The 121,896-nt window shown below is 45.2% G+C and overlaps 1 protein-coding gene across 1 annotated transcript; it reads left to right on the forward strand.

The window, feature by feature from the left end:
• Positions 1–29,677: 29,677 nt before the first annotated feature.
• Positions 29,678–121,640, forward strand: SUZ12 (SUZ12 polycomb repressive complex 2 subunit). Its single transcript, XM_075014597.1, has 16 exons — positions 29,678–30,711; positions 34,146–34,192; positions 34,284–34,348; positions 43,164–43,232; positions 48,501–48,550; positions 57,811–57,896; positions 69,562–69,793; positions 71,850–71,952; positions 77,734–77,839; positions 85,058–85,235; positions 108,233–108,324; positions 108,604–108,747; positions 112,108–112,265; positions 113,535–113,733; positions 117,434–117,513; positions 119,200–121,640. The coding sequence occupies exons 1-16, from the start codon at positions 30,408–30,410 to the stop codon at positions 119,543–119,545; spliced, it is 2,259 nt and encodes a 752-aa protein (XP_074870698.1). The 5' UTR covers positions 29,678–30,407; the 3' UTR covers positions 119,546–121,640.
• Positions 121,641–121,896: the final 256 nt, after the last annotated feature.

Here is a 121,896-nt window from a genome sequence, read left to right on the forward strand (position 1 = left end):
GTCCAGGGTCATGCTGAGACAGCACATCTGCGTTTTGAAGCATCAAAAGACTGGGCTTGAGATAAGCGCATCTGTGCTTTCAAACATTCTAAGACTGTGCTGTTTCCTTGTGCTTTGTGCTCAGAGGTACCTAAGAGGGGCAAGATGGAGTCAAGCAGGGGGATTCTGTCTGGCTACACACACTGATAACATAATAAAACTGATCAGCTTCTGCAGATATCCTTTCATTATGTTTTCTTGCAGACACACGCTGGGGTTTGCCCAGAGGTATCTCAGGCATGATCATGGTGTAACGTAGCCAAGGGAAGGCATGTCTTCTCAAACTTGCCTATGCCAGGGGTCTGCAACCAATATAGCAAGAAGAGACATTTTTTTCAAATTCAGTTACAAAATCAATGCTTCAGGAGCTGCAAGGCCCGTGAATACGAGATGGTCCTTAATAAATAACGTCAATCTCTACTTTTTGTAACACCTATTTTAAGAACAGTGCAAGCACAATGATTTGTACCAGTTACAAAGTTTGTTACTTTCACCTCTGGATTGGAAAGCAAATGAGGACAAGGAAAAAGCTGCACCTGGGAGAGGCTCTGAAGCAAAAAGAAGCTATGTTCGCCTCAACCCTCTGCATGCCCCACCTCCATTCCCAGTCTTTACCCCCCTTGGCCCACAAACCGATCCCCCATCTCCAGGCTTTACCTGCCTCAGCCCCCAGATCTGCTCCTTATCCCCAAGCTTCACCCCCCATCCCACAAACCCAGCCTCCATCTGCAGGCTTATCCCCTCTCAGCCCCAAACCTGAGCCCCCCCCATCCCCAGGCTTAACCCTTCTCAGCCTGAAACCCACCCCCCCATCCCCAGGCTTAACCCACCTCAGATGACAAGCTCTTCCAATTGCACATGGGGTGGCTCCTCACCCTTCTTGCAGAAGATCTCGTAAAACATGAACTGCAGGTGCCTGTTGTACTGGTGCATGTGCTCATGTTCGGCCAGCAGAAGGTGGTACTGCTTGGTCAGCTCCATGTGCTGCCACAGCTCCTCCACAGCCACTGCCTCCCCCTCCTCCTCTTTCTCCGTCTCCGCAGGGCTGCACAGCTCCAGCAGGGGCAGACTCGCTCGCCCCTCCCTCCAGCTATCCTGCAAGCTTAGCACTTCCCTCACCTGCCGCGCAGACAGCTTCCTGCCCTGCTGCCGCTGAAATAATGGAACTAAATTTAGTTGGTTTAATGGCCAAATCCCTCTTGCCAGCCATTAAACCAATTACATTTAGTTCTACTGTTTCAGTGGCAGCAGGGCAGGGAGCTGCAAGAAGAGTCAGCAGCAGCAGCATCTGGAGCTGCAAATGACGCCTTAAAGAGCTGCATGCAGCTCTGAAGCCACAGGTTGCCAACCCCTGCCCATGGGCATGATCTTGGAAAACCTCATTCACATGCCTATCTAATTTGTATAGGTTCCCAGAGCGGGTAGAACTGTAGCCTCACTTGCATGGCTTTGCAAAAAAGTTAAGAGGCACGAGGCACCCTTTAGGCCTCTGCATGGGCTGTCCGTATTGGGGTCACAAAGCAGGGAGATGCCTGATGGAGTTATTACATCCCCTCTTCATTGTTCATATGGGTGGGACCTTCTGAGGAAAGGGCAGAACCTTGGCTCCATCCTCCAGTGTTCCTCCTCATGTAGTTTAACCACTGCCTAGAAACACAAGCTGCAGCACAGATAGGATACGTCCATCCTCCGGACAAGGAGGAATCCAAGAGGTAGCTTGTAACTCTCAAACATAATCTGCTTTGCAGTATATAACTCTCCTCCCTATGGCAAACCCATTGTTGAGCCAAGAACGCAATGTGACCATAATCGTGATGTTTACACCACCTTACAAATCAATGCGATTATGTTTGTGTGTAAGGGTTATCCTTGCAAGGGTTTGCAGAATGATGCCCCTCAATCAGCACTTAGAGCCTGAGGTAAAACCCTGTACATGCGTTTTGTGGTAATAGCATTGTATAAAATATCACCCACAAGAGCTGGGTCTACATGTGAGCGCCCTTTCGAAAGGGCGAAAATTGAAGTTTGGCGGTCGAAATAGTGGCCGTCAAAAGGGAGCACCCACCGCCGTTATCAGATCGGCATTTCGATCTGCTCTTTGGAAGTGCTGCTGCAGGTCTTTCGAAAGAGAGCGTCCACACGGCTCCAAGCCCTCTTCCAAAAGAAGGTAGGCAGGAAATGCTGCGGATGGGATCCCATGGCCAACAAGCCCTTCCAGGGCCGCAGCCAGCTTCCCCTTTTAAAGGGCCCCTCCCTCCACCCTCCACTCTGCACGAGCTGAGCACTGCCCAGCCTCTCCCAGCCCGGCAGAGCACACTCATGCCCACCATGGAGGCACAGCGACAGCTCCTGCAGGAGGACACCCTCATTATGGATACCCTGCTGGCAGTGCTGTGCATTATCGCTGCAGCTGTACCCAATCTCATCAGGTGGGTGGGCGGTCCCCCTGGGGCTCCCCCACCCGGGGCACTGCCGGGCACCCCCCTGGGTGCCCCGATGCCTCTGGGCCCACCTCAGCAGCACCGATTGGTGGGGGCACCTGGTGCTGGGGGAGTGGGGTGAGGAAAGGTAGCTGTGGAACTTCCGCGCGTCAAGACAGACCTTCGAGGAGATCTGCCACTGGCTCACCCCTGCACTCCAGCACCACGACACCTGCATGCGGCCAGCCCTCACCCTGGAGAAATGGGTCACCATCACCATCTGGAAGCTGGCCAGCCCAGACTCCTGTCACTCTGTGGGACAACAGTTTGGGATGGGCAAGGTCACTGTCAGGGCTGTACTTCTGGAGGTAAGGTGGGGCTGGGTCACGCGTCCCCCATGGGTGGGGGGGCTGGGATGAGGGGAACCCACCGCTGTAAGGGGCCAGATGGGAGGGGGCAGGGGCTGGACGGGGTGGGGGCTGCATGGGGGGGGGAAAGAATGGGCCCGAGGCCGGGGGGAGACGGCATGCCACCTTCACTAGAGCATGAGTCCCCCTCTCCCCACCCCCTGCAGGTCGCCAGAGCCATGAATGCGATGCTGCTCCATGGGGTCGTCTGCCTGTGGGATCTGGACAACACCGTCACTGGCTTCCAGGACCTGGGCTTTCTGAACTGCATCAGCGCTTTGGATGGCGCGCACATTCCCATCCGTGCCCCGCCACACAGCGCTGGCCAGTACGTCAACAGGAAGGGCTGCCATTCGGTGGTGCTCCAGGCCCTGGTGGACGTGAGGGGCCTGTTCACCAACATCTATGTGGGCTGGGCTGGTCGCACCCACGATGCCTGGGTCTTCCAGAACTCTGGCCTCTGCCAGCACATGGGGGCCAGCACCTTCGTCCGCCAGCAGGAGATCCTGGTGGTGGAGGACATCACCATGCCACTCTGCATGATGGCAGATGCGGCGTACCCCTGCAGCCGTGGCTCATGGGGCTGTACACGGGACACCTTGACCCCACCCGGGAGGCATTCAATCAGTGCCTCAACCACACCCGCAATGTCATGGAGTGGGCCTTCGGGACGGTGGAGGTGCCTCCACACGTGGCTGGAGGTTGGGGTCCTCAACGTGCCCCAGGTGGTGGGTGCCGGTTGTGTCCTCCGCAATCTTGTGGAGGGAAAGGTGGATGCCTATGTCCTTGCGGGGGACCCTCTGGCTGGCGCCAGCTATGAGCAGCCAGGCACCGCCCCCATCAGCCAGGCCCTCAGGGAGCCCTTTGCCGACAGCCACCTCTGACCCGCATGTACACCCACATCCCATGCACATCTGCCACCCACCGTCTCCACCCCCTCACCCCCACCAGCACCACACCCACACATCCACCACCCACCATCCCCCTGAGGAGCACAGCACAGAGTGGTGAATATTAAAGTAAAAATTTATCTACACTATTTGTGTTAACTATGTACAGGGGGTGGGAACCTAACTTGGAGGGAAGCGGGGGGGAACCTAACTTGGAGGGGGGCAGGCAGCTCATTCCAGGGGAGGGGTGGTGTGCCATAAGCCCCATCAGCCCCTGGAGCCCCTGCCTCCCCGGGTATGGGGTCCTCAGTGGGGCGGAGAGGGTGTGGGGAGCACTGGCAGGTAATGCCGGCGAGTGGGCCTGGAGGGTGCAGGCTCAGTGGGGATGGCGGGGGAAGGCTCAGTGGGGGCAGGGGGACGGGCTCAGTGGGGACGGAGGGGGCAGGCTCAGCAGGGGGAGCTGCTAGGGGGCCAGGAGGCGGGCAACGTTGGCTGCATGGTCCTGGAGGGTGTGACCAATGCCCTCCACAGTGGTCAGCAGCCTCTCCCAGGCTGCCCTCTGCCACTCCATCTCAGCCTGGGCAAGCCACAGGTGCTGTCTGGCCAGTTCAGCCTGGCACTGGCTGGCTGGGTCCTCCGTGGCCAGGTGGGGGCCCTCCGCCCATGGCCCCGATGGCACTCTGCGTGGGGTGGCATCTGGGCTCCTCCAAGGGCTGCATGGGGGCTCTCGGGGACGAGAGATGGCACAGGGCTCTCCCCACCCATGGATCATGTGGCTGTGTGGAGAGGAGGACAGCATGTCAGTAATGTGCCCCGGATGGAGGGGACCTGGCTGTGGCCTACCCGCCCGAGCCCACCCCATGAGGCCTCTGCCTCCCCAAAGGACACTGACCCCCCACAGGGCACCAACCTGCCCCCCACGGGCTGGGCCTCCCAGCCTGGGGGTGCATCCAGGGGTCACTCATGAAGGTGGCCCTTCCCGGCCTGCACTGTGCAGGCCCCAGGTGCTGTCCAGCAGTGGCCAGCCGCCACCCCATGCGGCTTGCGGTGCTGTCCACTGAAGGCGAATGCTGGGCATCACTGGTGGGGCACCGCGGGGTGCCGCATCGCATGTTGGGGGGTGGTCTCTGTGTGGCCTGGGACCACCGGTCCTGTGTGCGGGCGACTAGCCATTTGCGTTGCCTCCACCCTGTGGAGCAGGTGTGTGCCCCTCCCTGTACATACCGGAGGGTCCCTTGGCGACATCCAGGAATGTCCAGCCCCCGGTCGCCCAACTGGAGGACTGCGAGGGGAGGATGATGGTGAGGTCCCTCTCCTCACTTGATGCCCTCCTTGGTCCCTGGTCCAGGCTGCTCCTCCTCCTCCAGCTGCAGCTCCTCGGCTGAGATGTCCAGGAGTGATGGAGATGGGAAGCTGTCCTGGGGCCCCAGGATGCCCTGGAGCTCCTGAAAGAAGGGACGTGTGACTGGAGCAGGCCCAGAGCGGCCGGCCTGGTCCCTGCCCTGGGCGTAGCCTTGCCACAGCTCCTTGACCTTAGAGTGTATTTGCTCTGCGTTATGCTCCAGGTGGCCCCTGGTCAGGAGGCCCTGAGCCAGGCGGCCGAAGGCAGCAGCGTTACACCACTTGACCCCCATCTCATGCAGGACTTCCTCGTCCTTCCAGAGGCCGAGGAGGTCCCGCAGCTCCCGCTCCATCCAGGAGGGGGCCCTTTTTTTTTTCTCCCCCTGGGAGGTCTGTGGAGACTCAGAGGGGAGGCTGTGGGGCTCGCAGGGGGGCTGGCTGCTAGCCATGCTGCAGTGCTGGAACGTGGGGCTGGAGCACATGTAGAGGCTGCTCCTAGCAGGCTCTCAGCTTCATATCATGGGTTTCCTGCATGTGTGTGGCTTTAAGGCAGCCAGACACAGGGACCATAGAGCCCGGCTGCTGCCGGCTGGAGCGGCCCCATGCTCCAGCTGACTGGCGCCATGGCAGACCCATATTTCAAAAAAGTGGACTGTGGAGCGTCTATATGTGTACTCTTTCGATTTAGTATTTTGAAAGGGGCTGATCTTCCTGATCTGTTATCGGGGTTCGGATTTCGACGTTTGTGCCCCATTCTTTCGATTTCCTTTTGAAAGATGGCATTACACATGTGGCCACTCCTCCCGCTCTTTCGAAAAAGAGCCGCTTATTTTGATGTTTTGTGCACGTGTAGACACGGCTAAGGGATTTTTGCCAAGAAACTCACTAGGTTTTTATACTTGTGAATTTGATGCAGCTGAGCAAACAGTAGAGTAAACGAGAACTCATGTTTCTGCACAGAACTTATCAGTGAGGTCAATGCTGGCAATAAACAGAGACTCTTTCCACATCTTAATCCTAGAGTTTCCTTACTCATAACAGCAGGATTTTTGCCAGAGTGTTAAAACTCCTCCCTTATTCTGAAGAAAAAACCTAACATACATAAATTGGACTGCTAGATAATTGTTTTAGGAAGGTTTCCTCTTTACTTATTTTTTGACTTTCCTTTGATCCTTTTTGAATTTTTTCTGACTGGTAGAGCCTCCTGTTGTTTCACTGTGAACAGAGCTAATGGAGAGAAATGCCAGTCCACATCTGTAACGGACTTCATTTTTACATCTTCCCATGCTGTTCCCCTTTCATCTCTGCATCTCTGGGTTTAATTACTAAATCTGCTTCAACAGCCCTGGCATTTCACTTGCCTTACTGCTTCCATGGCCTGATAAATAGAATCTGACTTCTGAAAACTCACCTATTCTATTTTTTAATGAATTAATAAGTATGACCTGTTCGTACAAGCCCTGGGTTTTTTATTTTTATTTTTAAACTAATGTAATTCCAATCTCTACGGCCCAGAATAAACAATATTTTAGGAGTAACAGAGAGGTAGCCATGTTAGTTTGTATTCTAACAAAACAAAACAGCAGTAATGTAGCACTTTAAAGACTAACAAAATGATATTTTTGGTGATGAGCTTTCGTGGGACAGACCCTCTTCATCAGATCAATAGGTTTTGTGGGTTTTTTTGGAACTTACAGATGTCAGTCTGTACTGGAAATGCTATTGATCTGATGAAGTGCGTCTGTCCCACGAAAGCTCATCACTGAATAAATCATTTTGTAAATCTTTAAAATGCTACATTTCTGCTGCAATATTTTAAGAGTCAAAGATTATTTTTACTTTTTATTATTTTTACTTCTTATTACTTTTTTATTCTTTGTGGATTTTTCATATGGATAAGCTCTACATATTGCTTTTCAAAACAACAGTAGATTAAGACCCATGAAAACCCATTGTTTGGGGGTTGATAAGGTAAAATTAAAGGAGACTCCTCAGTTAAATAGAAATCTGAAAACTGGAGAGGAGAGACCATCGATCAAGACAACCCATATTACCCTGTCAAACAATTACAAATTGGATTTAAAAATTTAGAACAAAGTGGCAAACCCAACTCCCAGTGAAGCCAATGTAGAGATTTTTATTGATTTAATTGGGAGCTGGATTAGGCACTAACAGTGAAATTCATCCCAATGCATAAGGATGTGTGCGAGGACAGGAACCACTTAAAGTTCACGCAAGTTTTTATGTTGCGGCTACATGAGCCATGGGGCATTATGCAGCTCCTCACTACACAGTGGTTTCACCTTTAACCATGTCGTCCCAAGTCATTTTTTACAGAACTCCTTTTGACTTCAGTGACAATTTTTCCTGAGTAAAGACTTGGGGATTTGGTCCTCCATTTTTAAAACAAAGCTTAAACTTACTTTTTGTTTAACGTTACAAAGTTTTCTTATCACAAGGAGTTCAGTGGGTGGCATGCAGGTTTTTTTTTTTACCCACTGAATTCTGCTACAATTTGGGGCAAGGGAATTCCTGGGGTTACATTAGAATGATCTGTGATAGATCTGTGAGCCTGCTAAGGCCCAGATGTGTAACCCTGCTGGGGCCCAGGAGTTGGTCCTCCTTGTTACTAAGAGCTGTGTGAGCCTTTTGTCATCTTTCTTTGCTATTCTGAAAAAACAAGCAGTCCTGTAGCATCTTAAAAACTAATACATTTATTTTTTAGGTAATGGAATTTCGTGGGTAAGACCCACTACTTCAGATTGTTTTTTGTGAAGCTACAGACTAACACAGCCATCCCTCTGACTACTTACTGTTCTTGTATATCCATTCTACTGTCTAGATACTACCACAAACACTACTGCTTAATAAACATACCAATAAATAAATTGTGAACTAGACAACAGAGAAGAAACTTCACCACAGGTAAGTCAGGAAAAGTGGCTCAGAATAACACTAAGATGTGTCTAATAAACCCCAGAAGAATGGCATGCTTCGCTACACTGAGAACTGTCTCCACCTGAACGTAATAAGGATATGCAAGTCAATACAGGAGAGGCAACATGCACTTTGCATGTCCCTTTCATCCTCTGCTATGTCAGTGAGTCAGCCAACTGAGTAATCTGCTCACCAAATCTTGTACATTGTGAGTGTATTAGCATTAGCTGAGAAGCAAGTCCCTTCGATGGCTGTCAGTGATTCTGCATTTTGGAGAGGCTCAGGAAAAGAAAATGCTGCTGCTGCAATATATTTGAATAGTTTGCTATGAAAGCCCAATCGCCATCAAACACAAACCGAGAATCCCAAGTGGTTTCTCTGTCAATCTTCCCACACAGAATATGCATCCAAAACCATGCAAAGATAGTATCTAAGCTCTTCCCATCACCATACTCTAGGGCTACATCTAAACTAGAGAATTTAGTTGACAAAACTCACAAAGCCTCCACACACAAAATGGGTTCTGTTGACAGTCTCTTGACAAAACTTGGCACTTCTGCCGACAGTGTTCTGACTCCGTGCAATGAAGAATAATGCCTAAAAGCCATGTCGACACTCCAGGGGCCCACTGTCGACAGACAGGGCTTCCAGTTCACTGGGCAGACTGGTTGGCCCTTCTGTCAAGAGAGTGGCCAGGCAGTCTGGCTGCTCTCTGTTGACAGTGGATTGCTCTTTCCATCTGCTTTTTTGTGTGGACATCTGTTGACATGAAGTTTGCTAGAAGATCTCTTCCAACAGCAACTTCTGTTGGCAGATCGCTATAATGTAGATATAGCCTAGTACACTTAAACCAGCAGTTCCCACACATTCTGGGGGGAGCCAGGAGTGGGGACACAGTTGAGTGGGTGTGGGGCATGGACAGGGTAAGAGAGCTGAGACTGTGGCCACAGCTGGGGGTAGTTCTGGAGCCAGGACACAGCCAGGGCCTGATACAGAGCCACAACTGGGCTACAGTGGGAACTACCAGCTGGGCCCACAGAAAGGTGCAGCTTCACTCCAGGCTCCCCAGGCTCCAGCCACAGGCTGGGAATGGAATAATGACCTACAATTGAGGAGGGAGGTCAGTAGAACAGAGGGCTAGGAGCCAGGGGACAGACCAAAGCAAAGCTGGGGTTGGGGAGGGGCTGGGTGGCACTCCCCTGCAACCATAGGGCTGGCCTGGACCCTACCACACACCCACCTGACAGTGCCCCAAGCTTCACGTTTTGGGGGTCGCTGACCTATGTTCTCAGTTCTTTACCACTATTAAAATAAAGCAGCCTTAGACCATAATGGGTAGAGCTGAGATTATGAGCTGCCAACCCACTGTTACCTGATCTCTGCCTACAAAACATACCCATAACCTTTCACCCAGCCCCACACTGCTCATCTAAGGCTGTGGTAACTCCCTTCTTCAGTTTGCAAGATTTCATAGTTTCTGTGAACCAACCTCCACATGAACTAGGAAGGCTGAAGTGGGAGCTGAATTGCTCCTTCCTAAATGTATTGGGGAGCAGGTATTCTAATAATTTCTATAGCCTGTTAGTGCTGGAGGCACAGAGGCCTGAAAATGGGTTACTTGGAATGTGACTAGTGAGTCAGTTGAAAGCATATGTTGTAAGTCTCCATGTAGCCTATGGGAATACAGCCAGAATTGTGTTCTGAACAAATAGCAGAGTTCTCCCTCAAAAGCGCTTATAATCTAAAAGGCATAAGCAAATCCAACATAGAATAAACAGATGGCATGTGGTCATTATAGCTGGGACACTTAACATTTGCTATAGTTATTGGTTTTATTACGATGGAAGTGGACCAGACAACGTAATGGAGACATAATTTGACATGTCCGGACACCTCTGGGGACAACTGGAGATGAAAGGCACAGTTGCATGTGGTTTTTGGATGTATTTGTTAAAGTACATGTAAGGAAAATACTTTGAAGACTATGTTAATAGTTGTGAGAAAGGCCTATATTGAGTCCAAGTGTAAGCAGACACAACTTGCCATGACTACCAATGAGCTAAAGTCTGCAGGGATGGAAGAAGAGATTTTTTTTTACTAAAAATGGAATCTAGCAATACACTTAAAGTGAAAGAAGAATAAATGCTTAATCCACAGAAATGTCTAGCTGCTTAAGCAGCACTGAAAACAAACAATCCTCTATTTAAGTCAATGGGAGTTTTGTGTCTGGAACAGCTGTAGTGTAGCATCAGTGTGATCTGAACTTCCCTACAACACGTTCAACTATGTGAAGCAATATGTGCATGGCAAAGCTATATATTCAGCATCAATCCACAGGAAAAAGGTGCGAATTACTAGATCAGGCCTTAGTGACAGAGAGATAGCCATGGTAGTCTGTGTTCTATAACAACAAGCCTTCCTGCTCTCATGCTAAATTGCCCGTTAGGCTAAAAATCTAATCCAAAAATCATCTGATGGTTCAATTAGTTAATATCAAAATGAAGGGTTCTGTTGCAAGCTGGCAGACTAAATTCCTTCAAATAAAGGAGATACAAAGGTCCAGATTAAAGAAAGTATCACACCCTGTATGTCAGAGGGGTAGCTGAGTTACTCTGTATCTTCAAACACAACAAGAAGTCCTGTGGCACCTGGTAGACTAATAGGTATTTTGGAGCATGAGCTTTCATGGGCAAAGACACGCTTTCTCACGTATGCACCATCACGTCTGTCTCTAAAAGGCAGTTGTGTTTCAATGTCCTTTCTGCGAGCACAGGGGTCAGCAACCCGTGGCTTCAGAGCCACATGCGCCTCTTTAACAAGTCATTTGCAGCTCCAGATGCTGCTGCCGCTGACTCCTCTGCAGCTCTCTATGAACCCCCATGACAAGATCCCCCTGGGCAAGTTCCAGCCACAGAGCTGCCTCAGCTGGGCTCCTCACTCTGTTGGCAGGTTGCCAACCCCAGAATGCAAAAGAAGTCCAGGAGTATGTGCGCCCGAGCCACACGTGGCTCTTTGAGCAATCAAATGCTCTGAGCCATGGGAGCACTGTGTACTGCTCTGCACACATGTCCCTCTCCATTGCTTTGAGGGAGAAATGCGTGGCAGCAGTAACAGCAGTGGTGGCTCAGGTGAGTCACTGGCATTGGACTGCAGTGAGGAGTGGAAGGGGCTGGAGGTCCCTGGCTCTGAAGGAGGGGAGTAGGGACTGGGTTAAGGTGTGGGGAGCTGGGGGTACACATAATTTTTTTTAAAAAGCAGCACTTTGTAAAAACAAAAGATTGAGAAACACGGGTGTGGAGAGTTGATGTGAACATTGCTCCTTCCTGCTTAAGAGCCTTACCCCAGATGCATTCTCCTTGTCCTCATTTGCTCTCCAACCCAGGGGTAAAAGGACCCTTAACTTTCTCACTGGCATAAATCATTGTGTGTGTGTGCTTTTCTTAAAATAGGGGTTACAAAAATTGTGGTTTGACATTACTTGTTAAGGACTGTGTCATATTCACATGAGTTGCAGCTCTTGAAGTGTTGATTTTGTAACTGAAATTGAAAAAATGGCTCTTCTCCCTATTTTGGTTGCAGACTCCTGTGGTAGCAGCATCAGCATGAAAATATTCTTCACCCTTTGTTTTGAATGCTGCTGAATAGAAGTTACTGTAAATGCTTATCACTTCTTGCTCTACAGATTGCACATACAGATTGTTCATGTTTGAAACTATTGACAATTGCTATTATTAAATAAACATAATGGCTTCATCTACAGTAGCAAGTTCTTTTGAAAGATTTTACAAAATAAGAGGGCTCTTCTGAAACATCCCATGGAGCGTCTACACACAAAATGTTCTTTCAAAAGTAAATTGAAAGAATGTGGCACTCCTTTCAAAATCACTCTTCCTTTCCTATTTCAGGAAAAACACACTCTTTCAAAAGCTTCTTTAGAAAGAAAACGTGTGTAGACGTTCCACAGGCCCTTTTTTTCAAAAGAGCACTCTTCATGGCTCCTGATATTTTGATCCCTGGCCCATTCTTTCAAAAGAGCAGGGGCTGTGTGGATGCATTATTATGAAAGAGCAGATCACTCTTTTGATCCACTTTTTTGTGTGTGGATGCACCATTTCAAAAGTTCTTTCAGAAGGGCTTCTTTCGAAAGAGCTCTGTAGTGTAGACACAGACAAGGTGTCTGAGTTTTAAGGCTTCTTTAACCTTTCATAGATGCAATCAATGTGGAAAGAGGAGCAACATCTCATTATTAGAGCATTAGACAAGGGTTTGGGGTTCAATTACTGCCTATTGTCTTCTTGTTAGTGTAGCAATAATATCAATATTCATTGCCAGTAGACTTGTTGAAGAAGACATCTGAAACTCACCAATGTAATATGAGAAGGAAGATTTTGACGAATTAAGCAAAATTGAAATAGGGCATGTGAATTCTGAAGGAGAAAGTCCAACACAGATCTGTATCAAAATAATAAAAGGCGTGAACTAAAACCAAGAACATGAAGTGCAGTTTTGCTTACTCTGATATTCCAAAATAACTAGCAACAGACAATAGACCACAATTCACTGCACAAGAATTCAAGTCGTTCTAAACTAAATATGATTTTGATCATATTAGTAGCAGCCTTCTCAGGAAATGGAAAAGCTGAGACTGCTGTACAGACAACCAAAAAACTGCTACAGCAAGAAGACCCCATTCTTTACTCTTCTGAGTTACAGATCAAGTCCAGCACAGTTTCTGATGGAAAGACAACTCTAATCTACTTTTGCAACTTTGGAAAAAGAATCTGTCTCCATAGTGGCCAGACATGAAGACAGCAGCCAAATTGGATAAAGAGGCAAAAGGAACCTATGAACACTTTTACAGCAGGCCACACTTGGGCTGTGTCTAGACTTCAGGGAACTGTCGGCAAAAGATACACAAATTGGGCACTGTAATTTGCTTACCTTTTGCCAACAGCTCTGTCAGGAGTGGCTTTTCTGACATTTGGCCCATTCACATGGGGCCGCGTGTCGGAAAAACCTCCTCTGTCAAGACATCCCTCCTTCCTCATGGATCTTTTCTGAGAGACCTGCAGTCTGGATGCATGCTCTGTTGACAAAAGCTGGTTACTCTGTTCATGTCAAACTGGTTAGAGAAAAAGAATGGACAGCTTCATCTTTTTCACAAAGAAGAAGAATTGAGCAGCCAGATCATATGTAATTGAGACTGACTGTGGAGAATTCAACAGAAACCATCAACATCAACAGTTTGTTCCTTGGAAAAACCAACCAACAGATCAAATGCTAAACATGACAGATGCAGAACAAGAGGAAGACAACTCCAGGTTTCCCAAGTGACCACAGCCAGTTGTTGCAACTACAGTATGTCCTTGCTATAACATCCTTCGTACAGAAAACTCTTTCATATCTGGTATTCTATTATCTAGAACTCTCAAATAACTGGCATTTTAATTGTAAGTACATTTTAGTCATGTTTTCGATAAGTACAGTATAGTGAAAGTAAATACAGCAAATATAGTATAACTTTACAGTGTACAATACTACTGTTGTTGGTAAATAAAGTGCTCTGCATAACTTTTTGTTTGTTTCTTAATACCTAATCTTGTTTTTCTTTAGTGTTATGCATTGCTAGATGTACCTCTCTATTATTCAGACTATTTGAATATCTGGCAACCTCCTGGTCCTGGATAAGAAAGAGTTTGCTGTAATAACAAATCTTTGGCTATAATGAACCTTGTCCCTGGATCTGACCTCCAGCCTCGTGGCTGGAAGCAGAGACTGACAGCTCTTCTAGCCCTGTAGGTATGCAAGGCCCTAACAGCTACAGTTGAGCTGGAGGAACTTGGAGCTGCCTTCCTCCTCTTCCACCTCCTCCACCTCCCTTTCAGGACAAGAGCAGGATTCTTTCACTACAACGAAGCACTGACTATAATGAACAGATGGCTTAGATCCCAGCATAGACAGCCAGATGACCAAGTGATTAACCATTCAGGTTGTGTAATTAGAAAAACAGTATGATTCAGAGATGCATAACAGACTGAACCTCAAAGATGGTGTGATAGTATAAATATTCTACAGGGTAGGAATGTAGAACTTGAACAGGGAAAAGTAAGGGAATGTCAAATTGTGTGATTGTGTTCAGTCACTAGGTGGCGATGTGTATAACATCCTTTATTTAAATGAACCTCAGCCATACTTGGCAGAGCACTAAAGGATCTTGCAATGAACACACCTGGGGTCAAGTATCAAAGGGGTAGCTGTGTAGTCTGTATCCACAAAAACGACGGGAAGTCCTGTGGCACCTTATAGACTAAAAGATTTGCCCACAAAATGTATGCTCCAATAAATCTGTTAGTCTATAAGGTGCCATGGGACATCTCGTTTTTGCATCTGGTGTGCATAAGTAAGCTCTGTTGCCACTCCCTATTTGGTAGAGGAACATGATGCTCTCCGCCTGGAAAGAAGAAGTTAAGTAGAAGGTGGGTTGACAACGGATACGTGGAAACTTGAAAGATGTCGGCAGAAAGAAGTAGAACTTGAAAAAGTTACAGAGTATCAGATACACAGACCGTGATCGAACAAGGTGCTTGGTCAGAGGTGAAGGTGGGCTGGCATGGGCTGATACAGTGTACCAGTAAGAATGGGCTGCCAGGACCAGCACACACAGGGTTGATATTAATATATATATCAATGCTTTAACTTCATTGTCCCTTTTACTTCCCCCCACCCCACATCAGCACCCTGCTGATAAGAGTCTGGCAGCGCTGTCACTGCAGCCTGTCATTGCTCTTTTGCCCAGGCAAAATGGGTAGCAACATTAAAGTGCTATCACAACAGCGCTGCCAGACTGCACCATCCAGGCTGCTGATGGGGGAGAGCAAAAGGGACATCTTCCCCAGGGCCTGGCAATCTAAAAGGGCCCAGGGCTCCCAGCTGCCTTTACCACCACAGTAGTTTCCAGGAATCTTGGACCTTCAAATTGGAGCTACAGCCTCCGAGCTGCCAGTTTTTGCTGGCACGGCCCTGGGGCTCCTTGCCACCTTGGCAGCAGTGGCCACGAAGGGCTGATTGGGAGAGTCTGGTATCCAGCCCTACCCCCTTTGCCCAAGGTCCAGCCCCTTCTGGGGCCCTATGCCAACACCCCCCACCCTTGCCCAGGAAGACCCCAGTGTAGCAGTAAGTCCGTTCACTTACTTTCATCCCATTCTTGGTCCTTACCTCCCACAGAATGCTTTCAGAATTAGATTGTGATCACCATATTTGAGCAGTCTAATAAGTACATTTCAGTTTTGCTATTCTCTACCATTTTCTGCACAGCAGATCCCAGATTTCTACTGCCCATTCCCCAGATGGCCCAAAGTAGCACTCCTTATTAATTACTAATAGTTGCTTTAATGAAGGGCTGAATTGTCCCAGGAATTTAACAGTGGTTTTGCAACGGGATTACATTGTATTCAGCTACTATTTTTGCCAAGACTGCTTTTTTAAAATAAAAACATCAGAAGATGGACAAAGAAGAAAAAAATAAATAATCCAGAACATGCACAGTTGTGTTAATGAAGCCCTATGCAGTACTACAGAACCAACTGAAAAGCCTTTACTTCCAGTAGTTATTAACATCGTCTAAATATATATACAAGCCGGCATGCACGTGCTTAGAGCCATAGTAGCTACGTCTACACGTGAAGCCTACATCAAAGTAGCTTATTTCAATGTAGCGACATCGAAATTGGCTATTTCGATGAATAACGTCTACACATCCTCCAGGGCTGGCAACATCGACGTTCAACATCGACGTTGCACAGCACCACATCGAAATAGGCGCTGCGAGGGAACGTCTACATGCCAAAGTAGCACACATCGAAATAAGGGTGCCAGGCACAGCTGCAGACAGAATCACAGGGCAGACTCAACAGCAAGCCGCTCCCTTAAAGGGCCCCTCTCAGACACAGTTGCACTAAACAACACAAGGTCCACAGAGCCGACAACTGGTTGCAGACCCTGTGCATGCAGCATGGATCCCCAGCTGCCACAGCAGCAGCCAGAAGCCCTGGGCTAAGGGCTGCTGCACACAGTGACCATAGAGCCCCGCAGGGGCTGGAGAGAGCGTCTCTCAACCCCTCAGCTGATGGCCACCATGGCGGACCCCGCTATTTCGATGTCGCGGGACGCGGATCGTCTACACGGTCCCTACTTCGACGTTCAACTTCGAAGTAGGGCGCTATTCCCATCCCCTCATGGTGTTAGTGGCTTCGACGTCTCGCCGCCTAACGTCGATGTTAACATCGAAATAGCGCCCAACACGTGTAGCTGTGACAGGCGCTATTTCGAAGTTAGTGCCGCTACTTCGAAGTAGCGTGCACGTGTAGACACGGCTAGTGTCAGCAATGTCAGAATTAGGCTACCAGAACTTCAATTTATTCTAATTTCCTACTGCAAGGGGTAATTGGGTTCCTTCTTAAATTAGTAGAAAGGTCATTTCAACATTGGGCAGCTGTAATATGGAGGACTGGGAACACTGCAGTTCAGCTGTAAGAAACAAGAGTGCAATTTTATGAGTTCTGTAAAGGAGCAAGAAAATCATCTAACTGAAAAGGGAGGAGAAAAGCTCAAGATAATATGGTATGTAATAATGTGTATGCTAGCCCCACTGTCAGTACATGAAAACAAGACTGGATCATCAGCCATCTTGAATGATCAGCTCTTACAATCATCCCAGTCAAAGCCAAGTATTTCTTGATCATTTGTTCTGTGACTGATACACATAACATTTCCTGAAAGGTTGTTTTTATTGCACTGAAACAGAACCTCTTGAGCTGGATGCATTGGCATCATCCCATGATTTCCTATACAATTATTGCCAGCCAACCTGCTCTCTGTCATTTGCTTATTTTTGATTTTAATTTTATGTTTTGATATATGTTTGTAGAAAGATGCACTGCAATACTTTGCTACTTGCTAATACTTTAATTTAGCAAGTACCATTTTCAGTAACGTTGAAAATAGCTGCTGGGTTGTGCAAAATCAAGTCAACTTCTTTTAATAACCTTGCTATGACCTAGATTATGTTTATTCCACAGATAATCTAGTCTTTAATAAGGGCCTCTGTTACTGATGAAAAATCACATTATTTCAGATTGCTAGTCAGGCCCATGACATACTGATCTCCTATGAGATAGTCAGTGATCTCATTCAGTGACTAGTTTCTTGCGAAGAAAATGTGCTGTTCCCAGATTGACACGTTGGCTGAGGTAATATCTTTTTTTTTTTTTTGACCAACTTCGGTTGTTGAGAGAAACAACCTTTAGCGCTTACACAGAACTCTTCTTCAAGTGACGTCTTGAATAGCTATGCCTAGTATCTTGTAATCTTCTTTGTAGTCCTCTGGAATGTACTATAGATCTCCAGTGCTTTGAGGCCCACCACATGCAGCAGCCTGGAGAATTTCACACATTATAATTTCTCTCTTACATTACTTGCCTTCAAAATAATTTGAAAGAGATGTGACCAACTTGAAGTTCTCTGCCAAGTTCCCTTCCATACTAAGGGAGTCAGGTGACTTAATTAGCTCCACTTTTGCCAACAATTTTTCTTGGACACCATGTAATGAAAGTGTTTGATAGATAGCAACATTGAAATGAGAATGGTCTTTGCTGCCAGGCTCAAACACGTGATAGTTCAGAGTTACAAAATGTTATACTGCAAGCATCAGAAGCAATTGATTCCAGTTCCTATTATTCAGTGCTGCCTATATGCTATAAGAACAGCCACACTGGGTCAGGCCAAATGTCCATCTAGCCCAGTATCTTATCTTTTGACAGTGGCCAGTGCCAGTTGCCCCAGAAGGAATGAACAGAACAGGTACGTGCTAATACATTAAGGCTATGTCTACACTAGGACACAACCTCGAAGTAGCCTATTTCAAAGTAAGAACTTCGAAATAGGCTACTTCGACAATTATCGTCTACATGTCCTCCAGGGCTGGCAAACGTCAATGTTCAACGTCAACGTAGCACCGGGGAACATCGAAAAGAGCTGCCCCGGAGGGAAACGCGGAGCGTCCACACACACAAGCCCCCTATTTCGAAATAAGGGGCCAGGTAAGCCCACAAACCGGGTCACAGAGCACACTAGCTCTTCTGGGGCAGCTGCAAGCCGCTCTCTTAAAGGGCCCCTCCCAGACACACTCAGCCTACACTGCACGAGCAGCCCTGCATTGGTGAGACAAGCCTCGCAGACCTCGAGCCCGCAGCCATGGACCTCCAGCAGCAGCTGGAAGCCCTACAAGCTGCCTCCCGCGGAGCAGGCGCCCTTCGAGATGCTGCCTGGGCAGCCGCCCAGCAGCTTCTGGAATGGGAGCCCTCCCCAGGAGCACCAGCAGACGCCCCTGACCATCAGGCCCTCCTCGCCCTCCACCGCCGGGTGCCCCGCCGACTCTGGAGCTACCCCTCCAGCACCGAGTGGTGGGAACACCTGGTTATGGGGGAATGGAATGATGACCAGTGGCTGTGGAACTTCCGCATGAGCTGGCAGACCTTCATGGAGCTCTGCCAGTGGCTCACCTCCGCACTCAGGCACCAGGACACCTGCATGCGGCGCACCCTTCCCGTCGAGAAGAGGGTCGCAATAGCTGTCTGGAAGCTGGCCACTCCAGACAGCTACCGCTCCGTGGGCCAGCAGTTTGGAGTCGGAAAGGCCACAGTTGGGGCTGTCCTCATGGAGGTAAGGAGGCCTGGGGCTAAACTCCCTGCTGGGGCGGGGGGCATGGGTGAGGGGGGCCTCAGGAGGGGGGCTTGGGTGAGGGGGGCCTGGGTGAGGGGGTCACATTCTGCAAACCCTCACAGGCACCAGTGTTCCCTCCCCACAGGTGGTGCATGCACTCAATGCCCTGCTACTGAAGAGGGTTGTCCAAGTTGGGGACCTGGATGCAGCCGTTGAGGGATTCGCCACCATGGGATTCCCCAACTGCTTCGGAGCCCTTGATGGGACCCACATCCCCATCTGTGCCCCAGATCATAGTGTTGGCCGCTATGTCAACAGGAAGGGCTATCGCTCCGTGGTCCTGCAGGCCATGGTCAACAGCCATGGCCGCTTCCAGGACATCTATGTCGGCTGGCCCGGCTCTACCCATGACTCCCGCATTTTCCAGAATTCAGGACTATGCCGCCGACTGCAAGCGGGGAGATCCCTCTGGGGGATACCACAACCGTACCCCTCTGCCTTGTGGCGAATGCGGCATACCCCCTCCAGCCCTGGCTTATGCGGCCCTATACAGGCCACCTCTCTGACAGCCAGGAGCGCTACAACGCCCTCCTCAACCATGCCCGACAAGAAGTCAAGCGAGCCTTCGGGTGCCTGAAAGGCCGCTGGCGTTGCCTCCTGGCATGCCTAGATCTGGGCCTCCCAAACATCCCCCAGGTTGTAGGGGCCTGCTGCACACTCCACAACCTGGCGGAAAGCAAGGGGGAGGCCTTCGTGCAGGGCTGGGCATAGGAGGCCGCAACAGCCTACCCCCAGCCAGCCGCTGCCCCGAGCCGCCAGGCCCACCAGGATGTGGTCCAGGGCCGGGAGGCCCTAAGGGAGTACTTTGACCAGGGGGCCCAGTAAGTGACCCCCCCCCCGGCCATCCCTGCACCCCGCCCCAGCACCCACACCTCACCCTCACCAAAAGCACACGGGACACAGGTTTTGGGAAAAATAAAACTGTCATTATTTACAACAAAAACAAAAATGTCACCTCTTTTTGGCAAATAAATAATAACATTAGCAAAAAAAAACAGATTAATGAAAATAATAACTATGTACAAGTGGGGACATCTCTACAAACTATAACGGGGGGGTCAACTATAAATAACTATATACAAGTGTGGGGACAACTATTTACAGGGGGGAGATATGGGCAGGCCACCCATTGGCTCATCATTCTGGGCGGGGGTGGAAGGGCGCGACCCCCACCGCGTCCGGCTGGCTGGTCCCCCTCTCAGCCGGGGTCCCCGGTGAGGCTGGCTGGGGGCCGGGAGCACGGGGAAGTATGGCCAAGGGGAGTCCATGGCCCCGGGTGGCTCCTGCTCTGAGGAGCTGGTGGGTGGGGCAGCGGGCGGGACATCAGCGAGCGGGACATCAGCAGGCAGGGTGGCAGGGAGGGCAGGACAGAGGACATCGGGGGGAGGCAGACAGGCCACCAGCTCCTCAAGGGTATCGGACACCCAGTTAAAGGTGGCCATGAACTCGCGCCAGGACTCCCGGCGCCAGGCAGCCTCCCGCTCCTCAAATTGGAGCCTCCACTCCATGAGGTCCGCCTGGCGCTGGAGGGTGGCAGCCACCTCCGGGTCATAGGTGGTGGTGGTACGGCGGTGTTGTCCCCGGAAGTGGACCCGGACTGGGACAGGCGGTGTCCCCGACAGCTGGTGCTCCGGTGGTCTGGGAGGGCTGTCAGGGACAACGGATGGTGTGGCTGCAGAAATAGGGGGAAAGGGGGAAGGGAGGCTGTGAGTACCCAGCCTTGATCCATGGCTCACCCCCCATCCCCTCAAGGGCCTGTGTCCCCGCCCCATCCATCCCCCATTGGTGCATGCAGTGATCCTGTGGGTGGCCCCCTCCAGTGGTCCTCCCCCTCCCCTCCCACCGGGGGTGGGGCATGGCACTGTCCATGGGTGGAGGTGCTGCTGGGCACTGGTGGCTGTGGCACCATCCCTGTGCTGTGGATTGCCCGGGCCATGTCAGGCTGGGGTGCTGTGGGGATGTGGGGGTCCCCCAGTCAAGTGGTGCCCCCGCCCCATGCTCAGGGGGTCTGTGCCCTGTAGGGTATGTACCTGATGGTGCACTGCCAGGCTCCGGAGATGCCCATGAGGCAGACACCCGGCTGGAGCTGTGGGACGGCACATCCAGCACCAGCTCCCCCTCCTCACTGGGCCACTCCATGGCTGGGGTGGAGGGTCCCGGCTGTAGGCGTGGGGGGGAAGGGCTGGCCTCCGATCCTGACCCTGTCTCTGAGGCTGGCTGGGGCTCATCAGCCGTGGTGTCAAGGGTGGCTGCGGGGGAGGAGGTGCCCTGGGGGCCCAAGATAGCCCTGAGCTCCTGGTAATAAGGGTAAGCAGCGGGGGCAGCCCCAGACTGGCTGGCCGAGTCCCGGGCCCGGGCATAACCCTGCCACAACTCCTTGACCTTGCTCCTGACATGGTCAGGAGTGCGGGCAGGGTGACCCCGGGCAGCCAGACCCTCGGCCAACCGGGTGAACGCCTCCGCATTCCGCCGCTTGCTCCCCATGACATGCAGCACCTCCTCCTCCCCCCAGAGCCCCAGCAAGTCTTGGAGCTCAGGGTCTGTCCAGGAGGGGCCCCGCTTCCTACCCCGCCAGCTGGAGGCCTGGGAGCCCTGGGATGGCCCAGAGGGGGAGCTCTGGGGGCGCTCGTGAGGCTGGCTGGCTGCCATGATGTCGCTCTGGCAGTGCAGGGACATCACGTGGCAGGGCTGCTGCGTGCACGCTGCCAGCTTCCTGCTATGGGGTTTCTGGGTCCCTGTGGCTTTAAGAGCTGCTGAGTGCAGAGACCATAGAGCCCCACAGGGGCTGGACAGAGCGTCTCAACCCCTCAGCTGATTGCCACCATGGAGGACTCCGCTATTTCGAAGTAGCGGGACGCGGATCGCCTACACACACCCTACTTCGACGTTCAGCGTCGAAGTAGGACGCTATTCCCATCTTCTGATGGGAATAGCGATTTCGACGTCTGGCTGCTTAACGTCGATTTCAACATCGAAATAGCACCTGGCGTGTGTAGATGCGACGGGTGCTATTTCGACGTTGTGCTGGCTACTTCGAAGTAGCCGGCTAGTGTAGATGTAGCCTAATTTAGGAAGCACCATTTTCACCAATATCCCAGTCCCCAGTTCGCAGCGTCTGGCAAACAGAGGCTAGGGACACCAGCCCTGCCCTTCCTGGCTAACAGCCTTTGATGGAATATCCTCCATGAACTTACCAAGTTTTTTTGTGACCCCTGTTATAGTCTTGGCTCTCACAACATCCTCTGGCAAAGAGTTCCACAGGCTGACTATGCAATGTGTGAAAAAATGCTTCTTTTTTAAACCTGCGGCCTCTTAATTTTATTTGATGACACATAGGTCTTGTGTTGTGAGAAGGGGTACTTAACACTTCCTTATTTACTTTTTTCAAATCAGTCATGATTTTATAGACCTCTGTCATATTTACCCATACTTGTCTCTTTTCCAAGCTGAAAAGTCCCAGTCCTGCTAATTTCTCCTCATATGACATCCATTCCAGACACCAAATGAGTTTTGTTGCCTTTTTCTGAACCTTTTCCTACTTCAACACAGTAGACCCCTGACTTATGCATAGGTTGCGTTCCTGGGCAACCACGCATAAGTTAAATTTCACGTAAGTTGGGATCAGGTGGGGGAGGGGCCCTGCTGCCTTCAGATCCCCCAGTCCTCACTGTGCCTGGCTCTCTGCTCCCACAAGTGGTGGGGAGCCCAGAGCCAGGAGCAGTGGCACTGGTCAGTTTCCTGGCTCCCCTCTGCTTGCGGGATCCAGGAAACTGACCAGCGCTGTTGCACCTGGCTCTGGGCTCCCCACTGCTCAGGGGAGCAGGGAGCTAGGCACAGCCAAGACCCAGGGTCCTGCTGCGATGGTCATTTCCTGGCTCCCACAAGTGGAGGGAAACCAGGAGCCAGGCTGATGCCTAGTTCCCAGCTCCCCACCACTCACAATTTCAACTCGCATTTTTGCAAGAAATGCGTAAGTCAAAATCGTATAAATTGGGGGTCTATTGTATATCTTTTTTGAGATGGGGCAACCACTTCTGCATGCAATGTTAAAGAATGGGGCATATCATGGATCTATAGAAGCAATATCATAGAATCAGAATCACAGAAGAGTAGGACTGGAAGGGACCTCGAGAGGCCATCGAGTCCAGCCCCCTGCCCTCATGGCAGGACCAAGCATTTTCTAGACCATCCCTGAAAGCCATCTATCTAACCTCTTCTTAAATAGCTCCAGTGATGGAGATTCTACCACCTCCCTTGGCAATTCGTTCCAGTGTTTGATCACCCTGACAGTTAGGAACTTTTTCCTGATGTCCAACCTGAACCTCCCCTGCTGCAATTTCAGTCCATTGCCTCTTGTTCTATCCTCAGAGGCAAGGAAGAACAAGTTCCCTCCCTCTGCCTTATGACACCCTTTTAAATACCTGAAAACTGCTATCATGTCCCCCGTCAATCTTCTCTTTTCCAAACTAAACAAGCCCAATTCTTTCAGCCTTTCTTCATAGGTCATGTTCTCTAGACCTTTGATCATTCTCATTGGTATTTCTATAGTGCCCATCAACCTTGATAGTTCCTGGCAACTAATCGATTTTAATCTGTTTTTATCCATTACATTTTCTTTTCTTATATTGATTGTGATGAAAAAACAAAAGTCAGAAACCTCTGATTTCCTTTCAGGAGCGTAAGTATGTACTTTCTTATGGCTGGCTGTGTTAAGCTAACTAAAACTAGTTCCTTTCCATCATTCCTCTCTCTTCCTGATTCTCTCTCTATGAGATTCCAGTCTCTCTGTGCAGTGGCCCTGACTTGGGACTAGGCCAGGCCATTCACCCTTCTGGCACTCCAGGTCTGGGGATGCTGGTTCTGCACCACCCACTGTCCTAGCACTCTGGGGAGGATGGGGGGGAGGTTGAGGAAGCATCACCTTCCTTCCTGCACTCTGGGGCTGTGCCGTCCACCTTGGCAATGCTATGGGACTCATGGTGCTAATATGGGGAGGGGCTGGTGGTCATGGTGGAAGAGCTCTGAATCCAGTGCAGATGGATTGAAGAAGGGATGGGGCCTTAGGTGGAATAGGCAGGGCTGGGAGCTAGCCTCCCCCAGCTGGTGATTCTCACACCATGCATGTAACTTTCCTGCAGCTTTTCTTCTGGCCATTCCACACCACAGAGCCCCAGATCTTACATTTCACAGTCTTTGGGTTCTTCCTGTGCTACTCCAATGAAAGATGTTACTAGAAGATTTACCGGTCATTGCTTTGGTCCTTAACTCAATTAATTTATGTTTTTTGGAAAATAAAATGAGAATAGACATGTTTAATTAAAATCACTGCTCTGGGGTGGGGCTGCAACAAGGGGTCAAGTATACGGACTGCCCAAGAGAGAGGACTACCCCAGCCCTCTCTTGTTGAACCAACTCGAGGTCAGGTGAGACGCGCCTCTCCATGGCTGCAGCGGCTCCAGTGAGCACAGCCAGCGGGAGGGGTGCATGCCCCTGGCTGTGGCACGTCCAGGTTTGTTTGCCCTCTGCGCTCCCCGGCCAGAGCAAAGAATGTAGCAAACGGTGTACTTTCCCCTTGCTCCCTGACTAAGGGAACAGCCAGCAACACTCCTGTATGAATCAGAGAGGGAGAAAGGGGGATCATCAACCTGGGAGGTGAGAGGCTCCAGGCTGCAGCAGTTCTGGGGGTGGGGAGTGCCCTTAGTCAGCTCCTTTCATCTGCCTGTTCATTCTGTCTCTTTTCTGTAAGGTTTTATGAGAAGCAATCCCATTCCAGGCACATCTCATTTTCCTGGCACAATCAAACCCTTACCTTGCTTAAGTTATGATAACAGGAAGCTGTATAGTGAATTTGGTGGTCCTAGCTCTTACCATTGAGGAGAAGTTCTTGAAAAGGCAGACAGACACAAAGACAGACAAACTCTCTCAAATAAAAGGTAATTGTATTTGTAATCTATTTTTACAATCATGCCTCGGATGCTTTAAACAGAAACGTCTTCTTATTGACAAATTTCCCCTGGCTCTCTTTATATGTACTCACTAGTTTTATTGTAGGATTTGCATAGTATGCAAAGTTAAAACTTAATTTTTTAACAAAATTAAGGTTTTATGGAAAAAATATGAAATGATTGCATGGACTTTGGAAAGAAAAGCAACAAAGGACAGTAGCTTTGTATTTGTATTACACTTGCTGACAGGTTTTTATACAAATAGATACACCATAAATAAATTCTTACAATACAATTAAGACACAGAATCAATTTGCAATATAAAGTTACAATTTTCCTCTGTGACACTGTATTGTATTTTTAACACAGCTGGGCTTGATGTCATGGATTGAGTAATTTGATAAGTTTATTCTTAGCACTTTTTTCTACTTATTTACTGAAGCATTAAGCATAAGCATTTACGTAAGCATTAAAAATTAAAAAAAAATCAGAAAACCATTTGAATGCAACAGCTGAAGATTTAGTTATTAACTGTATCAAAATTCAAGGTTATATTTCCTAGGTCATACATTTTTAACCAGGTGGCTTTTCCCTCTCATATCATCAGTTGCCAGTATGTTTAATTTCTCAAGAGATAAGGAATAGAATTTGATGACCATGAAAACCTTCTTTGTCCTGAAACAACTGCATTGCTAGTTTGTAGGAAGTAATGGCTACTAAATAGAGTGGAATTGCATCTGATTATTTCAGTGAATTTGTCTTAATGCACCTTTTAACAGTATTTCAATTTATCACATAAAAAGAGTGCTTTCAGGTGGCTCTATGGTCATGATCCAGAATTTATGCACCTAACTATATATAAGTACTGGTATGTAACCCCGTAGTAGTAAACAAATAAATGCAGTTGCTCTTTTTTTCCCGATTTTCACCTCTAGGGTTACCATATTTGAACTTTCGAAAAGGAGGCCACTCCTAAGAGGGTAGATATGACACTCTTTGGACTGTCTCTGTATCAGTATCTACCAACTCACATTGCATTAATGTAACAGAGACGTAGCCCTGTTAGTCTGTATTCTACCAAAACAAAACGGCAGTCATGTAGCACTTTAAAGATTAATAAAAATGATTTATTAGTAACAGAGAGGAAGCCATGCTAGTCTATACACTATCAAAACAAAAAGCAGTCAAGACGCACTTTAAAGACTAACAAAATAGTTTATTAGGTGAGTTTTCGTGGGACAGACCCACTTCTTCAGACCACAGCCAGACCAGAACAGACTCAATATTTAAGACACAGAGAACCAAAAACAGTAAGCAAGGAGGACAGATCATAAAAAGATAATCAAGGTGAGCAAATCAGACAGTGGAGGGTTGAGGGGGAAGGTCAAGAATTAGATTGAGCCAAGTATGCAGACGAGCCCCTATAGGCTACATCTACACGTGCACGCTACATCGAAATAGCTTATTTGTAGCGACATCGAAATAGGCTATTTTGATGAATAACGTCTACATGTCCTCCAGGGCTGGTGCCGTCGACGTTGTTGGGCAGCACCACATCGAAATAGGTGCTGTGAGGGAATGTCTACACACCAAAGTAGCACACGTCGAAATAAGGGTGCCAGGAACAGCTGCAGACAGGGTCACAGGGCGGACTAGCGCTTTCGGGGCAACAGCTAGCCGCTCCCTTAAAGGTCCCCTCCCAGACACACGCAGCCTGCACAGCACGCGGTCTGCAGAGCCATGGGCACGCACACCTCGAGCAACGCAGTCATGGACCCCCAGCAGCAGCAGCAGCAGCCAGAGGTCCACCCAGCCGCCCCTGTAGGAGCAGTGCTCGCCCTGCTCCATGCCATGCAGGAGGCAGCTGAGCACATCCTTGCCACAGAGGAGGAGCTGCCCACAGGGGAGGAGGACGCAACCCCCAACCCTGCAGCACCCCGCCCCCCTCCCTGCCTCATACGCCGCCGGCTGTGGAGCTACCCCACCAGCACCGCTGGCTCCAGAACTTTCGCATGAGCCGGCAGACATTTCTGGAGCTATGCCAGTGGCTCACCCCCGCACTGAGGCACCAGGACACCTTCATGCGGCGTGCCCTCACCGTCGAGAAACGGGTCGGCATCGCTGTCTGGAAGCTGGCCACTCCAGACAGCTACCGATCCGTGGGCCAGCAGTTTGGCGTCGGCAAGGCCACCGTCAGGGCTGTCCTCATGGAGATAAGAGGACACACGGGGGGGGGGGGGGGCCCTGGCAGGGGAGTGGAGGGGAGGGGAGGGGGGCCCTGGCAGGGGAGGGCCACACACACCCTGCACACCCCTCATTGGTGCTCTCCCATGTGCTTCCCCTGCAGGTCCTCTGTGCCATCAACGCCCTGCTCCTCCACAGGCTCGTGAGGCTTGGGGACCCGGATGCCACCATCGCGGGCTTTGCCACCCTGGGCTTCCCCAATTGCTTCGGGGCTCTGGATGGGACCCACATCCCCATCCGCGCCCCACAGCACAGTGGAGGACGCTACTTAAACAGGAAGGGCTACCACTCAGTGGTCCTCCAGGCCTTGGTGGACAGCCGGGGCTGCTTCCTGGACATATATGTGGGCTGGCCTGGCAGCACCCACGACGGCCGGGTATTCCGGAACTCAGGCCTGTGCCGCCGGCTGGAGGCGGGGACCTACATCCCCCAGTGGGAGATCCCTGTGGGGGACACCACCATGCCCCTCTGCGTCATCGCAGATGCGGCATACCCCCTCCGGCCCTGGCTCATGCACCCTTACACAGGCCACCTGTCAGCCAGCCAGGAGCGCTTCAACCTGCGCCTGAACCACGCATGCCAGGTGGTGGAGCACATATTTGGGCGCCTCAAAGGGCTCTGGAGGTGCCTCCTCACCCACCTGGATGCGGGCCTCACCAACATCCCCCAGATTGTGGGCGTGTGCAGCGCCCTCCACAACCTCGTCGAGAGCAAGGGGGAGGCCTTCTTTCAGGGCTGGGCTGTGGAGGCTGGCAGGGCCGATGAGCAGCCACCCGCCACCCCCAGTCGCCAGGTGGACCCCGAAGGGACCCGGGTCCGGGAGGCCCTGCGGGCCCATTTCGATTAGGTCGCGGGGTGAATGCTGGTAGGCCCCCCACTGCACCCCCCCATCCTCCACAACACTCCCTGCCCCTACGCCCACACCACAGAGCACCCAAGAGCACACCCCCCCGACTTTTCCTGAAAATAAATAAAAACAGACATTTGTTTGTAAGACCAGATCTCTGTTGAACTCTCGTTATTATTAATCTCTTAACTAACTATTTACAGGCTGAATAAATATTACATATACATATATATTATAACTCCAATAAGATGAAAGAAAAAAGGGGAAGACAAGGAAGGGGAGAACTATGTACATGGGGGGGCAGGTATCAGCATCCATAACAACAACAATATAACAACAGGGGTCTAATAGAAACTATTTACAAACAAACATAAAACTGAGGGGAATATATACAAAGGGGGAGGGGGGCCATAACACCAGTCCTGGAACCTTTCCCTGTAACAAAGCCCACTGCCAGCTTTGTCCACTATCTTCTCTGGAAATACCATCACTGGACCTAACCAGGTTACTCACAGAATCACGGGCACTTTCTCATGCTCCTCTACTAACATCAGATATGCCATCATGTGCCAACAATGCCCAGATGCTTTGTATATTGGACAGACTTCTAACTCCCTTAGACAAAGGGTCAACGGGCACAAAACAGACATCAAAACACTCCAGATCCACAAACCAGTTAGTCAACATTTTAATGGAATGGGGCCTTCTGTCAATGACCTAAAGGTATGTGTGTTACTGAAGAAGAATTATCGCACCGCTCTGGAAAGAGAAGCAGCCGAGCTGGCTTTTATATTCAAATTCGGCACATTAACATATGGTTTATATCGTGATGGGAACTTTCTGAGTCACTATGGCTGAGTCTACACGTGCCCCAAACTTTGAAATGGCTATGCAAACTTCGAAGTTTACTAAAGTGCATATTCAGTTTACTGAAATGCATATTCAGCGCTTCATTAGCATGCGGGCGGCAGCGGCGCTTCAAAATTGATGAGCCTTGCAGCCGCGCGGCGCGTCCAGACGGGGCTCCTTTTCGAAAGGGCCCCGCCTACTTCGAAGTCCCCTTATTCCCATGAGCTTCATTAGTAAACTTCGAAATGGCCATGCAAATGGCCATTTCGAAGTTTGGGGCACGTGTAGACACAGCCTATAGGAGCTCGTCTGCATACTTGGCTCAATCTAATTCTTGACCTTCCCCCCCCAACCCTCCACTCTCTGATTTGCTCACCTTGATTATCTTTTTATGATTTGTCCTCCTTGCTTACTGTTTTTGGTTCTCTGTGTCTTAAATATTGAGTCTGTTCTGGTCTGGCTACGGTCTGAAGAAGTGGGTCTGTCCCACGAAAACTCACCTAATAAACTATTTTGTTAGTCTTTAAAGTGCTACTTGACTGCTTTTGGTTTTGATGATTTATTAGGTGATGAACTTTCATGGGACAGACCCAAGAAAGCTCATAAGACGTAATTTTGTTAGTCTTTAAAGTGCTACATGACTATGGTATTAATGTGTTATAATATATACAATATATGAATACAACCGGAGTTGGTAAATAGAGACAGATACACTCTCTTGCTCTTTGGGCAAATAAGGGGGGTGTCCGTGGAGAAAATAAACACAAAAATCATGGGGCAGATGAAATTTGTGAAATGGTAGACTTTTTCCCCAACCCCTGCTCTTGGACTGGGGAGACTGCAGATCTGATCCAGTTCCTACGTTCAAACCAATCTGAACTCCTATTTTGTTATTTCAACTAACCCAGCTTCATTTGGCCCTTTTGTACGGAGTGTTGAATCCGAGGACACCTCGTAGAGGCTACGCTGCGGGGCAGCCCGCAGGGGGCACTGTGGAGGCATAAGGGGTGGCAACAGCGGTGCTCTGGGGGGGGCATCTGATCGAGTTGGGGTACCGAGGGGGCACTTGGCACGAGGCAGGCAGCTGCCGGGAAGCTGTGGGGCTAGAGAAGACGGGGACCCGACCGGGCTGGGATGAGCTCAGGAGGGTCAGGAAGACGCTGTAGGGCGGCAGTAGGGCGAGAGGGGCAGCTCTAAGGGAGGTACCTCGTGGGCCCAAGGGGCGGTTGCTGCCTGAGGGACAGGGAAGACACGAGCCACCGCGGGTGAGTCGCCCACAAGCTGCAGGCAACTAGCTCTTACCCACCATGCCCTGCGCTTCAGAGGAGCAAGGGGGAGCGAGTGGCCCTTTCCCGCGAATTCAGTTCAAAGGAGGGGGAGGGGGAAAGCGCCGAGCGGCGAAGCGCACCGACCAACCAAACTCTTCCAGAACCATCTTAGCGTCACTCAGGGGAGGGACTACCGTCGGCCAGTCAGTCAGTGCGGCGCCATCGTCGGAGCCAATGGGCACGAGAGGGGGGCGGGAGCGGTGACGCTGTCGGGTTCGGCTGGTCGCTCGTAGCGCTGAGGAGAGCGGAGCGGAGGAGACTTAGAGGAGTTGGAGCTCGGTGCTTCCCCTCCCCCTCCTTACCCCGCCCGCCCTAGCCGCCTCCCTCCCTCCCTCCTCGCTCGGTCTCCGGCCCGCCGGGGCCCGCTCTGGAGCGAGGCCCATGGCTCCTCAGAAGCATGGTGGAGGTGCGGGGCCCAGCTCTGGCTCCGCTGGCGGCGCCGCTGGAGCAGGCGGTGGAGGCGGCGGCGGCGGAGGGTTTGGGGGATCCGCGGCGGCCGCGGCTCCCGGCGGTAAATCCGGTGGCGTTGCAGGAGGCGGCGGCGGTGGAGGAGGAAGCGGTTACTCGGGAGGCTCCTCGGCCTCCTCGGCTGCTACTGCTGCGGCTGCAGCGCTGCCCCCCGTGAAGAAGCCGAAGATGGAACAGATCCAGGCCGACCACGAGCTCTTCTTGCAGGCCTTCGAGAGTGAGCACCGGCAGTGGCTGGGGGGGGAGAGGGGGTTTCCGGGGGTGCGCGCGGACCGGACCCGGGCCCAGTGAGGCGGGTAAAGGAGGTCGTGGGGGGGAAAGGAAGCGAGATCCTAATGAGGTGTGGGGGAAGTGAACCACGGGCCGGACTTCCCGGAGGGGAAAGGTCCGGAGACTAGGCAGATTCGTGGAACGGAACGGAAGTGGGGATGGGAGTGGCAGGAGTGCGGGCAAACCCGGTGTTGCTGGAGCTTCGGGGCCCCTTTCGGGTGGACGGCGCATTTGTCCCAGTTCTCCGGTGAAGCACCTTCCAGGAGGTGAATTTAGCTTCTTGGAAATTATTTAAATGGGGAGATTTCAAAGGCGATTTATTTTCTTTCTTGCCTAGCCCGAGGACGCTTCTTGGGCGGGACCGGGGCGGCATTTGCGCCCCTTAGGTTGTTGCTCGAGCTCTTTTGATGATGTTTGTGTCTCAGGCTCTTGAGAGAAGATTATGATCCTAAGGAGATAGTCTTGTTCTTCTCTGTGACAGAGAGCAAGCCATGCTAGTCTATCTACTATCAAAACAAAATGCAGTCCAGTGGCACTTTAAAGACTAACAAAATAATTTATTAGGTGATGAACTTTCCTGGGACAGACCCACTTCTTCAGATCATAGCCATACCAGAACAGACTCAATATCTCTTCTGGTGTGGCTATGATCTGAAGAAGTGGGTCTGTCCCAGGAAAGTTCATCACCTAATAAATTATTTTGTTAGTCTTTAAAGTGCTACTGGACTGCTTTTTTGTTCTTGGGTTATTTTAACTTGCGATTGAAGTTGCACATCCCCCCTCATGGGTTCCAGGTAGCCAGAGAGTCCTTTTGGATACAGGCTACAGTTAATCACAGAAGCTTGGTCTGAACACACTGTGTAATAATTAACTTTTACTTTGTGCTCCGGATTCCCAGCTCTGCAGCCTGCCTGGTTTGAGGAAAAATTTAAAATATTAATTCCAGAGATTGTTTTGGACTAAGACTGTCACCCTTGCAGTTATTTGTAATTCTGTTTGTTTGTTTGGCAGTTTTTTTGGGGTTTTTTTTGTGGCCTTTTGAGATCATTGAGTGCAAATTCTATACCAATGTTACTTAACCCCATCAATGTGAGGGATGGTAAATACTGCATTGGGTCAAGTGATGTTGAGAGGATTAAATGACTTGCTCAGGTTCACAAGTAATCAGTGTCAGAGCTCAGAATATAATCCAGAATCCTTTCTCCCAAACCCTGTTCTAACTGTCTGAGAAGATGGATTTAGATTTGGGCATGTAATTAGTAGAAATAAGTAATACTGTGGAGTATACTTTAATGTCTAATCATGAATTGAGTTTTATGGTGCTAATATGAAAAAAATAGATAAAACCATCTATGTTATAAGGATTTATGTATATCATGAACCCTTGTGTCAATTTTGTCCTTTTCAGGGTAATCTAATTGAAGTGGATAATTTGGTTTTGGTTTTGGCTCAACAGCACAGAATGTGGTTTAATTTGTGTCCTTGGAAAAGTGTGTAAAGCAGGCACGTCCAGCCCGCGGGCCGCATGCGGCCCTGGACAGCTAATAATGCAGCCCCACAAGGTCTTAAACTTTTAACATTATTATGTGATTTATATACATTAACTATTATATATATTATATGCGGCCCAAGACAATTCCTCTTCACTCAGTGTGGCCCAGGCAAGCCAAAAGGTTGGACACCCATGGTGTAAAGTATTGTGACATTGCACATTTCTTTACTCATACCTTTTAAAAAGTCACAGTTTACATTCAGAAAGTCATGGTCTGTTTTTAAATGTAATAGTAGATTTGAGGCAGTACTTGGTTTTCTTATTTCTTTCTATGTGGGTAGATATGTTTTACTTTTGTGTTGCTGAGGTGTTGAAGATTCTCTTGCAGGAGTGGTGACTACAAAATATCTTTTTTGTTTTACTCTATATCCTTAATCTTTTTCTTTCCCTTCTGTTTTTAGCTTGGTTTCAAGCACAATAAAACCTTTATTATGATCAGTTTATAATTAACACAAAGTGAAATATTTCTTTCTTTTTAGTTCAGATGTGCATATTTCAGCACTGAGATTAATTGCTTTATGTGAAACTGATGATGTTTAAGATAAAGTACTTACAATAAAACTGAATTATATTTGTGAAAATAAACGAGGAGTTCTTTTGTAATGCACTGTTCACCTAGTTAATTTGAGAATTAATTAAATTACAATATATTTTAGTTACTAGGACAAATTGTGTCCCAGGGATATAAAATAATCAGCAGAATCTTATTAAAATATTGAGGTGGCTGGATCCCCTAAGTCTTAAAAATTGCCTTGTGAGGGGCACAGTGGACACAGGCGTTTTCCACTCTTTTTTTTATATACATCAGTTTGCTCTCAATTTCCCAATTTCTGTTAAACAGATGGATAGTCTTATTTCAGTTTAAATGGCTTATTCCTGTTTTGCTTAAACGAATTTTTAACTGACATAACCTAAAGCAACAGACAAGTAATTTTTGTAACCTCTGAAGCTTAATAAAGCTTAAAATTTAATAAAATTGATTTAAAATGGATGCCACCTGTATTTTCTCTGGTGTATCTTCTCATGTAGGCCTAGTCTTTAGACTTGTGGCTACCAATCGTATGTTTAAAAAAAAAAAAAAAGTTAGTATTCAGCATGACTATAGAGTAATAGACCCACTGTCACCAATCAGTACTGCATTATGGCAGAACCAACTCACAGTTGAAACGGTTGTTAATTTACTAAAGTTAACACTCTTCCTCTGGCATGTGGATGTGAGAGCTTTTTGACATTTCTAATCTGTTTTACAACCATTTATATCAAGCATTTTTACATATAAAAGTTTTATAAGTGATTTGATAACCACTTTACATTGAGATACTTTTTGCATATAATTCACAAGGGATTTCTCTGCTTAACGTGTCTGACAAAATAAGATTTTTACTTTGCTGTAAATAGAGGACTAAACTATATACTGTATCAGAAACAAAATTTTGTTGAGGATGGAGGTGAAGAGACAATTTGCTTAGGGTTACAGTGTACTTTAGCTTAACTTAGCTATTTTCTGCCTCTGCTCACCTTATAAAGGGCCTAAGGTAGCACAGGGGACTACATAGGTTGATGAAAATCAAAAGTTATTCAGAGTTGCCCGAAGTTCCCCTAGTTGTCATAGTTACTGTAGTAGATAACAAGTGGATGTTTAAGCACATGGTAATCTGAATTGATGTATATAACATAGTTGTCACTTAACTTTAAGAGCGCCTTTTAAATACTAAACATGTATTAAGTGAAGCATTTAGAATTGTCTATATATTTTCAGTATTTGCATGTAGCTTAGTTTTTTTGTAGGGCGTTATATATGTTGGATGATGTGTGTTTCTTTCCCATAGAACCAACACAGATATATAGATTTCTACGTACCCGGAATCTCATAGCAGTGAGTAATTGATCTTAGCCTTTTTCTTTTACTTGAATTTTTAGGAATATCCAACATAAGCATTTTAATTATTTTTTTAATTTCTTTGCAGCCAATATTTTTGCACAGAACTCTCACATACATGTCTCACAGAAATTCCCGAACAAATATCAAAAGGTAATTTTATTCGATTTGAAAGCTCTTCCCAATATATGAATGTTAACTAATTAGAGTGAAATAGAAATGGAGCAATTGGAAAGAAGAGATCGGTATTTTTGGATGCAGTGTGAAGTATTAGATGTTTCTGAGGTAAATAAAATGCTCACGCTTCAGAGAAATAGTTCATGTTTATAAATTGAATTGTGTTTGTAACTATGAAATTGGTGCTGATAGCAGTTCACATGCTTATCTTTATTTACAAGACTATTTCCATTGTCTTCATTAGTAATAGATACATGTTAGGCATGAGAGTCACTGGATTTAAATTCTTGATAAAGGTTAAACTTAAATTGTGGGAAATAAATAATCTTTGACAAGAGGCGGGCAGATGAAGGCCCAATTTCCAAAGTTAAAAAAAAAATTATGCATTACTATATGGTTCTGGTATAAGTTCTGCCTAGATAGCTGATATTTATTTCTCTAAAGAATGCTGCCAGGTTAGCTAATTGAGATGGTTGGGAAGTTTGCTTAAGCTGCTACTTTAGGAAACTAATCAGTATTTTTTTAATTGTTTTGAAAACGTTTTTGTGCAACATTGTTAAAATTAATGTCCTAGCTTTATTTTTAATTTTTTTAATCTAAAATCATATCTTTAAGTTGCATATGATTCAATAAATGAGTTTTCTGCTTTTTAACATATGTCAGACTAATAGCCCCTCTTGTTGAAGAATATCTATAGTCCTGTGGTAGAAGACAAGTGATTAGAGTGTTCTGGATGAAAGGTGCACTGTTATAAGTTTTTGATTGTTACAATTTCAGATTCTTAATTATTTCCTTAGTGAAAAAGCAGATCAGTCGTCATTCTATGGATAATTAGAAGCCAAAATTTTACTAGTTAATCCATTAAGATATTTTAACATTTTTTAGTGCTTGAAAAATGTAAATGTGGAATGAACACTTGTAATGGTGGGTATTTAAGGAATAATTATAAAATGTGGTTGTTGGCAGTAAATTCTATTTTTGTTGGAGCAAATATAAGCTTGTCTTCATTGATTGCTAATTTTAAAGTGTAAATTTGGAGAAGGCTGTATAGTGCATCCCCATGGTTCTAATTCATAACCAGCATTTAGGGTAACTTCCCTGCTCTGTAGGATTTTCTGGTTCATTTCCATTTATTGCCTATGGGTGGCAGTTTTAAAAAAAATATCAATCTATACAACCCATTATTCCTTCTTAAACCAACGTTATTGTCTGCCAATAGGGGAATGAACCTGAAGCATGTTATAGGTACCAATTTTTTTGTTTTTTATATGCATTGTTGCAGTGGTTCAGATACTTTACCTTGACTTTATCTCCCCTTTAATTGTTCTGAAGTGGGGCAAAACCAAAATAAGAAATAGTGTTCACTGTTTCTTCAGACTGCTTTTAGGGCTAGAGATCCAGTTCATAGTTTCAAAGTGTGGTTGTCCTTTTTCCAGCAAGTTCTCCAATGGCTGTTCAAGCAGCTTGTCCTGTACCAAAGACTGCCATGTCTCAGCCTAAATTGTATCAATATCTACTGGATATACCAAACAAACTGTACTTCATCTGAAAGAACGTATTTGTGATGTACAAATTATCACATGTATTCATTCTGATAGTTAAAATGTCTCCCTTTTGTTACCTGAAACTTGTTTGTTTTTTAGATTCATCTTTGTTGCTAAGTAACCACAAGTGGTGTTTAGCATGTACATTAAGCATTATTTGCTTCTGTGTTCCATAATAGGAAAATTATTTCCTCAGCTGAATAAGTAATGTCCAGATTGTCTATTTGAAACAAATACTACTTTATTGACCATAATTTATGGGTAAAGCATACTCTTTCCAAATCTAGAAATCTACATTTAAAGCTACTACATATGTAGTGAATGGATTAGTGGCCACTTTATTATAATTAAAAGTTCATTTTTTTTAAAGTAATCTGTTCCATTGAAATGTAATCTGTAATTAGATGGAGGAAAAATGGAGAAGCAAAGCTGTTTAATACTGATGTATTTTATAAAAGAAAAAAGTGTAGAACAATTGTTTAAGAAGATTTACACAGTATTTCTGAAGGTTCAAGAGAAATGTTTTTTTCAAGTAAACTGCTAACGATGGTTATCGACAAACATTTTCCTCCAAACCTTGCTGATGGATCTTTTGTTAGATCTGATCTAAACAAACTTTTGCCAGCATAGCAGTGCTTGTCAGGAATGTGTGTATTTCTGCCCCCACTCTTCCTACCAACATAATTATGCTAGATAAAGCCCCAGTGTATGTACGCGTTGTATATGCAAAATCTCCTTTTGCCAACATATCTTATTGCATGCTGAGAACTCTTGCTGATATGTATAAACTGCATCTCGGTTGGGGAGACTTCTGGTATACCTCTTCTAGTATATCTGTACCAGCAGACCTGTAGGCAAGACCCTAATTGCCACTGTTTATTCAACATGAATCTGTACAACCAATTAAGCTCTTACTAAGCTTATGCACTACCTACTCAGTGCATCAGACACTGATAGCTGGGAACAAGCAGCTTGAGAGGAATTATTTTATGAATGGGGGAGTGGAAAATCTCATTGACTGAGGCTTCTGTGGGGAAACTGTATATGCAGCTTGAGCATGATGAAAATTTTAGTGGATTCATTAGTTCTTGAGAAAAAACTTACAGAAAAGCTAGCTCATGGTCTACTTCTAGCTATTAGAATCATGATGCATATAGTGTAAATACTTTATTTTCTTAGGTGGTTCTTTGCCAATCCATTCCTCTGGGTATTCACAGTAATATATAATTGTTATCAATATAAAGCAAAATCTACAACTGTATATAATGTACAGGGGGTCCCTGTTGTACATCTCCCTGCTTTTTCATATTTACATTGCTGCTAAAAATGGAGCCATTTTGATTACGTTCTTACATTCCCTGTGCTCATGGCCCCCCTAAGTCATATTTTGCGCTGGTGTGGCCCTGAGGCAAGTGGAAATACCTTTCTGACTTTTATCTCCGTCAGTCCCTTTAGTTGGAAATGAGTTCCAAGCATATTGCCAGTGCTGTTTAAAAATGATGGGAACAGTAAAATATTTCTAAAAATGCAGTTTAAAAGTGCTACTAAGAATGGTTTTAGATTTTAAAATAAGTGTGAATGAAATGTTTTAAAAACGTGCATGGGATATAAGTTGTTTTGGTTGTTCTGCACGATGGGTTGAGAACAGCGGTGTTATGTCTCTGAGGTCTGGGAACCTAGCCCTCCCATATTCAATAGTTTCCTATGGGCTAATGTTTCCTGCTCTGCACCTCATGGGTGACTTATAAGAGGTCTTGGCGGAACGCATCTACCCATTCTTTACGTTAATTTCTGTGAGAGAGAAAACTCTCTGCTTTACATTGTTTCATTATAAGTCCCAGTTTCCTGGAACATATCTGCAACTTATAGTGAGGTCCCCTGTATTTATGTACCACAGTCATCTCCATTGTTAAGATTGCTGGTCTTTCAAATATATAAAAAAAAGCTAGAGAAATAACTAAATCACTTACTCTGTGGGTTGTTTAGAAATGGAAACTCAGTTATGTTAGAAATGAAGCTTTCAGTAAAGCTTCACTTGGGTCTAATTATGGATCATTACATTTTGTATTTCATTTTGTTTTTTAATCTTTTTTGAACTGTAAGCTTTTCATTCTGTGCTGGATTCAAACATCTATTTTAGTCGTAGTAATCCAACATATTAAGTTTTTGGCTTTTTTTAATACAACTGACTTGCCCTGTTCAATCTGTGGCAGTAGCTGAGAAAGTAAGCATGACTTGTTATGGTTTTCAAACTCTTTTAAATTTCACTTTGGGGGAAATTTACCTTTGGGGGGAAAAATTACCAAAAAAAGCCATAAGGTTAAATTAATGTATTGTGCATGCTTGTGATGTATAGGTTGAATCTCTCTCATGTGGCCTCCTAGGAATCTGACCTGTGCTCAATGAGAATTTTCCAAACAAGGCAAAGCCATCTTCCACCAGCCCACAGCCCTGCGGGTGGCTCCCCACTGTTCAGTTCTTATTGCTGTGTTAATGTGTGCTGCTTGGCTGGGGGGACGTACTTAAGATACCTGTTGTGCAGGCATCAGTAAATGTTGGCACACTGAAAATCTTGCATGTTATGAAAAAAATCATACCAATGACAATGTCACCTATTTAAACATTTCATCTTAGATTATCTTGTTTGTAATATCCAACACGGGCTAAAAACTCTTTGAATTGTAAAGACTACAGAAACTCATTCTCATTACATACCAACTTCAAATCAGTTTCCTTATTTAATTTACTGTCTCCTTGTGTCTGTGTTGTGATAGAGTAAATTAATACCTAATTTAGTATTTTGGCCTTTTTAAAATGTCTCATGATGTGTTTTAGAACTAGTTCTACTTTTCTCTCACTTTCCTTAAGTGGAATTTTTCCATGACTCTAATTTGTTTCTTTGGGCTGTGTGTTTTTTGGTTTTTTTTTTTGGTTTTTTTTGGTTTTTTTGTGCTATCTCTTCGATAGTACAGAACAGTGCTTAGAATTGAAATATGACATGCACGTATCGGTAAAACACTGACAGAATTTCAAAGTTATATTCTACTTAATTTAAGTCAGGTTCCTGATGCTTTGTATTCTTCTATCTCTGTGTATTGAGTGGGTATTTTGTTTTTCCTCAGGTCTCTAGTTTAAAATAGAACTGTGTTTAGCGTTTAGATACAAATGTGCATTACCTTGCATTTGTCAACATTGAGTAGTATTTAACTGCCCATTCACCTGGCTTTGTTGCATCCCCTCAGAATTAACCCATTTTCTATTGCATTGATTAATGTATCTGTCATCTGCAGATGTTGCAGCTTCACTGTTTGTTTTTCCTATCTTTAATAAACATATTAGACACCCGTCCTAGTAGAGCTACCTGGCATGTGGTGTTAACCTTTTGATGTTTTGTGACTTACTCTTTTAGGTTTGTCTGGTTAAAAAATGGTTATTAATGATGTAACTTTGCTCTTGAGCCACCACTGCTAAGCTTAGCCTTTGTCGAAGGTTTGAGGAGTAACCCTCATTCAAAAATAGGTATAGGTTGTACCAGTGTAGACAAGGGCATGCCAGGGTTTTTGCTGCTTACACTGATTTGCTTTTATCCCAATTATAAGTAAGGGTAAATCTTAATTTTTGTGTGAACCCTGTATGCCTTGTCCATATTTGAATAAATAATGATGGTGCTTCACTAATTGCTGAATAGGGAATATTTTCAGTTATAGCCACAGACATAGTTTACTTAATGGTGTCTGTCAAAGGCTTCTTAGAAGTCAAAAATGTACTGATCGTTCTTTTCCAATATACTTTTGAAAAGCTAAAAAACAGCTAGTACACTGGAGAGCAACAATTTTCCTTTGTATTTGTTACATTGTGTCCTTGTGTTCACATAGGTGTTCAGCAATTTTAATTTTTATTACAGGTTGAACCTCCCTGGTCCGGCACTCTTGGGACCTGAGCAGACCCGGACCAGGGATTTTGCCAGACCGGGGAGGGCAATGTCCCCTCCTGGTGTTCCAGCCCCTGTTCCTGGGCTCCCCTCCCAGCTGTTGCCTGACCCCCCACAGCCTCGCTAGCTGTGGCTCAGCTGCAGCTGCTGTTTCCTGGCTCTTGGCCCCGGCTTTCCAGGGCTGTGCCTTCCTCCCCAGCCCTGGCTGTGAGCCACCACAAGATGCTGCTTCCTAGCTTGGGCAGCTGGCTTCCCAGGCTTGTCTACCGCTCCTGAGGCAAGGAAAGCTCACCGTTGCTGCTGTGCCCCCTATTGTTGCCAGCTCAACTGTGGCTGCTCTACCATGGGCTCCAGCCACTACTCTAGCTGGCCCCTCCCCTTTCCAGTCCCGGGACTCTCTGGTCCCGGAAGATCCATGGTCCGGATGTTGCCAGATGAGAGAATCCCGTATTTGGAGTTTCAGCCTGTACTACTTTATATCGTATGTTGTAAGTATTACTGGATTGTAATTCCAGATGATCCCTTGGACCATTCTAGAGATTGTACATGTGCTGTTCTCCAGAATAGTAGCTGATTTTAGTTGTTAGGGTATGCATGTAAATAACATGCATGGCAAATCTGACTATTTTTAATTTCTTCACTTTTGGTTTGGCTTTTTTTAACTAAGTCCTTTTTTTAAGTACCCTGTCTTCCCTCAAAGCTTAATATAGCAGTGCTAGTTTTGTAATCCCTCATCTGAGTGTGCTCACCATTACTTAGTAAGTATAGTTAAAAACCTGTTGACAAGATTTTTTTTTTTTTCCTGAGCCCTGGTTTGTGGAACATGATCTAGAACAATGGTTCCCAACCTTTTGACTAGTGCAGACCCCCAGTCACCCCCAGCTCCCATCAAAGCCAATTCTAGCCACTATGTACACTTCATTAAATGAAAAAGGAAACCACAGCATAGATTTTTGGGGCTGCAGTTAATAACATTACTGGAAGATACTTAATTTAAAAACGATTGATTGTAACTTTGCAATTTAACTTATTTTTTATGATCTTTTTTTTTTTGCACAGAACCCCTGCAGTACCCTTGCAGACCCACAGGGGTCCGTGGATGCTAGGTTGGGAACCACTGGTCTAGAATTATTCTAAAAAAGCGGTAGTTTGCTTTTCTGACAACTGTCACCAACATTAGATGTATTCCATTTGTATGTGAAGTGTTGCTTGACTGATCTTATGACTTTGTGGGTTTGATAGTAATATGAATATGTTTTTAGTTGAACAGTCACTCAGGTAAGCAGCTTAAATATCAATCAAAGCAAGAGCTAATGCAGTTTTATACATCAAACTGGAGCTTCATTTAAAGTTTTAAATAGCTGTGGTTTTGGCAACAGTGTAAATATGACTGGCAATGTAGAGCTCCTTAATAAATTAATTGAATTGGAACTAAATTTGTAAAAGTTTCAGAAAGGCAACTGGGGAAAGAAAGGATGTATGAGATGAAAAATTTGGGAGTAAGATTAACTTCTGCTAAGGTTAATGAAAGTCTTATATTGAGGTAATAGCATTAAACCACACTTGCATGTTATCAAAATAAAAATTATGGATGTGACGGCAGTTTTCAGGTTTTTAGCTGTTTTGTATATTTGTCCATAGCCTAAATATTGCATTTGGCCCAGTTGGTGGTACATTCTGAAATAGCAGCATTTATGATTAAAATACTATTTGTCAGTAAGACTCGAATAAAGGAGTTACAGTGCAGTTGAGAAGCAAAATTACACTTTGATAAGCTGCTAAGTCACACTTCCCGTTTAATGTTTTGGTCTCCCTTCACATAGTAGTTTTAACATGCAAGCATCTAAATTAATATTGGTGACCTCTTAGTCGGTGAAATGTCAGCAATACAAGATTGCTAGAAATGTAGGTATTGTCTTTTCTAAATGTAAATGTGGAGGATCTTGTTGCTGTTGACGTAAACTATGTCACTGGAGGGAATGTTTTTTATGACTTTGATGCTGAAGACTGAGGTCAACTACACATCAATCTGTTTAATAAAATCTTTACCATGTATCAGTTTAGAGCTAGAAAGTGCTCGTTTAACTGCTATGAAATGTCTATCTTTTATACCCTAATTTCTTGCTGCTTAGATCTGCTCTTAGCTTTTGCCAAAATTATTTCACTGTTAACAATCACTAGTTTCGCTGCTTTGGTGGGAGTTATGGAAGGCCACAAGGGCAGACATACTAATGTGATCTGCTTGGAGTACTGATTGTCTTATATAGACTTAGGCCAAACAGTTACACAGCTTGCTCGTTAACGTGGTATGGGCTGGGAGCTCTGTCTGGGCTGGTGTGTTGACCATTGTTGCTGGAGGAGAAAATCTGGAGTGAAAAAAAGTGCCACTGTAGACAAGCCTTTTATATTTACTGCCTACTTTATGGTAAGAGATCATGTATTGGACAGAAAACATTCCCTGTAGTCCTGGTTCTTTTTTCTTCACCTGTCTTGCTTAGATTAGGAAGAAAAATGTAAAGCAGGACCGCACTTGCAGTTAGTGAGTGAATAAGCACATTTATCTTGAAGCTGTTTAGTCTTCCTATTAAAGACTTCTGAAAAAAATTGAATTATCTTTGCTCAAAAATATTTACTCCTTAATGCCCATTGATGAATATTGGTATCTGATAGAAAAGGATGAATTTGATAATACTTTACATACCATGGGGGAAATTCCTTAATATTTTTTCTCTGAAAAATATTCCTACAAACCAGTCCACTAGGGAATACATCACTTTTATATTATGTCCTTTAATAGATCCTGGTGGTGAAACATATAGCCTTTTTGAAGAATTAAATTTAAGTGGGCTTCCCTTTTTCTGTGCAGTAACCATATTTCCAATACTTGTATAGTTTGAGACAATCTGAGGGCAAATTTGTTTGCTGACAGTTGGTAATTGCAATCAATGGAAGGCAGGTGTTGGTTTTTTTTTCCCCTAAGCAATATTAAATGTTGTTTTTTGTGGAACACATTTGTACCAAAGTTTGAATGGGTTCCTATTTAGGAATCTTGCTGATAAGGTTAATTTTTTTTAATTTAAATGGTGTTGCCCTACAAAATTCTATATTTCTAATTTGACAATGATTTGTCCTTTTCATATAGTTGTCTTTGACTTGGGCATGTTTTTAAAAGAGAGAAGTTTTATCAGCAAGTTAAATTAATATTTGAAGAAGCTGATGTGTATATTGGTATTTAATAATAGAATCAGAAGTTATTATGTATATAAAATTTTCATTTTTAAAAGTATCTATTTCATGCATTTTATTTTTTCCACAGGAAAACATTCAAAGTAGATGACATGTTATCAAAAGTAGAGAAAATGAAGGGAGAACAAGAGTCTCACAGGTATTATCTGCGCATATTTTATATCCATAAGTAATGTATGGCTGTCAGTGAGAGAACAGGGTACAAGGGAGTGATTACTACAAGGCTCAGTACCTGCCTCATGAGTGCACAATAGCATCCAATTAATATTTTTATTTAACTCTAATAGTTTCAGCACTTGCAGAATATAAGTAGTTGAGGGCATAACTAATCTGGCTTTCTATTGGGACAGACTTTTTTTTTTCTTTAAACTGTTCATGTTTTAAGCATCTTAAAAAGCCAAAGAAGCTATTTTCATCTTTAACTTTTAAGAAAATAAAAATAAAAAAGCCTTACCCTTAACCGAACTAAAGTGTCAGCAGCTGATCCATGAAAATATATTTAAGCGATGGAGAAGATTTGCATGGTCCTTATTTAAGCAAGTTCTGACAAATAATCTTTTTTTCATGTGATTAGTTTCTGCTCTGCTTGCTGCTTTCATAGGTTCCTCTGTTTCTGGTCTTCAGAATTTCATTGAATTTAACAGGTATTAAAATATTCAAGTGCCTATACTTTAGATCTGTGTAATTTGCGGGCCTTCTAATGAAAAACAAAAACAAAAAAACCCTACCACCTTTTAATGATCTCTTATTTTGTTATGGTGCTCATTCTAGTGAAAGCTGTTCAGTAAGGATTGCTACATTGCCATCATAACACACTATTCTCATCTGCTGAAAAGAAAAAAACCTCCTTTGGTCTGAGTCTTTCTGTGTTTGATCTGAGATCACATAGGTATATTTTTTCAAAATTTTGTATGTTTTCTTCAGCTGTGCTTGAACTGTTAGAAGCAAGTTGGAAAGGAAAATATTTTGCTTTAAAGAAACATTTAAATGTTTTTGTGTGGAAAAGTAAGGCGGCTGCTCTTGAAATGCGAACATCATATTGAACTATTGCTCAGTGGGAATTGTCACAGTACATTTGGAAAAATATTAATATAAATAAGGCAATGAAATGATGGGTGTAATCAATTAATAGTTATGTTTAGGAAGCTTTGCAATTTGTGGCATTGTGGAAATAGGTAAACAGTTGAGTTTAAAATGTGGAGCTATGAAAAGCGCACTTGTGTAGATTCATGTTGCAGTAGCTGAAAGTTTCTAAACAGTTTAAAGATTTGAATCTATTTTTTTTAAGAGAGCTTAATTTTGTTTGCATTTTGATCTGATACAGCAGACATCTAAAATAAAGTATGCACTTTCCTGGTCCAGTATAAGTATTTGAGATGTCACTTCTGATTTGGCAAGGTCTGATATTGCAATTGGCAAATCTAAACCTTTGAGTGATTAAGCTTCTTATTTTGACACTGTGATTGCAGAAAAACAGATATGCAGGTAGCAGTGGGCCAGAGGTTTCTGAAATACAATTTTGTTTTCTGTATCCAGTTGATAGTTTACTTGACTTCCAGATAAGTGCATATGGACTAACTTTTTATAACAAATTACAGACCAAATTAACTTCAAATAACTGAGATATCAAACACAGGAAACTAAGAAAATGGAAGTGTTGCTTACGTAACTAAAGTTGCACATCTTACCTTAAACAAGTCATTTTATAGCTAAACTAGTTTTGGTAAAGCTGCTTCCTGCTTTGACTCTCAAAATGGAGAAGGGGGGGTTAAATTGATGGTTTGAAAAGAACTCTCAAATGTAAAAAAAAACTTTTTTTAAATATCTAATTTCTCAACAAGTGTCCTGTTACAGTAGCTAGTGATAAAATCACACTTAATCGGAAAGTAAGTTGATGTGTCTGTCCCCTAATGGTCAGCCTTTTTGTGTTTTGGAAGGCCCACAATATATACTTCTGTTGAATTCAACTTGTATAGGTTAACTGGAAGAAGAAAAAAAAAAAACCCCAAATCGTTAAATTATGTGGACTTGCTTTTTTAATACCATTTTCTCTATTTGCTTTCCAGTACCAGCTTGGAAGTCTTGGATTCCCTTTCAGCTGCTAATATTGCAGACATTCAACATATGCAATAAATAATGCTTCTTTCACTAGGCACTTTTGATGCCTTAGTAATTGCAGTCACACTTAATAGTTTTAATTGCAGACCCCTAACGATTTTTCTGGTGATTGTGCTTTTTGGTCTATAGTGGTATTTTGAGATTGGTGAACATTGCGACCATTTTTGCTACTATTAAGTGTTTGGTGTACTATGTTCTAATGACTATAGTTTTTAGTAGAGGCGTAGCAGTTTTGTTTGATGGATAAGATACAGAATAATTCATCATATTCTCAGTTCAAAAATATTAAAATTGTGTTCATAAACAGCAAATAAAATATATAAGCAGTTGACACAAATTATAAGAGGCGAATAAAACATGCATTTCTCTGAAGTGCTAGTGAATGAAAACTTAGAATTTCTTCGCTCTCTTAAATTAGACATCAAATTACCTTAGTATCTTTGGAAGGAATAAAGTGGAATTTCATTAACCCTTTTTATGAATGTCACAATAATTCTTTTCCTATGGGTTGTAATGTATTCTCATGAGGAGGTCACATTTAGTCTTCAGCTGTTGATAATCAATGGAAACATTTCTGTAAGTTGTATCTAATGGGTTATGTAATTTTGTGCTTTCTATAAACTATGGGTCAAAACCAGACAATAGAAAGCTTGCTTCATAACTGAGTAACCGAATATTAAAGAAGCTTTTTTCACAAACCCAATCCCTCTGACTTCATCTACACTAGAAAGTTCTTTTGAAAGACTTTTTTGAAAGGAGGTTCTTTCGAAAGATCCTGTGGAGTGTCTACACAAAGCGTTCTTTTGAAAGTAAATAGGAAGAATGTGGTGCTCCTTTTGAAAACACTCGTCCACTCCCGTTTCAGGGGGAGCATCTTTTTTTTGAAAGAAAACATATGTAGACTCTCTGCAGGCCCTTTTTTCGAAAGAGTAGTCCTCATGGCACCTAATTTTTTTCGATCCCCATCCTGTTCTTTCGAAAGAGCAGAGGGCTGTGATGCATTCTTTCCAAAAAAGTTCTTTCAGAAGAGATCTTCCAGAAGGGCTGCTTTCGAAAGATCTCTGTAGTGTAGACGTAGCCACTCTGTTATAGACCTTTGAGGGAAAGTATTTGCAAAGGATTAGCTGAAAATTGGTTAAAAGTGCACGTGCTACATTGAAATGAGCTTATTTTGAGAACTGTGTACGTGGGTAACTAAATATTAAGCGAATAAAATAATCCAGTTAAGTTAATTTTACTTACAGTTGTGTTGTATAAGTGTTGTTTGTTTGCAATGAGCCAAGTGGATCTGAGGTTTTCAAGGACTGTTCTGTGAACAGTTGCTCTGTAGCAAAATATCCAAGTTTAAAATACATTTGTTTGGCTTAACAAAATGTTTTGATTTGCTCCTTTTACTAAACTTCCACTTTTAAAAAATATAGAATAAAGTCCTCATCCTCCTGATAATGCAGTCTAGCACTGTAACATTCCTTCATTCTGATGTAATACGCTGTGCAAGCATTGTCTTGTAAATACTAAAGCAATTGGAATACTTCTTTAAAAACATCAGCACTGTTGAGGATTGCAGGAAATGCTTGTCATGTACTGACAAAGCACCCCAAGTCTCTGTTTCAGGGTCAATTTGATTTTTAATCACTGTTTAAATCAGAGGAAATCTTGATTTAAATCTTAATTTTGTTTTTGCTATTGTTTTTTAATTTTCCTAAAGAGAGGTTAACATATAAAACAATGCTGATTTACAATGAAATACATACTTTACATTAAGTATGTTGTAGTGTTTTACTTGGCTATATATGTATTTAAGATATTATGTAGCATAACATCTACAGATAATGTAAAAATGGAATAAGGTAAATACAGTCAGCATTTTTTATTTGCATCAGGTTTTACTTGAATGGAAATTAATATTTAAAATTTACCAACCTACCTTTTTATTAATTAAAACTATTTTAAGTATATCAGATGTATAAAAACAAAAAGCTTTTCAAAATATAATCTGCATATAAAACTAAGGAAGCATTATCTGTAGGTATTGAATTGATTATTCCTGGTCACTATCCTTCGCTATTTTAGGACAAATGAGGCTTATTCAGACATTGGAAGAGTGGAAAACAAGCTTTCCCGCTTTTCAACTGCCCATGTGTTTTTAGTTGAATTACATCACAGAATTAAACAACCTGAATAAACTGAAATGAAAAATGTTCTCTGCACCTGTAGAATAAGATTGCTGCTGTCAAAAGCTGAGTTAGCACTTCAGAAAAATCTGGTTCCAGTTGCTTAGCTGGTTCCCCCAGTTCGGTGGTCTGACTTTCATTAAAACTTCAAGTATGTGCTGCTTAAATATATAGTGGCTTTAACAGATGATGATAAGTTTAGACCCCAACAGAGAAGAGTATTTAAGTAAATCCAGTTTGTCTTTTTATAAATCAATTTTTATTTGTATTGCCTCCCTGGATGGAACTCGGGCAGTGTTGGAGGAGGAAGCAGTGCGATTGAAATGCAGAGGAGATAAAAGCCAGAATGGAGTAGATTGTGACAAGCAGTCTGGTAGGGGAAGGAGAATGGGAGGTTAAGATGTTTGGGGGTGAAGGACTGGGACATGGAGGCAAGGTGAATGAAGTGACAGGGAGATTGGGACTGGCAGCCTTTGACAGCTATACCAGGAGACAGTCCTTTCTGTTCCTACAGTCTACTGCCGTATATACTATGTGCCTTCCAGTTTCAGCATATGCACGAGGGATTCTACAGACAGCAGCCTCCACATAATCCTGATTCATCCCCAGGGCAGGTTCATCCTGTGTGATGATGCTGAGGTCTGGTGCGCAAATATAGTATGCAATGATGTAATATAAAACTATCACAGTGCCAATAATGCACAGGCAACCCTAATTCTACCACTTAGTAACTTTTGAGTGCTTGCATTTCAATCAGAATGTATCTAGCATATATTTTGTGTGCAATATATTATAAAATACACCCTCAACCTCTTTTCTTCAGAACTGAGATTAATTCAGTAGTCAAGCCCCCTTCCTTAACACTGTTCTAAAAATGCTGATCTACACAGGTATATGCAAAGGGGAAGTTTGTCTTAAAATTTGCATTCAACTACTATATTAAATATGCTAAAGCTGTGGAAGTTACTAACTGGCTGAGAGACAGTTTATGCACTTATTGACTAAAGATCTGATTCTGATTGTAGATGGAGTCTGGGGAATAATGGACTGAATAACTTGTGATTTTTGAGAAGAAAATATCCTTTTATTCTAATGACTTTTTTTTTCCTGTTTAGCTTGTCTGCCCATCTACAACTCACATTTACTGGTTTCTTCCATAAAAATGGTATGTCTGTTAAAATTCATTAATCTAATTATGATAAACCTTTAATGCAGTTTGGGGGGGCTGGTACACTTGAGCTGAATAGATTTGCCATATGTATGTTACAATCCCAGATGTTTGTAATGTGTTTTTTCTTAATTGCTTTGGGCTCAACTATCCCACTAGCACAATACTTACTTTTTGCAACAGAAAAATGTGTAATATGTATTTTCTTATCATGTCCTTTAGATAAATGCTTTGTGATGCTAATATTAGTAAAAATTTTTGCAAATTGTCCGTCAATATGTACGGATTCTTTGAAAAGCTTAGTGTTTCTTATGCTTTTAAACTTTTACTAATAGATCAAAGTAGAGTTGATTTCTCTAAGCGAGCATACATATGGAATTCTTGTTTCCTTGGGAATTTGAAGTGGAACCAAAAAAAAAAAAATCAAATAATGCATACTGAGTTTTCGCAAAGTTTGAAGAATATCTTCACTGATAGTCAAAAAATGAGACTGAAAGTGCCATACCTAGATTTTAAAGATGAACTGAATTAATTTTGGAATTTGCTAATGATTTACAGTCACAAATATCACTTTGCACAGCTTTAATGAGGGATGTAAAATCCTGTGTAAGTAGCTAACCCTGTTTAAACAATTAAATGGGGTTGGGGCCAGCCCAGCTGGGCTGGAGGGCCCCGTTCATGGTGTGCCCAGGGCCCACCATGGTGCCCTCCAGGCTGCTCTGGCTGGGGTTTGGAGCACCCCACCCCCCAGGCATTTAGGATGATGGTGTCTGAGTAACCATTAACGTCTCTAGCCTTAACCTGAGATAAGCTAATGGAATTCTTGAACAACCAAGGCCAAAGTTTGTGGTTCTAGTCTCCTCCAGTTAGAAGAGGAAGATGCATATTTATGATGCTTCAGATCAGAGGATCTCAGCCTATTTTCTTTCTGAATCCTCCCCATCCAATATGCTAAAAAAACTCCACAACCACACTGTTTTTTTGCATATTCAGTAGGTTAAAAGCCAGGCCTGGCATTAGGGGATATCAGGAAGGGCAGTTGTTTGGGGGAGCGGTCTGTGGGTGGGGGATCATATGAGACACCACAAAGCTAACTTGCTTAGGCTTAGTTTCAGCCTTTGGTGGCAGGCTTCAGGATTTGGCTTCAGCCACCAGCAGCAGGATTTGGGCTTCAGTTCTCTGCACTTGGCCAAAGCAAATCTAATGCTGGCTCTGATCCCTGGTTTAATTTTGTGACTCCATGAAACCTGATCGCAGCCCCACCAGGAATACATACCCCTAGCTGAGAACCATTACTTTAGATATTGGTAGTTTATTAACTCTTACATACCCAAACTTAAACTTTAAAACTTATTTCCTAACTTCTAAATGAAAACACAGTGTTGTTAATGACTTGACTTTTTTGTGTTTAAAAAGTATTCCGTTTACTTCAAAGATTTTGATTTTTTACTGTCGATAATTGTGCATTTATGCTTCTGAACACTTTGTATACTTGTTCTGGAAATAGTACCAAAATTCACAATTACTTGGATTTAGATTTGGAAAACTATTTTGCCATTAATAAACAGGAATTTTGTTTCCATTAGTACGCATGGCTCCCTTAATGTAGAAACACTTCTGAATGTTTCGTTTGCGGAAGTGAAGAGGAATAGCTGAAGAATTGGTCCCACTGCTGCCCTGATTCCATTTGGGAATACTTATCTTCTGTTTAGACCCGCAGGAGTTTTTTAGCTTGTTGCCTCTCTAATGCTTTATTGTGGAAGTAACAAGGTGGTTAAGGATCCCATACTCTTTGAGAGCAGAAGCAAAAGAGATCACTGGTTCCTCCCCATGGTTTGCTGGAGGATTGTTTGAGGGAGTGAAGGGGAAGGGAAGTGAAGTGCTGTAGTGTAGCTTCAGACACTTAATGATCCATTCCTCTGGTCTGCTAAACCTCCAGTTGTGAGTTCAATCCTTGAGGAGGCCATTTAGGGTCGTGGGGCAAAAAGTTTAAAAAAAAAAAAAAAAAAAAATCAGTCAGGGATGAATATAGGCCCTGCTGTGAGTGCAGAGGACTGGACATTAACAGTGAAAGTTTCTTTTAAAACTGGAAAACAAGTAAATCCATTACAATTTTAAGGTTGCTAATGTCCCTTTAGTGCCTCTAAGTAATTAAAATTGACAGATGAGCTACAAAATTGTTACTAAATGAAGAACAGATCATGCTGGTTGAGTGTGCATAAAATGTCAATAGGCAGATTAGTTAGGAGATTAAGCTTGTGGGTATACTGACAACCCTTGCTGTCTCATCTCTTCCGATGGGTGTAAATGAATATTTCATTTGCTGTCTGAGATTTTGGCTTTTGGTGAGGGCTAGTTGTTTTAAGCTTACCCCAAATAACATTGAGTGTACCCTCAGGTAGTAGGGGTTGACAACTGGAAGAAACGGCAAATTGTGAAGCTGAGTAACAAACTGGAGATACCTGTGCAATTTTAAGTGAGAGCAACTAGCTGTCCTTGATAGTTAAATATAGCAGCTTTGCTGTTAAATCTGTGCTGGTCAAGATCAAAACTTGTTTTTTTATGTAGACTTTTCTGCAATTATCTGCCTTTGTAGTCATAGCGTTGAGATTCTCTAGGGGCTACATGTTCAGTTTGTTGTGATTAAGTTATTGAAGACCGTTGTCACCCAGTGAAGTGATGCAGTGTGCAGAATGCACACAGTAACACCATTGGTTTCACTGTTTTTCAGGAAGCCATGGTATGAGATGTACTAGGTGTTTTGGGAAGTTTATTTTGGCTGGAGTTAGCTTGGATAAATAATTTTTATTTTAAAATATTTCGGTTTATATTAGTATGTACCTAAGCACATAGAATAAATAAATTTATTCAGGTGAGTAAGGAAAAAACAATTGGACTGCAGGAATGTTGCCAATTAAACTAAGGATTTTATGTAATTCAGGGTTTAATTTAGGTAAGTGGTAGATCGGCAAAATAGACCAGTCCCAATTCTTCTTTGGATAGTGTCCCCGTGGGTACTCCACTCTTCGTGTCGGTGTGTCCTCATGCCGGCCTTTGGAGATTCTTTCATAGCCGTGGTTTCTCTCCCATGTGCAGAAATGCCTCCTTGTGCTCTCTGGCATGGGCTCCTCATTTCTTTTTCTACTGTCCTTGGCTGCTACTCTCTGCAAAAGAATTAAGGTTGGTTTGTTGTTAGTTTAACTGTTTGCCTAATTTGTTTTTCACCCTGTTCTACTTGTTACATTTAAAAAAAAAATTGCTTGGAAGTTTGTAATTAAGTTGAATTACTACTGCGTCATCACTATGCTGGGCTTCCTGGGATTTAAGCGGTGGGCCACCTACAAGGATGGCATGCCCTCCTCAGAGCCATGCATCTTGACTCAGGTGCCTCAGGGAAGGCCACTAAATGCAGTCCTGCGTGTGCTGCTTGAGTCTGAGTGCGAGAGGCTGCAAGGATTGGGCTAACAGACTCAATACTTTCTTGTATGAGGAGTCTTTACAGCCACTGGCCCTCGATGAGCCAGCGGCTAACCCTGCGGCCAAGGTTGAGGGCTCTGAGTGTCCCCTGGCCTCCAGAGGGTCTTCCGTTGCTGATCTGGGTCCCTCTCCTGCTCATTCTTAGCCTCTGATGCCGTCTGTACAGGCCGCATCAGCAAGGAGGACCATTTCGTATTCCCTGGCACTGTCATTGCTGGCACTGTTGGAAAAAGGTGCAGTCTGTGCAGAAACATAAATCTGCAGTGTCGACTGTGTTGGCACCAGCCAGCCCACCCTTGGCAAATCAGACCACATTGGTGTCTGCATAACCTGCGGCAGCCGCCAGAAAACTGCGTCACTTGCACTCGCTGCAACTGAGTGGTTCACGCAAGTCTAGGGCAGATACCCCTCCCCGTTCTTAATCACTAAGGGTGGCAGCACAGCACTGCCACAGACATAAGCCTTGTCTACTGCTTCCCCACTGCAAAGGCTGGCACCGAGGGACTCGGTGCTGATGTCAATACTGACTAGTCAGCTACCCGATACAGCGCTGCCTCGCTGGCACCGCCCATCACCTCAGCTGTTGGCTTCCCCATGCCGATCCCACCATTCAGCTTCGTCATTTGCCTCTCGGGCTCGGCTCCTTGCACCAGATCGGACACTGCCAGTGTATTCTCTTCGGAATGCTCAAGCCCCGTGCCTCCCTGGCAGATGCCCCACTGGTTCCAGCCACTATGCAGTATCATTCTGAGCCTCTGCCATGGTTTGCTCACCGTTATTCCCAGCCAGGGCAGCAGTGGTCCTCGTGGCCCAAATGAACGCAGCACAAGCACACTTAGTCGGCACCGCCCCCACTGTCAGAACTGTGATCATTTATAGCACAGTTCCCGCCATTGGTGTGCTCCGGCACCGAGGGGGAGGGTCTTCTGAAGGGGGAGGGGCCGGGGCCACCCCTCTGCACCCATCCTACTGGTCACTGAATGATGTGGTATTCCGTTACCCCCTTCCACTGATGATGCCCAGTTTTTTTGGGACCTCTTCCACCATGTGGCACAGTCCTTGAGCAAGGACACTCAGGAGGCCCCCGTGAAGCAGTACAGACTACTGTGTACAGTTCAACCTTTATTGTCCTCCAGGATGGCATTACGTGTGGATAAGGTCATCCTGGACACAACCATGACCCTGTTTGCAAACCACAGCATCTATTGTCCCCACCCACAAACAGGTGGTCAAGAAATACTTTGTAGCACCCAAAGATGCTGAGTTCTTGTTCACGCACCTGTCCCATAATTCCTTTGTAGTTGGTGCGGTCCGTAATAAGACACTCATTCAGATCCATACCCCAGAATAATAGTAGTTAAAAATGGGACATTATGGGACTCAAAGTATATTCATGTGACACCTTTCTCTGTGCTGCTAGTTATGTGACTCTGCTGGCAGATTGTGATTTCCAGAACTATTCCAAATTATGAGAACTTGTCCCAGTGCTACCGGTACACCAGCACCACACACTTTCCAGCATCAGCAAGGAGGGCCATACCATCGCCAGCATGGCAATCTGGATATAGCCAACATGGTGGCATGCATCACTGCCTCAGCAGTAGTCATGTGCCGTACTTCCTGACTCATCCCCTTGGGGGTGCCCAAGGAACTCCAGCATAAGGTTGAGGTCCTTCATCCTATGAAGGACTCCAGGACAAAGCTGCGTACCTTAAGGGGTACGTGGCCACAGTCAGTGGGCTTGGTGCTTCCCATTCCAGTGTTTTTTTAGGACCAATACCAAGAGTCCTGATTCCAGCAGCAACATCAAAGGCTTAGACCCTAGCGCCGTTGTTCTGGCAAGTAACATCAAAGACAACAGCCCTCGGCCTCCCATTATCAGCCTTGAAACAGTAATTTTGAGAATTTGGTTGAGGATCTGATTCACTGCTTCCATCAGGCACCGTTCAACTATTCCAGCCTCATCTCTGTCCCTTTCTGTGTCAGTGGTCTACCATCACCACAGACAGTAGGGTCTTGGAATTGGTGGAAAAAGGATACTCCAGTCCCTTCACCTCTGTGTCCCCTATCTGCCTCCTACCTCGTCCCTCTTCAGGGACCCTTCTCAAAGAATCTCATTGACCAGGAGGTCCAACACCTCAGTTTAAGGGCGGTTGAGCCTGTTCCTGAGGAATTTTGGGACAGGGGGTTTTATTCCACCTACTTCCTCACTCAGAATGAGGGATTGAGACCTGTTTTGGATCTCAGATGACTCAACAAATAAGTCCATTTACAGATGTTTCAGGATGGTGACTCTTGCCATTGTTATCTTGGCCCTAGACAAGAATGATTGGCTCTCAGTCCTCTACTTTTACAGGATGCATATTTCCATATCACCATCCATCTGTCTCACAGGTGTTTTCTTTGCTTCACAGTGGGGTGCTCCCAATATCAATATTGGGTCCTCCTGTTTGGCCTTCCACAGCACCACGTGTATTTTCCAAAACTCTGGCAGTGGTGGCTGCTTATCTTTGTCATTTTGGGGCATTATCTTCCCTTACCTGGACAACTGCCTCATAAAGGGAATGTCTGTTCCTGAAGCATGACACATGGTACAAGATACCATGCACCTCCTACTTAGCTTGGGCTTCCATATCAACTCAAGCTCTGGAATTTATAGGAGCTCCCATAAATTTATAGGAGCTCACATAAACATCATCACAGCCACAGCATCCCTGCCAATTCAACAGCTTCACACTTTGCGCAACCTCTTTCATGCAGCCTGTGATCTTCTGTCTCGGGACTTAGGCTGCAATCTGTATCCTGATCCCTTCAGGCCACACCTCCCTGCATTGCGCCTTCATGGTTCCACAATGCCAAAACCACATGCTATGAGGGAGTAAGGAGAATGCTTGTCAACAGTAGACAGGAACTGACTTGCAAGTCTTACCTTTGTAAATGGTGCCTGTTTTCTCATTGGATGGACTCCCACTGTTCCATGCCTCCTTATACTGCACCTTTGCTTATCCTTTTGGATTACCTTCTGCACCTGTGTGAGTCTGGCCTTAGCCTCAGCATGGTCCGGGTGTATGCCACAGCCATAGTGGCATTTCACCAACCTCAAGAGGAGCTTTCGTTCCTGGCCCATCCTATCACCATATGCATTTTTTAACGGGCCTTCAGAACACCTTTCCGCCAGTCTGCTGCCCAGTTACCATACAGGACCTTAACCATGTGCTTCGCTGCCTTGTGAAGCCACCCTTTTGAGCCCTTAGCAACATGCTTGGCTTCACCTGTGTGTGAGGGTCTCATTTTTTGTGGTGATCATGTTGGCCAGAGAGGTCAGGGAACTGACTGCCTTAATGACTGAGCCCCCCTACATGGCGTTTACCAAAGATTGTTACCTTGCAAACTTGTCCCAAGTTTCTGTCCAATGTTTCCTTGCCGTTCCACATCAATGAACCAATTCACTTACCTGTCCCCCCCACCCCCCAAAGCTGCATTCTGGATCAGCTGGCATGACATGGCATACGTTAAACGTTCTTCTTCATTGACAATACGAAGCTGTGGCACAGGTCTCCCTGGCTTTTCCTATCCTTTTGCAGAACGGTCCAAAGGCCTGCCAGTCTCATCCAAAAGACTTTCAAAGTGGGTTTCTTCCTGTATCCACATTTGCTGTGCACTTCATTGTAGGTAGCTGCTAGGTGCTGTCATGGCCCAATTAACCTGGGCTGTGTCTTCCACTAACACCTTCTTCAAGAATGTATCTCTTAACTTTGTGTGGTAGCCATGTAGTCTTCCAGTAACACGTTTGCTCAGCACTGTGCTCTCTCATTTTGTATCGCATCTTTTATCCAAGTGGGCCAAGCTGTATGGTTTACTGTGGTAGTGACTGAGCTCCAAACCCACCTTCATTCTGCAACTACTGCTTTATACTCATCCAGAGTGGAGCACTCACAGGGCGCTACCTGAAGAAGATGAGGAAATTACCTTGTACAGTAACACTGGTTCTTGGAGATGTGTCCCACCTGTGGGTGCGCCACTTTCCTTCTCCTGCTTCCGAGTGTCTTGCTCTGATTGCCAGGTAGAGAAGGAATGGAGACTGGGCTGCACATGTGCCAGAGAGCATGAGGAGGCACTTCTGCACATGCACGGCCGGGGAAACCACGGCAATGGAATACTCCCAAGCGCTTGTGCAAGGACACACAAACGCCCAGAGTGGAGCATCCATGGGAACACACATCTCAAAGAACCATCATTACTGCACAGGGTGAGTAACTTCCTCTTCCTCTCAAACTGCTGGAAGTAGTTGTATTTTGTTCCATCAGGGTTTTAAATTTCAGTTTTAAGAGAAGAGTGTTTTATCTGCAGAGATGATTCTCTAATGTCAGAGACTGAATGTGTCTTCCAGAAAGTTCATCATCAGATCATGTACAAAGTGAAAATTAGAGGGGTAGCTGAGCTAGTCTATATCTTCAAAAACATCAATAAGTCCTGTAGCACCGTATAGACTAACAGATGTTTTGTAGCATAAGTTTTCTTGGTCAAGACCCGCTTCATCAGATGCATGAGTGGGTGGTTCCAGAGGTGGGTTTAAATATATGGGTTTATGAAAAGGAGGGCGTCCCAGTCAAGAAAAGGACCAGAGTTGACAAGGTCAGCTCAGACAAGGTTCAGTTCAAGCCCTCCTCTTGACTGGGACTCACTCCTTTTCATAAGCCCATATATTTAAAACCCTCCTCTGGAACCCCTCCACTCATGCATCTGATGAAGTGGGTTTTTGCCCACGAACGCTTTTGCTCCAAAATATCTTCGTCTATAAGGTGCCCCAGGACATGTTGTTTTTAAAGGAAAAATTGAAGTATAGTTTGCTTATGCAAAACATGAATTCTAAATTAATGTTTTCTTCTGTTAGAGTATCTTAAGTTTCACACTATGAATTGTTTATATTGTAAATGTGTTTTTTAAACATGGATTTTTATTGATATTACTGATGACACTACTGGTAGTAGCCATCTTGAAAAATCTGTATTACAGGGATTGTAAAATTAACTTGTATTTTAAACTGCATTTTTTTTGTCAGTTCTCTGTGGTCTCTGACATCTTGGGATTGAGATGTGATTTTTTTTTATACTAATGGCATTTGAGTCTTTCGCAATGGTAAAAAGTAAATTGTAGATATGAGAGCAGTAAAGATTTTTTTTTCCTGGGAAATCAAGCTCCTCACATGAAACTAGAGTTTTCTTCTTTTTTCCAACAAATCCACATTTGCCCTTATTGCTTCAGAAACTTGTGTATGTTCTTTGCCTCTGAGCTGTACTATGATCCTGCACAGTATCCTCAATTACACGTTTTAGCTAAAGCAGTAGTATGTACATATTTTGGTGAAACTGAATTTTGACATGTGGATCTGAGGGGCAGATTAATTTGGATGTCTCCAGTTTTAGGTAAATCATTTGTTTTTTACTGTCTGTTTCCTTTATTTAAGAAGAGTTAACTAGTTATATTTTACTAATAACTAAAAGACAATTGGAAGTGAATTTTGGCTTGTTTTGTTAAACTTATGAACACTGTAGATCAACTTACATTTTTAACCTGCTAGTAATAATGGAGCAAGTACAAAATAAGTTTCTTTCTCATGATGGAGAACAGAAATTTCAATGGGATGTGTGCAAATTTAGAACTTTGCAGAAAGTCCTTATGTCTGTCTGGCAGATTTAGGGGGAAAAAAAACACTGGTAATCTTGTGGCAGTTAATAGAGTTGTTACTTTTTCAAGACTTAAATTATTTTTCTATTTAGATAAGCCATCACAAAACTCAGAAAATGAACAAAATTCTGTAACCCTGGAAGTACTGCTTGTGAAAGTTTGCCACAAGAAAAGAAAGGTAACATGACTTGAGAAACTTTTCCTAAATATTAAAATGCAAGGTTTCATTGATTCTGAAACATCTCTCTTTAGCCTTTAGGATAGTAATATTAATTAATGAGATTAGATTAGTTTTAAACTTTCGTTACCACTAAAGAATACTGCCTGTCCAAATTACTTTGTTGATTATGAATGAATTTTCAAAAGTGATTAACATTGGCTTTATTCTACTCCGATTGAAGTCACTGTGAGTTTTACCACTGATTTCCATAGGAGAAGAGTTGACCAGTGCTAAGCACTGTTGAAAAATAAGCGTATAGAAAAAGCTGCTTTACTTTTTGCATATGCTTTTCTGCTTATGGATTCTGTCCTTCATCTAGAAATGTGTTTGGAAGAAAATGAATTTCTCACTTTCCATTTTTGGCTGCCATTATATTTGTTTATATTTACATTTTAGGAGGCACAGTTTTTATTCATTCAAGTAAAGTTGTGATTCTCATGGTGATCTTTTGCAGATTTTGACAAATACGATTAAGTGGTAAACTTTTTCCCCCATGAATGTGGGTAGGCTTGAGGCATCCATTTAAAAAAAAAGTCTGCATTTAAAAATATCGCTAGCTTGTATGGCTATAAATGTTAGCAAATGTAGCATGTCTTTTATGAGTTTTCATATAGCTATGAACAATGTCAGAGATGGACATTGAAATGATTTATAGGGGATGAGGTCTCCCCCAAAAGAAATGGGTGAAGAGTGGAGAAATGCAGTTTTTTATTTTGTAGCATAGACTGAAAAGTAGTGCACTGGAGACGTGCTCCTTTCAATTTGTACAGGAGTTTTAAAGTTTCAGATGCCCAGAAATCTAACAGCTGGAGCCCAGCATAAAAGATGGTGTACAAAACTGAGTTTGGGGACAGGACTCTGGTAAAAGTCTTAACCCTCCTTTGCTACCTTAAAATCTTGGTTTCTTGCAAAGGTACTGCCTCGAACCTTCCTGGTGGCTGCACTAGCACTTAAACTAATTTTTAACTACACCACATTCATTTGTGTCTGTCTCTGACTAGTAAGTGGTCTAAACTTTCAAGCTGGCTGTCTTCTGGTTGAAATCTACTTTAGAGTGTAATGACTCAAATGGAGCTCTCAAATATCACATGTTCAGTTTTATTTAATATAACTGAGTTTCTTCAAGTGCTTGCTCGTGTCCAGTCCATGTAGGGGTGTGTGTGCAGCCTGCATGCGTTGTCTGAAATTTTTCCCTTAGCAGTACCCATCGGACCAGCAGTGGAGCCCCTTTGGATGGTGCTGGTATATCAGCTGATATATACCCCTGCTGGCCCTCCAGCCCCTCTGTTCCTTCTTATTGCCCATGATGGTTTTTGGAACGTGTCCTTGCTAGTAAAGCACCCTTAGCACCCTTTAGCAGTTACTTGTTCAGTTCTTTTTTCCCGTTTCAGTAGTTCCCACTGATGGACAAGAGGGCTCAGTGTCGATACTTTGTGCCCCAGGATGGGAATGAGTATCTTTTTTTCCCCCTCTCCACCTCCAAGGTCCCTGGTCTTCCAGGTGGTGAATCAATAGAGATGGGCAACCATGCGCAACCCCTAGGAATAGGGATGCTAAAAAAAAAAAAAAGGACTTGTTGGGCAAGAAGGCCTACACTTTGGGAGGCCTGCAATTTTGCATGGTTCTGCAGTCTCACTGTGCTTATAACATCTGGGCCTCCATGGATAAGTTCTCTGAGCTATTCCCCAGGAACTTAAGGCCTGAGTTTAGAGCCCTATCAGAGGAAGGCAGGGCTATCTGTATGGCCTCACTACAGGCTGCCCTTTACACTCCTGATGTGATGGCACGTACCGTGGCCCATGGGGTTAGTTATACACCACAGCTCCTGGTTGCAGGAATCCAAGGTGCCTCCTGAACTGCAGACAACCTCCCCTTTTAGGGTCCCTCCCTGTTTTCCTGGCATTCAGATCAATGTCCGCACAGTGTAAAAGATACCTGGGCCACCCTGAAGTCTTTGGGTAGTCATACCCCGACTACCCAGCAGCATTTTTTTCTCAGGCAGGAATGCCCTTAGGGTCTCCTAGCAGGGGCCATGTTCTGACTTCCACTGCCACAACAGAAATGGTAGTGGGAGGAGTGGCAGGTGTCACCTCTGGTCAACCCAGGACCAGAGCCAGGGTCCACCCAGTAAGTCCTTGGGGCCTTGCCAAGGGTTTTGCGCGTGTGCTCGATGACAGTATACAAGTCTCACCCCTCCCCTTTTGGGACTGCCTGTTCCCTTTCCACCAGCAGTGTGAATCTGTCACCTTAGACTACTGGGTCCGAGAAATGGTAAGAAGGAGATGAGTTATCCTGTTCTGACCCTCCCCCGCAATTCCCCTGTTCCATCCCTCTTAAGGGACCCCTCTCACAAGAATCTCCTGTGACAGGAGGTCTTCCAGTTCCCTGCCTTGGGAGCAGTAGAGATGGTTCCCTTGGGGGGTGGTAGGTATGGGTTTTTATTCCCAATATTTCATGGTCCCCCAAGGTGAAGGATGGGTTCTAGTCCATCCTGGACTTCTGAGACCTCAATGCCTTCATAATCAAGAAGTTGTTCAGAATGGTGACTCTAGCATCCATTATTTCTTCCCTGGCCACTGGAGACTGGTATATTGCCCTCGATCTAAAACACGCATACTTTCATATCTGTATTGTGCCCCACCATTGTTCCTCCATTTTATGATGGGCAAGGATCACTATCAGTTTACATCCACCCCTTGGTCTTCACGAAGTGCATGGCAGTTGTTTCTGCTGCCCTCAGGAAGAGAGGAATCCAGGTGTTCCAATACCTGAATGACTGGCTACTGCAGGGACACTCTCTGCCATCCAGGTATGGGCACATATCACCCTAGTGCAGTAGTTCTTCCAGGAACTGGGCCTGCTTCTGAACCTGCCCAAATTGACTCTGGCACCTACCCCAGTAATAGTTTGTGGGTGCCACTCTAGACTTGATTGGTGGCCAAGTCCTTCCTTCCCAGATTCCACTTCCTGGTAATTAGTTTGGCAATCTAAATTATCCAGATGTTCCCGATAACCATAGCAAGGACCTGCATGTGCCTTCCGGACCTAATGGCCATGTGCACCTATATAATTTAGCACACTGGAGCCGCGTCTACACGTGCCAGCTACTTCGAAGTAGCTGCGCCAACTTCGAAATAGCGCCCGCCACAGCTACACGTGGCGGGCGCTATTTCGAAGTTGACATCGACGTAAGGCGGCGAGACGTCAAAGTCGCTATCCCCATCAGGAGATGGGAATAGCGCCCTACTTCGACGTTGAACGTCGAAGTAGGGAATGTGTAGCCGTTGCGCATCCCGCAACATCGAAATAGCGGGGTCCGCCATGGTGGCCATTAGCTGAGGGGTTGAGAGACGCTCTCTCCAGCCCCTGAGCTCGATGGTCGCCGCGTGCAGCGGCCCCTTGAAGGTCCCCGCCCCCTGCCTTCCTGTGCAGGAAGCTGAGAGAGTGTGCAGGTGGCAGCCCAGCCATGCAGCCAGCCTGCACGCCCCTCTGCAGCCACACCCCCCCCGCTGCAATGGCCGCCTGCCAGCCCCCCAAGCGCCCCCAGGACACCCCCCTCAAGGGGAGCCAGGGCTCCCAGCCCGGCAGCCAGGCTGGGAAGCGGCAGTGGGGCCCCTCCTGGACGGAGGCTGAGCTGCGGGACCTGCCGGGGCTCTGGAACGAGGAGGACGTGCTCCAGGTAATGGGGAGCAAGAGGCAGAACGCGGATGCGTTTGCTCGGCTGGCCGAGGGCCTGGCCGCCCGGGGTCACCCTGCCCGCACTCCTGAGCATGTCAGGAGTAAGGTGAAGGAGCTGCGGCAGGGTTACGCCCAGGCCCGGGATGCGGCCGGCCGATCTGGGGCCGTCCCCGTCACTTGCCCTTTTTACAGGGAGCTCAGGGCCATCCTGGGCCCCCGGCACACCTCCTCCCCTCCGGCCACTCTTGCTCGTCGGCCGACGAGCCTCAGCAGGCCCTGGAGGCAAAGTCCGCCCCGGAGGTAAGCCCCGCACCCTGGGGACCCTCCCAGGAGCCCACCCCTGGGGCACCGAAGGAGGGGGAGTCCTCCAGCGACGGGGGGCTCCGGATCACGCTGCCATCCCGGAGCTCCAGCAGGGCGTCCGCCCAGTGGGTGTCCCCCGACAGTGGGAGCGGACCATCAGGTATGTACCACCCCCCCCAGTGCACACCCCCGGGGTTGAGGGGCGGGGGTAACAGACATGACCAGGGCCCTCCACATGCCCAGATGACCATGGCCCCAAGGACGACAGTGGCATGTCCCTCACAGGAGTGCATCAGCCCCTGCCCCCTCCCCCCAGCACGACAGTGCCATGCCCCATCCTTGGGGATGGGGGGAGCGGAACCTAGGGTCCCCTGGGGGGAGGGGGTGGGACACCCAGCAGCAGCATCTCACGGGGATGGGGAACCAGCAGCAGAGGGGTGGGGGGACAAGGGCCACGGCTCGGGGCCCACACTAACGGCTGTCTCCACTCTTCTTCCCCCCCGTGTTCTGCAGCTGCACCATCGGAAGGAGTGGAGAGCGCCAGCAAGGTGTCAGTGGTCCCAGAGAGCCCACCGGGGCCATCAGTCCAGGCCAGCCTGTCGGCGGAGCACCAGCCAGCCCCACGGCAGGGACGACAGCAGAGCCACCACTCCAGGGCGGCGACGGACCCGCAGCTGCTGGTGATCCTCCGTCGGCAGCTGGAGGTCTCCGAGCAGCGCCTGCAGGTGGAGGAGCGGCGCCTCAACTTACAGGAGCGGGCGCTGGCCTGGCGCCAGGAGGCATGGGGGACCTTTATGCACACATTCGAACATGTCGCACACTACCTGGCCCCCCCATGCCTCGCCGGCCGCTGCTCTGCCCACCCTGCCTGCTCCACCCACCATCGCTCTGCCACCGAGGGCCGTTCTGACGAGGGGGACCTGGGGCCAGCTGACACCCGTTGGCCATATCTACCGGTCCGCCTGGCCCCCGGCCAGGGCTGAGGCCGAGGCGCAGGTTGCGGCCGCCCACTCCCAGCGCTGGACATTGGGGGTGTGCGGCCCAGGACGTGCCCCGCCCCTCCTTTTGTATATATCCCCTTCACTTATGATATCATCTTTTGTAAATAGTTTGTATTAGACCCCTGTTGTTATGTAGTTATGATGATACCTGCCCCCCCATGTAAATAGTTCTCCCCTTCCTTGTCTTCCCCTTTTTTTCCCTGTCATCTTATCTTACTTATAATACATATATATAATGTTTATTTTGCCTGTACATAGTTATGATAATAATAATAATATTTCAACATATATTCTGGTTTGACAAAAACATGTCTGTTTTTATTTACAAGAAGAGTTGGCAGGGGGGTGTGCTCTTGGGTGCTCTGTGGTTTGGGCGTAGGGGGCAGGGAGTGTTGTGGAGGATGGGGGGGTGCAGTGGGGGGCCTGCCAGCGTTCACCCCGCGGCCTCGTCGAACTGGGCCCGCAGGGCCTCCCGGACCCGGGTCCCTTTGGGGTCCACCTGGCGACTGGGGGCAGTGTGTGGCTGCACGTCAGCCTTGCCAGCCTCCACAGCCCAGCCCTGAAAGAAGGCCTCCCCATTGCTCTCGACGAGGTTGTGGAGGGCGCTGCACACGCCCACAATCTGGGGGATGTTGGTGGGGCCCGCATCAAGGCAGGTGAGGAGACACCTCCAGCACCCTTTGAGGCGCCCAAATGTGCGCTCCACCACCTGGCGCGCGTGGTTCAGGCACATGTTGAAGCGTTCCTGGCTGGCTGACAGGTGGCCCATGTAAGGGTGCGTGAGCCGGGGCCGGAGGGGGTATGCCGCATCTGCGATGACACAGGGGCATGGTGGTGTCCTCCACAGGGATCTCCCGCTGGGCAATGTAGGTCCCAGCCTCCAGCTGGCGGCACAGGCCCGAATTCCGGAATACCCGGGCGTCGTGGGTGCTGCCAGGCAAGCCCACATATATGTCCAGGAAGCGGCCCTGGCTGTCCACCAAGGCCTGGAGGACCATTGAGTGGTAGCCTTTCCTGTTTAGGTAGCGTCCTCCACTGTGCTCCGGGGCACAGATGGGGATATGGGTCCCATCCAGAGCCCCGAAGCAATTGGGGAACCCCAGGGTGGCAAAGCCTGCGATGGCGGCATCCGGGTCCCCAAGCCGCACGAGCCTGTGGAGGAGCAGGGCGTTGATGGCACAGACGACCTGCAGGGGAAGCACATGGGAGAGCACCAATGAGGGGTGTGCAGGGTGTGTGTGGCGCTCCCCTGCCGTGCCCTGCCCTGCCAGGGCTCCCTTCCCCTTCCCTCCCCTGCCAGGGCTGCCGCCTCCTCCCCCCGTGAGTCCTCTTACCTCCATGAGGACAGCCCCGACGGTGGCCTTGCTGACGCCAAACTCCTGGCCCATGGATCAGTAGCTGTCTGGAGTGGCCAGCTTCCAGACTGCGATGCCGACCCGTTTCTCGACGGTGAGGGCACGCCGCATGAAGGTGTCCTGGTGCCTCAGTGCGGGGGTGAGCCACTGGCATAGCTCCAGAAATGTCTGCCGGCTCATCTGAAAGTTCTGGAGCCAGCGGTCGTCATCCTACTTTCCGAGCACCAGCTGCTCCCACCAGTTGGTGCTCATGGGGTAGCTCCACAGCCGGCGGCGTATGAGGCGGGGGGATGCAGAGTTTGGGGTTGCTTCCTCCTCCCTTGGGGGCAGCTCCTCCTCTGTGGCTAGGATGTGATCAGCTGCCTCCTGCATGGCATAGAGCAGAGCGAGCACTGCTCCTACAGGGGCGGCTGGGTGGACCTCTGGCGGCGGCTGCTGCTGCTGCTGTGGGTCCATGACTGTGTTGCCCGAGGTGTGCATGCCTATGGCTCTGCAGACCGCATGCTGTGCAGGCGGAGTGTGTCTGGGAGGGGCCCTTTAAGAGAGCAGCTAGCTGTTGCCCTGGAAGTGCTAGTCTGCCCTGTGACCCTGTCTGCAGCTGTTCCTGGCACCCTTATTTCGATGTGTGCTACTTTGGCGTGTAGACATTCCCCTGCAGCGCCTACTTCGATGTGGTGCTGCCCAAAGTCAATGTTGAACGTCGACGGCACCAGCCCTGGAGGATGTGTGGACGTTATTCATCAAAATAGCTTATTTCGATGTAGCGTTCACGTGTAGACGTATCCCAGGTTCTGTATGCGCCCATTGCTGATGGAAGTGGTGTGAACCAAAACCACCCTTTCACTTATGAGACAGAGTGGTGATGGTCTCCCTGACATTCTCCACTCCCTGGACTGGTGGACCTGGAAGGAGGAGGAGGAGGTCTGGGCTGGAGTGCTGTTCTCCAGGACATTACTGACTGTCTAATTTGTGTTGGACACCTTTTGGGGAGCCCACCTTGGAGATGTGGACACAAGGTATGTGGTTAAGGGGTGATCTTTCCCTGCACATCAATGTCAGGGAATTGAGTGGTCTGCCTTGCCTGTGTAGCCTTTCTTCCCCAGCTAAGGGGCAAGCTGGTCCTCATTCTGACAACAAGTTGGCAGCTTTGTACATCAACAGGCAGGGTGTCGGGAGGCCCTTCACCTCTGGGAACTCTGCACTGGGCTGGGTATCCATCTGATTGCCTCCTATCTCCTGGCCACCCAGAACATTTTGGCCAACCAGCTGAGCAAGTCCTTCAGCCACGAGTGGACCTTCGGGGGGGATGTAGCCCTGGGCATTTTCCACAGGTTGGGGCTTCCCCATCTGGCGCTGTTTGCCACACGACAGAACAGGAAGTGTGTGGGGTTCTGTTCCCTCATGGGTTTGGGCAGGGGTTCTCTGGGGCATGCATTGGTAACTCCCTGGCCCAGGGGCCTGTTGTATACATTTCTGCTGATCTCGCTGATGCACCAGATGCTTTTGCAGGTTTGGGAATTCAGGGCATCCCTGATCCTCATCACACCTCCATGGTCCCAACAGCTCTGCTTCTCCACCTTCCTAAGTCTGTCATACAACATGCTGATTGTGGTCCCGTTAGTCCCCGACCTTATCATGCAGGGCTTTTGCAGGCTATGCCATCTGGACCTGCAGTCCCCACACCTAATGGAGTGGAAGCTCTGTGGTTGACAACAGCAAAACTCCAGTGTTCGGCCCACGTGTAGGAGGTACTGCTGGGAAGCCGGAAACCTGCCACTAGGGCTACTTATGTGGCCAAGTGGAAGCAGTTTTGTAGTTGGTCTACCCAGAGTGTGGTGTGTTTGCTATGGATGCCCTGGTTCCCCTGATCCTGGATTACCTTCTAGACCTTAGGCTTCAAGAGTTCTCTCATTGATTAAAGTCAGGGGTAAGACCCTTTTTGCTGATAATGGTGAGGGGCCTGGACAGGCTTTATATGCATGTTTGGCAGCCCATCCCCCAGTGGGATCTTAATTTGGTCCTATTCAAGCTCATGAGAACTCCATTTGAGCCCTGGTGATGTGCTCATTGGTACACATGTCCTACAAGGTATTCCTACTGGTGGCCATCACATCGGCCAGGTGTGTATCTGAACTAAGGGCTATCACTTTGGACCCCTGCCCAGACAGTTTTCTTTACAGACAAGGTCAGGTTACACACCTACCTTGCCTTTTAGCCTAAACTTTCATGTGTCTCAGAATGTTTTCCTGACTCTTACTTTAAACCCCATGCATCATTGTAAAGAACAGGTAATGTGCACTTTGGATGTTGGAAGGGCTTTAGCCTTTTATTTGGAAAGAGCAGAGCCCTTTTGCAGGTCGCCCCAACTCTTTATTGCCATTGCAGAAAGGCTGAAGGGTCATCCAGTTTCCGCACAGAGGATTTCATCCTGGATCACAGCATACATTAGGTGAGGGGACGGCAACCTGCGTCTCTGGAGCAGCGTGTGTCTCCTTAAGGAGTCAGTTGCTTCTCCAGGCGCTGCCACTGCTGACTCCTTTTGCAGCTCGCTTCCCTGCTGACACTGAAATAATCTAAGTAAATTTAATTGTCTTAACAGCTGGCATGGTGGCAGGAAGGGGATCTATCTAGCTGTTAAACCAATTAAATCTAGTTCCATTACTTCTGTGGCAGCAGATTACGGAACCATTTGCATTGCAGGTGTGGGGTAATTAAGTTTGCAGGAGAGCTGGGGGGAGAGACTACCCAGTCTGCCCCTTCTGGAGTTGCGCAGCCCCAATGAGAAGGAGGCAGAGACTGTGGTGGAGCTGCGGGGACTCATGTAGCTGGAGGAGCTCATCGGCTGAGTGGGGGGGTAAACCCACAGGTGCGGATGGGTTTCAGGCTGAGAGGGATTAAGCCTGGGAATGGGGTGTGGGTTTGTAGGGTGTGCGGGGGCGGGGTAAAACTTGAGGATGGGGGCTGAGATGGGTAGAGCCTGGAGATGAGGGGATAGGTTTGGGGTCTGAGGGGTTAGAGCCTGGGAATGGGGGCAGGAGGGGGAAGGGTTGATGGAAATATTGTTCCTTCCTGCTTAAGAAACTATCCCCAGGGTCAGCATTTTCCTTGTTCTCATTTGTTCCTCAATCCAGGGGTGAAAGTAACTTAAACTTTCTAACTGGTACAAATCATTGTGTGTGCGCTGTTCTTAAAATAGGTGTTACCAAAATTATGGTTTGATATTTATTAAGGACTGTCTCGTATTCACATGCATTGCAGCTCTTGAAGTATTGATTTTGTAATTGAATTATAAAAAAAGGCTCTTCTTGCTATTGGTTTCAGACCCCTGCATTAGGGAATGCTACAGCTTGGCAGGGGTCCCAGCTTCTCCTCTCATGGCCCACTCTGAGAGCACAGGCCTTCTCAACAGCTTTAGTGGCTGAGGTCCTGATGCTGGACATCTGCAGGGCTGCCCACATGGTCCTCTATTCACACCTTTGCTAACACATCAGGCCAGGGAGGATGCTGCCTTGGGTAGGGCTGTCATCCACTTGCTGAAGGGTTAGAACCCTGCCTCCTGGGTTTTCTGCTTTGGAGTCACCTACATGGAATGGACATGAGCAAACACTCAAAGAAGAAATAATGGTTGGTTACCTCATAACAGTTTTTCTTCAAGATGTGTTGCTCATGTCCTTTCTAAATCCCATCTGCCTCTTCTTCCTTGGAGTATTTGGATAAGAAGGAACAGAAGGGGTGGAGAGCCAGCAAGGTATATATCAGTCGATATCCTGGTGCCACTCCAGCAGCGGGATCTCCTGCTGGTCGGATGGGTACTGCTAAGGGAAAAAATTCTGGCAATGCTTGCATGCTGTGCGCACACCCCTACATGAAATGGACATGAGCAGCAAATTTCAAAGAACAGCAGTTACATTCTTTCCCTTGTGCAGCTCACTTAATTACCATGTTTTTCAGTAATCTCTTCTGTAAAGATATTTTCAGTTTATCCTGTCATCAATCTAAATCCATATTTCTAATTTATCTGTTTGTTTACATTGGGATGATGCCAGCATACTAAATAAACTAGGCACTCTACAAAGTTATGGGATAGTTGCTGTCCTGGGAAGCGTAAAACCTTATTTGTATCCCCAATAATCTGTCATCTTCTCTCCCTTTTTCTTGCTCTGTTCTGGGAGGGAGTGTGAGGGCCGGTTTACATTCTTTTTCTGAAATATTTGTTAGGCTGATAAATCTAGTGTACAACAGTAATTTGCAGAATCTTCTCAGAATTAAATTGCTTAGTTATACTTAATGCTACATCCCAGCTACCAGCAAATACCACTTCTTCAAATTAGCCATCCAGATAATTGATCTCCAGGATCAAACCTTGCTTGTTCTAGCTAGAATTTCCAATATACTCTTAATTCCCTCTTGACTATGTAAATGTGGTGCCAACTGATGCCAGTTGTAAATTCTGTTTCTATTTAGGTTTAAATCAAGGAAAGTACTTTGACGGAAAGTCCTTAGATTCTAGGCCTTCAGACCTGCTTTCAAGATAGGTCATGTAATTCATCAGAGTAGGGGATGAGTAGAACAATGGGAGCTACCGTTGAGTTATTTTGAATACATATATTTTGTTGGAAGCTTACGGAATTCTAAAGGGTTCCTGCTTGTATCCCCAATATGCAAAGTGTGCTTTTTAATTTGTTTGGGAGATATTTCGTATAGCAAACCCAAGGGTTGAGTAGTTCTTTATCTCCCAAACATTTCATTAAGAGCACTTTCTAATATTGGAAGGGCATGACTGGAGACCCCTTACAATATATATAATTTAATATATACAATTTAGCTCCATTTAACAACAGGTTTAATGCTGGCATTATATATAATATATACAATGCAATCTATTACATATAGTGTAAACATTAAATCTTTTGTGAAGTAAATCGAGTTAAATTGGGACTAAGAACTAATTCAATTTTACTGAATACTGGATGACAGTGTTACAAATTAATAACTTTTCCAAAAAGATGGCTGCTTCTAGAAGCAATTATAAAATACCATTTTTAACTACACATTCAAATTCTGTTTATGCCCACAAACCTGAGATTGCTGCTTGAGATTGGTCAATTCTTTAAAATTGAATCTAGTCATACCAAGAGGAGAGTGCATTATTTTAGGCAGCATGATTATTTCCAAAATCATGGTACGGACAGATGCAATTAAATTTTACGTATTTTCAAGGTAATGAAGAGTTTCCATTTATCAGATATCCCAAACCTTAAAAATGTTCTTGTTTTGTGATTGCAGGATGTCAGTTGTCCAATAAGGCAAGTACCTACAGGTAAAAAGCAGGTGCCTTTGAACCCAGACATCAACCAAATAAAGCCAGGCAACTTCCCATCGCTCGCTGTTTCCAGCAATGAGTTTGAACCCAGTAACAGCCATATGGTGAAGTCCTACTCGTTATTATTCAGAGTAACTCGTCCAGGAAGAAGAGAATTTAATGGAATGATCAATGGTGAGACTAATGAAAACATAGGTACGTTCAGTTTTTGGAAGTTAATTTGTCAGGTTTGGCATGTGTGTGTCTTTCAGGACTTCAAGTTCAGTTATGCTCAGCAGGATCCAGAATCAAATATGGGTGACTTAACTGGTGTTCATTAGTATGTAAAAATATTTGCTTCAGTGTTAGAAAGATAGCATACCTTTGGATACATGGCATATATCATGAGTTGTAGAATAGTATACATGTGTAATAACTAACTTATCAACTTGTATGGTAATGTACATAAAGTAGCAAAATCTCATGGAGAGTTGTTGATACAAAACAGAATTCTGGAGTCTCTTCATTCCTGATGTTGGTTAATAGTCCTGCCAGAATAGTGCTGGAAGGTTACTGACGACTGAACTAAATGGATTCCACATACACCGTTGTGGGTTTCGTTAATAGAGAAAACTTGTTTTAAAATATAAGTGATTTAATCAGCTAACAGTTTTCTCTGAGAATTACAGTATTCCACACACATCAAAGCTTTCAGGGTTGTTCAGAGAAAAATGGTCCAGTTTTTTATTTTTGTATTTTGTTTTAATTTGTAAAAATGCAGGATAAAAAGGGAAAGAGAACACAGCTCCAGTTCTCTAAACTCAGTCTATTGCACAGAGGGCTGGGGAGCCCCTGGGTCTGGACTCTGAGGTTTGGGGCTTCCCTCCCCAGTATCTGACCCCCAGCTGTGTGGCTCTGCCTGATGCCACTGTTGCTGCTGTTCCCTCAGCTAGGGGAGGAGGGGGAGCATCAGCGTTGCCCAGAGGCTTTTCCAGCCAATGACAGCAGCAGAAGGCAGTACCTGGGAGTGGTAGAGGAGGGGGTGCAGAGCCATGTGCTTCCTGGGTGCTACCCAGGTAAGATGCACTCCCATTGCCTGTGCCCCTTGACCACTTCTGCACCCCCTACCACCCAGATCCCTTCCTGCAGCCTCCTTCACACCCTGGTCCTTCTCCTCCAAACCCCCTCTCTCCCAACTTGACTCCCCACACACACCCTTCCCCCTCCCAGATTCTCTCACATTTATCCTTATTCTTCTCTTCCAGACCCCCAAACACACCTGCACCCTTCCTCCCACCTACATCCTGCTCCTTCACCCTCTCCTGCCACAATTCCCATCCCTCTCCACTGTCTTCTGCCCAGATATCCCCCATTTGCAGCCTGCTCCTGCACTCCCACTCCTGCCCAGATCCTCCAGTTCCCAGCCTGCTCTTACACCCACACCCGCAGCCCACTTCTGGCAGCCTCTTCCCACGCTGAACCCTTGATTTTTCACCCCACCCCAGGGGGCCCACAGACTTACTTGCCATGGTGCTCCTAGGCTCTGGAGCTAGTGTGGAGGGGAACAAGTGAGGAGTGTCTCCCTTTTTTAGCTTTTCAGCTGGGGACAACATTTGTGGGGGTCTTTGTTTTTTGTCTGTGGGTCAGTGACCTCCAGTCTGATAAAGGTTCCCCACCCTGATTCTAAAGCCAAGTTAAAAGAGGTGATTAATGCTGTAAGGAGATTGTATCTGAAAATGATACAAATAGTCAATTAAAAAAGCTCCAAAATTGATTGTGCAGGTTGAAACTCTGTAGTACAGCATTCTCTGTATCTGATTGTTGCTGAACAACAGAATTTGCTGGGCCACAGCGGTCAATATTATCCAGAAGCATTACGAACACTTACACTGCTTACTGGGCTCTTAGAAGATGGGGTAAATCACAGCTAAATAACAGCACAGAATACTGAGTGCCTGGACTGGTGGCTGTAAACAAACTTTATGGGACCACAAGAAACTTGGCCACACCCAGAATAAGTAGTTGTCAAGCTAACTAAAGTCATGCCATGTTGCTGGATAAGAGTCATGTTGCCAAGTCATGTTGCTGGATAAGAGTGCTGAACTAGAGAGGTACTACCTCTATGATATTACATTATTCCTTGCTGTGTTACTAGTTAAGTCACAAAAGTTAAACTTAAAATATTTAGTTTTATCTTTATTTACGGTAACTTCCCAACTTGCTGGAAGTGCCTGCATTTTTAACAGTTTTATGCAATATTTGTCAAATGCAGATGTCAATGAGGAACTTCCAGCTAGAAGAAAACGTAATTCTTCAAATCGTGAAGATGGAGAAAAGACTTTTGTGGCACAAATGACTGTGTTTGATAAAAACAGGTAATATGAATGGTTTTCTTTTAATTGTTACTCAAGCATTTTGATATTAAATGAAAATCTACTTTTAAATTTCAGTTCTCTCAACTTTTGGATTCCACATATTCAGTTTGTTTATCCATGGGCAAGGGTCTGCAACCAAAATAGCAAGAGGAGCCATTTCTTCAAATTCAGTTACAAAATCAATACATAGAGAGCCGCAATGCACATGAGTACCAGATGATCCTCAATAATGTCAAACTGTACTTTCTGTAACCCTTATTTTAAGAGCAGTGCACCCAACGATTTGTACCAGTTAGAAAGTAGTTACCCCGTCTCCAGGCTTTACCCGCCTCAGCCCCCAAATCCACTCCCATCCCCAAGCTTTACCTCCTCTGCCACCCTCTGTTCCCAGGATTACCCGTATCAGCACCAAATCACACCCTTCCCCCCACACCTCCAGGTTTGTCACCTCAGCCAACCTGTCCAGTGAAATCCAGATCTTACTTGCCTTCACTGAGGTCTCTCCCTACATGCACTCTGGGTCCCCCCACAAACTTCCCCGGCCAGAAAGTGCCTGCAACTTTCCCAGCCACTGCCCCCCCAGCGGCACCGGTGCTGGACTCACTGGGTCTTGGGGCTGGACAGGGAGCTGACAAGGTCCTGAGGGAACTGATCTTGCACTGCTGGATGAAGCTCCAGTCTCCGGTGGCTGCTGTGGAGCAAGAAGGTGCTGGGGCGGGGGGTGGCAGGCTCTGTTGCTTGGGAGGAAGCACTGGCCCCAGGGGGAGGGAGCCCTAACACACACCCCGGCTCTTCCTCCTTAGCACAGCTGGGCAGCTCTGACAAGGGAAGACTTGACTGCTCACTTCCCCAGCTCACTTCCCCCACATTCAGCGCAGGCAGCTCCCTGCGCTGCCCCTGCTGAAATAGTGAAACTGATGCCGGTCATCAAACCAGTTCAGTTTAGTTGCATTATTTCAGCAGGAGCAGGGCAGGGAGCTGCAAGAAGAGTCGGTCGTGGTAGCACCCACAACCGCAAGTGGCTCCTTAAAGAACTTCATGCGGCCAACCCTTGTTTGCAATGCTTAGAAATGACTCCTGCTCTGCAAAAAGAATTTAAGTTGGGGTTGGGAGGGGGGAAACTAATGATAAAAGAAAAGTAAACTGGGCCACTTGCCTTCAGAAACGGAAAGTGGCTGTGCTGGGAAGGTGTGTGAATGGGTCCCACATGATTGCTGCTTTGCAGTGCAGTTTCTGGCCTCTGCCCCTTTACAAAGTCCCAGGACTTCACTGTTGCAATCCAAACTGGTGCAAGCCAGGCTGCTGGGAAGCTTTGGGGATCACTGTCTAGTCTCAGTCTCTCTGCTCTTGTTCCCTCCCCAACCTGAATTGCAGGGGAGAAGCAGCCCTAGCTTGAAGACTGATCCCAAATCTATTCTTTTGCAAAGGCTCCAGAGAAAAGAGCAGCAGATTTGGGGAAAAGAACCCACTGGCTCTGGATTTATAAACACAGGAGGGACAGAAAAACAGAGCAATATGCTCCTTCTTCAGCTGTTGAACTGGGGATACTTGTTTTTTTCTCTTACCAGACACACATCCTTATTTCCTTCTCTCTCCCCGCCTCACTCCCCGCACCATTTTTTATTTATTTATTTTTATTTTTATTTTTAAAGCTTGGAGGATTTGAAAGAAGATTCAGTGAGCAAAAGTACTAAGTAAGGGGCGGGGGGGGGAAGGGTCTTTCTCCCTGCCCTTTCCTTGTTTTGGAGGAAGAATAGATTTTGGGACCCCTTGACTGGAGGCTGATTTAAAGAGCAAGAAGATCTAGCTTTGTATGCCAGCAGAGTGTCCAGGAAGTGACCTGGCAACGGGGGGAGAAGAGGCTAATAGTGCTGTGCCCCCCTTTTAGAAGTACCCCGCTCTGCGTGTTGCTATTTGCTCAGTATAGGATCTTTTGCTTCAGGAACCAGCATATTCTTTCCTGAGCTATCAATTTCTGTCTTCATTCTCTCCAAGAGAATCCTGTTGAATGCTTTTCCTGGAACAGACAGTAATGTGATGCCCCTCCGGTTCTTGCATTCCTTCTGGTTGCCTTTCTTTGGTAGCTTGATAAGGGAGCCATGTTTCCATCTTATGGGATCTCTTCAGCGTCCCGAATTTTCCCAAATGATTATACATCCTGTTGACTGATGTCTCACTACCTGCCTCGATTGCTTCTGTGGAGATGATGTCTGGTGAAGTAGAGGAGACTTGTAAATTACCTATGCTCCATGCAGAGTACAAGAGTTAAGTAGTAGCAGAAGTATTTTTTGTGCGCTCCCCCCCTCCCCGCCAGATAAACCATGATGGTATCTTCAGAATTGGCGCTCTGCTAAATAGACTGGGTGTATTTTTTGTAAAATATGATACAGGAAGCATTTTTGGAAACAAGTAGCTAAACAGGTTGTCTTTCATAATGTGAATTAGCCGAATCTGAAAAAAGCTTACCATGCTGCGTTTTGGATATTTCACTCTAAATTACTTTACAGTTTAACATTTGCAAACTTGTAAATATCCATGATTTGTATTTTACTCCAAGTAATGAATATTCTACACGTTGCTTAGATAAGCATAGTTGAACAGTTCCTACATGTTCTGATGCAGTCCTTGCATTAACAGTCCCCAGCGGCATTTCTGTAACAACAGGACTGTGATATGTACCCTTTAACGTATCCAGAGAGCAATTTTTGCAAAGATGTTGGGGGGGCTGGCTCCAGTGACATTAATTGGAGTACCAATTCTCTTTGTGTTTTGTCAGTGTCTCAACCTATTGCACCTCTTTCAGGAGGCTTTGTCTTTTATAAAGATTGAACCTCTCTTGTCTGGCACCCTTGGGACCTGATTGGTGCTGGATGAGAGAATTTGCTGGATCATGGGAGGTCAGTGTTGTCTAGCATATTACCAACACTACTACTGCTTACTGAGCTCTTAAAGACATTTAGGGGTAAATTAGAGTTAAATAACAGCACAGACTGGTGGTTGAAAACACGTTTTATGGAACCATGGGAAACTCGGCCACACCCATGATAAGTGGATGCCTGGTAAACTAAAATCCATTGCCAACTTTGGTGGTAGTGGTTGGAGCTCTGGGCCCCTTTGAATTTTTTTGTGCATGTTGGGTAATGCGTAGCAGTGCATTTAACTCCGTGACATACCAGAAATACCTGAAAAGTAGTTAGTTTACTTAATCTTAGATGTTACCTTTACTGTCAAACCAACAAAATTCAAGTGTGTATCATGTCACCAAAGGAAGCTGAGCGCATAAACATCCATAGATATAGCTACTTGCATTTTCGGATAGCACAGTATTCCAAATGAGATATGTGTTGCATAGTTAGTATCTCTTTTTTTTAATGCTTAGCTGCCATTTGTAAAAGAAAAATACTTTTTTGGTTTTATTTACTGAAAATTTCAAAATTCAGTCTGGTAAACAGCTTTTTCTTTTTTTTCAGATTCAGCAAATTCAGATTATGAAAGAGACCATGCTACACTCATCCCTCGTTAAATGAGTACTTTATTTACGAGTACTTGCTTAAATAAGGAACACATACCTCCCCAAGTTCACTCAGAGTGAACTCTCCCTGCTATTATGAGACTTACTTCCTCTCCATGTCTCAAACCTGACCCCGCCGCTGGCCCTGCACACCCTAACTGTCGAAACCCAAGCCGCCCACTGCCCCCATGCATCTGGCCCTGCTGACATTTAACCCTCCTGCTGGCCCTGCGCACCCGAACTGCCAAAACTTAAACCCCCCGTCGCCCCCCGCCTCCTCTGGCTCCACACATCCCAACCTGCAGCAGCCTGAATGTGGCCCCCCCCCAGCCCCGCATACCCAACTCGCCGACATGTTTTAAACCTCCCTCCCCATCGTCCCCAAACTGCCACCAGCCTTTAACCCCCCACAATGCCAGGCTCACTTACCTTTCAAAAGCGGTGCCATCTGCTGCCACGCTGAGTACTTGGAACCAGTCAGAGACTTTTACAAGCATTTTAGTAGGAATTTAGTGTCCGTCTTATGAGTTTTCGCCTACAAGCAAAAAGTTAGGAACTAATAGTGCTCGTATAGTGAGGGATGAGTGTACTTTCCCCGGAAATGCTTTCTATTTTATTAATATAAACTTTTCTCTTAATTTGACCAATTCTAAAAGGAGTAAGTTCTGTCTTGCAGCAGAGCTAGTCATACATGAGTAATAAAATAAACCCTCCAAGTAAATCATATTTTTAAAACTATATTAATTTTGGGAGCGATAATTAAAGTTGTCAGTTATAGCAACTTATATGTCCATTTAAATTATACATGAAAGCCCAAAATAATCTCTTATATTAATAATTTGAGGTAAGTGTCTGAATCAGTGTGTGTGGGATGTAGTATCCAGAACAGGCAAATATTTAATACTCAGTCCTCCAGTTAAGGTCTCAAATGTGTTCCCTGTTTTAGTCTTCTCTTTTCTCCTTCTATACCTATTTTCTTTTTCTGCAACATCTTTCCATTTTCTGAACAGAATAATGATGTATCATTTGTTTACCAAATGCCATCAAGAATCAAAACAAACAGGTTTTTGATGGCTTATTTGCTCCATTTATAACTTTAGACTTGAGTCTTCCATTTGGTAATATGCTTCAGAACTAAAGGCAAGAGAGAGAGCTATTCCATATCAGTAGGCAACTGTTACAGTATCACCACTGTAGAATGCTGTAGAATTCTTAAAATACAGGCAATACTGTTTTCTGCAAGGCATGATTTTTTTATTGAATGCTGACAGAATGATTTGGACAAACTCAAATGGCACTTTACTATGGCAAGCTGTTTGTTTGTTTTTTCAAACATGAATTATTTGCAATTTTATGTGCTCTTGTTAAAAGTTGGAATATGGCTAATGAAATAAGTATTTTGCTTTTCAGAACATAATCTTGCTAGGATGTGAGTTCGTGGGACTGCATCTTGACATTTTAGAATATTTGGGGCTTGTCTGTGGGGCATCACTGTGCTTTAGCTACTACTTTTAACATGAAGTAAGTTAAAGCAGAATGAGTGACTTTACTATGCAGCGAGTTAGTTAGATTTGACAAATCTTTAGCTGGTGTTTCTGTATATGCTCAGAAGCATTATAGAACCTTGTGGCCCCATTAAATGTTTTCTTGTATGCCATTTCAGTTTTTACTTTCTGAAGATCATTTCGCTGTTGCTCCTCTTTGTTCAACATGAATGACCATGATGAATTTATTCTTTTCTGTAGAAATTGTAGCAGTTGAACTTTCTCAGCTGACTTGAGAATAATTTTTATTTTTTATGAAATGCTTATATGGAATATCTAACGCATGTGGTTTGACATTGTCCTTACTTACAGTGTTAGTGTCTGGTCAGAAGAGAAAAAACATAGTATCATGCTGTGGTTATCTGTTCCAGTGGAGGCAAAGGTGTGGGTTTTTCGGTTGTGTGTGGGGGTGTGTTTGGGGGGAGTGTTTTTTGAAGTTGGGGCTTAATTTTTGAGACCTTCATTTATTAAATCAAATGTCTTTGAAAGTGGTGGTGGTGGTGGTGAGTGGGACCGATTCTCCGCTATTAGGTGTCCTCATGATGTCTTGCTATACCTTTTTGTCTGACTGGAATATCTCATACTAGAACATAGGTGAGTTTCATGCATATTAACCACTTTGAGAGCTATAAATGTGTTAAGTTCTATTGAAATATACTTGGTGGTTTTAACAAACAAGTGAATATGTTTCAGTGCACTGAATAAAATGGCGTTTTATGTATACAGGCGCTTGCAGCTTCTGGATGGGGAATATGAAGTGGCTATGCAAGAGATGGAAGAGTGTCCAATTAGCAAGAAAAGAGCAACATGGGAAACTATACTCGATGGGAAGGTATGAGTTTACACAATACTTCTCAGTTAAGCTGCTGAGATCTGTGCTGGCCAAAATTGGTTTGTTCCCTTCTGTTCCTCTGTATTGTCTCCCCTCTTGTCTTGTATCTAAATTGTAAGCTTCTGGAGCAGGAAGCTTATCTGTTAGACACTTTCAAGCACAGTGAGATCCTGGTCTATGACTAAGCACTGCTGCAACACTAATATTCTAGCTGCTTAAAATTAAGTAACTACACAAACTAAACTTGTGTATAAATTCTTAATTTCTTCTTTTTAGTGGTTGACTGTGTGAGTGTGTGTGAGAGTGAGAGAGAGGGAGATCATGGGGGTCCTAGCAGTATCCATTGGGTCAGCTTTTGTGGTACTGCGTATAGGTCTGTGCCAACCATGGCCTCCTCAGTTTCATTCTTAGTGCCAGTCGAGTAAGAGCTGAATCTCTCCTTTCCTTTGGCATGTTTTTCCCCCGTAGTGATTTTTGTATCTTTAATCGGTAAATAAATAGTTTTAGTTGTCGTTAGTAGATACTCTGTATTTGGGGTCCTCCCATCCTATTTTTTCCCCGTTTGGGGTATTCCTTATTCTTAAGTGCTTGCTTATGTCCATTCTGATAGGAGTGTGCACGCACCGCTTGCGCAATCTTTGAAAAGTTTTTCCTAGCAGCACCCCGTAGGATTGTCTGCGAAGCCCCATGGAGTAGTGCTGGCATGGCTGTGTGTATATACACCATAGCCAGCCAGCTGTCTGCTGAGTTCCTTCTTACCTCCAGTGTTAGTCATTTGAGCTACCTGCTCTTGCCTTGCAACTGCTAGCCTACTGGTCTTTTTCCTTGATAGTTATAGTCCTTGTTTGTAGTTGGAAGTAGTATAGCAAGTATTAGCAACTTTCAGACTTTGGCTTTTCCCTCCACATTTTATTCCCCAGACTGGGGCATGCTGTGGTTCAAGGGTTTAAGACCTGTGTATGCAGCAGGAAGCCTGTGCCTAAAGGTGATCTGCAAGAGTCATGCTTGAAGTGCCTGGGAGGGGAACATCAAACAGGCAGTTGTCCTACTTGTAGACATTTCAGACCCAGGATCAAGGAGGAGTGAGGGACTACTGTCTCAAGCTCTCTCTTATGGAGGCAGCATTCCCACCTCACATGGCAGAAGCAGTGATGACAACTTCCAGCAACACATCAGCCTCAGTGTGGGACCTTTGGTGTTGAAGGATGACTCTTTACAAGGGCACCACCGTCACATCATCAGGGTAGAAATGCAAGGTACTGAGCCCATTCCCTGGTGGGCACACAGAAGAGGCAAACCAAGGTTGGTCCCCAGCCAGGCCCTCTCCCAAGGGCCCCGGATCTGATGTTGGGCTATGGAACTTCTTTGTAGAACATGCAGTACAGCTATAAGCATCGTACCTTCCCAGAGTCCAGAATGAGTTGGTGAACCATCTCAGCAGGTCTTTCCGTAGACATGAGTGGTCTCTGTGCCTGGATGTTGCCAACTTACTTTTCAAAGATATGGTTTTTCCAAGGTAGTATTGTTAGTCCCACACCACAACAGGAAGCGTGGCCTGTTTTTCTCTTTCCAACACCACAGTCTGGGAGCCTGTGGCAATGTATTCCTCCTCCCCAGGGAGGCTGATCTCCTTGACGCCTATTTTGCTTGTTTGCAAAGTTCTCTTCAAGATCAAGAAGGAACACATTCAGCTCATTCTGATTGCACCAGCCTTACTTCCTAAGTACTGGTACACACCTCTTCTGGACATATCAGTAGAAATGCCAGTCACCCTTCCACTCTACCTAGATCATCTTACACAAAACCTGTAGTCTCCAATTTCTGACCTTCGAGTGCCTACACCTCACAGTGTGGAAACTGTGGCTGAATCCCATGGGGTTTTGTGCTTGGACCATGTTCGTCAAGTCCAAATGGCAGTAGGAAACCCTGTAAAAGACTTGCCAGGTTAAAAAGAGCTTTTCCATTTGGTCAGCACAGTTCAGTTTACTCCCAACGCTTATAGCCTAGAATGTGTGAAATAGGTATCTTTTTCTATCAGAAACAGCAAGAGCTTTTGATTTCTCCTGTAAGGCTATGTCTGCATGGCCAAGTTATTAAAATAACTGGTAGCTTTTAATGCATGCCCTATTTTGAATTAAATTCAAAATAACAAGTGCATTATTTTGATTCTGGTAAACCAAATTTCTTGAGGAATAATGCCTATTTCAAAATAGGTCATGATAGGCTCCAGTGGCACTATTTCAAAATAGCACTATGGATCCAGAAATGCTATTTTGAAGTAGCTGGGTGCTATTTCGAAATGTCTGAGCCCCTGAACATGGTGCTTCCAAAGAACAAGGTCCAGCTTTGCCCTCACCCTAACCCACTGTTTTTGGCTGAGGTGCTCATCTGGGACATCTCACAACTCAGGCATTGTGGAAAGTGGAGGAGTTGTCACTCCACATCAGTGTGCATTAGCTCCGGGCCATACAAAGGCCATGTATTACATCAACCGGTGGGTGGGCATGCTCCTCCCCACTTTGCGCTTTTGGCTCTGTGCCTGTGGGAGCTCTGCATAGCCCACTCCATTCACCTGGAGACATCCTGTTTCTACAGGATCCAGAACCATCTGGTGGACAGTCTGTCATCGGTTCCAAGCCCACAAGTGGTTGATTTGCATGGATGTCCTCCACTCGATCTTCTGAAAGTGAGGCTTTCCACGGTTGGACCTCTTTGCATGCCAGCGCAACTGCAAATGCTCCACATTCTGCTCCTTCTGGTGCCTCAGCCCAGACTCCATAGCAGATGTGATCCTCATTCCATGGGCCCCGGGACTGCTGTGTCTTTCTCCATTTCCCCTTGAGCACAAGATGCTCCTCAAAGATTGCATGGACAAGGCAGACAATTCTCATAGCGTAACTCACCAGCATTGGTACACCACGTTGATGGAGCTTTCCATATTTCCACCTGTTTGGCTTCCCTGGTTCTGGACCTTCTCATGGAGAGCCACAGTCATCTTCACTCACGCGGCCCTCCAGTCTGTTCACCTCATGGTGTGTCAGCTTCATGGTTGACACCTGCCAAGCAGGCTTGCTCAGATCCAGTACAGCAGGTACTCCTTGGCAGCCATGAATTGTTTACCGAACGGTCGTGTATGAGCAAATGGACATGCTGCTTCTATTGGTGCACCCAGTGCAATCTCATGCCTCTGTCTACCTCATGTTCCTGAGGCAGCAAGGCCTTGCTTCTTCATCCATTAGGGTGCACCTGACTGCCATATGAGCCTTCCATCCTGGGGAAGGCGGGCATTCTGTATTTGCACACTACATGGTGAAGCACTTCCCTGAGGGCATGGATGGACTTCGCCTGCTGATTTGCCAGCCAGTCCTGGCCTGGGACCTTAATCTGGCCCTCCAGGTTATTATGGGCCCTCTCTTCAAATTGGTGGCCACTTGCTCCCTCCTCTACCTCTCTTGGAAAGTGTCCTTTTTGGTGGCAGTCACTGTTTCCAGAAGGGTATCAACTCCAGGGCTCTCGTGTCTGAGCCCCTGAACATGGTGCTCCATAAGGACATGGTCCAGCTTTGCCCTCACCTGGTGTTCCTGCCTAAGTGGTCTCTGGGTTCCATGTGAAGATATTTTCCTGCCTGTATTTTATCCTAAACCTTAAAGCTCCCAGCAGGAGCAACAGCTGCACTCCATGTGAGACAGGCGCTTGCCTTCTATTTTGACTGAACTAAGCCCTTGCGTAAGACCACACAGCTCTTTGTGGACATCGCTGAGCACTTGAAGGGACTCTGTGTCGTCACGGTGCATTTCCTCCTGAATCACATCCTGTACGTGGACATCATATGACCTCACAAAAGTCTCCCTGCCACCTGTGACAGCACACTCTGCGAGCTCAGGCCTCCTCATCTGCCTTCCTGACACATGCCCCTCTGCAGGACATTTGTCATGCTGCTATGTGGTCCCATGTGCATACTTTCATGCCTCATGCAATTGGGCAGCAATTTAAATGAGTTGCAACCTTCAGGGATGCTGTCCTAGAGTCAGCCATCTGTTGACTCTGACCTTCCCCTTCAGGGTTTAGCTCGGGAATCACCTAATTTGAATAGATGAAGCAAGCACTCAGAGAAAAATGGTTGTTCATTTTTGTAATTGCTCAAGTGCATTGCTCTTATGTATTTGAAACCCACCCTTGCTCCCTCCTGTCAGAGTGGTTAGCAAGAAGGAACTGCTACTCTGAGGAGCTCCCTAGGCTGACTTGGTTTGGCCAGTTGCAAGGGAAAACTTGGCAACAGCTGTGCACATTTGTGTGCACCTGAGTCATAGATATGAGGAACATCTCTCTCAGAACAGCAATTAGAATGGTGAGTACCTGTTTCCTCTCACCTAGACCTGCGCTCTCTCCCACGTAGGACCCTCCCCTCCCCATCCACTCCAGCACAGGCCCCCAATTCCTAGCTTGCTTCTGCATCTCCTGCCTGCGCTGACCCCATACAGTCAGGTTATTATTGGTTCTTATGTCTGTGGCCCCCTGGCCTGAGACAGGCTCCCCACCCTTGGATTTCCTCCTGAATAGTCTTCTGTATTTGTGAATGTTACAGCCTTGCATGTGTCCCTGCATCTGCAATTACAGCCCATTCTGCCAGGATGTAGGCTTCATCTACAGCATTCCTGCCTTAGGTACTCAGTCAGGAGACCTGTAGGACGGCAATATGGTTGTCTGTCATTTGCCAAACTCTAATCAATCACCCATCAGGCCTTAGACATTGCAACCTTTGGTAGGGCAGAACCCCAATCATTTAGTGACTGACCTCGCTGCCTGAAGGTTAGGCTTGTGGGTTACCTAATTGGAATACACATGATCAAACACTTGAAGAAAAATAGTTACTTATCTTCCATAACTGTTTTTCTTTGAAATGTCGTGCTCATGTCCATTCCAATAACCGCCCTCCTTCTCCTGTGTTGGAATGAAAACAAGAACGAAAAGGCCTATATATTAGATGCCATAACAGGCCCACTCCAGGCAGCGCTCAAACTGACCTGACAGATGCTTCCTGTTTCTGCGCATATGCCTGCATGGTTGCACACCTGATTGTAATGGACATGAAAAATGCGTCTCAAAGAACAACAGTTTTGAAAGGTAACCATTTTTTCCTTCTCTAATCATGGCTGAAGCTAAACCCACTTATGTGTTTCTCCTCACGTTGCAAGGAAGCATCTGTTGTACATGTGTCCATCTTTTCCACTCGTTCACTAGATCAGAAGGAACAGGGTGTCAGTCGTTTCGATAATCCTGTCTGGCCCTACCATCACTGGTACACATTACTCTTGGAACTGTCAGTAGCTACTGAGATCATCCTGCCATTGTTGCTGTACCTCATCACCTAAAACCACAGTTGAGTCCAGTACCCCATCCTTGAGTCTCTCCGCTCCTTAGTATGAATGTTTCGTGGCTAAACCCTAAGGAGTTGACATGTTCTGTCAAAGAGCTGGTCCTTGGCTGCCAAAAGTGGAAGAGATTCTCTATCTGGGTGATAAAGCTGCACAATTCCAGCTGAAGCATAGGTTTCCTCTATCTTATATTACCTGTTGCACTTGAAGCAGTCAGGTCTGGCAGTGTCATTCTTAAAAGCTCACTTAGCAATCATCTCAGCATTCTGCTCGGGGGCGAATGATCAGTTGGTCTTCACTGGCCTGGTGGTAGGTCATTTTCTCAAAAGTCTGGATGGTTTATTCCCTCCAGTGTGTCGTTCGGTACAGCTGGGATCTCAGTCGGGTACTCTCCAGTTTCACAGGCTCCCTTTGAGCCCTTAGCAACATATTTTTGTGCTTCTTGTGGTGAGTAGCATTGTGAGTGGCAGTAACTGCGAGTGTCTGAGATCAAAGCCATGTCATCTAAACCTCCATGAAGCTTATAAAAAGACATGGTCCACTTGTGGTCTCATCCAGCCTTTCTGCCAAAGGTGGTATCTCAGAATCACACAAGTCAGGACACTTTTTTTCTTGAAGGACTTTACGATGAGCCACCCAGTGAGGAACAAAAACTCCATTCCCTACACAAGAGGCAGTTTTGGCCTTCTATAATAAGACAAAACTATTCTAAAAATCTAACCAGCTACTTATCACCATAGTGGACAGAATGAAGGGACTCCATTAATCATCCCAAAGAATTTATTCATGGATCACATCCTTCATTTGGGTGTTATGACCTGGTTTGAGTGGTGCTACCCCGGATGCTAACAGCATATTTTACAATGGTTCATGTCTTCTCATCGCTTTCCTGGCACAATCCTTGTGCAGGAGACATGCAGGGCAGCTTCCAGGTTCTCAATATGCATATATACTTTGCATTATACCATTGTCCAGCATGTCAAGAATACTGCAAGTTTCAGCTGAGTGGCACTTCAGTCAGTAGATCCATGAACACCGCCCTCTCCTCCAGTGAGCTGTTTGGGAGTCACCTACTTTGAATAGACATGAGCAAGCACTCGGAGAAAAAATGGTTACCTACTCTCTTGTAACTGTTCTTTGAGATATTGCTTGTATTATTCCAAGACGTAGCTGCCTTCCCTTCTGTCGGAGCCTCTGACAACAACTGTGAGGAGGGAGGGAGTGGGTCAGCAGGAGGAGTGACTCTAGGGAGGCACCATGCCTGACCTGACTGGTACCAGTAGGGAAAGAATCTTGTGATCCTGCACACATGGTGCATACACTTACTTGGAGCAACACACCTCAAAGAACAACAGTGATGAGGTTAGGTAACTGTTATTTATGACACTTAGGTTTTCATCTCAGTGTCATATTGATTGGAAAATCAATTATGCATTACATTTAACTCAGGCAAATCTACAAGAATATGATCCAAAAGCAAATAGTAAAATACATTTTGAGAAGGACAGAGAAAACCTCAAGAAAAATAAACTGGAGCATGAAAACAATCATTTAAAGATTGGCGAGGGACTTTGGCCTTGCTCGTGATTCGTGGGCAGTTATTCACGCAAATGGTCCCACTGAGGTGTAAAACTTCTTGTGAGTAACTTTTCACCAGTGTATGGGGAGACGTCTGGAAAGTCCCTTGGTGTTAGCATTTTTAAATTTAAACTTTTTCAAATGCTTATTTTTATTTTTTGAAGAAAATTGTGTAAGTTCCCCCCATCAAAGCTTTTGCATACAAAGTAATTTAGGTGTTTTCCCAAGTAAAAGTTTTGGTTTTGCTTTGTTTTTTCCCCCCCAGAGGTTGCCTCCATTTGAAACATTTTCTCAGGGACCTACACTTCAGTTTACCCTTCGTTGGACTGGAGATACAAATGATAAATCTACTGCTCCTATAGCCAAGCCTCTTGCAACACGAAATTCAGAAAGTCTGCCTCAAGAAAACAAGCCTCATTCTGTTAAACCTACTCAGACTATAGGTAAGGGAACATCCAATTTCTCATGTTATGGGGATAGTGATTGGTCTTTGACGATCTCTTTGAGCTCTTCTACACTGAAAACCCACTTAAAGAATTCCCTATTGTTGTATTACAAAACTTAAAAAAAAAAAACCAAAAAAAAAAACCAAACTTGTGAGGTGCCTTGTTACACCTTTTATATAAAAGGTTATATAAAATCACTGCAACTGAAACAAGTAGTGTATGTACTGGTTTTTCTAACTTTTTGTATGATGATGATATTGTTCCTTTAATGGCATTTTAAGATAAACAGAACATGGCATAGTTTTCCTCATAAGTTTGTTTTAAGACTGGCAAGTGAGATCACCTTAAATATTCATAAACAGATAAAAGCTCATCTTAAATACTGATATGACGTAAGTCTTTTTGGAAAGAGAGTGGTAGAATCTAATTATACTTTTCCCTAGGATTTTCTGTTTTCCTGGATTGCCTTAATCTTTCTACTTCATTAATGGAAATTTCATCCAGCTCTAATGTACTGTGGTGAAAATACTCCTGTGAGGCCAAAATTTGGAATTCATATAGCAATTGTGAAATGTTTTAACTCCCAGTTGTTTGTTATACTGTGGGGAAAATACTGTCTGAATTAGCTGGAGCTTTAACTCAGAGCACAGTTTGTTAAAGCTTTAACGAACAGATGTCTGTCTGTCTGTCTGTCTGTCTGTCTGTCTGTCTGTCTGTCTGTCTGTCTGTCTGACATTAATCAGAATACAAGTATCAGAGAGGTAGCCATGTTAGTCTGTAGCTTTGAGAACAACAAGAAGTCTTGTGGCACCTGATAGACTAACCGATATTTTGGAGCATAAGCTTTCGTGGGCAAAGACCCGCTTCATCAGATGCACGAAAGCCTTATGCTCCAAAATATGTGAGTCTATAAGGTGCCACAAGACTTCTTGTTGTTAATCAGAATACAGAGATTCTTTTTTGAGTGATTATGTTCATTCCAATATAGGTGTGCGTGTGTGCATGCTCAGTTGCTTCAGAATTTTTTTCCGCAGGCTGGTACCTGTTAGGTCAGAGTAGCACTGATATGGCGCCAGTATAGGCACCACTCAACCCACCTTCCACTCAGTTCCTTCTTGCCACAATGTTGGTTGTTCCAATTCCCCTTGCTTGTGTGAGCAGTCTTGATTAACTATTAGATTTTTCAGTAGAGAGTTCTAATTAGGTGTTAATAGTTCATGTAGTAACAGAGAGAAAGCCGTGCGATTCTGTACTATCAAAACAAAAAAGCAGTCCAGTAGCACTTTAAAGACCAACAAAATAATTTATTAGGTGATGAGCTTTCATGGGACAGCCCACTTCTTCAGATCATAGCCATACTAGAACAGACTCAATATTTAAGGCATAGAGAACCAAAACTAGCAATCAAGGTTGACAAATCGTAAGAATTATCATCAAGGTGAGCAGATCAGAGGGGCAGAAGGGTGTGTGTGTGTGTGTGTGTGTGTGTGTGTGTGTGTCAGGAATTTGCTTTTTTCAGTTCCCTACTCCATCCCCCACCCCTACCCCCCTTTCTTGCTCCTCTGCTCTCTGATTTGCTCACCTTGATAATTTTCTGATTTGTCAACCTTGATTACTAGTTTTGGTTCTCGGTGCCTTAAATATTGAGTCTGTTCTGGTAGGGCTATGATCTGAAGAAGTGGGTCTGTCCAAAGAAAGCTCATCACCTAATAAATTATTTTGTTAGTCTTTAAAGTGCTACTGGACTGCTTTTTTGTTTTGATAGATCCATACTCATATCTGGCATTCTGTTATGCAGAACTCTAATAACTGGCATTTTAACCATAAGTAAAAAAAAACTTGTCTTGCTGATGACCCTTGCCTAACCTGTAAGACCTTCAAGCCAAGGACCTTGAAGGATAGGGCTCAGTGCTTCAAAGTGCTGTTGATGGAGGCCGCTCTTCAGCCCAAGAAATCCCTGTCCGTGGGGCTGGGCATGTCTTCCTCAGTGCAGAGTGCACTGGCACCGAGCTTGGCCACAGTGTCAATGAAGGAGAAGGGAACCTGGCACCATGGTCAAGGACTGGTATCTCAACCTTCTTGGAGACACAAGTCTCAGTCCTTGATGCTTCAGAAAAATAAAAGGCATGGCAGGGGCCATTATCCTGCAGCTTGCAAGTGCATGGAGAATTTCCAGGCAACATCAGGAGAGGCGTGCCAAGGGCAGGCCACGGATGGTCAGGCTTTGCTGGAGGTCCAACCCTCACTTTACGCAACTGCCTTCAATGCCAGAGGTGTTCCAGGTGGCACAGATCCTCTTTCAGATCACGGCACTGTTCTCTCTATCAAGGAGGAACATGTCCCCAAGGCAGGTGCCTAGTCGTCTCCTGTCATCGTGCAAGCCCTCCATGCTGGCATGTTCACCCATGCCTACAGCTCTGACTGCCATGGCACCTGTCCTGTTCGGTGTTAACTTAAGCACCACCTTAATCTTTGGCCGCCAACACCTCGGGGTCAGCATCTGACTCCTACTTCTCCATCTCCCATAGGAGTAGATGTGCTCGCTCCTCGTCAGAAGGAGTCAATGTTCTGCTCCAGGACAGTGGCCATCAAATTGGCAGCAGCTGCCACAGTGGCTGTTCTTGACTCTGTGGGTTTACTATGAGAGTCGGGGCAATTCATTCACCCTCCATCGTTGACATCAGCTCTGGGACGTCCTCTGGTACCACTAGGGGGCATCAGCCTAGCTGGGAGCTTCTCCATGAGATGGTTCGCTGGAACAGCTGCCTCCTATGGCGCTGTCCTTGTCCATCTGTCAGTCACCTTGGCACCGGCCCCGCTTCGCACAGTTATTGTCATTGCCATGGGTGGTTTTGATGCCTTTTCCCTTGGTGCTGTCCACCATGGCACCACCTATACTAGCAGTAGTGGGATCTAATGGGTTCCCATTGGAGTCTTTGGCAGCGGCTCCTCCTCTCATGGTGCGGGACTCAGCGTCAGTGAGGTGGTGTCGGAGTCATTCCACTCAGGACAGAGGGCATATGCACCGGACCTTGCAGGCACCATGGATGTGGGGTACCCTGTGCATACAGGTGTGTCCTCCTCATCTTCCCTGGACAAAGCAGAAGTAGGGTTTCTGTCTCTTGGTCTTGGAGAATAGTAGGGCCCTCCAGCAGTTGCTCTGCCAGGTGGCCCAAGGTCTAGGGGTGCAGGTGAAGGGCAAAGTTGATCCCATGATACATATATTATCCTCCTCAGTGCTCACTAGGGCGGTGCTGCCCCTTATTAAGAATATTGCTGAGATGGCCAAGGCAGCGTAGCAGACCCTGGCATCGGCCCAGCCCATGGTGAATAAAAATGAGATTTTCACCCCGTATGAGGCATGAGCAGCATCTCTTTACCCACCCCTGTCTGATTCCCCATTTGTGGATGCTGCTAACCATAAGGTGGTTCTTCAAGTGGTTGCTTGGGTGCATTCTAGGTTGGGGGTGTGTGCTGGTGCATGCCCAATTGCTGGAAGCTTTTTACCTTAGTCAGTAGCCATAAGGTCAGTGTGGCACTCCATGGAGTGGTGCCCATATAGTGACCAATTTGTGCCCTGCCCAACCCTCCTCCCACTCAGTTTCTTCTTGCCATGCTGTCAGTTGCTGGAGCTCCCTTCTTTCTTCTCATTTGACTGGTAGCCATTACCTGTAGTTAGATGGATCTTTAGCAGTTGGTGTAGATTGTTGTAATTACCTGTAAATAGTTAGCATTCAATTGTTAAAGAGCTGGGGCGTTTTAGAAGTTAGCATTCAATTGTTAAAGAGCTGGGGCGTTTTAGATTGTTGTAAATTACCTGTAAATAGTTAGCATTCAGTTGTTAAAGAGGTGGGGCAGGACTTCTACCCCTTTGCCTGCTTTGGCACTAGGGGATGTCTGGCTCTCCAGGTTTCAAAACCTCTTCAAAATGTGGCAAATGAATGCCCAAGAGTGACCTGCAGAGAGCTTGTTTGAGTTGCCTTGGTGAAGGACATCTTGGAGAACGTTGCTCCCTCTGCAAGAAGTTCAAACCCAGGACTCTCAAAGGTAGAGCACAGAGATTAAAAGTCTCGCTAATGGAAGCGGCCTTGCAGCCAGACTTGTCTTCAGGAGGAACTCAGAGTGACACTTCTTCAATGCAGTGCACTCTGGCACCTTCGGTGCCATCAGCGCTCCTGGTACCAGGACCAGATGAGTGTCCAGTGCTCCAAGACAGCACAGGAGCCCAGTCCCTGGTGCCTTGTAAGAAAGAGACATGGTCGGGGCCAGTCTCCAGAGAGGGAAAAACACCAGGAACCCTTTAAGGCATCTGCCAGATTGTGCCATGAATTAGGTCATGAAGCGCGGGTATAGATGCCGGCGTGAGGTGGGAGCCCACGCTCTCTGAGGATGCCCTTCATACCGGAGGCTTTCAGTGCTGTGCAGGGCCTTTTACATATCACGGTGCCAGCGCCCACACCGCAGCAGTAGACTGCATTGCTGCCTGAGGCGCTATCTAAGGCATAGACGCCAGCATAAGGCACAGCACAAGTGCTGCCTTTCACGACCTGACACCATTTCTGGTACTGGACCAGCTCCAAGGCAGACCACCGGTAGTGACACTGCTTGGTCTGTCCTTCCATTCAATGCAAGGGCAACAGCAAGAGGCCATGCAAGCCCCAAGTCCCATGGCACCATGGTCATCGGCATCGGAATTGGCATCTGAATCCGACCCCTGTTACTCTAGCTTGGTCAGGAGTGGGAGCACGAGGATGTTGCACTGCACCCAGCACAGGCACTGGAGCCAACACTCCATGGGCATTTCACGGAACGCAGGGGCAATCTAGAGGACTCCCATCCAGGGTGCCTGGCACTCCACAGGTGGCACAGTTGGCATCGTTGGGAGTGCCCTGCTGGAATAGTCACAAGGGCTGACTGTCTGAGGCCCCCTCAGTGTCTGCAGCACCAAGGGCACCATCTCACCCAGCACTGGCCCAATGGTGGCTGCCACCCTTGCAGATTTCAGGACCTACAGCACCATCATTCATGGCGCTGGGGGGGCCCAGTGCCAAACTACCAAGATGAGCCTCTGCCTCAGCCTGCCCTTATTCCAGGCACATTACCACAGGTCCCAGAGTTGGGGATTCGGGTGTGGGGCGGGGACACAACGACTTGGGCTTACTGCTCTTACCAGTAGGCGTGGAGGGGGCAGGTGTATCTTCCTTGTCCTCCCCGGATGAAGCCCTGGGTGGGTCCTCAATCTCCAGTCATGGAAGATGGCAGGGAGTACCAACAGCTGCTACACTGGGTAGCTCAGGGCCTGATGGTTATACAGGTGGAGGAGGTGAGGGATGAACAGACCCAGTGACAGATATCCTGTTTGCCTCAAGCCCCACAAGGGTGGCATTGACCATTGTTGAAACAATTGCCAGTACGGCAAGGACAGTATGGCAGACCCCAGCCTCTGTCTTGCCCACATCCAGAAGGAACAAACATCTCTTTACCTACCCTCCCCCTGACTCCCTTGTGGACACAGCAAATCATAGGGAGACAAAAGCGTTTCAGGGCCTAGCCCCAAAAACAAAGGGGCCAAACATCTGGACCTGTATGGTAGAAAAGTTTACTTGATGGGAGTCCTACAGTTAAGAATTGCTAACCAGCAGGCTCTCGTTAGCGGGGATGCGTACAACACTGATTCCCTGTTGTGCTTTTTAGAACTGGTCCTGCCTGAGAGTAAGCCAAAGTATAAGGTGGTGGTGGGAGAGCATAAATTCATATCCAGGGCAGTGCTGCAGGCAGCATTGGATGTGGCAGATGCCGCCACCAGGGTCATTGTCGCGGGGTAGCCATGCACAGAGGAGCATGGATTCAAGTGTCTGGACTCCCCTGTGAGGTCCAGCAGACCATCCAGGACCTGCCTTTTGAAGGGCAGTCCCTATTTTCGTTAAAAGATTGATAACAGGCATCCCAGCCTAAAAGACTCGAGGGCCACTTTACGCTTGGTTGGCCTCCACACCCCTGCAACCCAAAGATGGCACTTTACACGTAGACCTCCCTTCAGACAGTTTCCCCAACAATGGTGGGATACTGCTTGTACAGGCAGAAGGTGCCATGGCCAGCAGGGCCAGGGTAGTCAAAACCCCCATCAGGTTTGAAACAAACCACTCTTGACTTACAAGACACGTACTTCCGTACAGCAATTTACCCATCCCACAGGAGGTTCCTGCGGTTTGTGGTGGGCAGGTGCCATTATCAGTTCACGGTCCTTCCATTCGGCCTGTCATATGCCCCAAGGGTTTTTACAAAATGTATGGCAGTGGTGGCAGCCTTCGTACACAGGCACGGGGTACACCTTTTTCCGTACCTGGACAATTGTCTGGTCGTGGAAGGCTCGCAATGCCCTGATGTCCAGCATGTGCAGTTGATCCAACAACCGTTCGCCAATCTTGGCCTCCTGGTCAATGAGGTGAAATTGGTGTTGACTCCCACCCAGTCAGCGGAGTTTGTGTGGCCCCTTCTGGATGCGGTGCAGGCCAGGGCCTTCCTGCCAGAAAACAAGTTTCAGGCCATGGCATCTCTTGTCCATGAGGTGATCAGGTTCCCAACCATGACGGACAGGCTGCCTGAGATTGTTGGATCGCATCACAGTGTGCATGTTTGTAGTCCAGCACGCCAGGCTGTGGAGGCACCCATTCGAGCTGTGGCTCGCATCAGTGTACCACCCTGTCAGAGACAACACAGACGTGTTAGTAATGGTATCGCGGCATATTCTGTCAAGCCTGCACTAGTGGCTGTACACCTGATTAGTTTGCGTGGAAGTTCCCTTCAACCCCCTCACAATCGTCCCTCTCCCTAGTCCCAGATTCCTCAGACCTGCGTTGGGGGCCACATTTGGGGGAGTGCCAGACCAGACCTTGTGGGACAAGGAAGACACCCATCTCTACATAAATGTCTGGGTACTCAGCCATCAGGCTCACTTGCGAGGTGTTTTGGGACAGTCTGACGGGTCATTGTGTGGCTGTGAGCACAGACAATGCCACAGCAATATACTGTATAAACAAGCAAGCGGATGCATACTCCTCTCCCCTGTATCATGAGGCCCTCTGGCTCTGAGAGTTCTGCATGCAACCCCAAATTTTCCTGTAGGCGCGTTATCTACTGGGGGTCCACAACGCCTTGGCAGACCATCTCATCAGGTCTTTTATGGACCACAAGTGGTTTGTTGCACCCAGATGTGCTGCGTTTAATCTTCCAAAAGTTGGGGAGTCTCCAAGTGGACCTGTTCACCTCGTCTTTCAGTGCAAAGTACAGGACATTTTGCTCTTACTGGAACCAGAGCCTGGGCTCTTGGGCAGACATGTTCAGCATTCCCTGGTCAGGTCCTCTGCTTTACATCTTCCCTCTGGCACCATTCATCCATAGAACCCTCCTCAAAATTTGGTCAGACTGGGCGTTGGTCATCCTAGTCGCCCCAGCATGGGCCCAGCAGCACTGGTGGTCGACCCTCCTGGAACCTATTAGTCTGCAATCCATTAACACTCCTATTATGCCCGGACCTGCTGACACAGGAGGAGGGGAGACTGCAGCACCCTACTCTTTGATTGCTGCACCTCACAGCATGGAAACTCCATGGCTTTCAGCCGTGGAGCTCTCATGCTCAGGACTTGTGAGGGATGTGCTGTTGAACAGCAGGAAACCCTCCATAATGGCAACTATGTGGCCAATTGGAAGAGGTTTCTGATCTGGGTGTCTCAGAAGGAGTTATTCCCTGGTACAGTCTCCGATAGTGGTTGTTTTGGGCTGATTACTGTTCTTGAGTCAAGAAGGGTTGTCACTATCCTCCATCAAAGTGCACTTAGCAGCCATTTCAGCGTTTCACCCTGGGCTGGGTATGTCATCAGTTTTCTCAGGCCTGATGGTAAAAAGGTTTATGAAGGGCCTGAAGAGGGTCAGACCGCAGATGTGAGCCCCTTTGCCAGTCTGTGATTTTAATCTGGTATTGTCGAGACTCATGGGGGGCCCCTTAGAACCCCTGGCTTGCGGTTCCCTGCTATTTCTTAGTTACAACGCAGCATTCTTGGTGACCATTACCTCGGCCAGGAGGGTGTCTGAATTGAGGGTGCTGATGGTGGACGCACACTATACTGAGTTCCACAAGGACAAGGTCAGGTTGAGACCCCATCCAGCATTCTTGCTAAAAGTGGTCTTCCCCTTTCATATCAACCAGGATATTTCTCTTCTGGTCTTTTACCTGAAACCTCATGCCTCTCCTAGGGAACAGAGCTTACGTACTTCAGATGTCCAAAGGTGCTCGCCTTTTATATGGACAGTACCAAACCCTTTAGGAAGTCTCAGCAGTTGCATGTAGTGGTGGCAGACAGGATGAAGGGCCTCCCAGTCTCCTCCCAGTGGATCTCCTGGATAGTAGCCTGAATTAATGAATGCTATAAGCTGGTGTGGGTTCCACCTCCCTGATCAGAGCTCACTCTACCAGAGCGCAAGTTTCCTCAGTGGCATGTTTGGCCCAGGTTCCCATCCAGGACATCTGCAGGGCGGCCACCTGGTCCACCATCTACATGTTTACGGCCCATTACGCACTGATGCAGCATGCTAGGGATGACACTGTGGTACGCAGGGCTGTCTTACGTTCCATCTGGAAATTTGACCCCACTTTCTACGCATTGGCTTATACTCAATCCAGCTTGGAATGCGCATGAGCAATCACTCAAAGGAAAGACAGTTACCTGTTTTGTAACTGGTGTTCTTAGACATGTTGCTCATGTCCATTTCCAAAACCCTCCTGCCTTCCCCACTATTGGAGCAGCTGACAAAAAGGAACTGAGCGGGAGGAGTGTCTGAAGATGCATATATTGGTCGGCATGTGGCGCCGCACTGACCCTATGGCTACTGGCTAGGGCAAAAGGCTTCTGGCAATTGGGCGTGCACCAGCACACACCGCACTTGGAATGGACAAGAGCAACACATCTTGAACACCAGTTACAAAACAGGTAATGCTTTTCCAGGGCCCTTGCCCAAAAATAGAGGCAAAACACTTGGACCTTTATGGTAGAAAAATTTATTCAACTGGGGGCTGCAGTTGCGCACATCAAATCAGCCATTCCTCGTGAGCAGATACTCCTTTAACACTGGCCTTCCATGTGAAGTACTACAGACCATTGAGGACTTCCCCTTCAAGGGGCCGAACCTTTCCTCAGAACTAATAACAGGCTGCGTAGCCCTAAAGGGCTACCTTGAGGTCATTGGGCCTTCATACATCTGTGATGCATGACAGGCATTTCACTCCCTGCTCTCCTCCTAGGCAATTCCCCCAGCAGCCTGGGGATCAGAGGAGGTGGAGAGGTCTGAGTCACAGGAGGTGCTCCCACCAGTCCGATCAAGGCCAAGGGCAGCAGAAGCCCCCATGGGGCCAATGTCCAACTTTTGGGGGTGTGGTTGAGCGTGCCACACCACTCCCTGTTATAGATCTAGCATGTCCTGTTCTTTCCATTTAGCCTATCCCTTTTCTATTGAGCCTGGTGCCGTATAATGTTGTACTGGTGGATCCTTTGCACAGTTGAAAGGGGACGTGCTATTCAGTTCAGTTCTTTCAACCTTCTTTTCCTTTCCCTCTTCAGGAACTCCTGTCATGAGAATCTGGTCAGGCAGGGGATTGTTGCTCCTTTACTGGGGGGCGTTAGAGAAGGTTCCCCCACAATTCAAGGGCCAAAATCAAAAGGGGACTGCTGAGGCCTGAACAAGTTTGTAAAAAAAGATCAGGTTTTGCATTGTCTTTCTGGGGCTTATTATTCCATTGCTGGATCTGACTGACTGACATTTGCTGCTCTCAACTTAGTGTGTGTAATTTCACATCACTAGCTATCCTCCCCACAGGTGTTTTATCTGGTTTGTGACAAATGGGAAACATCAGTTCACAGTCCTTCCGTTTGGCCTGTGGATGGCTCCAAGGGTTTTCATCAAGTGCATGGCAGTGGTAGCAGCCTTAATCTGCAGACACAGTATCCAGTTTTTTCCGTACGTGGACCACTAGTTAGTCAAAGGGAGCTCACTGGCCCAGGTTCATCAACACCCAAGGTTCATTGACCAAACCTTCGACTGTTTCGGCTTTCTGCTAAATGAGTCAAAGTAGTGTTTGTCCCACTCACAGAATAGAATTCTTAGGGGCATTCCTGGACTCCGTGCTTGCCGGTGCCTTTCTTCCAGAGATCAGGTTTCAGACTATGGCCAGCATCATAAATGACATGATCAGGTTCCCCACAATGACAATCGGATGTTTCATGAAGCTCCTGGGACCCATGGCAGCTTGTACATTCATGAATAGTAACAGAGAGTAAGCCATGCTAGTCTATACACTATCAAAACAAAAAGCAGTCAAGTAGCACTTTAAAGACTATAATGTACATTCATGGTGCAACACACAAGACTGACTGCATCCTCTCCAGTTGTGGCTCACTTCAGTGTGCCCACCCTTTGAGGGAAGATACAGACAAATTAGTGACGTTGCTGTAGCTGGTGTTGCAGACCCTGCAATGGTGACTGGGCACTCAGATGGTGTGTGCAGGGGTACCTTTCAGGCCTCCCCCAATCTTCTCTGTCCCTGGTAACTGGAGCGTCACATTTCAGCTGGGGGACGCATCTGGGAGAGCACCAGACTCTAGCTCTCTTGGGTGCTTCAGACCTGGAGCTTCACATCTGTGTGAGCGCTCACGATGATTAGGCTGGTGTGCAAGGTGTTTCTGGACAACGTAGCAGGGCGTTGCATGGCAGTGGGTATAGACAACGTGGCAGCTATGTATTATATCAACAGACAAAGGGGTGCATGCTCCTCTCCCCTGTGTCACAAGGCCCTCAGACCATGGGAGTGCTGAATCCATCACAAAATTCTCCTGCATTTCCATTATTTACCTGGGATCCACAATATCATCACAGTCCACCTCAGCAGGTCCTTCATGAACCACAAGTGGTTCATTCACCTGAACGTGCTGGGGTTTGGAGTTAATCCCCAAGTGGACCTGTCTGCCACACACCTCAATCTGAGGTGCCAAATGTTTTATTCTTATCAGAACCGGAGTCCTGGGTTCTGGGTAGATGAATTTTAATATGTGCTGGAAAGGCCCCCTGCTGTATGTGTTCCCTCCGGTTCCCTTCATCCACAAGAACCTCCTCAAAATTTGACCAGTCTGATCCTCAGTAATCTTGGTGTCTCCAGCTTGATTCTGTTGGTCCTGTCAATCCAATAATACTTGTGTTCCACCTGGGCCTGTTTACGTAGGAGGAGTGGTACCTTCAGCACTCCAACCGCCTGTCCGTTCACCTCACACATGAAGCTTCGTGAATGAGTGTCATTGAACTTTCCTGCTCAGACCCAGGGAGGGGAGGTGCTTTTGAACAGTAGAAAACCATCTATGAGGGCCACTTAGTTGGTGAAGTGGAAAAGATTGGGATATGGATATTCCAAAAGGGGTTATGTCTCTTGGTTGTGTTAATGAATGGTACAAGCTAGCAGGGGTTCCCCCTTCTCGGATCAGGGCTTGCTTTGAGGGCGCAGCATTCATAGTAGTATTGTTAGCCCATGTCCCTATTCAGGAAATCTGTATGACTGCCTCCTGGTCTTCCATGAGCTGAAAATGTATGCATTACGTGATTACACAGCACACTGGGGAAGACGCTGTAGTGTATTACAGACGTTCTTGGGGTCTAATCCCACCTCCTGACAGCTTGCATTCACCTACATTGGAATGCACATGACCAGTCACTCAAAGAAAAGATGGTTACTTCCATAACTACTTTTATGTCCATTCCAAAATCCTCCTGCCTTTCCCTGCTGTCAGAGAATCTGACAAGAAGGAAATGAGCAGGGGCAGGATGGGCAGTGTCTATATTGGGCACCATATTGGCACCACTCCAGGGGGCGCCAGTCTGACCCAACAGCTACCAGCTGTTGGAAGAATTTTATGGCAGCTGAGTATGTGAATGCATGCACACCTACGTTGGAATGGACATGAACAACACATCTTGAAGAATACCAATTACAGAAGTAACTGCCCTTTTTGTAGTCTGGAGTAGAGCTCCTTTTTATATTGTGTGGGAATGGTGTTGTCCTGGTAAAGATCTCCTTGACATGTAATTGATATATCTGTAGATCTGAAATACATTTACTGTTCAAGTACAATGAGTTTCTTAGATTCTTGTTAGGTTTTCAATTCTTTGCCCCTTTTTTTACTCTTGATAGTTTGCCTGTGGCTATCTGAAGGAAATTACTTACTCTTAGAATATATGTCAAGTATCAGAGGGGTAGCCATGTTAGTCCGGATCTGCAAAAGCAATGAGGGGTCCTGTGGCACCTTAGACTAACAGAAACGTATGAGCATAAGCTTTCGTGGGCATACATTTGTTAGTCTATAAGGTGCCACAGGACCCCTCATTTCTTAGAATATAGTTCTTGTACTTTCTGTCTGTATGGGAAGGGAGTTCTGAAAATTATAACAACTTAGCCTTCAGAGTAGCTACACAGGTTCCAGTTTCTACCCAAAGCAAATCAGTAAAACTGTGTACTGGTGTCTTGTTGGTAAATAAAACAAAACTGACTTGGTCATTTATAATGGTCTGAGGTAAATTAGTATTCATAAAACGTATGTGAAGCATTAATGCTCAGATTTTTGTGTTAGTGAGCTGTTGCTTCTAACCATCTTTTTCCTCAGCCACATGTTAGTAAGTAATTCTAAGGATCAGAGCTCTAGATAGTAAAAATCTTCCATACTTTGTATTTCAGTTTTGATTAAATGAATTTTGACATTTAAACCATTTTCCCCCCTCAGCAACTTGTTACTGTTTACTGTAAGATCTTCCCATAGTGGATTGGAAATCTAAATGTGAAGTATAGCAATGTCAGTGTTTAAATGTTTTTTTCATTGTCACATTAACTGTTCATTTCGATTAAGTCAAGCAATATCGGCTCACAATGTTTGTTAGGAAACTGACTTGTTGAAATGTTCACTGTTTCATTCTCGTTTTAATTGAAGAATTGAAGACGTTAATGGATTGTTGTAATTAAAATCATTTTAAATTATAGTATTTTATATTTTTGCTTTTGTTTAATCTTTTGCCTTTTGTACTCAAACGCAATATTGTTGGAACAGTTGGTTTTTATAGTATATAATGCTGTTGAAATAGAAATTTAAGTTACTTGTGTCAGTGTAATTCGACGAGACTGTTGTATCATAACTTAATGATATTCACTGCTTTAACATAAAAGATTTTAGTTATCAGCCAGTTAAACTGATTTCATTTATTTGCAGTAGTGTTTAAATGAGAGCTATTGAAAATCCTCTATATAAAAACGAAACAGCAAAAGATACACAAGCCTAAAGTGTCTTCAGTACCTTTTAAAAGCTGTCACTGAAATTTTTAATTGGGTAATTTTGAAAGTGTTTTTTTGTTGCATATAAAATTATGCCTACTTTGGGATTTGCTCTGGGAATTACAGTGAAATGTTCTGTAAAAGGCATTAAAACAGGGATCTGTTGTAGTGATGGAGATGTAAGATGCAAAACTAACCTTTAGTTCTCTTTTCAGAAAAGACATTTGTCATTTAACAGTAATGGGATTTAAAAATAGAAAATCTAATTTTTATTCATGTAATAAGCCTGGCTATTAAGCATTATAGTTGAAATTTTACTAATATTTTTAAATTTTCAAGATACCAGTACATTGCTGTATTACTTACAAGAAGTGTATTTATGCTATGATATTCTTTGACATCTGAAGTGTGGTCTACCTTTCAATCATAGCTATATCATCTAGGCCTGAAAAATTCATATCCCTGAAAGACACATTTAAGATGACCTAGGTCCTAATGTAGACACTGCTAGGTGGATGGAAGAATTCCATCCACTTAGCTACTATCTCAAAGGAGTGGGTGGGGGCGTGTTCTTTTCTACTGCAACAGAAAAACATCTTCTGTAGCTCCAGCAAATGGCTACAAGTGGTGCAACAACATAGCTGCAGAGCTAGTGAGGCAGACACATCAGAGTTACTGAGATGCTAGTTAAACGTAAAAAGATTTTAGAGTGTGTGGTAGAAACACACCCACATCCTAAGTGTGAAAGGTGTAGCAATTTTAAGTAAAAGTGTCTATGAAATACATATTGGAGTAGGTATGTCAGACATACAGGTTATTAACCAGGTCCGCCTCTGAGAGTTTAGTTTGTTTTAGTGAGCAGCTAAATTCTAATTTGATTATCTGTTGCCTGCATTGCTAACAACTGAAGAAACTCCTTGATTTAAAAGTGCATATTCTTTGAGTAGTGTTCCCATAGGTCCTCCACTCTGGGTGTCAGTGGGTTCTTGCGTTGGTGCTTGGAGATTCTTCTATCGCTGTGGTTTGCTGCACATGTGTGGTAGTGCCTCCTTGTGCTATCCAGTGCACACTTGGCACAGGCCCCTCAGTTCTTTCTCTGCCCTCCTTAGAGCTTTGATCCTCAGAGCAGGCTCTCTCTTTCTCTCTCTCTAAAAATACAAGAAGAGTTTGGTTAGTTTAGCGTTTTATACCCTTCTCCAAGTCATTCTTCATGTTATAATACCAAAAAAAGGAAAACATTTCAGTTGCGTTTACTTAGAATTTGTTGCTGCATCATCCCCATGCCAGGCTCCCCAGACTTTTAAGTTATGCACAATGTGCAGAGAAGCCATGCTGGCCTTTGATGGCCATGCTTCCTGCATCACGTTCTTGGGTGAGAGATCATACTTCCCCTATATAAAACTATGGTACGCCCACATCTTGAGTACTGCGTGCAGATGTGGTCTCCTCACCTCAAAAAAGATATATTGGCATTAGAAAAGGTTCAGAAAAGGGCGACTAAGATGATTAGGGGCTTGGAACGGGTCCCATATGGGGAGAGGCTAGAGAGACTGGGACTTTTCAGTTTGGAAAAGAGGCGATTGAGGGGCGATATGATAGAGGTATATAAAATCCTGAATGGTGTGGAGAAAGTGGATATAGAAAAATTATTTACCTTTTCCCATAATACAAGAACTAGGGGACACCAAATGAAATTGATGGGTAGTAGGTTCAAAACTAATAAAAGGAAATTTTTCTTCACACAGCACACAGTCAACCTGTGGAACTCCTTGCCGGAGGAGGCTGTGAAGGCCAGGACTCTATTAGGGTTTAAAAAAGAGCTTGATAAATTTTTGCAGGTTAGGTCCATAAATGGCTATTAGCCAGGGATAAAGTATGGTGCCCTAGCCTTCAGAACAAGGGCAGGAGATGGATGGCAGGAGATAAATCACTTGATCATTGTCTTCTGTTCTCCTTCTCTGGGGCACCTGGCATTGGCCACCGTCGGCAGATGGGATGCTGGGCTTGATGGACCTTTGGTCTGACCCAGTATGGCCATTCTTATGTTCTTATGAGGGCCACCAAACCCAGTCCTGCACCCTTTGCTCTGGCTTCATTGCAAGGGTCAGAAGGGACTGAGAAAACAGGCTCAAGGTGTATCTCTATGAAAATTCCCTCCAGCTACTGACCCCAGTGCAGCCTTCTGCCAAGAAACCAGCAAGAGAGAGCAGGGGTATGGACTCTGCATGGCCTTCTGCCACTGTCGGCACCCCATCCCCAAAGGCAAGTCCTTCTCTGGTACATTCATGGCCACCACAATGTCCCCATCATCGTCAAAGCTGGCATCACTGAAGTGGGCGCATTCAGCACCAGGCTGCCATCTTTGGCCACTTCTACCCTGGGCATAAGAGATCCTCAAAACCCAAGGCCCTCGTCCACAGTGCCAGACCAAAAGCACAAGCAGCACCGTTCCAAGTCTCCATACTCTTCACACAAGGCACCAGACTCTGCACCTCACAAGTCCAGCGTTGAGGCACCACCCCACTCTTGAATGGCACTGTAGACAGCAACAGAGCACAACATGGCATGTAAGTGGTGCCAAAAAGACTTGCCCCAGAGAGCACATACGGCACCACCTAGTTGCCTCACTGTGTCTCCCCAGCACCTCTTATGTCCCCGTGTTCATCTAGATGTAGGAGTGCTTTTTATTGCAGCACTCCAGCCCCATGCACTCGAGGTGGGAAGATGTGCCACCTTCCCACTGCAGTGTGCACGTCATTACCCGCACCCTCAGGAGCTGGTGCCTAAGTGATCACCTTGGCAGGTATGGTTGCCTCACTCCCATGGTCCACTGGCGCTGTCCACAGTGTCCATGGAGCGCCCCCATGTCACCACAACGCACAACATTGGTGACAAATACACTATCACAACACTGGGGCTGAGGATTCACTGTCAAAGGGTGAGGCTAGATGCCTGCTGCACCACTCCTCGTCTTCACCAGGTAACATAGTGCTTTTGCTGTCACTTCTTCCTGCAGACCATTCAAGGGAGTTTCAGGAGTTGTTTGGAGAGGTGGCCCAGGCCCAGGAGAAGGACCTGCAGGAGGTGCCAGTTAAACAAAACATATTTCTCTTCACCCTTCAGCCTCCTCCTTGCTCTAGGATTACAGTGTCCATGGATGAGACCATTATGGAACCTATTAATATCTGGGAGATGCCAACATCCATTCCTCCCACTAACAAGAGGGCTCTCAAATGATACTATGTGGCTTCTAAGCAAGCGGAGTTTTTGTTTACTCTCCCATAGCCAAATTTGTTTGTGGTGGATACTGTCTGCAATAAGACCAAATCCATTTGTTCCACTCCTCAGGACAAGATGAGTAAGAAATGGAGTATTATGGGGTGCAAAGTTTATTCTTCTGGCACATTGCTCCTGTGGATGACAAATTATGCAGCCATGCTGGCCGACTGTGACCATCTGAACTACTCCAAACTGCAGGATTTGGTTCCTGCCTTACCCTAGCAGCAATGCCCAGCCTTCATGAACATTCTCCTTGAAGGGCACATCATCTCCCGCATGGCACCTCAGTTCACGATGGATGTGGTGGACACAGACACTAGGGTCAGGTTGCGCTCATGGGGTTACTAAAGACCTACAGCAAAACGTAGAGGGACGTACCCTTTGAAAAACAGCATCTCTTTGCAGAAAAGATGGACGAGGTCCTTCACCCTATGAATGATTCTTGCACTGTGCAGCTTACACTGGGAATTTACACTCACACACACACACACACACACACACACACACACACACCGCCATTCAAGTGAGCCCAGTACTCTCCCTATCAGAGACCACAGGAGCAGTTCCAGCAGCAACCACAACATTTCAGACCTCATCGTGGCCCAGATGCCAGCAGTGCCAACCATAAGGGCAACAGCCTGCGGAGTCCCATCCTCAACAACCTGAGCAGCAATTTTGTGGGTGTGGTCAGGAGCCTGAGAGAGCTTTCTACTCCAGCCATCACACAGTATGGGCACCATCCATTCCACCACTGCCTCCATCCTTTTCTTTCCATTAACTCAGACAAGGGGGTCCTGGAGCTAGTGGCCCAGAGTTATTCTGTCCTCTACCCCTTCCCCCTACCCTGTCCCTCTTCAGGTATCTCTCTCATGAGCATCTTCTAGAGCAAGAGGTTGAGCACTTCCTCCATCTGGGTGCTGTTGAACCGGTCCCCTTTACTCCATGTGTTTTCTAAACCAGAAGAAAAATGGGGAGCAGAGAGGGCCGTTCTCAACCTCAAGGAGCTCAACAAATTCGTTCTATATCAATGGTTCAAGAACAGTGACTCTCGCAACCATTATTCTGGCACTGGACAAAAGCAATTGGTGCTTAGCTCTTGACCTACAAGATTCCTATTTCCACATCACAATCCACCCAGCACACCGGTGTTTCCTTCAATTTATGGTGAGGTCCCACCATTATCAGTACCAAGTCCCACAGTTTGGGCTCTCCATTGTGTCCGGGGTGTTCTCCAAGACTCTGGCGGTTGTGAGTGCTCATCTGCATTGGCACGTGGTCATCTTCCTCCCCATATGGACAATTGTCTCATAAAAGGGCCATCTTTCCCCGAAGCCTTTTTCATGGTGCACATTACCACAGACTTCCTGCTAAGCCTCAGCTTCCATGTAAGCTATGAGGAGTCCGTGCTTCAAACCACCCAGTTCCTAGAGTTCCTTGGGGCTCTCATAAATACCACCACCAGGGCCACTCCAACACTTCAAAGATTCCAGACCCAGTGTGATCTCATCCTGCCAGTGCAGTTTTCTCACATTTGTCTCACATTGCTGGAGTATATTGCTGCTACCACGTGTGTGGTCAAACTGGCCAGACTTCACATGTAGTCCCTTTGGTCATGGCTGGCCATATGCTGTGCCCCAGCCAGGGTCCCACTGTCCAAAACTGTGGCCATACTGCTGAATATTCTCACCTTCCTCCAGTGGTGGACGTGTCTGGACACCATTCTCACTGGGGTGTCATTCCACCAGCGGACCCATCTATTACCTTACTGTGGATGCCTCCCTTAAGAGATGCAGGGTCCATTTGGGTTCTCATATGATCCAGGGCAAATGGTCCTTCACCGAGCAAGCTGTCCACATAAGCTTTCTGGAACTCAGAGCGGTCTGCTACTCTTGCTGGCATTTCCAATGACACCTTGCACACAGGTCAGTCAACATCCTCACAGATAACACCACCTGCATGTATTACATTAACCTTCAGGTCAGGGTTCGGTCAGCATTCCTAAGTGTGGAGGCCATTAAAATGTACTTGGTGTCTTCAGCATCACATCACTCGGGTGACCAAAGCAGGACAAGAACCACTTGACATTCAAATCAAGAGAAAAAAGTGGGGATGGCTAGGCCACACTTGCAGAAAACCATCATCCAGCATAGCCTGTCAAGCTCTCAAATGGAACCTGCAAGCAAAACACAAAAGATAACTTCCACTCCCCTCTCTTTGAACAAAATTTCTAGCTGACTCCAGGAGTAACCCAGTTGTTGATCTTCTCCACATTGTCCAAGGTCTTCCTCATTTGTGATAGTCTTGCCATTTGGTATGAAGGATGTACCTCAGGCATCTATTTATGAACATAGCTTGTGATTTGAAGACTTTTTAGTACGCCAGGTCTCTCCATCCATTCAAGAGTATACTGTTCACATTTGTGTTGAAGATCCGCAGTTTCGTCTTTGCAGATATTATTTGTGAACTCCATATGGGACCGGAAGAATCTTGGATGCAGCCGTTGCTTTCCCTGTTCTAACATTGATGTCCTTGTCTCTTCTTTCATCTCTGTCCATAATACTCCTCAAGTAGGCAAACTGCTCCACATCTTCCAGGTCATCCCCTCCCAGTGTGATGGTTGGACTGGTTTTTCCTCTATTGTCTTGGTCTTTCCCTTGTTAATGCTCAGTCCAGTTATTGAGGCAGTTTTGCCCAGCGTTGTGACCTTTTCTTCCATGCTTTCATGTTGGTGTTGAGAGGGCAACGTCGTCAGCAAAATCAGTATCCTCTAGCTGTTTGAAAGGTGTGCAGTGAATGCCCTATTGATAGCCATCTGTTGTCCAGTTCATAATGCAGTCCATTGTGATCAAGAACAGGAAAGGTGACAATAGGCACCTTAGTCACACTCCTGAGAGTATGCTGATGGATTCTGTTAAGACACATTTGTGAACATTGTGGCCTGCTGAGGGTTGTATGTTGAATGGATTGGGTTAATTTTCGATGGGATGCCACGGTGTTGCATCAGTTTCCACAAAGTGTCTCTATCAGTGCAGTCAAAGGCTTTTTCAAAGTCTACGAAGGTTATGTACATGGTGGAGTTAAACTCAAGCCACTGCTCTCTGATGAATCAGTTATTTCTTCAGTACAAGATCTCTTGCTTCGAAAGCTGGCCTCTGTTCTTCCCTGCTGTATCAATTTTTCTGTCTTCATTCCCTACCAAGAGACCCCTATTGAACACATTTCGTGGAGTAGATCCCACAAGACTGGAAACATGGCTACCTGATCAAGCTTCCAAAGAAAGGCATCTTGAAGGAATGCAAGAACTGAAGGGGCATCACGTTACTGTCTATTCCAGGAAAGTGTTCAGTAGGATGGTATCTAGGGAGAGCGTTTAAAACTGATTGGGTCTTGGTCTCCTGCCTTGGTCTTAAATTTGCAGTTTCAGGATTTCATTGAGTGCTTAGATTCTGGGGTGACATTAGTGGCTAGGTCAGATATTGTAACTTTTTCTTTGATTCAGAGCACAATGCAATTATTCGTACATTTGCAGTTTCAGGATTAGGTTATTGTAATACGCTTTGAGTAGCATGAGATTTAAAGGCTACATTCTGGTTTATGTGAATACAAATTTCAGTAATCAGTGTGATTTAAATCACCAAAAAAAAATCATTGATTTAAATCAAATAACCAGAAAAATCAAAGATGGACTGTGCTTAATTCTGGAGTAAGCTCCATTGAACTCACTGGCACTTTTTTGGGAAAACAAGTATAAAGAGAGTGGGGTTTCCTGGGAAAAGCTGAGTTATGCTGAAGTAAAATAGGGAGTAAATGTATGGCATCACCATTATGGTCTGTGACCAAGAAGTTCCAAATAAAGCGCGTGGATTGTTTAATATAAATTAAAAATATGGCAGTGGCAAATGGCAGCTCTAGATTATTTTAACTGCGTCTGTCTCTGTATTGTATACTTAAGTGATAGATTATAAACCTAATTAATTTATTAAATAAGCCATAAGGATTAGCTGAACTGAACTTTTTTCTATCATCCAAAACAAAAAACAGCTTGGGAATTTACTTGTCAAATCGCACACTAAAAGGCGTAGTGTCTCTGAGAATGATGCATTGCAAAGTGAATTATTTCAAATTACTAATCAGTTGATCCACTTAACCATATCCTCATCTTCATGCGCATAATTATCTCACAATAAGTGGTTTTCCTTATGATGTTTAATTCTTGCAGCTAGGCCCTGCATTGTCTTTTTGTACTGCTAACACTTACCACTTTTTTGCTTTTTTACCCAGGAAACAAATTTCTTCAAAATATTGTCAGACAGGTTTTTCCCTTAAGTCCAGAAGACTCTACTGTTTTTCAGTTGCAAGAGTGTGGGGGAATATGGGAAGCTGTGTGTACGCTGAATGTCTTCCCTCTTTGCTTTCCAGTCCACTTCACTGTTTCTCTGTATTCTGCCTCTGCCTTTTCCTATGTATTGTCTATCTTTTAAAAAAAAAAATTCTGTGCTTGGCCATCATCCACCCCCACATATACACAGAACAAAAACAGTGCTATCCCACTTGTCTGTCTTTGTATGTGTTACTTTTTAGTCTGCTGAGTTACAGAAACTGAATGCCTAGAACTTTCAAGAAGCAAGAGCTAATAGGCTGGACAGACCAAAGCCATTAATTGATTTTTATGAAACTAAGTGTATGTGTAGCAGGTTTATGATGCGATTTAATTGTAACTTAATTTAAATGAGGAAATTTAGTATTTTGTTTAAAAATAAAATATCCAACTTTAGCAAAATCTGATTTTTATTTTTTAAACACTGATTTTTATCCACCTTTACTCAAAGCAGTATGCAATCAATAGATGACGCCCCTGAAGATGTGTTTGTCAGCAAAAACAAAACCTTAAAACTTCTGCGATAGATTCCGATCCAAGCTCTTGTACCATTGACAGGTATTTTTATAGTGGAGAAAGCTTAATACGTGCATTTTATTTCCTTAGTGCTGGGAGGTGAAGATGGACAGAAAACACCTGATTAAAATATCTGCAGATTAGGATGGTCTGTTGTGGAAAGCAAATGTCAAAGGAGAAGGATATGATACAGCTTTCCAAAGCATAAATGTGCACTGAATATTGTCAGCTATATTCCTGTCAGACTTCCTAAGATAGGCTTGTGAAAGGCTCTCTCTAAGACAGTACAGCTTTTCAGAACATTGAATTGACCCTTTCCAACAATCCTGAAAACTAGAAGAAAGCCCGTAATTTATCCCATGGAAAGTTAGTTGTTTGTAGGTGATACAGATTACAAGGGGTGGAGGTGGTGGTCTTGCTTTTATGTTGAATTATTGCAAGTGTGTGAAACATTTCATCTGCTCCTAAAATCTTAAGTGTGGAGTGTCTGCATTTTGAAAATAGCTTGAAAATCAAGGTGAGGTATTTAACGTCTAAGGCTAATTTTGAACCATTTTGTTGACTGTTCAGAGGCATGTAGGCTTCTTACAGGTTAGACTTTAAGGATCAAGTTGTTAGGTTTCTTGTCTTTGAGCTCCTTTTGAGTCTACTTATTGCATGTAATTTTTCTGGCTGACTATTGGTGCTTTGTATAGTGGGTATCATGTTACTCTGCTGAATGAAAGGAATAACTATAATGGGATAAATGGGAGACTCGCAGAGTCTGTCTGCCAGGCACCTACTGGATGTTTGACATACACTGTCAACCTGAGGAATTATGTGCGTATGTGATGCCAAAGTTTGTCCCTAATGTTAACCAAAATTGTTTAATTTGAGGCAAGAAACTTACAAACTTTTTATAGCATAGCAGCATTTGATGATGTGTATTCTCTTTGTCTGACTTTAGAAATCTTTGAAATTGAATTTAGGCAATGTGTTCTGAGAGCAGTCATCTGAAGCTAAATTCTCAGTATCGGAGAGGTAGCCATGTTCATCTGTATCTTCAAAAACAAGAAGTCCTGTGGCACCTTATAGACTAACAGATATTTTGGAGCATAAACTTTCATGGGCAAAGACCTGCTTCATTAGATGTTTCCCACTTGGGTCTGTTTTGACTATTACTAAAGAAATGGCTAAGTTCAACAGGGGGAAGAAAAAGAAAGGGTCTTAACTTGAAATGGTCCGATAATCTGAAGGGTTCCCCCAAACTGGAGAGAGACTTCGAGTGTGACACTTGTAACTGAGGAGAAAGCTGAGCACCATAATTCCTTAATTTGATGAGCTACTTAATTTATAGTATGCTGGAGTAGGTCATTCATGCCAGGATGGGGAACCCTTCCCATAGCTATTTTCAAGTATGAAACAATGTCCTTTTCCTATCACATTAAACAAAAGTATGTGTCTTCATATGTGTTCTGTTTTTAGCTGTGAAAGAATCCTTGCCAACAGACCTACAGACAAGAAAGGAGAGAGATGTTGTAAATGAATCTCGACAAAAGTTACGGATATTTTACCAGGTATTCGAAAGATTAATGCCATTAAGAATGGAGGGAGTGCATAAGTATTATAAAATTTAAATGTTCAGGCCTGATCGTGTAGCTTTTTGTATATCGATGAAAAAAAGGAATTTTTAGATATATTGTAGCATGTTCCCAGCTGGCCCCTCAGCAGCAGAGTGCTTCCCATAGAGAATGTGTGCACTAAGATAATGGATTTTTACTGGGTTTTGAGAGTGAAGGGATAATAAATGAAATATTTCAAATAATGCTAATACCAGTTTTTTTTGTTTGCACCAGTTCCTGTATAATAACAACACAAGACAGCAGACTGAAGCCAGAGATGATTTGCATTGCCCATGGTGCACATTGAACTGCCGCAAACTTTATAGTTTACTCAAGCATCTTAAGCTTTGTCACAGCAGATTTATTTTTAATTATGTTGTAAGTAATCTTTGTCGACCATTGTTAGTATGAAAGTGTGTCACAGATATTATGTAGTGTAGTGATATCATTGCCATTCTGTTGTAAATCACATAGTAAAGGTCAGCTCAAGTCTGCAAAGCCAAAATTGGGCCTGCAGAGGTTCCCCCTCCCCCACACCCAAAGTGTTGCCTGTAAGTTGAGCACTTGGGCAGCCACCCAGCAGAGATGCAGGTGCCACCCAGGTGATTAGCAGAGCGTTCACATCACCCGCAGCCAGCAGCATGCATTTCTTATGGTTCTTCACATCCCTATATGTCTTTGTGCGCATAACAAAATTTATTCTCTCATGGATGGAAAAGTTAGAGATCCGTGGTCATTCCCCAAATTAAAAAAAAAAACTTCCAGAATCACAGAGGTGGAAGGGACCTCAAGAGGTCATCAAGTCCAGCCCCCTGCTTCAAGCAGGATCAACCCCGTCTAAGTCATTGCAGCCATGACTCTGTCAAGCCAGGGCTTAACAGCCTCTTGGGATGGTGATCCCACCACCTCTCTAGGCAACATATTCCAGTACTTCACCAGCCTCCTGGTGAAGTAGTTTTTCATAATATCTGACCTACTTCTCTCCTTCTGTAACTTCAGACCATTGCTCCTTGTTCTGCTGTTTGTCACCATTGAGAACAGTTTCTCTCCATCTTTTTTTAGAAGACCCCTTTAGGAAGTTGAAGGCTGCTGTTGAATCACCCCACAGTCTTCTCTTCCACAAACTAAATAAACCCCAGTCCCTCAGCTTCTCCTCATAGATCATGCTCCAGCCTCTTAATCATTTTCATTGCCCTCTGCTGAACCTTCTCCAGCACATCCACATCCTTTCAATACTGGGGGGCCCAAAACTGGACGCAGTACTCCACGTGTGGCCTCACCAGTGCCAAATACAGGGGAACAAGAACTTCTCTTGATCTGTGCAAAATGCTCCTCCTAATGCTCCCCAATATGCAATTGTTCTTTTTTGTTTACAAAGGCACACTGTCTACTGGTATCAGGCCTTTCATCCACCATAGTCCGTAGTCCCTTTCCGCTGTACTGCTGCTGAGCCAGGCAGTCCCAAGTGTAAAACAATGCTTGGGATTCTTCTGTCCCAACTACAGGACTCTACACTTCTTGTTGAACCACATCAGATTTCTTTGGCCCGGTCATCCAATTTGTCCAGGTTACTCTGGATCCTATCTCTACCCTCCAACATATCTACCTCTCCACCTAGCTTCGTGTCATCTGTAAACTTGATGAGGGTGCAGTCCAGTCCCTAATCCAGGTCATTAATTAAAGATGTTGAACAACACCACCCCCATAACCAACCCTTGGGGCAGTCCACTTGAAACCAACTTCCATCCAGATATTGAGCCACTAACAACTCTCTGTTTGGCCGGCCATCAAGCCAGCTTTCTCTCTGTCTTATAGTCCACGGCCGTGTCTACACTAGCCAAAAACTTTGAAATGGCCATGCAAATGGCCATTTCGAAGTTTACTAATGAAGCGCTGAAATACATATTCACCGCCTCATTAGTATGCAGGCGGCCATGGCACTTTGAAATTTACGCGGCTCGTCCAGATGGGGCTCCTTTTCGAAAGGACCCCAGCTACTTCAAAGTCCCCTTATTCCCATGAGCAGATAGGAATAAGGGGACTTCGAAGTAGCTGGGGTCCTTTCGAAAAGGAGCCCCGTCTGGATGAGCCGCATCAATTTCAAAGTGCTGCGGCCGCCCGCATGCCAATGAGGCACTGAATATGTATTTCAGCGCTTCATTAGTAAACTTCGAAATGGCCGTTTGCATGGCCATTTCAAAGTTTTTGGCTAGTGTAGATGTAGCCCACATGTCCAGTCCATACTTTCTTTAACTTATGGACAAGAATGTGGGAGACTGTATCAAAAGCTTTGCTTAAGTCAAGGTATATCATGTGCACTGACTACAGCATGTCCACAGAGCCTGTTACCTCATCATAGAAGCTAATCAGATTGGTCAGGGAGGACTTGCCCTTGGTAAATCCATGTTGACTACTTTTGATCACTTTCCCCTTTCCCAAGTGCTCTAGAATGGATTGCTTGAGGGATCCCTTCTGTTATTTTCCTAGGGACTGAGGGAAGGCTGACTGGTCTATAGTTCTTTGGATTGTCTTTCCTTTTTTAAAGATGGGCACTACATTTGTCTTTTTTCAGTCATCTGGAATCTATCCTGATCTCCAAGAGTCTTCACAGATAATGGCCAAAGGCTTGGCAATGTCTACGAATTCCCTCAGCACCCTTGGGTGCATTAAATCCAGACCGATTTGTGCACATCTAGTTTTTCTAAGTAGTTCTTAACTCATTCCTTCCCTACCGAGGGCTGCCCTCCACATTCCCATATTGTATTGTCTAGCACTGTAGTGTGGGAGCTGTCCTTGTCTGTGAAGACTGAGGCAAAAAAAGCATTGAGTACTTTGGCTTTTCTTACATCATCTGTCACTAGGTTACCTCTCTCATCCCATAATGGCCCCACACCTCCCCGATAACCCTCTTATTATTAACATGCCTGTGGAAAATCCTTCTTGTTACCCTTCAAATATTAAATATTCTAAATGGAAGTGCTTGTTCTCACCATAGTTTTGTCTCTTGTTGCTGTGTATTTGTTTGTATGAATAGTAATTTAACTTAAATTTAAAATTAATAATTTCCTGAAATTTTAGGAAGCAATTAAACATTCCAGGCCCTGTTAATTTTAATTAAGAGACTACATACAAAAGATTACTACTTTCCTTTCCAGTGTATTGTTTTACTGGCTTTCAAATCCCTAAATTTAATTCTGGTTCCCTTTTTAAACCTTTAACATTCCAATTTCTTTGTTGGCTCTATCATGTGCTTATTGTAGCTTTGGCACTTAGCAATCTGGTTATAATGTAGGGCAAGGACTACAAAGTTCCCTAAAAGATTCATAAAACTTTTGAGGCATTCTAAATCCTGTCTGTATGCATCAGCTTCTGAATATGAGTTTTAGATTTGTTAGCTTTGTTCTGAGATATTCAAACCAAACTGGTGTCTTTGTATTAAAATCCTTGGATGAAAAAAGTAAGAATGAAATATTCAGGAGGAAGAAGCTTTAGTTTATTTGATTCTGAAGGGAAAATTGTATAATTATATTGTCTGTCAAAATCTCTGTGGAAGGAAAAGGAAAGAACCACCATATGGAATTCAATATTGTGGATGCAGTGATCTTTTGTAAGGCATTTTGAGTTTGAAAAATCACTATTCTAAAACTCCTAAAGGGTTTGAGGAGAAGGGGATGAATCCTGTTACAATAGTGACTTTCTTTGATTATACTTAATATATTCACCATTGTTTTGTTACAGTATCATCCAAAAGGTGCTAGGATAGATGTTTCTATCAATGAGTGTTATGATGGCTCCTATGCAGGAAACCCTCAGGATATTCATCGTCAACCTGGATTTGCCTTCAGTCGCAATGGACCGGTCAAAAGAACTCCGATCACGCACATCCTTGTATGCAGGTAGGTGAATTAAAAAGTGGTGGCGTATATATGTTGCATGGACCAAACTCTTTACATGCCCATTGGTTTCTATTGCACGTGGTTTGAGGGTGAAATTTGGTTCTCTATTAGAAAACCAGGAAAGGAAATTCTAAGTGAGCAGGCAGTTGTATTTTGAAAAGTAACACTATAAATTATTGAGGGATGCTCTCTTCACCCAGAGACTCCATATAAAGCTAGTTCAGTTTTTAAGTAAAAAGGTAGCTTTCGTAACTGCCAGCAATACGCTGCTATCCTGTGGTCTGAACGATAAAGTATGTTTTTAGTCGTGTGCATCACTGATAATAATGAACATTGAGCTGACAACTCTCGGTGAGACCAAAAAATTGAAGCTCAGTCTTCCATATGTACTGGCTCTGTAGCTCTAACAGGAGTAAAAAGTAGTACAAGGGTATGGTTTCTGAAGCAAGTAGATATGACAGACCTTGCTTTTGGTGTATGTTCAATCATGTAAGAATATGGTATTTTCTTATTCTTTTTAGTGTGACAGTGACTCTGCTCTTAAACTATATTATGCGGATACCTGCACAGTAACTCATTCTGTGGCATCCAATATGGTTTTGAAACTTAATCCTTTGGAGTAGAATTGCAAACCACAATATATACAGCTCAATAAGATAACTATTAGTAATTAGTCCCACTGTTGACTAGGGATGTGAAATCCCATTTAATGATTTAAACCAGTTAAATGCTTGGTTTAGCCACTTAATCATTAAACAGTTTCGGGAGAAGTGGGGTGTCAGCTCCTCCAGCCCAGCGAAGCTGGAACAGCCTCCTGCCACAGATGGGCTGAAGTGGCCTGGCCCAGGACTGCTGCAGGTAGAGATGCTCCAGCTGGGCCAGAGCAGCCCCGGTGGCCTTGGTGTGCCATGAACAGGAACACCCCAGCCTGGCCACTACCCTCTCTGCTGCAGGCTGGGGAGGAGCAGCCTGCCCAAGTGCCCCCCTGCAACCAGAGATGGGCTACTCTGGCCATGCTGGAGTGCCAGACTCTCCCCCTCCCCCAACTCCCCTTCACACCACAACCACCTGCTGCACAACTGCCTGCATTGAGCTAGGGATTGCTCCAGCCCTTACCAATTAACTGTAACCAAATGGATGAGTCTTACCAGTTATCCAGTTAAGCAATTAATAATTAACACCCTTACTGTTGACCGGTATTTGCATAACTGAAGAGTGATAGTTGGAACAGAAAACTAACATGCTTGCTTATTTTTTTTCTTTCATTAGGCCAAAACGTACAAAAGCGAGTATGTCAGAATTTCTTGAATCAGAAGATGGCGAAGTGGAGCAGCAAAGAACTTATAGCAGTGGACACAATCGTTTATATTTCCACAGTGATACCTGTTTACCTCTCCGCCCACAAGAAATGGAAGTAGACAGTGAAGATGAGAAAGATCCAGAATGGTTGAGAGAGAAAACTATTACAGTAAATTTATTTTCTATGTATAAGATGTGTTTAGATGAATTTTCATTACCTATGTTTTGTTACAATTGAAACAGTTTCAGTTTTGCTGAGTTAGTCTTCAGTTAGAAGTCCAAATCCAGTAAAGTCTTGTTTAACTGGTATTTGAGTAACCAAAGTGCTCTCAAATAACTGGCATGACTCCTCTGCTCTCTCCCTCCCTGTCCTCTGGCAGCAGTTACAAGATACATAGTAATAAGCCGGGAACAGTAAAATCTCATTGGTTTAGTTGGAAGTGCTTCTCCCAAGGGGGATATTAGATAACTGACAAACCTCATGTGTCTTGGCATCCTGCTCCTTAAAGAAACTAAAAAGACATGCGTAATCTAGCCCCATTAATCATGTAGTTGTCTAACAATTTAAATAGATAACGGGCACTACCTCTCCTCTGAATGGACACTTGCCTTCTGTAGGTGCTAGCTGTGCAGGGAACTGCCTGTTCTTAAAGGGGAAAGCTGGCAGCTGGGGGCACCCCACTCAAGAGCCAGCTGCAGTTCCCTCCACTGTGCCACCTAGTTTCTCCCCTTCTGTGCGGCTCCACCTTAAGGAGTTTTGCAAAGCCCTGGGTTGGGAGATGGCAGCTGCAAACCTGCTTCCTCCTGCCCAGGCCTATGGCCGTCCTACAACAGAGCACAGAGCCAGAAAGAAAAGTACAGGGAGCCAGAGCTGGGATTTGTGTACAGCCTCATCCTGGGGGAAGTGGGGGTGGAGTATGCGCGCACAGTGATTTTTTACTTATAAAAAAGGTGGCAGAACTTGAGGCCCAAGCCCTTGCCCCCTGTGTGGGGCCCATGCTGCCCCCTTGCAGCTTAACTGATCCCCAGGAGGCCCAAACTGCCCTGTGTTGGGGCCTGAGTTGGATTCCAGCTGATAAGCAGCCGGGCGGGGGGCATCATGCTAAACTGCCCTCACCCGCAATCCAAGCCACCTTCCACAACCCCAAAAAGGCATCCCCAGGCTTAAAACACCTTCCCATCCCTGATCAGTTACCTTCCCACACAGCTGTGGTGGCTCCCCCACATGCAGCCTGGCAGGGGCAGCTCCCAGTGCCATGCCGTGCTGACAACATGATGCAGTTTAATTAAGTTCAGTTAGGGGGGATGTGGCCTGTTATCAGTAGCTATTGTGGAGACGTGAGCATCGAGAGTGGAGAAACTACCTTTGTAATTGGCCAACCACTCCCAGTGTGTTCAATCTGTGGTTGATGGTGTCAAATTTTCAAATGAATTGAAGCTCTGTAGTTTCTCTTTGCAGGTTGTTTTTGTTGTTGTAGGACTGCTACTTTTAAATCTGTTACTGAGTGTCCAGGGAGATTGAAGTGTTGCCCTACAGGTTTTTGTTACTGTTCCTGATGTCTAATTTATGTCCATTTATTCTTTTACGTAGAGACTGTCCAGTTTGGCCAATGTAAATTGCAGTGGGGCATTGCTGGCACATGATGGTATGTATTATATTAGATGTGCTGGTGAAAGAGCCCCGATGGTGTGATAGATGTGGCTAGGTCCTGTAATGATATCGCTGGTGTAGATGTGTAAGCAGAGTTGTCAGCGAGGTTTGTTGCAGGGATTGGTTCCAGGTTTAGAGTTACAATGTTGTGGTCTATAGTTGCTGGTGAGAATTTGTTTTAAGTTTGGCAGGCTGTCTGAAGGCACGGACAGGCTACCTCCTGAGGTCTGTGAGAGTGAAAGATTGTTGTCCAGAGTGGGTTGTAGATCACTGATGCAGTGGAGAGGCTTTAGCTGGGAGCTCTATGTAATGGCCAGTGGTGTTCTCTTGCTTTTCTAGTTGTCTGTCCTGTAGCAGGTGGCTTCTGTGTACATGTCTGGCTCTGTCAAGCTGTTCCTTCACTTCTTTAGGTGGGTATCGTAGTTTCAGGAAAGCTGGCAAAGGTCTTGTAGATGTTTCTCTCTGTATGAGGGACTGGAGCAAATGTGATTTGTACCTTAGTGCTTGGCTGTATACAATGGATCATGTAGTGTGCCCTGGATGGAAGCTGGAGGCATATAGGTAAGCATAGCAGTCTGTGGGTTTCTAGTTTGGATGGTATTTATTTTAGCATCACTTATTTGCACAGTAGTGTCTAGGAAGTGGATCTCTTGTGTGGACTGGTTCAGGCTGAGGTTGATGGTGGGGTGGAAACTGTTGAAATCCTGGTGGAACTCTTCAGGAGCCTCTTTTCCCCTGGGTCCAGATGATGCTGTCATCAATCTGCTATCTACTATGTAAGATCCATAAATCTGGGAATCCTGGACGCTCCGTCTCCGGCACTGGCACTCTCACTACAGGATTGTCTGGATATGTGGACTCTCTACTCGGATCCTACGCTACCAGCACTCCCAGCTTTCACTAACTTCCTTAGGAAACAGCAATTCATTGGTGACCTTCCTGAAAACACCATCTTGGCCACGATGGATGTCGAGGCCCTTTACGCCAGTATCCCACATGAAGATGGACTGCAGGCCATTAGGAACATAATCCCTGATGAGACCGAGGCACAAATGGTGGCAGAGCTTTGTGACTTCACCCTCACCCACAACTATTTCAGATTTGAGGACAATTTATACCTTCAAATGAGTGGCACTGCTATGGGCTCCTGCATGGACCCCCATAGTATGTCAACATTTTTAAGGCTGATCTGCAATGATGCTTCGTCAGCTCTGGCCCTTCCTCTACTTGTGCTACGTTGATGACATCTTCTGGACCTTTGGAGAAGAGGCAAATTTGACACCATCAACCAAGGATTGAACAGAAACTGAGTGTGGTTGGCCGATTACAAAGCAGTTTTTCTCCACTCTTGATGTTCACACCTCCATATTAGCTACTGATAATGGGCCACATCCTCCCTGAATGAACAGAGCTTGTCAACTCTAGCCCTCCCCTTGACTGAGACTCCTTCTTTAAACCCTCTTCTGGAACCCTCCAACTCATGCATCTGATGAAATGGGTCTTTGCCCATGAAAGCTTATGCTCCAAAATATTAGTCCATAAGGTGCCACAGGAGTTCTTGTTGTTTTTTAAAGATACAGACTAACTCGGCTACCTCTCTGATACTTAAATTGAGTCCTCTTTCAGCTGGCAGGATGCAGGGAGTTGGAAAACAGTTTCAGAAGAAGCAGCTACAAATAGCTCTAAAGAGTCACCTGCAGCTCAGAGCTGCTCACCTGCTGTTTAAAAATGGCGGCACCAGGAAAGAGGTGCTGGAGTGCTGTACTGTGGAGTTCTGGCAGGAAAAAAGTGTCCCACACACCTAAATACCTGTTCTTATTAATCAGATAGCACATAGCCTTTAGGATTAAGCCCTGAGGTCATTAACATTATACCACTAACATTTAATGTTTATCCATTTGAACAAAAGTGAAAAGGAAGTCTGTGTGCTAATCCAGTGCAGCTCACTTAGTACAGGTGCCCTTCATTTTCTGAAATTGCTATTTAGTGTAGGAAGACCTGTTGGTAACAGAAAACATATCTGAATATGGATATAGTAGTAAAGGAGTTGTACATGACACTTTTGTATTGTGTACTCTATACCACAATCTGCCATGAATTCAGAAATGAAGTTTTCTCTAAAATGTGGTAGATTGAAAAGCAGGAAAGGATGTTCAAATTGAACAGGGGCTGTATTTGCTAACCTTTTGGGTTTCAATGTTTGGTATTTTCACTGCAGCAAATTGAAGAATTTTCTGATGTCAACGAAGGAGAAAAAGAAGTGATGAAATTGTGGAATCTCCATGTTATGAAGCACGGGTATGTTACACTACATTTTTTTTCTGCATCATAATTGATTTAAATACACAATTATATTTATATATGTTAACCTTTTAAATATAGTGGATCCGTCCTCTTTACTCACTATATTCAATCTCGAACAATACTTGTCAGAGGGTATCTAAATCCTGAAACTTATTTGTGATGCTGTTTCTTATTGTCTTTGATCTTGGAGAGATCACAGAGTACTTGCAAACTGCATGAAATGCTGCTTGACTTAAACTCTTGTACTCGAGAAGTGGAGCATATGTCTTCCACAAATCTCCTCCACTTCATTCTATGTTGAGACGTAAAACTTCTAGCTGAATCCAGGAGCTACCCCAGTTATTGTCCTTCAATCTCAGTAGATTTTCTCCATGTCTGAGGTCTTCCTCTTTTGCGTTTTCCTTGCCTGTTCCATGTGGGACCTGGATGGACTATGCCAGATGATGGTTTTCTGAAAGCGTGAGCAGTTTCCCTGCTGCATGGCTCCTTCAGCCCCTGTGCGGGGAGGGCGGTGCCTGGCTCGGGGGGGTAGGGAAGGATTTGGCCAATTCATTCAATTTCTTTTGGACATCACTATTTTATAGTTAAGACCACAGCTTTATTTCATCAGTGATGCCCTACAAATCATGATGTGCACTTACGGTTTTATTCACTATAACATGCAAGTTCCACAGATGACTTCGCTTCTTTACATTTCTTCATACTTATTTATTTATAATAAGGAGGCCATCATATTCTTGAAACTGATCTGACAAATCTACGCCTGGATTTGATTTGTTGGTAATTCACTAAATGGATATAGACCACTTAAACTGCAGTTATTTAAGAGAGATCAGTTTAAAAGAGATGTGCTACAGTGTATTTTCATGTTCTTAGTATTGTAGATCAACATCTAGAAATTTTGAAAGCTTTTGTTTCTAGGAGCTACCAAACTCCAGTGGTAACAGACACTAGTTCTCAGGTCTTTAACAGACCACTGGACCTAACCTTGTTAGTTACAAGATCAAGGGCTCATTCTCGTGTTCTTGGACCAATATTATATATGCCATTATGTGCTAGCAATGCCCCTCCACTATGTACATTGGATGAACTGGGCAAACTCTTCGCCAAAGAATGAATGGACACAGAGCAGACATCAGGAATCTCAAAACACACAAGCCGGGTCAGTGAGCACGTCAATGGAGTGGGCTGTTCTGTTAAAGACCTGAGAATATGCATCTTGCAACAAAGACACTTTTAAAAACAGATTGCATAGGGAGATTTGTGAGTTGGAGTTCATATTCAAATTTGACTCATTAACACTTAGTCTGAACAAAAACAAATACTACCTCGTGCATTACAAGGACTGCTTCCCTTCCTTTGATACTTGTAATGATCTCAGGCAAGACACATAACATCTCCTACCTCTCACTCTCCCACTTCAGTCCTATGTACTTGATTTTTGGTTTTTATTGCAATTTTTTTTGGACCTCTGTACTTATAGATGTCAGTTTGTACTGGAAGTGTTGTTAATCTGATGAAGTGGGTCTGTCCCATGAAAGCTTATCACTGAATAAATCATTTTGTTAATCTTTAAACTCTGGTAATGACATTGCTATTAGTGATGTGAACTTAACCGTAATTGCTTTTGATTTTCAAAATGCTTTACTTTCATACTGACTGTGTGTTTTAATTTGACAGGTTTATTGCTGACAATCAAATGAATCATGCCTGTATGCTGTTTGTTGAAAATTATGGACAGAAAATAATTAAGAAGAACTTATGTCGAAATTTTATGCTTCATCTGGTCAGCATGCATGACTTTAACCTCATTAGCATAATGTCAATAGACAAAGCTGTTTCTAAGCTTCGAGAAATGCAGCAGAAGTTAGAAAAAGGAGAATCAACTACCCCAACAAATGAGGAGTTTTCTGAAGAACCAAGTGGGACAACGAACGGATATAGTGAAACCAGCACAAGAGAGAGAGTTTCAGAAACAGATGGTGTCTCAGGGGTCACAAAACAGAGCAAAAAACAAAAGCTCTGAAGGAAATGGCAAATGCCATTCAATGGACAAACATTGAAGTGACGTTCTAGGGTGCATGAGGTCTATAAAGAATTAAACAGAAAAATTACACAGGTTCCAAACAGGCACTATTGGATGGACATAAATGATTTCAACAAGGATATTGTTACAACAGGTTCTCATTGAGTTAATTATACAACTACTTACATTGATATCGGTTTTTGGTGATGTAATAATATTCTAAGAATTTGAGCATGAAGAGCAATACAAATTTTTTTGTAATTTTAGTAATTAGTATCTTATGAAAGCTACTGAATTTACAGAATTTAAAGTATATATAAAAGTTTTTTATATTGAGGTTTTTGCATCTATACCTGGCTGTTTTTCCTACCATGAAGTTGCAAAACGTTGGGGAAACGGATTGAGATACGATTTTTCTTTTTTGTTTAGAAATTCTCCAGTTGACTTTTTGTGGAAATATGCATCATCATTTAAAGTTCAACCTTGATCCTTGTTTTTTGGAATCATTTATCAATTTCTGATCATCACAGACCACACAGATAATTTTTTACACTAAAATTGTAAAAGTTGGCAAGTTTAACATAGCACTTCTTTGTCTTGTGCCTGTTTGGAAAGATCTTGGCTTTTCACGTTACAGACACAGTGAAGTATCATCTTGGCTTTTTGAGGTTACCAGCAGTTTGGGAAGGTTTTTTTGGATCATTCTGATATATTGATTGCCCAGTGTACCATTTTAAACTTGAACATTTACCTACTTTCTATTTTTATTACACATTTACACAGCTCCACGAGAACTATCTGGTGTCCAACTCTTTTTTTTTTTAAAAGGGTTACATCATAGTGTGCCATGCTGAGGCCCAGAGTCTACACAGTCACTATGTAGTCATTACTCTGGTTAATTCTCCAGTTGGAGTGATGCCTACTGGTTGGCTTGAGCACAGATTACAGGATCAGGCCATAAATTTAACTTGGGCTTTTGAGATACCACTCTTCAGGAAAAATGCACTGTAAAATTGGACCAGAAAATGTGTTGCACTTCTCATGCAAGTATTCTGTGATGTATTGTATTCAATACAGATACTAAGATGCTGACTAAAATATATTTGAGCAGTTTTGCACTGCTGTTAACACATTTTATGCATATGTTTACAGATTTTTTTCCAATGGAAAGTGGTTTCACTACTGGTACAGTATCAGCACCGAAGGGTTTATTCAAGCAAGCACTGTGGTTGAGTGACATCACCTCAATTTTTTTATTATCCTTAAGATATTGCATTTTTCATATTCTTTATTTATAAAGGAACAATGCTGCTGTAAATACAGGTATTTTTAATTTTTTATTTCATTCCATCACCATAAGATGCATTTCCCTATTTTGTTTAAGGGATATATAAGCTTTCTTAATGGTGTCTTCAGAAATTTATAAAATGTAAATACTGATTTTGATGGTCCTTAAGATGTGTTTAACTGTGAGACTATTTAACTAATGGTGTGGATGTGATTTGTCATCCAGTATTAAGTTCTTAGTCACTGATTTTGTGTAAAAATAGGAAAGAGGGAAACTGCAGCTTTCATTACAAACTCTTTGATTTGTCAGCTCTGAGTAACAGCAAACTCTAATTATGCCTCTGGTTAGTACATCAAGCATTTCTCTCTGGCTTTAATTTGCTAAAGCTGTGCACATATGTAAAAAAAATAGATTATTTTAGGGAAATTTAGTTCTAGAATTATTGCTTATGTCATTTCTTAAGCAGTTATGCTCTTAATGCTTAAAAGAAGGCTAGCATTGTTTGCACAAAAAGTTGGTGATCCCCAAAAAAAGTAATGAAATTACTTCTGTCCAGTAAACTTTGTATGTCATGTCAATTTATAATAAAAGCTGAAAAAATCCCTTTGTTTTCTATTTATAATAAAGATGCCTTTTCTATATGTACCCTTAATGAGATTTTGAGGAAATCATGTAAGCTGGTTAAAAAGCATTTGAATGGTACAGTAGATGTAAACAAAGAAACAAAAATTTGGTTGTTTAAATGAACCTTTGTTTTTACATTAAATGTTTATTTGAAATCAGATTTTGTACATAAAGTTCAATAATATAAAATCTGCTACCATGTTTGTCCAGTCATTTTGTGTTCATGCAAAAAGGCCACAAGTACCTAGTCTGAACAACGTAACTTTCTCTTCCCATTTTCAGTTTTGACCACGTTTGGATCATCTACAACAGGGGTGGGCAATAATTTTTGATGGGGGCCATTCCAAGAATTTGATAAGTGGTCAAGGGCTGCACTCTTCCATCATATTAGTGGAGGAGGTAAGAAGTCTGGAATGGAGGTTGGGTGCAGAGGAGATGG

This window comes from Carettochelys insculpta, chromosome 20, assembly GCF_033958435.1.
Source record: "Carettochelys insculpta isolate YL-2023 chromosome 20, ASM3395843v1, whole genome shotgun sequence".
NCBI lineage: Eukaryota > Metazoa > Chordata > Testudines > Carettochelyidae > Carettochelys > Carettochelys insculpta.

What these genes read in the sequence shown, in the direction of transcription:
- SUZ12 (XM_075014597.1), top strand. Translation starts at nt 30,408, where the DNA reads ATGGCTCCTCAGAAGCATGGTGGAGGTGCGGGGCCCAGCTCTGGCTCC. An exon ending in TCCCGAACAAATATCAAAAG is followed by an intron (nt 34,349 to 43,163) that starts GTAATTTTATTC and finishes TTTTTTCCACAG; the next exon opens with GAAAACATTCAAAGTAGATG. An exon ending in AAACTATACTCGATGGGAAG is followed by an intron (nt 77,840 to 85,057) that starts GTATGAGTTTAC and finishes TTTCCCCCCCAG; the next exon opens with AGGTTGCCTCCATTTGAAAC.